Source organism: Saccopteryx leptura, chromosome 13 (genome assembly GCF_036850995.1).
Source record: "Saccopteryx leptura isolate mSacLep1 chromosome 13, mSacLep1_pri_phased_curated, whole genome shotgun sequence".
Lineage (NCBI taxonomy): Eukaryota > Metazoa > Chordata > Mammalia > Chiroptera > Emballonuridae > Saccopteryx > Saccopteryx leptura.
This window is the reverse complement of record NC_089515.1, coordinates 8,174,174-8,292,424: the sequence shown is the minus strand read 5'-3', so window position 1 is coordinate 8,292,424 and position 118,251 is coordinate 8,174,174. Positions and strand designations below refer to the sequence as shown.

At 53.6% G+C, this 118,251-nt stretch overlaps 3 protein-coding genes across 9 annotated transcripts; 2 read left to right on the top strand and 1 right to left on the bottom strand.

The window, feature by feature from the left end:
• The first annotated feature begins 40,295 nt into the window (after positions 1-40,295).
• On the top strand, positions 40,296-102,173 carry DMBT1 (deleted in malignant brain tumors 1). 7 transcript variants are annotated; one of them, XM_066355635.1, is made up of 28 exons: positions 40,317-40,392; positions 41,914-41,949; positions 44,460-44,489; positions 44,976-45,005; positions 47,496-47,807; positions 49,470-49,514; positions 51,198-51,242; positions 54,847-54,888; positions 56,565-56,609; positions 57,900-58,229; positions 62,326-62,655; positions 66,107-66,436; positions 68,264-68,314; positions 69,014-69,343; positions 70,275-70,304; positions 71,836-71,886; positions 72,859-72,906; positions 83,965-83,991; positions 86,486-86,809; positions 87,854-87,880; positions 88,497-88,529; positions 90,471-90,500; positions 90,760-90,910; positions 92,970-93,178; positions 94,045-94,229; positions 96,223-96,611; positions 100,194-100,465; positions 101,489-102,173. In XM_066355635.1, the coding sequence occupies exons 1-28, from the start codon at positions 40,332-40,334 to the stop codon at positions 101,494-101,496; spliced, it is 3,801 nt and encodes a 1,266-aa protein (XP_066211732.1). In that variant the 5' UTR covers positions 40,317-40,331; the 3' UTR covers positions 101,497-102,173. The 7 variants fall into 7 exon arrangements, with proteins under 7 accessions (XP_066211733.1, XP_066211732.1, XP_066211735.1 ...); XM_066355636.1 differs by lacking the exon at positions 41,914-41,949 and having other exon boundaries at positions 40,296-40,392; XM_066355638.1 differs by lacking the exon at positions 51,198-51,242.
• LOC136384574 (deleted in malignant brain tumors 1 protein-like) lies at positions 80,189-83,915 on the top strand. Its single transcript, XM_066354896.1, has 6 exons — positions 80,189-80,231; positions 81,208-81,258; positions 81,951-82,280; positions 83,071-83,100; positions 83,620-83,670; positions 83,893-83,915. Exons 2-6 carry the CDS (start codon positions 81,243-81,245, stop codon positions 83,913-83,915), a joined length of 450 nt encoding a protein of 149 aa, XP_066210993.1. The 5' UTR covers positions 80,189-80,231; positions 81,208-81,242.
• Positions 102,174-105,185: 3,012 nt separating the features above from the next.
• On the bottom strand, positions 105,186-107,130 carry C13H10orf120 (chromosome 13 C10orf120 homolog; the record flags this gene model as incomplete). The annotated part of the gene is made up of 3 exons (XM_066355598.1): positions 105,186-106,288; positions 106,790-106,865; positions 107,060-107,130. Coding segments are annotated over 3 exons (873 nt in total), but the record flags the coding sequence as incomplete, so codon positions are not given.
• Positions 107,131-118,251: the final 11,121 nt, after the last annotated feature.

Here is a 118,251-nt window from a genome sequence, read left to right as displayed (position 1 = left end):
TCCGTGTCCAGGAGTTTGGGGAGTTGGACCCAAGAAGCCTGTTGCAAAACGTTAGCTTGGAAGTCTGCACAGGCCCGCGTCCCCGTGGGAGCACCCACCAGGGAGGAGGCTGTTTACGCCAAAAGCAGAGGGTGAGCGGCTCTGAGAGTCAGCAGTCAGCAGGGGGGCCTTGGACTGGATGGAGGTTCAGCGCTCTGGTCTGAGAGCTTCATCCTTCCTGGGCCAATAGATCACCAAGGTCTCTGAGGTCGAGTCAGAGCAGGAGAGGCTGTGGAAGGCCCAGGGTCCAGGTGAATCGTGGGAGCCATCTCGTAAAGTGAAGGCCTCGTCAGTGTTGACACGAGGCAGCTGAGCAGTGTGTGCATGTCGCCGCCCGGGGCGTCCCCTCGCCGTCTGCGCAGATGACCCTGTAGAGGGCGGGAGGAGCCGGTAAGTCTTTCCACACCAGGCGTGGGGTTTGCAGTCCCTCCTTCTGCATTAAAGGGGGTGACTCAGAGAGTGGCCTGTGGCTTCAGGCCTTCGCCCTCAGCTCTGTAACCTGGGGGCCTGCTCCTCTGGGTGGTCCCTGGGACTGAGCTGGTGCCACCAGTAGGGAGGGCACTGGGTGGCGTCTGGTGTCGGGGTCAGAGCCAGCCCCGCCCGAGCCCGGCTCTCTTCAGCTTGTCGCTGCCGGGAAGATCACAGGTGGCTCCTCCGGAAGGGGTCAGTCTGGTGACCGCCTGGCGCAGACCTCTGCAAACACTCAGCAACATCTCCTGGAGGTCCACGGACTCGGGGTGGGGTCAGAGCTTTGTCTTGTGTGCAGTGACGTGAAAGGCCACAGAGATAGCAGTGTGGCACGCTCGTTGGTTCATTACGTGTCTGCCCTGTGGGATCCGGGGTCCTGTGGGGGCTGTCAGCCAGCGCCCCATACTCATCTGTGTGAGATACACGTTTCTCCTGCTTTGGGCTGCGACGGAGGTTTTGGCAACACAAATTAGCCTTAAACCTGGGAGGAGGCAGAGCTGCGTTGAAAGGGTGTGACTCTTGGAGCCGATGGGCTTGAGTTCAGCTCTCCTGTCTGCATATTACTGGCCACGTGAACGTTGAGCCAGTTATGGGGGTAATCATAGTTCCTACTTCCTATGGCTATTGCAGGGATGATTAAACACACGGGCCCCAGGAAGCACTCCATAACCAGCCATGTATGTGTTAACTACTGACTTTGGGCCTCAGTTTCCCCCTTGTGTGAAATGAGGAGCAACAACACTGTCCCTCTTGCCCTGGAGCTGTGAGGGTTAACTACGACAGCACAGCTGCTGTTGTTTTTGTTACTAGCTTGCCGCTGTTCTGGCCTTTAATGACAAGCACAGTAGCGAACATCTGTTGGGTGCTGGCTGTCTGGCAGACACTCTGCTAAGCATTTTGCCTTTATCAGCTGGTTCTGTCCTTCAGATCAGTCCTGAGGTGGATGCTGCATTTATCCTCTTTGACAGGTGAAGAAATTGGTGCTCAGGAATCAAGCTTCTTCCTCAAGTCGCAGAGCTAATAAGTGAGGAGCAGTGACATAAGCCCAGGAGGTCTGAGCCCGTGGCCTGTGTGTGGTGCCACCCCACGGCCGCTTGACCTTCTTGAGACCAGGACCCCCGGTCCCCTCCGTCTCTGCGCTAGCCTGGGTCTTCCTCCTCTTCTGGAACGTGGTCGTGGGCCCTGTGGGCTGAGCCCCTTGCTCCGTCTGTGGTTCTTCCTGGCCCTCTTCGGTACCTTACCAGCTCCCTGGCTGGAGGCCCAGCGGCTGCCCCTCTTCCCTGCCCCCTCCCACTCCCCCTTGCCTCTTTCCATCTCAGCTCCTCTGGCTTCGGTCCTCTGTGTGCAGCTTTTGCCAAACATCAAGCTGTGCCCGCCGCCGGGGCTGTGTTTTGCCAGCACGTGTGCATCACCTGACCGCCCCATCCAGCGCTGCGGGGTGCTTGTGTGATGACCTGCCCGGAGACAGGTCCTGCACGCGGGTTTTCGCCCTGCTTTCTGGACCCGGCCGAGCGGGTGCCGCGCCCGGTAGCTCTGTACAGGGTCCTTTCTTCTGGCTTCATCTCTCCATCTGAAAATTTGGAAGAACATCCATGTCTGGGGGGTGGGATGGAGACCTTGTGTTTTCATTAGGACCAGCCCGGGGCTTGTCTCTGCCTGGCTGGCACTTGACACAGCCCCAAGCCTTGGGCAGTGGCTTTTTGTTTGACCTGGAGGGGACGAGGCCCATTTCGGCAAGTGCCACTGCGGTCAGGGCCAGCCTCACTGAGGTCGCGTGGAAGGGGTTGTTGTCTGGGCGAGTGGGCCAGTCCAGGTTCAGGGTTGCTCAGAAAGCTGCCTTCTCCCCTGAAGGTGGTGAGAGATGAAGTCAGAAGTATGACAGCATCAGAGTAGCTTCGTGCCAGGATGGCGAGTAGGTTTTCTCTGTGGCCTGCCAGTGCCCATCAGTGGGCAGGTACTGCCTGGCGCCCCGGGCTGAGCAGGTTGTAAGACCTCACTCTCAGCCATGACCATGATGTCAGGCTGACATTGTGACTGATGGACAGGCTGGCGCGGGCGGGCCTGCCCTCCCCTCCGGTCACCTCCGCCTTTCCCCGCTCGCTGCCCGGCCTGTGTGGGGGTCCCACCCTCTCTGCAGTACTTTCTGCAACCATCTCCTACAGACATTTTCAGACCACATGTCACTCCCCAGCTCTCCTGCAGGGACCCCCTGTGGTTCTACAGAACTGTCACTTGCATCAGCTCGTGAAAGGTGACTGTGTGCCACTTGGGTCCGAGGACCATCAGGATGCTTGCTTGAAGAGCCATCCCTGTTTGGAAACACGTGTCGCTGGTTAACCTCTGAGCCCCCAGAATGCACTTGGCAGCAGCTCACAGAAGGGAGCCGAGCTGCCAAGCAGGAGGCCAGTTTTGGAATCAAATGATGCCCGCCCGTTGGGAACACACACACCAGAAGAGCCCTGGCTTTTGCCGGGCACTGAGCCTGGTTCAGGGGAAGCCAGGTGGCCACTGACCTGACCTCATCTGTGTCCTGTGTCTGGGGCCCAGCTGGGCTGACTCCCTGCTGTCCATCCTGGCTCCTACCCGGAGACCGGGGCCCTCTGGGGGCTCCCATCAAAATGTGGGCAGAGCATGCCCAGAGCCGAGGCCTCCCGCCTTTGACTTAGAACTTTTAGAAGCATTGGCCTCTGTGTCGTGCCTGCCGGGAATCAGCAAACATCAAATGGGGTAAACACTAACAAATCCATTTTTAGTTTAAATAAATAAATAAATAAACAAACAAAATGTGGTTCAGATTCTTTAAAGAAACAGTTTTCTATGAGATGTGAAAAGCTTTTGTCTCCCATCCCATCACCTCTTCCTCGTCCAGCACCATTGCAGAATCCCCACTTTACAGATGAGGCGAGTGAGGCACAGAGCAGTTGAGTCACCAGCCCGAAGTCACACAGCCAGGCGGAAGGTCTTGCTGGTGCCTTGGAACCTGGGTGTCTGGCTTCAGCGCCCTTCCTCTTAACTGCTGTCCCCCTTGGCTGAGGATGCCCAGTGACATCTGTAATTGAAGACCCACAACTAACTCCACCTTGGTATGATTCTTCCATTCCCCCATCTCTGAAGCAGTGAAGAAAAATTGGCCCAATGTGGGTTTAGTCACGGGTTTGTGATAATGACTTTGCCAGACAGGAAAGCTCACACCGTGTTTTCTGGGCGTCACCCTGCTCGGCTCCCTTGAAGGGTCACCAGTGCTGTGGGCAGCAATGTCTCTGATTCATCACAGGTTGCCCGGGCTCCGCGCCCTGCCAGGTGCCTGTCTGTCCTTGTGCCGTTTTCCACTCTGCTCCCTTCTGCCGAGTCATTAAACTGGAATGCCGAGTCTGCGGTGACACCCACGGTAAAAAATGTGCTTCATCTCCGAGGCCTTGCCTTGTTCCTGAGCATTAAAAAATGCATCCTTGAAAACCCTAGGAAGAAAACGTCAGCGAGTCACTGACGTAGGACTCCCACCGACTTCATCGGAAATCCTGGACATCAAGATCCCTCAGCCAGCATTGTACGCTCTTTGCTGGCTTACGATCCTGCCCTTTCCCTCATAAACTAATTGCACTGACATTTGATGACAGCGTATAGGCCACTGTCCTGCATCAATGCGGGCAGATCAAAGTCAAGGGAGGTTTCAACAGAGTGCTCTCGCAAGATACGGCCCCCGAGCCAGGGGCTTGTCTGCTCTGAATCTCGCTCACGTGCCTGTGACCTTTTATCCAGCCCTGGGTTTGTGCCGCACTATGCACAGCCACCACCCCAGGGGATTCTGATGGCCCTATGGTCACCGTTACCACCGCGTCTCTTTTTAGGGGGAGGAAACTGAAGTTCAGAGAGCGGCTTTCCTTGTCCGGTGACTCGGGGTTGAAACCAGCTGGTCCCCATCGCAGTGTCCATAGTGCGCCCTCTTGAAGGCATTAGCAAGGTCTTGTCCTGACTTGTTCAGTGGTCGGGAGCCCAAGCCGGTCCCGTCCTTCCCCTGGATTTGGGTGCGAAAAGGGGTAAAATGTGTCAGAAGCATTTTCCTCACCCCTGAAAATCGCTTTATGCTGAAAATCCACAGGGAGGTAAAAAACACCTAAAAGCATCTGGAAAGAAAACTCATGTCCACACAAAAAACCTGCACACAGATGTTTATAGCCACTTGATTCATAACTGCCGTAACCTGGTGGGAACCAAAATGTCCCTTGGTAGGGAAATGGATGAAACACACTGTGGTGCGTCCCTGCAATGGAATGTTAGCCAGTGATAAAATTAAATGAGCTACCAAACCATGCAGGAACTTTAAATGCACGTCGTTAAGCGGAAGAAGCCAGCCTGAAAAGGCTACGTACTGCATGATTCCACCTGTCTGACATTCTGGAAAAGACACAACAGTAAGAGCTCAGTGGCTGCAAGGAGTTGGGGGGAGGGGGACAGGGTGGACAGGTGGGGCATAGGGTTTTTAAGCAGCGACTGTCCAGTACAATACTGTAATGATGGACATGTGTCCAAAGCCATGAATGTACATCATGAAGATTGAGCCCTATTGTAAACTGTGGACTGTGGGTGAGAATGATGTGATAATGACATGTGGATTCATCAGAGGTTCTGCTTTGATGGGGGGGGGGGTGTTGGTAATGGGGGAGGCTGTGCATTGAGGGGAGGGGGAAGGGGTGTCTGGGAACTCCACTTTCTGCTCAATTTTGCTGTGAACCAAAAACTGCCCCCCAAAACAAAGACTATATTAATTAAAAATTTTTTAAAAACTGAATAAGCGAAACTCACAAAGGAAGCACCTGTCTGGCCCAGAAAATGACTTGGGATGGCGCTGGCCCCGCACGGCCTCCGGCAGAGGCCTCAGGCTGCTGCTGTGGCCCGGGCTGCAGACCGTGACGGGTGTTCTGGGCCAAGGGGAGAGGAGAGTGTTCTTTAGAGAACTTTGCAAAGGGAGGGGCTGTCCCAGCAGGTTCAGTGTGCAGAGTGAACTCTGAAACAAAAGCGAAAAACCCAGTGCGGTAGCTGGGAGGGGGCAGCTGGTCCCATGTCGCTCCCAACCCTGTTTGGGAGCGACCTGCCCTGCTCTGCTTTCTGACCCGTCCCTTCTCCAGGACAGAAACGCATGTTCTGAGGGAAGGAAGTCTGTGTTTGACTAATGAGGCCTGGGGTGCTGCGTGTTGGGCTTGTGTGGCTCCATGTGGCATTCCAGGTGAGCCACCTTTGTGTGGGCGGGCGGTAGTGACCTGTCCTCGAGACAGAATCCCTCAGAATCCCAATAGGACGAGGAGGCTTTTGATGCCCAGAGCTGCCTCTACTCAGTGAACCACCATCCGCTCCCTCCTGGGCTCATGGGTGATGCCTTTCCCCTTTGCATGGTCCTTCCATCCCAGGTGCACCTGCCTGGCTCAGTGTCTCCTCCCTCCAGGGACTCACTGCCACCGCGAGCCCGCTTAGTGGTGTTGGGCTACGGCCCCTCTCCTCCCCCTGGTTCATGCCATACCCCTCTGGATCCCTGAAGTGGGCACACTGCATCTGAGCTCCAGAACACTTAAGCTATTTGTTACTGGGCTAAGAGAGAGAGGGAAAGTCCCCATGAAGTGTGGCCATAATGATGGCATAGGTGTGTCCACTAGGGGGTGAACTGACCTCGTGAAACTCCTGGGAGGTGTCAGGGGACTTGGGACTGAAAGGGACAGAGACCCGGAGGAGCCTGAGAGCCAGGGGGCCGGGGTGACAGCTTCCTCTGGCCTCTGCTGCGGCCAGGACTGTTAGGCCGAGGCCTGTGGCTTCGAGCCCGGCCTCTCCCGGTTCCCTTCTAGGCTCCAGCCCCCTCTCCTACACGCCAACCTCGTTTACTATTTGCTTGTTTGTTGCTTGTTTCTTTTGCTACAATAGCAGCCCCAGGAGAGAGGGACCTTACGCACAGACTGTCCAGCACCCTTTCCCACGGGGGTGAGTTGTAGGGAATGGACGGTGGAGAAATGAACGCACAGTGAGGGCTGGAGAGAGCCAGCTGCCACAGGCTCAGGTGTCCGGAGTGTCCTGCCCGGGCCATGGGAGTGTCCTGCCCGGGCCATGGGGGTGTCCTGCCCGGGCCATGGGGGTGTCCTGCCCGGGCCATGGGAGTGTCCTGCCCGGGCCATGGGGGTGTCCTGCCCGGGCCATGGGGGTGTCCTGCCCGGGCCATGGGGGCGTGCAGAGAGCCAGCTGCCACAGGCTCAGGTGTCCGGAGTGTCCTGCCCGGGCCATGGGGGTGTCCTGCCCGGGCCATGGGGGCGTGCAGAGAGCCAGCTGCCACAGGCTCAGGTGTCCGGAGTGTCCTGCCCGGGCCATGGGGGTGTCCTGCCCGGGCCGTGGGGGCGTGCAGAGAGCCAGCTGCCACAGGCTCAGGTGTCCGGAGTGTCCTGCCCGGGCCATGGGGGCGTGCTGCCCGGGCCATGGGGGTGTCCTGCCCGGGCCGTGGGGGCGTGCAGAGAGCCAGCTGCCACAGGCTCAGGTGTCCGGAGTGTCCTGCCCGGGCCATGGGGGCGTGCTGCCCGGGCCATGGGAGTGTCCTGCCCGGGCCATGGGGGCGTGCTGCTGCCTCTGGCTGCTTTTAAAAAATTTTCAATTTATTGATTTTAGAGATAGAAGAAGGGGGAGGAAGGGAGAGAGAAAGAGAGGAGAGAGAGAGAGAGAGAGAGAGAGAAACCCCACTGATTTATTATTCTACTTATTTATGCCTTAATTGGCTGATTCTTATATGTGCCCTGACCAGGGATCGGACCCACACAACCTTGGTGTATCTAGACAATGCTCTTTTATTTTTTTTAATTAAAATTTCTTCTTAAAAAAAATTGAATTTAATTGGGGTGACACTAGTGAACATAAGTATAGAGGTTTGAGGTGCCCAATTCTACAGCACATCTCTGTGCTCTGTACCCTGTGCTCACCCCCACCCCAGTCAAGTCTTCGTCCATCACCGTCTGTCACCCCCATGCCCTCCTCACCTCCCCCCTCCAGCAATCACCACCCTTAACCTAGGGAGCTACCCAGCTGGGGCTGCCTCTGGCTTCTTGCACTTCGAAACTTAGGGCGATTTTGGGGCCTGCGGGGCAGGGCGGTGCCCCTTAGGACTGGGGGGAGGACTTGATCTTTCATGTGGGTGGCTTGGCTCCTCTCCTGCTGTATTTATCTTCCTGGCCATAGTTCTCTTCACTAGCAAAGCACGTCTCCTTTTTTTCTTTTTGCAGATTAGCAGGGGCTTAGTCTCCCCCATGGCACTGAGCTGAGATCTGCTTTGACCCCCGCGCATTGGTATGCGGGGGACTGGGGGGACACCTGGTCTGAGAATCCCCCTCATTAGTGACTCCTGGTCCCACGGATCTGCCCCGAGAGGTGCCTAGGAGTCCGCCTGGGAGCTGGCGCTCCTGCTGAGAACACTGCCTGTGAGATCAGGCCTGTTTCCACCCCCTGCGGGACCCTCTGTGTCCCTGCAAGGGATTCTGGGCACCGAGGTGGTGTGTGCGGGACCCTCCGTGTCCCTGCAAGGGATTCTGGGCACCGAGGTGGTGTGTGCGGGACCCTCCGTGTCAGGACTCTGGGCACCGAGGTGGTGTGTGCGGGACCCTCCGTGTCCCTGCAAGGGATTCTGGGCACCGAGGTGGTGTGTGCGGGACCCTCCGTGTCAGGACTCTGGGCACCGAGGTGGTGTGTGCGGGACCCTCCGTGTCAGGACTCTGGGCACCGAGGTGGTGTGTGCGGGACCCTCCGTGTCCCTGCAAGGGATTCTGGGCACCGAGGTGGTGTGTGCGGGACCCTCCGTGTCCCTGCAAGGGACTCTGGGCACCGAGGTGGTGTGTGCGGGACCCTCCGTGTCCCTGCAAGGGATTCTGGGCACCGAGGTGGTGTGTGCGGGACCCTCCGTGTCCCCGCAAGGGACTCTGGGCACCGAGGTGGTGTGTGTGGGACCCTCCGTGTCCCCGCAAGGGACTCTGGGCACCGAGGTGATGTGTGTGGGACCCTCCGTGTCAGGACTCTGGGCACCGAGGTGGTGTGTGCGGGACCCTCCGTGTCCCCGCAAGGAATTCTGGGCACCGAGGTGGTGTGTGCGGGACCCTCCGTGTCCCTGCAAGGGACTCTGGGCACCGAGGTGGTGTGTGCGGGACCCTCCGTGTCAGGACTCTGGGCACCGAGGTGGTGTGTGCGGGACCCTCCGTGTCCCCGCAAGGGACTCTGGGCACCGAGGTGGTGTGTGCGGGACCCTCCGTGTCCCCGCAAGGGACTCTGGGCACCGAGGTGGTGTGTGCGGGACCCTCCGTGTCCCCGCAAGGGATTCTGGGCACCGAGGTGGTGTGTGCGGGACCCTCCGTGTCCCCGCAAGGGATTCTGGGCACCGAGGTGGTGTGTGCGGGACCCTCCGTGTCGGGATTCTGGGCACCGAGGTGGTGTGTGCGGGACCCTCCGTGTCCCCGCAAGGGACTCTGGGCACCGAGGTGGTGTGTGCGGGACCCTCCGTGTCCCCGCAAGGGACTCTGGGCACCGAGGTGGTGTGTGCGGGACCCTCCGTGTCAGGACTCTGGGCACCGAGGTGGTGTGTGCGGGACCCTCCGTGCCGGGATTCTGGGCACCGAGGTGGTGTGTGCGGGACCCTCCGTGTCCCCGCAAGGGACTCTGGGCACCGAGGTGGTGTGTGCGGGACCCTCCGTGTCCCTGCAAGGGACTCTGGGCACCGAGGTGGTGTGTGCGGGACCCTCCGTGTCCCCGCAAGGGATTCTGGGCACCGAGGTGGTGTGTGCGGAACCCTCCGTGTCCCCGCAAGGGATTCTGGGCACCGAGGTGGTGTGTGCGGGACCCTCCGTGTCGGGATTCTGGGCACCGAGGTGGTGTGTGCGGGACCCTCCGTGTCCCCGCAAGGGACTCTGGGCACCGAGGTGGTGTGTGCGGGACCCTCCGTGTCCCCGCAAGGGACTCTGGGCACCGAGGTGGTGTGTGCGGGACCCTCCGTGTCAGGACTCTGGGCACCGAGGTGGTGTGTGCGGGACGCTCCGTGTCCCCGCAAGGGACTCTGGGCACCGAGGTGGTGTGTGCGGTACCCTCCGTGTCAGGATTCTGGGCACCGAGGTGGTGTGTGCGAGACCCTCCGTGTCAGGATTCTGGGCACCGAGGTGGTGTGTGCGGGAGCCTCCGTGTCAGGATTCTGGGCACCGAGGTGGTGTGTGCGAGACCCTCCGTGTCAGGATTCTGGGCACCGAGGTGTTGTGTGCGGGACCCTCCGTGTCAGGACTCTGGGCACCGAGGTGGTGTGTGCGGGACCCTCCGTGTCCCCGCAAGGGACTCTGGGCACCGAGGTGGTGTGTGCTGTACCCTCCGTGTCAGGATTCTGGGCACCGAGGTGGTGTGTGCGGGAGCCTCCGTGTCAGGATTCTGGGCACCGAGGTGGTGTGTGCGGGAGCCTCCGTGTCAGGATTCTGGGCACCGAGGTGTTGTGTGCGGGACCCTCCGTGTCAGGACTCTGGGCACCGAGGTGGTGTGTGCGGGACCCTCCGTTTCCCTGCAAGGGACTCTGGGCACCGAGGTGGTGTGTGCGGGACCCTCCGTGTCAGGATTCTGGGCACCGAGGTGGTGTGTGCGGGACCCCTGTGTCCCTGCAAGGGATTCCGGCACCGAGGTGGTGTGTGCGGGACCCTCCGTGTCGGGATTCTGGGCACCGAGGTGGTGTGTGCGGGACCCTCCGTGTCCCCGCAAGGAATTCTGGGCACCGAGGTGGTGTGTGCAGGACCCTCCGTGTCCCTGCAAGGGACTCTGGGCACCGAGGTGGTGTGTGCGGGACCCTCCGTGTCCCCGCAAGGGACTCTGGGCACCGAGGTGGTGTGTGCGGGACCCTCCGTGTCCCCGCAAGGGACTCTGGGCACCGAGGTGGTGTGTGCGGGACCCTCCGTGTCCCCGCAAGGGACTCTGGGCACCGAGGTGGTGTGTGCGGGACCCTCCGTGTCCCCGCAAGGAATTCTGGGCACCGAGGTGGTGTGTGCGGGACCCTCCGTGTCCCTGCAAGGGACTCTGGGCACCGAGGTGGTGTGTGCGGGACCCTCCGTGTCCCCGCAAGGGACTCTGGGCACCGAGGTGGTGTGTGCGGGACCCTCCGTGTCCCCGCAAGGGACTCTGGGCACCGAGGTGGTGTGTGCGGGACCCTCCGTGTCCCCGCAAGGGATTCTGGGCACCGAGGTGGTGTGTGCGGGACCCTCCGTGTCCCCGCAAGGGATTCTGGGCACCGAGGTGGTGTGTGCGGGACCCTCCGTGTCCCCGCAAGGGACTCTGGGCACCGAGGTGGTGTGTGCGGGACCCTCCGTGTCAGGACTCTGGGCACCGAGGTGGTGTGTGCGGGACCCTCCGTGTCAGGACTCTGGGCACCGAGGTGGTGTGTGCGGGACCCTCCGTGTCCCCGCAAGGGATTCTGGGCACCGAGGTGGTGTGTGCGGGACCCTCCGTGTCCCCGCAAGGGATTCTGGGCACCGAGGTGGTGTGTGCGGGACCCTCCGTGTCCCCGCAAGGGACTCTGGGCACCGAGGTGGTGTGTGCGGGACCCTCCGTGTCAGGACTCTGGGCACCGAGGTGGTGTGTGCGGGACCCTCCGTGTCAGGACTCTGGGCACCGAGGTGGTGTGTGCGGGACCCTCCGTGTCCCCGCAAGGGACTCTGGGCACCGAGGTGGTGTGTGCGGTACCCTCCGTGTCAGGATTCTGGGCACCGAGGTGGTGTGTGCGAGACCCTCCGTGTCAGGATTCTGGGCACCGAGGTGGTGTGTGCGGGAGCCTCCGTGTCAGGATTCTGGGCACCGAGGTGGTGTGTGCGGTACCCTCCGTGTCAGGATTCTGGGCACCGAGGTGGTGTGTGCGAGACCCTCCGTGTCAGGATTCTGGGCACCGAGGTGTTGTGTGCGGGACCCTCCGTGTCAGGACTCTGGGCACCGAGGTGGTGTGTGCGGGACCCTCCGTGTCCCCGCAAGGGACTCTGGGCACCGAGGTGGTGTGTGCGGGACCCTCCGTGTCAGGATTCTGGGCACCGAGGTGGTGTGTGCGAGACCCTCCGTGTCAGGATTCTGGGCACCGAGGTGGTGTGTGCGGGACCCTCCGTGTCGGGATTCTGGGCACCGAGGTGGTGTGTGCGGGACCCTCCGTGTCCCCGCAAGGGATTCTGGGCACCGAGGTGGTGTGTGCGGGACCCTCCGTGTCCCCGCAAGGGACTCTGGGCACCGAGGTGGTGTGTGCGGGACCCTCCGTGTCAGGACTCTGGGCACCGAGGTGGTGTGTGCGGGACCCTCCGTGTCAGGACTCTGGGCACCGAGGTGGTGTGTGCGGGACCCTCCGTGTCCCCGCAAGGGACTCTGGGCACCGAGGTGGTGTGTGCGGTACCCTCCGTGTCAGGATTCTGGGCACCGAGGTGGTGTGTGCGAGACCCTCCGTGTCAGGATTCTGGGCACCGAGGTGGTGTGTGCGGGAGCCTCCGTGTCAGGATTCTGGGCACCGAGGTGGTGTGTGCGGTACCCTCCGTGTCAGGATTCTGGGCACCGAGGTGGTGTGTGCGAGACCCTCCGTGTCAGGATTCTGGGCACCGAGGTGTTGTGTGCGGGACCCTCCGTGTCAGGACTCTGGGCACCGAGGTGGTGTGTGCGGGACCCTCCGTGTCCCCGCAAGGGACTCTGGGCACCGAGGTGGTGTGTGCGGGACCCTCCGTGTCAGGATTCTGGGCACCGAGGTGGTGTGTGCGAGACCCTCCGTGTCAGGATTCTGGGCACCGAGGTGGTGTGTGCGGGACCCTCCGTGTCGGGATTCTGGGCACCGAGGTGGTGTGTGCGGGACCCTCCGTGTCGGGATTCTGGGCACCGAGGTGGTGTGTGCGGGACCCTCCGTGTCGGGATTCTGGGCACCGAGGTGGTGTGTGCGGGACCCTCCGTGTCGGGATTCTGGGCACCGAGGTGGTGTGTGCGGGACCCTCCGTGTCGGGATTCTGGGCACCGAGGTGGTGTGTGCGGTACCCTCTGTGTCCCTGCAAGGGATTCTGGGCACCGAGGTGGTGTGTGCGGGACCCTCCGTGTCGGGATTCTGGGCACCGAGGTGGTGTGTGCGGGACCCTCCGTGTCCCTGCAAGGGATTCTGGGCACCGAGGTGGTGTGTGCGGGACCCTCCGTGTCCTTGCAAAGGACTCTGGGCACTGAGGTGGTGTCAGCCTTCTCCCGGATGGCAAGTGGCCAGACTGCTTGTTTACAGCCATTGCTGTCCTCCTCCGTCCCCACACTCCTTGCAGGGCCCCCGCGACCCTCCCGTCACCAGCTGCTTTCTCAGGCTCCAATGTGAGTCACTTGGTCCTTTCAGGGACATAGAGCAGGCAGAGCCAGTGGCTCACCTGCCCGAGCCCTCTGCAGCCCTTGGATCTGAGGTGTGAGACCTGCAGGGCAGAGTCCCTCTGGCGTGGCAGCTCCGGCTTCGTTTTAAAGTGGCCCGGTCTGTATTGCTGATTACGGTTCCTCGTGTGGGGCTGGACTTGGAAGGCCTCTGGGATTGACAAGGTGGAGGGTCCAGCTCAGGAGAAACTCGGGGTCTAGACGGAGAAGGGGAAGGATAGGGCTGAACTGCTTAACTGGAGAAAAGAGGCGGTAGGCTTTTACTGGGCATCCCTGAGAGAGAGGAGAGCGGGCCCAGGACAACCGAGGGCAGAGGGGTGACGGGAGGGCGGAGCATGGCTGGAAGCTGGTGGGACATTCTCGAAGGTGGGAAAGTCTGGGGGAGGTGTTTATTCTTGACGTTCTGGCTCCTACGTAGACTCTCTTCATTGCCCCCAAACTCAGGCGAAGATTTGCTGATGAAAGTTTAGGTCCATGTTGGCCGAGAGGAGACAGCGGGGAGGCAGTCAACCCGTGGGGAGGCCAGCTCAGTAGGCGTAGGAAGCTGGGGTTACAGACACTGGGGGACGGTGCTATGCCCTTGTAGGTGGCATGGGAGGGGGAGCCTTTTCTATTTAAATATTGGAGATCTGGGTGATTCTGAAGCTGAAAACCTTGAGACGCACAGGTACCTGATGCCTAGTTTCTCAGCCCTCTGTGCAGTGTCACCTCCGCCTTCCAATTTCCCTCCCGTGCTCTGATGTCACCTCCGTGGCCATCCAGGGAACACTGGGTGTCTGTCTGTGACCCTAGCTCCTGTGGTCTCATTTCCCCCCGAGCTAGGGCCTGGCTCGCAGAGACGGAGCACGCTGGCTTCCCGAGCCTTTCCTAGTTAGCGCCAAACCCCAGACCAAATATCTCGGCACATTTAGGGGGCAGCTGCCACGCCCGGTCGGATCAGCTGCCCATGAGCAGGACCACCACCAACAGTCCAATCAGACTTATTTTTCTCACAAACACAGCCCAATGCTTTAAAAGAAAACCTTGCCTGCGGAAACCGGGGGGGGGGGGGAGCACTTCCCTTGCAGGGGGGGGGGGGACAATAGCCAGCCCCTCGGGCACAACCCAACAGGACCTGCCACTGCCCAGCTGCAGAGTGGCTCTGGGTCGCTATGGAAACGGTTTCCTGGTTGGAGCCAAGGGCATTTCCTTTGGCTTGACCACAGCCCCAATTCTTTTTTTTTAATTTTTTATTCTGAGCGGATATAGTCAATTAACTTGGCAGGAGACCTTGACCACTGGATGTGGAACTTGTAACTTCTGGGAAGGAGAATGGCATCGTAAAATGTTTTCTTGGTCACTCGTAGGGACGCCACATCTTTCACTGCCCGCTTCTCTTTTGCTGTGTCCCTTCAGCCTTGAGGGGAACGGTCTGTAATGAACGGTTAGGTGGACTTCACCTCTGATGTTTCCACAGTCCTCTGTCTTTCTAGGTCCGATGTATTAGTCACAGGATGTGCTCACCATGTGCCAGGCGCTTTATCTGCATTAATTTATTTAATCCTTTCACAATCCCAGGAAATAATACGGGTTATATTAATCTACATATAAGGAAACTGAGGCTTCAGGTTTGCCTGACTCTAAAACTTAGGCTCTTATTAACTTGACCTATCCTTCATGGCTCAACTGGAAAACCTTTTCTTCTAGAAAGCCAACCCCTACCACTCGCCCTGGAGGGGTTCCCCCTCCCCTAACCCTGTTTCCTGGATTCCCAGGTCTGAGCTTGTCTGAGCTGAACTCAGCACCTCCTAAACCCCCTCGCCACCCAATGCCACTCCAATCCGCCAAACCAGTGATTATGTTACCTTATACGGCAAGGGGGACTTTGCAGGTGCGGTTAAATATCTTGAGGTGTAGAGATTATTCTGGACTATTTGGGTGGCCAGTGTAATCACCAGGGTCCTTAGAAAAGAGGGGCAGGAGGGTCAGAAGGAGAGAAAGGAGATGTGACTACAGCAGCAGAGGGTGGACTGATGCACTCTGAAGGTGAAGGGAGGGGCCGCAAGCCAAGGAATACGAGGCCGGAAACAGGTTCTCCCCGGAAGCTGCAGCAGGAACGCCGCTCTGCCGACACCCTGGCTTTAGTCTTTAAGACCCATTTTGTACTTCTGCCCACCAGAACAGTAAGATAATATCTTTATTATTATTTTAAAGTACCCTGTGTGTGGTAATTTGGTACAGGGGCAGTTAGAAACGAACACAGTCCGTGTTGCAACCTCTTTCCTCCTGCTCCGAATCCTCCTCCCCAGCCAGGTTCCCTGAATCCGCAGCTTTATTTTGAGCACTTGCTCTATTTTTGAGTGTACTGCCTCTGAGATGAGCAACACCAAGATGAATGAAGCATGTCTCTGCCCTCAAGAAAATGACATCTAAAATCTTTGTGTTTTCAGAGGTCTCGGCTCAAAATCTTGCACAAGGGCGGTGAGTAGTGATTAGGCAGTGACGAGGGTCCCCATCACACCAAGAAAAAATATGATAACGGAAAGGAAAACATAAAGAAATTTAGTAAGCTTTTATAAGTGAAAGTAGACATAAGAGACCTCTGATTTTTAACACAACAACGGTAAAGATAAACATTTCTTTAAATAATTTAGCTGTAAATGAGGAGGAAGACGGTGGGGGGGGGGGGGGTGAGGGAGGCTGTAGCCCGGGAGACTGAAGTAGAGGAGGGTTGGTGAGAGGCTAGGGGAGGAATAACGTGAAGACTGAGAGGCCAAGGGGCTGGAAGGTTCTGGAATGAGGAGGAGCATGAGAAATTGCTCTAATCACACCTGCCTCTATGACTTATAACTGCTTATCCCTGCCTTTGAATTGCTAACTAAACCAATTAGCCACCTTTCCCAAGGTAAAAATGACTTTTATCTTTAGCCTTCTCCTCTGAAAAGACCAGTGGAAAGGGGGACTGGAGCTGTTAGCATTACTGTTCCCTACCCCAGGGTGTGGGTCAGCCCTGAGACATTGCTGAGGGTCACCCTGCCAGGGGAGGCGATGGCCCTGTACCTAGGGAGGTCAACTACACTTCTCTAACGTGCACTGCTCAAAGCTCACCTGTCGCAGAATTACCTGAGCGCCTATTAGAATTCCTAAACTCCTCCCAGACTCCTCGGTTCTGGTGTTACCTAAGATTTGAGAACATTTGTGACTTTTCTGTTGACCGGACAAAGGATTTTCAAAATGTTAATGATCCTGGTGGTTGTATGAACTTAATTAGCGTGAACTTTGGGTTCTTAGCACACCTGAGTTAAATCAATAGGTTCTTGAGATTAATTTTCTTTCAGATTTCTGTAGAGTACGGAACAGTCTGGATGAATGTTATCTCATAACTGCCCTTTCTTGACGATTATTAGGAGCGAGAACAGGCATTTTATGGCATCCCTAGCAGTCGTTGGTTTTACTAAATGAAAATTTATTAGTTCACTTGTTCAACAGGTCACATCAGATTAGTGTATTACTTGATAATACAGTCTGTGGCTCTTAGGAGCCTGATTGAAAAAAATCAGGATGGTGGACTTTGCCTGGAGAACTTTTGGGAATCAGTTATCCTAATAATAAAGCCACTCTTAAGACAGGGCTTGTCCCATTACCCTAGTGCCTGATAACCTAAATGTCCCATTACCCTAGTGCCTGATAACCTAAATGGTTGTTTTATAACATAGTGGAGCAATGAAAACTGATCTTTCTGGCAGATTACTTCTGTGCTATAGATTACTGGCATCGTCTAAACTGTGCGGAAATGCTGTAAATGATTAACTGCAGTGTAAAGATGGACACACTGGACAGTGTCCCTGCAGTGGATGTTAGGAGGCTGGTATGATTTCTCGTGTTCATTTTCACACAAAGGAAACCATCTTAACCAGCGGGTTTAGGCAGCCCCCTGGGTGCTGGGCTTCTGGCGCTCTAGCCCTGGGCTTGTGGTTGAAGGCGTGAGTTGCTCATGACCCTAGAAAGAAAGGTCTTCATTTAGGCTTTAATTCTGCCCAGGTCCCAAAGCCATGTTGAGAGGGGCTCACATCTAGAATGACACGATATTTTCCAAAGTACCATTTGGAATATGCTCCTTGGAAGACCAAAGCTATAAAAAATAAACAAGAGAGTACATTCATTTTGTGTTTGTTTGGTTGGTTTGGTTTGTTTTAGGTGAGAGGAAGGGAGATAGTGAGGTAGACTCCTTCATGCGCCCCAACGGGGATCCACCTGGTAACCCTATCTGGGCCAATGCTTGAGTACTGAGCTATTTTTAGCACCTGAGGCTGATGTGCTCCAACAGAACTATCCTCAGTGTCCAGGGCATTGCTGGAACCAATCAAGCCACTGGATATAGGAGGGGAAGAGGGAGAGAATGGGGAGAGAGACAGGAGGAGAAGCAGACAATCGCTTCTTCTGTTGTGCCCTGACTGGGACTTGAACAGGGGACGTTCATACGCCAGACTGACACACTATCCACTGAGCCAGGGCTGAGAGTGCATTCATGTTACAGCAGAGGGTTTCCAGCAGGTGCTAGTGGGAAGTTGGCAGGGCCGTGGAGGCAAAGAGAACCTGGAGGTTCAAGCTCTTGCTCAGCCATATAAGGTCAAGTGCCAAGAGGAACCAGGTGGAACAGGGTTTTAGAAGAAAACTTTATTCTGGCATATATGGAAATGGGCTGAGACCAAAATGGCATGAGCCCCGTGGTGCTGGGCTGGCGCAGTCCTTACAGGGGTGTAAGAAGGCACGCACAGCAAAGCCGGTGGCAGATGTCCGCTCAGAGGCAGGGTGCCATTGGATGGTCTACAGCAGGGGTCTCAAACTCGTGGCCCGCGGGTTTGAGACCCCTGGTCTACAGGCTGTCTCTGCTCAGCACAGAGCAGAGACAACCATCCAGACCTAGAGAGAAATACCAGGAAAACCCGCAAAAGGGCGACGGCCCTAATCGAGGGCAGAGGGCTAAACATTTTATCAGTGAAAATGGTGTCATCTTGCCAAACAAGCCACTTAGTAATTAGTTCTGTGTCAACGCACAATTTTATCAACTCTACTTCATCTCTAAAACGGGCCAGAAAAACCTACCTCCTAGAATTCTTGTGAGGTTTTCAGACCCTGCCTATAACATGCCAGCCCTAATGTTGGTCCTCATTAAATGGAGGTGACAGCGGTGATCTTCGTCACTGCTACCATTCTTTAATTTCAAGCAATGATCCATGTCTAATTTTTAGAACTGTATTGATTACCTAAATGTATCCTGTGGTCTCATTTTTCTTTTCCCCAGGAAGGAAGGGTATATGAGATAGCGGATTCATCTTTGTGGCCACCTTCCCTCCCACAGATGCCCGGGAGCTATTGCCTTGTAAGTAGCAAGTGCTACCTACATTACTAGGTTGAATTGAGTTGAATTATAAGGTTAGGCAAAGCAGTCTTGACACAGGGCGGGCAACTTGCCTTTTTCCCTCTTGAGCAGACCATAATTAAATGGCTAGACCTGAAAAGAGTCAACAGAGACTATTATGTTCATCTATTTGCCTGTAAATGGTTCTTGGAAGTGTGTGCACTGAGGAATCAGAGCTGCTGGCATTGGGAGATCTTGGGTATCTGTTTGATCTTTTTATTTAAATCAGATTTTGCTGCAGACATCTTTGGAGGCTTCTGGTCAGAGACTCTGGACTTGATTTGGACAGCAATGGTGCTAGCTGAAGGCTCTTTGTAACTATGATGCTCACGGGTTCCCGTAGGAGATGGCAAGTACTTCAGACAGCAGGGAGAGCAAATAGGAGGGAATGGAAAGCAGGCAGGCCTGAAACCTGCATCCCAACGCTCCCACTTATTATCAGTGATAATAGACGCCTTATTTAACTTGACCAGGCCTCAGTTTGCTCATCTGTAAGTGGTTGTGATAGTATCAGTACTTACCATCTAAGCTAGGGGAGGATAAATGAGATACTACCGCTAAGCTACTTGGTATAGTGCGTGGAGCCTAATAAGAGTCATTGTTGACTCATCTTCCAGAGCAGGTTGGCACCCTCCTGTGGGTGACCGTGACTGTCGATCGTGAATTCATGGCTCTGCTTCCTGCACTTGGGCCTCTGCTCACATTGGCCGCTGAGGTGAGGACACCAACCACTGGAGCTCAGACTCTTTGAGCCCCGGATGGAAACCGTGAACTGCATACCTAGGAAAGTGCCCACACGCCCTGCATGTTAAGTGTTCACGGGATCCTCAAGCCCACAGGTCCCTCGGGCAAGATTTTGGTGTCCCTGTCTCAAAGGAAAAGAATGTTAAAAGGAGTTTGGAGCATTCACAATACACCAGGTTTGAAGTTCGGCCAAAAGCAACATGGCGCTAGCAGTTACTACTGAGACCTTTACTCTTTCAAATCTCAGCATCCAGTGGGCTGACCCCAGTCTTTTTGCTTGAATCACAAATCCGGCCACAATCAGAAGCTGGTTCCTCAGTGGAGGGGGGCCTCTCATGCTGTCCTTCCCGGGGGAAGGTTTGGATGCTCAGATTAGAGTACCCACACTCATGAGAATTGCCTTTATGTGTCTTAACTCAAGTAAGAAGCATTGCTGTGGTCAAGTTCAAGCAAGCTGGCCCAACAAACCCCTTGTAGGGAAGAGGAGGCGAATCTCAGACTGTTTACTTTGTTATTTTCTGGTGGTTGTTAATTGCGCCCAAATAAACGACTTGGGTGACTAAAGTAATCTAGGGGTGGGTAAGGGAGAGAAGCTAGGAGTGGATGAGTTGATTCAGTTGCCCTTCAGCCCTATGTTTGCTTGTTAACGTCCTCTCTCTAGCCCGGACGCCCCAGGAAGGCAGGGCTCCATGTGCTTTGCTCAGTGCACAGTCAGTACCTGGAGCATTGCAGCTGCGGTAAGTATTTGTGGGATAAATGATGATCCCTGATTCTACTGTCTCATGGTGGAAACTCTACCATCAACCAGTGGAAGTGCTTCCATGGGCCTGTTTGCAAGACCTAAGACCCACAAAATGATCTGGACTTCTCCATTTTGCTGTAGACAAATGAATGGAGAGAAAACCTGTTAAGTTCATACAGAGCATCAAGCCATCCAGTACACCTTCCCTAACGTCCTTATAAACTAAGAAGGCCGATGCAGTTCATGCTGATGAAAATGTTTCCTTTATGGTTTCTATGGTCCACTTTGCTTCAGTAAAGTGAATAAATCATGCAGACTTTGCTGAATCCATGATTAATCTGTTGATGATTTCTTGGCCAAGACTACAACCTATAACATCTAACTATATGATTGTTTTTATAGCGAAAGAGGGAGAGAGAGACAGACAGACAGACAGGGACAGACAGACAGGAAGGGAGAGAGATGAGAAGCATCAATTCTTTCTTGTAGCTCCTTAGTTGTTCACTGATTGCTTTCTCATATGTGCCTTGACCGGGGAGGGCTTCAGCAGAGCAAGTGACCCTGTGCTCAAGCCAGCGACTTTGGGCTCAAGCCAGTGACCTTTGGGCTCAAGCCAGTGACCATTGGGCTTCAAGCCAGCAACCTTGAACTGAAGCTAGCGACCTTTGGACTCAAGCCAGTGACCATGGGGTCATGTCTATGATCCCACACTCAAGCCAAGGACCCTATGCTCAAGCTGCTGAACCTGCGCTCAAGCTGGATGAGCCCACGTTCAAGTATATGATCATTTTTTATAAGCTTCTTGTTCTTTTTTGCATTAAAAAACTTTAATAGTTGTTTTTATTATGAATATATATTTTATATGAGTAAGAAATGCAAACGATGTCAAAGTTTGTACAGTCAAAGGGAAAGTCCCCTCATAAATTTATGTTGTCACGTTCCCAGGTAACTCGTCTTCATATCTTGCTGCTGAGTGACCCAGACCTTTATGGACGTGAGAACTTGCTGATATGACTGACAGGCCCGGAGGTGATCTTGGCAGTGCAGGAATCAGGGTGATGTTGACTGAATCACACAGTGAGAAAGGATCTTCTCTGTTAAGTCAGGAAGTCTCGGGTGCTGAGATCCATGGCTCTCCCTTCTGACAGAGGAGAGCGTGTCACTCGGGCTCTGATTCATGGTGACCCAGTGGATTGTTTTGAGAGGTAGAGTGTGTCATTATAAGCTCATTTTCGGAGCTCACAGTTCAGCTCAGGCGGTGAGAGGTGAACCTGTAACGCATTTGACTGCGCCAGATTAGAGGGCATTTTCTCATGCTCCACCACAGGCGGTGGTTGGAGGTGGATCTTGGGCGATGGACGGGTTGCAGAGGGAGAGCTGGGTGGGTATAAGGAAACGAGAAGAGTTGAGGACGGGTAAGGCTTTGACTAGGACACGGGTTGGCTGGGAGAAGAAGGCTCATGCACAGGTAGGCGGATTGGATGGAGATGGTGGAGGGCCTTCAATGAACGTCAGACTTGGAAGTCTGCCCTGTAGACCACGGGCATGGAAGGCTTCTAGGACTTCCGTTTGATGGCAACTTGGAAACAGGTCAAAAGGCATTGATTCAAAGCCCCAAAGAATATCAAGCAAAGAGGTGGGCCTTACAGCCCCTGGATTCACAAGAAATTGCTGTAGAGCTGAACTGGGCCTCCTGCTACAGCCTCGAGGGCACTGCCTCCTCCACCAGGAGGCCCACACAGCTTGCTTCTGAGGCCCCTCTCTCACACCGACCCCTCCCACTTCATTGGCAGTCCTTGAGTGCGCCGGTGCATCCTCCCACCCTCCCAGCCCGGCCCAGCACGGGCTCATCCTGCCCCGAGAGCCTCCCCAGGTGCCGTCCCACGCTGCCTCCTTCCAGCTTGCTCCTCTTTCTGGACTTAGCTCAAGCATCGCTTTTATGACCGCAGCTCTAGCTCTCTGCCACTTCCTCCAGTGTGGGGCCTCTCCAAGGTGCCCTCGGAAGCTCATTGGTTACCTAGTTACCCAGTATGGTTATCGGTCCCCTCACTGCACCTCGTCAAGGGCGGGACCTTGTTTTCTTCATTTTGAATCCCAGTGTCTGGCCCAGGGCCTGGCCTGGAGCACAGCAGGCATTATACATTCCTACTGAATAAATCATGCAGACTCATTTTTACTCCTTGCCTGGGACTGAGGTGAGCTAAAGCGAAATCTTATGAGAGCAAGCTTCTAGAGGGTATCAGGATGCCGAGACCCCAGAATCACAGCTCTCAATGTTGTCTCTGGAACCCCGGTGTGTTCTGAACTCTTCTCAAAAGGGATGGGTCCAGTTGGATAAACACATAAGATACATTTTTTGTTATAATAGAAGATACATTTTGTTATGGTGGTGTTGATCACAGGCTCGTTGAACTAAGCAGGGCATTTGAAGCGAGGCAGCTTGTTTTCTCATCTTATTTCTAGGTCAAGTTAAGAGCTTTAGCATAACATTGAGTCAGAAACAGATGTGGCTGTGAGTGTGTAAGGGAATAGTAAATCAGAGCAATGAAATTCCCAGTCAGACAGAGACAGGGGGTGAAATGCAGGTGGGGGACTATCGCACGAGCTGCGGGCGCTTTTACAGTCGGCATGAACATCCTCTTGTCGTCTTTAGTGTTGTTTGGAGTCTTTTATTCTTTCAGATCCTGCCAAAATTCTAGACGGGAACCGCTGTTCTAGAAAGAGTTCCCAGGGGGTGACTAGGGGCCACCAGACCATCCATCAGTGGCGGCAGGTCTTAGGCAGTGACGAGGGGAAATATTACTGGCCTTTCTGTTCCTTAACCTTGGTGCCATTTAAAAAAATAATTGCCATGATAAAAAGTCAGGGACTGCTTTGCTCTTGTTTTTATGAGATTGTCACCCTTTGGCCAGTTTTATAAATGTGTCTTCTATTCCAGATTATTTGGTCATTTCCCAGTCAGGCTCTTCCTGGGTAAATCATTATCAGGCTGATAAGATAAAAGACGCTGATAATCACAGCCTGAAAAATTCTGCCTTGGCTGGTTTACCTGCCATTGCATTAGTGGTTGATTTTCATCAGGGTTTGGTGACTAACAGGTCCCTTTCAGATACAATGCTTCTGTGTTCTGAACAATTTACGCCTGCTGGCTCTGTGTCTGAGAAAGTTCTGCTAATTAATTTCTCTTTACAACTATATCAGATTTTGCTTAATATGTTTCAAGATTCTTTTGGTAAATGTGAACAAATTTTAGCGATGTGTTCCTTTTATTACTATGAAGCATTCTTCTTCATCCCTGTTCATGATTTTTAGTATAAGTTGTATTTTACTGTACATTAATGTCACTGTACAAACTTTGATTTAGTACTTACATGACTTTTATAGACATGAAGGAAATATTTAACTCAAATTCTTTTCTTTAACTAATTCCCAACCCCCTTCATTTGAATTCCTCTGACCAGGGAATAGAATGAGAAATAGCTAACTTGTTTACCAATCCCACAGCCCCTTCTTCTGGTCATAGACCGTTCCTCAACCCCCTAACCTTGTTAACGATCTCCTCATCTCTAACTTCCACCTTGGTGCGGCCATTTAAACTAGCCAATCGGGAAAAAATAAGATTGTTCAGTCAACTCTCCAGCCAATAGAGCAAGACCCAGCATCCCAGGGCCTGCGTTAGAGATAAAAACAGAACTTAACCTCTGTCCGTGTGCTTGCTGGCTGGCTCTCAGTAGCAGCAGCACACCCTTCTGCAGAAGTTATTAAAACTCCCTTGCCGAGGTATTTTGTCTCCATGAGTCTTGCTTAATTTCATCTCTAACAGACAGGAGGACATAGCTTGATTTTTTTAAAAAAAGACAGATGGATAATCTGTCTCTTTTTAAAACTGAGTGTAATGTAGTTACATTTATTATGATTTCTTATATATTTGGACTTACTTTAAAACAGCTCTCTTCCTTGTTGCGCTTAACCCATCCATTTTGCTTGCATTTCTTCCCATCCTGATGAAATTTTTCTTTTGTTTCCTTTTTCTTCCGTTGCTGGTATGAGAGCCAGAAATCATACATTTCTGATATCTAGCTTGTTGAGGGTGGTTTTGGCTATACATGTCTGTCGGCGAAATTGTACATTTTTCAGTTTAATTCTTACCCTTAAATTTCTAAACTTTGTATTTAACTTTAATTAAAAAAATAACATAAAAGGTAACTTAGTGTCTACAGTTGTACCATCTCTGTATAATAGCTATTGCCATTTTGGTAACTTTTGTTCAGTGTATTTATTTTGTGTTAACATGTCCACAGTACTACACCTACACACAGACCTACAAAGAGTGTATTGTAAGTGTCTATTGTTTTGAGTATCTTTGTCTTCAATTCTCTGGATAATAGGTTTCTTTTTGCTTCTGGAAACTGCCTCATCTGTTTCAGTGGGAGTTGTCATGTGCTTAGAAGCCCCAGCAACTGGCCTGAGCTGATCGGCTCAAGGGGGTCTAAGTTAGGCCAATCAGAGTCCTTCCCTGGTATTTTTGAATAAGAACAGGAAATAAAAAGAACGCTTCTCCTCTCCGGTCACAGACGCAGTGATGACTCGTGTGTTGCACAAGCCATGTTAGCACTAATTCTCCAACCTACAGCAGAGCAGAATGAAGAGACAATAAAACTCTCCCGAGGGCAGGTGGTTGGATGGCACATGGTTCTTTGGGAAAGGGGACGAGAGAGAGTGCAAGAGACTCCCAGGACGCTGTGGGAGCAAGAATAAGGGCCCCAGTGATCAAAGGGAACACACTGCATTTCAGGAGGAAACTCCCCTTTATACCTAAAGGATGAGTGATTTCTATTTTCTGTGAAGACCTAATTTTTTTTTTAAAGGACTTTCAGCATTGTAATCATTGCCTTTCATGGAATAGGGGTGTGAGTGGCGAAACCCCACCAAGTATCAGACCTCGGTTCAGCAACCTCAGTTTTTGAGTTCAGCTGAGAAAGAGTTCAGAGCCGAGGAGCTCACATAGAAGCAAAAGTTTGTTTAGGAATCCACAGAGTTGAAAGAAATGTACAGAAGTAACAGAAGGGCCCTTGGAGCTCAGGAGAAAGAAAAACAAAGAGAACAAGGGAGGGGGAAGGCAGTGCCATGCTCCAGAGAGAGCCCCTGGGTCCTCCATCTTAAAGGCTTTTCCTTGGAGGTCTCAGGGAAGGGTCTCGATGGAATATTAATCAGCTGTCCAGGTGTGTCCTCTCGGGGCCCTGGTCTCTACTGCTTGGGGGCAGCAGGGCAGGGGGTCATCAGTCATCACAGTGAGGGCTGAGGTCAGCCACCAGTCCCCTTGCCTGTACTTGCTGCTTTTCTGGGCCCGGAGCTGAAATACCACTGAGGCCTAGATGGTATCTCTAGTTTGACCAAAACTCTGTCTCTGTGGTCAGCCAACCGGAGGCTTTGTTCCCAAGATTATCTGATGCAGGCCAACCTCATGTCCTAAGGGTTTAATGCTTAAGGGAGTGGATGTGCGAGGGCCTGAGGGGCTTACGTGGAAGTTGTAGGAGGCTGTTCTCCGGCTCCATTCTCCCTCCTCTAAAGGGGGTCTAACCCACATGCTAGATGAGGAAAGGTCACCCTGGGAGTGAGGTCCTACAATACTTGTTTACCCAGTTCTGCCTGTTGGAAGGTACCTGGGCCTTTCCACCCTGGTGACCTTCTGTACCTGGCCTGTCGTTCCTAGGTGGCTAATGTCTGTCTAACTGCCTCTAGATCAGTGGGACCGGGCGTGGTCCAGAAAAGGTGTTCATACACACAGATAAGCCACCACGTGAAGAAAGACGGAGGGGTAAACTTCGGGAAAGAGATTGAGCCAGGGTGAGGTAGGACAGAAGCTCATGAAATCAGGTGAGGTGACCTGGTCCATTAAGAACAAGGAAATGAACCGTGAAATATGCTAGGTGGTAGGACATAAGTTCATGTAACAAGTGAATCTGAGAGACGATGCTAAGATATGATGTTCAAAATAAATTTTGATAAAAAACAAAACTGAATGACAGGCTTACTTTCATATCTGGCCCCCACCTGAATCTCCTCACCCCCTGCGTGTGTTCGTAGGTGTGCATGTGCACGCGTGTGAGCTTTAGGGCAGAGGGTGCTTCGCAGCCACGTGAGACGGAGCAGCAGGAACATGGGCCAGTCTGGCCCTTCCTCTTTCTGCAGGTCGCAAGGACCACAGAGGGGACACTGCCTGGGCAGTGCAGGGACAAAGTGAGATGGGTGTTGTTCTTTCCCCATTTTGGGCAGTGTTTAACAACCTCGCTTCTCACAGTCTTTATTTCCCATGAGTAAGTGTGACTAAGAGTCATGGAACCTCCTTTTTCAAATGTCTTTCAAGATACATAGATTTCACCATCCGGGGGTGGTTCAAAGAGATAGCCTAACCTGGAGACTGAGGGGTGGGTGCGCTGGCTGCCTGGTGAGTCCCTTCTTTCCAGAAATCCCCAGATGTTACACATACGTGCTCTGTGATGAGCACAGCGTGGCCAGCAAGCCCCGGGCAAGTGCCCTTGCAGAGGGCACCCAAAAGCACACCCTGCACCCGTGAGTCTTAATTTGCAAGCTCATGATGACAGATGATCACAGCACTCAGGACACATCCCGAGGCAAAAGAAAACACAGTGGGAGCCACGTAGGAGTCTGAGAAAGACACCGGGAGGGGGAGGGGCGGCAGGGGAGGGAGGGCCTCCTGCTGCAGGCACACGCCAATGGGAAAGTCATCCATCAGGACGGAGACAGGCGGGTACCAGGCAGCGAGCAGGCCGAAGCCCGAGGCTCTTTGGCAGGACCACGTCTGACTTCTGAGACGGGGCTGCCCAGATGAGGAGGAAGCTGGGCGAGGGTGAGGAGGGGGCCCTGAAGGCAAGCCGGGCAGGCGGAGGCTGCCCAGGAAGGGCTGGAGAAGATCGAGGCCCTGCAGTGTGGAAAAGGAGGCTGTGGACGCCGACTGGGCGGGGTGACTGAGCTGAGGTGACACGGGGACTTGGACAGTCTGCATTGGCAGCATGAACGGGAAGCTGCCCCTTGATTCCTCAGACACCTCTGCCACAGTCACTGCCACACAAAGAGGCTCAGATAATTGGCCCCTTGTACCCGGGCTTCTGGGACAACGGGACCAACGAGGAACGTGGCAGACACTCATCCATAGACGGTTTGCTCAGTCCTCCTGCAACACTCACCTGAGATGCTCCCCTGCCCTACAGTGGCCTCGTGTGTCCTCACCTTCCCATCACGCATGTCCTGCAGGGAACTATCAGGGGGACAAGCAGCTCTGTGCCCCTTTTCTGGGAGGACTTTCAGGGGCAGAGTGACGGGAGGCAGGAGGGGCTGGACACACTCCTTTGCATTTGGGCGGGTGCTCTGACCTCCCCGAAGCTCTATTTTCTCATCTGTAAAGTGAGGGGAAGGAGAAGAGAGACCGGAGCATGTGACTGCCCGCTGAGGTCCTTGCTGGCTCTGGGGTCCCGTGACTTAAGGGACCCTTAACTGCAGGTGCAGCACCTGCCACGCTGGCAGGTGGAGGAGTCTGGGAGACGCAGTGAAGGAGCCGCACCTGCCTCTGGGTGTGAGGCTGGCTGCTCCGTCTCTTCTGTTTCAACCCACCCGATTGGACTCTTTAACTTTCACTGCTCAGCCAAAATGGAAGGAAAAGTTTACACTAGAAAATTAAAGAAAAGTAAACTAACCCTTTGAACAAGCCAATGCTCAGAAGACTGCTTTACCCCCAAACCAGTAGGAGATGATTCTGCAAGGCACAAGAGGGGCCCTGATGGATGCCTTTAAATAGCCAGCCACCCCCCCTGCCCCCCAGTTCCCATATAAATAGGGCTCCAGTCACACAATGGGACTCACAGTTTCAATAGCAGTCCTGTTGTGCTGAGAGAGTAAATGTAAGATGCATGTTGCTGGGGCCATTGCCTTTGGGAAGAGGTAGGCACCTGGGAATGATGGGAAGACATGCATTTCGTCCTTCTCTCAATTATTTCAAAGTTATATTTGTCCTTTAAAAGTTTGCTTGTATAACTGACCCACTGAATGCACGTAGCCCATGATGTCATCAAAGCACAAATTGATTTCTTTCATCTTCGCCCCTTAAAAATGTAGTCATTAGGGGTACCTTCCCCTGCGCCAGGAAGAGCACTTGGGCTGAACCTTCTGCAGCAATCGAGTGCTACAGTCACTTCAAGTCACAAACCAGAGCTTCGGAACTGCTGGCCTGGGGACCAGTGCGGCCAGGACCAAGCCCAGGGCTCGGGCTCAAGGGTCACCCACAACCGTGTGCGCCAGCTGGCCTGCGGGAAGCGGGTCAGGCCAGACCTGCTGCCACAAAGCTGCCAGGACGGGTGGGCGGGGAGCCCAGGGCCAGCACAGTGACTGTCAGCACAGTGGGGGCGCCAGGGTGAGGCGTGGGCAGAGGGGCCTGGCTGGTAGGCAGACACTTGCTAGATTTGGGGACTTCACTCCCAGAAGTGTCCAGGATCGCCTGGACAGCGCAGCCAGGGCCGGCGGAAGCCCCACATTGCTTGAAGTCGAGGCCAACCCAGGGAGTGCAGGCTCCTGCGGTGCCCCGGGGGCAGACCACCCACCCACCGGTCGCAGCACAGACAGCCCGCGTGCTGCCGGCCATTTCACTTTTACCTTTCCACGACAGCTATTTATACAATTATGACTCAATCAGTGATTTTCTAGTTATAAAAAAGCGATGTGTACTGTAGATGAAGATATGACCTTGTAAATGTCTAGGCACTGCCAGTTACCATCTCGTAAACCTTTCACGAGTATTGATCTGACTCTTATCTGCTGCCCAGAATTATAAAGGTCACTGATTCCACCTAAGTCTTTTTCGTTTCTCAATCAAACGTCTTCTGAGGCCTCTAGTGTACGTCTCCAGCGTCGGTTTGGATTCAGAGGTCTTCCAGGGGCCAGGTGCTCCCCATGGGTTATCTTCTGATGGGCCAGTGATGTCTCTCTCCAGCCGCATTGTAAATTCCCTCGGGCGGGGATTATTTTATTCTTCCCACCGAGCAGTTTTCTGGACCCCTGGTGCAGTGCGTGGGTGCAGCTGTGCACAGTCAGTAAGTGTGCGTCCCAGTCCAGACACGTGGTCACCTCTTGTGCTGTCGTCTGTCTCTAGGAAACTCATCTCTCACCTCCCCGCCCCTCCCAGCATTGCTGGGGCTCCCCAGGTCCCACAGAAGACAATGCAGAGTCCTCTGTGAGCCCAGCCTGCAGCCTCACGCGCCAGACCACTGTTCTGCTCCCCCAACGGAACCTGCTGCTGCACCTGTCTGATTGTCCCTCTGGGCTTGCGGCCGGGTGGCCACACTCAGGGCCACTCTTAGGTCCCACACCTGGTGGGCATCGACACCACCTGGGATGCTTAGACACTCAAATCACGGCCCCACCCTGCCTTAGTGAGTGAGAGTCTCTGGGGTGAGGGGCCCGGGGTGTGAGGTGTGTATTTTAAACCAGTGCTCTGATGACTCAACGCCCCCAGCACAGCTCTCTGGCCTCTGATTTCGGGAGTCAGTCCTGAGCAACCTCGGCAGCCTGCTTCCACATGGAGCTTAACCGCAGAAGCACGCTGGACATTTCATGAACCCCTTCCCTGGACACGTTTCTGTGGTTCAATGAAGGCAACTTCCGGTGGGACCTGGAGAAGGCAGCTTCTCGCCTCTTTGTCCCTAGGGTGGCCCTCCCCACCTAGGGGCCACAGGGCCAGGGAAACAAGGGGATTTCTGATTCCACCAGGAAGCCAACTTGGAAAATCCTGGCTCTCTCATCTACCCGTACCTGGTCGCTTCCCTGAACAGTGGGTGCTCCCGGCAGGGCAGTGGTCATTAAGGAGTCGTAGGGCGATAGCCCATTGGTCAGTCAGCCCGTAAGGAGGCGGCAGGTGGAGTGGGGAGATGTTTGGGAGGTCAGGAGCCCAGAGTCCCCATTGAGAAAGCTTGGAGAAGATTCATAAGTTTCAGGGGGCTCAGTAATTCCTCCTTGGAAAATAGGGGGCGTTGATTAGGTGACCTCTAAATTCTCTTTCTCCTTTGGGGAGATCCATGAGGAAACAAATTCTTTTCTAATAAAATCTATTTTGTTGATTCCAACCTAGATGTTTTTCTGTTTGTTTCATTTCCGAGGTGGGAAGTGTCTCGCAATTGAGGCACACTCTCCATTAGCTGTTCCTTCCTCCTTCCCCTCTCCACGTGGTTACTAATCCAGGCGTGAAGCTACACAGAACTCGCGACCCCTGCAATCAAGGACATTCTGTGTGGTTTTGGTGGGGACACAGCCTTTCTCTCCCTGTTGAGTGTGTGGCTTTCCCCCCTACTCCCTGCTTTTTGAGGAGGAAAGACACAAAACCTCTACGGCAGAATTCCTGAGAGAATAACAGGTCAGCCCCAGTAAGGCTTAGAAACATCACCTGGCGCTGCCCACAGTGAGGAGGAAGTGGGGGAGGAGAAAGAAGAAAAGCTTCCAGATGTGGGGCTCCCCATATGTGACTGGGAGTCTTGTCTGTCTGTTTGCACAGAGAAGCGGAAGGCTCCTGGGAATCTGAGAGGCTAAAAAATAGGAGAGGATGGAAGGATTCAACAAAGTCAAAGTCAAAACCTCTGGGCGGCACGGACGACCATAGCATTTCCGAGGTTACCAGAAAAGAGCTGCTCTGGGGGCTGAGGTTGGTGGGGAGGAGGAGCTGCAGGAGCTGAGCCAACCCCCTCGCCCTCCTCTGTGTCACACCCATGGCACCTCAGGGACGTGGGAAGCCACTGTCCTTCACCCAGGGAATCCTTCCATGAGAGCATATGGGAGACATTTTTTTTTTTTAGCACTTGGGCACAAGAAAAGCAGATGGTTGAAATCTCATGCTAGTCTTGTTTCCTTCTGTGCTTTGGCTGCTAGGAAGCTTAGAGTTAAAATTCCAATTGATCTCTCTTAACTCAGGTCCTCTTGTGGGGGGAGCTTATGGTGTTCCTTAATTTTGTGTCATAATTCACCTTGGCTTTGTCTTTCTAGCCAGCCACGAGTCTTCCATCTGCACGGCCCTGCTGAACACTTCTTTCTTTGCTGGGTCGCACTGTATGGGGTTTTGAAAACTGCATCCAACTGTTTTGGAGCAAGACAGGTTGAAAAAATAACACTATGAGAAAAATATCAGAACCCATCTAGGAATCTCAGCCAAGAAGGGCGATGAGTCCCATCAGGGGGCTTATATAGGACCCGGGTGGTGGCTTTGTGTCCTCGGCCCTCCCCACTGTCCTCACTCACTCACTCACCATGACCTTGGATGTAAGACCTTCGTCTCAGCGAGCCTCAGTTTTCCTTATCTGTGACGTGGGGATAGCAAGGGCTTTGCTGCTGCCGCCGAGTGTCCCCATATAACGCCCTGTCATCAAGGATCGCTGAGCGTATGTGTCACGCTGGGAGCGAGAGGTTTTGCGTTCTGTGCTCACGAGCTGTTGGTGAGCTGCCTGGGTGTGCAGTGCTGGGGGTAGATGCTGCGGTCCCTGATTTCATAAAGAGGATGCACTATGGTGGTGCAAAAACTAATTTTTTATTGATTAATTTTATAGAGAGAAGGAGAGAGAGAGAGATATATAAAGAGAGACATTGATTTGTTCTACTGATTTATGCATTCATTGGTTCATTCTTGCCTGTGTCCTGACCAGGGATAGAAACAGCAACCTTGGCATATTGGGATGATGATGCTCTATCCAACTAAGCCATCCAAGAGCCAGTGGTGCACCAATTAACTAGAGCCCTGCCCAGCATGGCCTGTGAGCTCGAAGAAGAGTAAGGGTGAGTGGGGTACCCCCTGCCCAGGGCCGGCGGCCATTAGAGAGGGAAGGCTTCGTGGAGGGAGGCCAGACAGAGAAGGGAAAGCACTGGGTCTCTTCCAGCTGAAGGAGAAGGCGTTACAGCACCTCCCGTGCCCAGGCACTTTCGGGAACGGAAAGGAGTGGATGCTGGCACGCTTCCCAGTCCGGGCCCCCCTGCCGGGCCCAAGCCACTAGTGTCTCAGGAGTGACCCCAGAGGGTAGAGGGTGTGGCTGCTCCACCCCGACCTTGGGTAGCAGCGGCTCCTCCCAGGCTGGCTCTCCCGGCCCGGGGCCCTCTCCCACCCCGACCTTGGGTCGCAGCGGCTCCTCCCAGGCTGGCTCTCCCGGCCCGGGGCCCTCTCCCAGCTGGGCTGAGCCCCCTGAGGCCGATTCCGCAACTCTGAACGCTATGGAAATCATGTTCATCTAATTCAGGGGTCGGGAACCTTTCTGGCTGAGAGAGCCATGAACGCCACATATTTTAAAATGTAATTCCGTGAGAGCCATACAACGACCCGTGTACATTACACATTATCCAAGGTGTTGTCCCAGAGGACAGCTGTGATTGACTCCAGCCACCCGCAACCATGAACATGAGTGGTAGGAAATGAATGGATTGTAATCCATGAGAATGTTTTATATTTTTAACGTTATTATTTTTTTATTAAAGATTTGTCTGTGAGCCAGATGCAGCCATTAAAAGAGCCACATCTGGCTCGCGAGCCATAGATTCCAGACCCCTGATCTAATTCCTTTCCCTGAAATGTCAGCTGTCTCCTAGGGGAGGCAGGTGCTTGCGTGTGCAGACACACACACACACACACACACAGACACACACACACAGGGGCTCTCAGGGCCTCCTGTTGTAACAAGGAAGAAGGAAATATGAACAAAATGTCTCTCACTTAAGGAACTAGCTGGAGAGTCAGTGACGGCTTTGTGGAGGCCACCAACCACGGCTTCCTTCTTCACTGGTCATGCATAAGGAGCCCATTATGGCTGCGCTGTGCTTACGCTCTGGTGACCCCAGGAAGACTTGTTTCTTTGGTTTGGCTTGTCACTGCCCTGTCTGCATTTAAGACCCTTCCATTGTTCCAGTTTCCTTGGATTTAGAGTATTTGTTGTAGTTTTCAACATCACCTGTCAAGACTACGGCAAAGACCAACTAGGGGGTTGTTGATGAACAAAGCGGCGGGTTTGAACAATTTCCAGAAACCTGATATGAACCATCTCTTCAGGGTGTGTGTGGGGTGGGTGGGGAGAGGTGGTGACAGCTGCCAGGTGCCCTTTGCCACACCTGCCACCTGACTTCACTTTGGGACTATAGCAGGTTCTTCAGCCAATGTGGGAAAAGCACAATCCCTGTTTTTTGTTTGTTGTTGTTGTTTTTGTTTTTTGTATTTTTCTCAAGTGAGAAGCAGAGAGGCAGAGAGACAGACTCCCATATGTGCCCGACCAGGATCCACCCGGCATGCCCACCAGGGAGCGATGCTCTGCCCATCTGGGGCGTCGCTCTGTTGCAACCAGAGCCATTCTAGTGCCTGAGGCAGAGGCCATGGAGCTGTCCTCAGTGCCCGGGCCAACTTTGCTCCAATGGAGCCTTGGCTGCAGGAGGGGAAGAGAGAGACAGAGAGGAAGGAGAGGGGGAGGGGTGTAGAGGCAGATGGGTGCTTCTCCTGTGTGCCTTGGCTGGGAATTGAACCCAGGACTTCCACATGTCGGGCCGACGCTCTACCACTGAGCCAACCGACCAGGGCGTGATGGGTGTTTTTGAGGTCTCCCCACCTGGCCCACGTTGCATGTAGTTTAGAGCCACGGCCCCTGTACTCAGAGTCAGAATGAGAGGCTGGGCAGAGGCAGCCTCTCCAAGACAGGACAGTGGGTGCCTAGGGGCCTGGAGGCGGCGGGGACCTGCTGGGCTCCTGCTGAAAGCGGGGCTGTCCTTACGCTTCTCCTCCAGTTTTGGGACACAGTGAAGTGTGAAGGTCTCAGCACCGGGACGGTCAGACTGGGTCGGCACCTGGATCGTTTATCCCCAGTTCAGTTGCCCCTGTGGCGACCACACCACTTTCCTCTGGGCTCGGTTTTCCTCATCTGCTCTGTTGCGGTCTCACCAGCTGGGAAGACTCATGGCACCTGCTGAAGGGGAGAGAGGAGCCTGGGCAGAGTGCCAGACCCCGAGGGGCAGGGAAGACAGTGCCCTGAGACAGGAAGGAAGGCCAGCCAGGCTGGAGGCCAGAGGGCAGGGGCCAGACATGCGCAGGGAACGGCCTTCGGGGCAGGTGACCACATCATGCCATTCCACCCAGGACACTAGCGAAGTGGACGACGTCCAGAAGTCGTGTCCCTGGACTGAGAAGTAAGATGTGGGACTGTCCCGGGACCAGCCACGCGGTCCTGACTCCAGTTCTGCTGTAGAGCTTGGTCTGGACACAGAGCGCACGTGGGCTGCCCCTGGAGGCTTCCCGCAGGGGGACGGTGGCTCCGTTCTGGGGGTTTTAAAGCTCACTGTGCGGATCAAAGACCGGAGCGGCTGAGGTGCTCGGGACCAGGCCTGGCTTGGGGCGGGGGCGGCTGGCCCCGGGGCTGGGCGTGAAGGAGGAAGCTCTCACGGCTCACAGCCCTGGCTCCTCTGAGCTGGGAGGCTGCCCCTGACCCCCAGCTGCTGGCCCATGGGCACTGCCACTGGGATGGAGATGGACCTGTCTTGTGGCCAAAGGAGAAAAAAGGCCCCTTCTCAGGAAGGACTGTCCTTGAATCAGATCTTGTGTCCTTCTGTCTCTTTTTGTTTAAATGTCCATTCGTTTATAAAACAGAGGTGATGAAAACTGGGCTTTAAAAACATCTTTATTTTGGCTCAAATAAAAGGTGGCAGCCTGTGTCAGTCCCTAAAATGCAATTTATTTGAAAAATTAACGGGTCCACAAGATCAGATGTTTGGAAACGGCAGGCCCTCCTGGTGCCTGAAGTCCAGCGCCCAGCTGAGCCCCTCAGCTCCCAGACCGGCTCTGCCCAGTGACCGGTGACCTGTCTTTACTCTCTGCGGCCACACCTGCACCTGAGCAACTTCCAGAGCCCCCCAGCCTGACCTGTTGCTGCCAGAGCGCTGTCCCCATGGGGCCCCGCCCTCTCCACAGGGGTGGTGACCAGTGCAGACCTCGTTTCACTGGTGCCTCTGTCCCCTTGTCTCCCCACTTTCCGCCTCACTTCCCTCCTGTCCATCACACCTGTGTCCCTTCTGTGTCATGTGCCTTCCAGAATGACCCCCACAGAACCAGCCACCTGACAGTTTCCTTCAGCCTACCCCGAGGGGAGAGGACACCACAGTCCAGTGGGCCTGGGCTCTCTTCTTTGTGGCCTGGTCTCAGCCACCCTGTGCTGCTTGTCTTTTGTATTTTTCTCAAGTGAGAAGCAGGGAGGCAGAGAGACAGACTCCTGCATGCACCCGACCGGGATCCACCCGGCATGCCCACCAGGGGGCAATGATCTGCCCATCTAGGGCGTTGCTCTGTTGCGACCAGAGCCAGTCTAGTGCCTGAGGCAGAGGCCAAGGAACCATCCCCAGCGCCTGGGCCATCTTTGCTCCAATGGAGCCTTGGCTGCGGGAGGGGAAGAGAGAGACAGAGAGGAAGGAGAGGGGGAGGGGTGGAGAAACAGATGGGCACTTCTCCTGTGTGCCCTGGCTGGGAATCGAACCCGGGACTCCTGCATGCCAAGCCAAGGCTCTACCACTGAGCCAACCAGCCAGGGCTCTCTCTCTCTTTTTTTTAAGGGACCCAATATTTTCTTCTGTGCCCGGGGCCTCAACCGACCTTAATCCGCCTCTGCCCAGAGGGCTTGTTAAAGCTCGGGTTGCTGGGCCCGTGGCTGAAACGGTGCTTCTAACAAGTCCTCAGGTGGTACTGATGCTGGCAGCCCAGGGACCACCCTTAGACATCTGGTGGGTTAGTGCACAGAGTGACTCGGTGGACCTGAGCTGGGACTTGAGGTATGGCCTGGTCTGTCCAGAGGGAAATGGGGTTTCCTTGTTTGGGACCCCGAGAGCAGTGAGGATGCCCTGAGGGCCCCTGACTTTCCACGGCTCCTAGTCCACTGGATTCCAGGCGATTCCGACCCTCCATCCTGTCTGTAGCCCCGGCTATCCAGGGCTGGGCTGTTGGTGCTTCCACTCAAGGACAGGTGTGATTTGGAGTACGTTTAATCAGGTTTGGTTTGGCCAGATGCTCAGTCTTTCTAGATTGTCGTGAATATGGGTGTATCTTCGTTTTCTGTTCACCCATCCCTCTATGGTCTTTTTCAGTCATGGGTAAAGGTATTGAAGGGGATGGTGAGGAGGGCCTGTCCCACAGCTCAGGACCCCCTTTGGGTGGACACAGGCCCATCACCAGCCCCTTTGGACCACACGATCTCTAAAGGAACAGAGCTCCATTCTCTTGACTTAGCAAAAAGACCACCGCACTCAACTCTTCTGAAGCAACTTGAATCGATCGCGAATGATTAGGAAAGGAACTGCATTGGCTCGGCCTCAAGTTCGCCCATGCTCCAGTTTGGAGGTGGCCTATGGAAGAGACTCCGGTGTCTCTTACGCAGCGGGGGCTCCACGTCTGGGATTTGGGAGGGCAGTCATTGATGACAGCATTCAGAGGTGCCCAGGACAGTCCTTTATGCAGAGACTTCGCAAGAACGGACAAGGAGAGGCTTCATAATCTTGGTCACAGTTTCTTCTGGACACCACCCAGTTTCCTTGTTCTCACTCTTTGCTCCCCAAACTACTGCTCTGTGATTTGTTCTCTCAAGTGGACTAACGCTTGAGCCAAAGCAAACTTCTATTGTAAACGAATGCACTGACCTCCTGGCTTACCCGGGAGTATCTGGTGTGTATAGCGAGTGTAACTGGATTTCCTAGAACCGGGTCGCCCCGGGGCGGGTTGAACTGGAAAAGGCTAACACTCCATGAAGGTGCTGCCATCCCTCATGAGGCTCTGCCTGAAACAGATGTCGCTACCCTCCCCTCGCCATCCCAGCCCCGCTCAGTAACAGGAACCCCCTGGGACAGGCGGGCGCTGGGCTTCCCTAACCTCCTCTGCCTTCACGGGAGAGAGATGCAAATATGCCGGGGAGGATGGTGGTTTTTGGTGAAGGGGAAATGACTCCTGGGTGTCCTTGCTATGTGGTCAACACCCAGTAGTGACGGAGTTATTCTGTGTGAAGAGTTTAGGTCTTCTTCCTCCAGATCTGCTCACACGCATTCTGTCAAGCAAACATTTCCTGAGCACCTACTATGTACTAAGCGTTGTTCTCGGTTCTGCGGGTGCAGCGGTGAGCAAAACAGATGCACACCCATGCCTCGTAGAGCCTGCATTGTAGTGGGAACAGATGGGGGAAAGAATGAAATCGTCAGATATGTAGGAGGCCAGGAAGTGGCTAGGGAGTGCAGGGCAGGGGTGGTCAGGGAAGGCTGCAGAGAGGAGGTGATATGTCCAAAAAAATCTGAAGGAAAGGAGGGAAGGAACCTGGAGATTTCTGGAGGGGGGGGGGAGAATTCTTCTAGGCAGAGGAAACAGCCAGTGCAAAGGCCCTGAGGCTGGGCTGTCGCTCAATGGAGCCTTGTAAACCATCGTGAGGGTCTCCAGCAGCCTTCATCTGTCCTGTAGATGTTGTCTGTCCTATAAAAAGAGGGTTTACCTCCCTCGGGAATTCCCAACTCTGCCCACAGGCTGCCCTGTAGGACTTGTGCTGGGGGTGGGGGAGCGAGAGGCTGCTGAGGACACAGGGGAAGATTGGGCACAGGCTGCCCTGTAGGACTTGTGCTGGGGGTGGGGGAGCGAGAGGCTGCTGAGGACACAGGGGAAGATTGGGCACAGGCTGCCCTGTAGGACTTGTGCTGGGGGTGGGGGAGCGAGAGGCTGCTGAGGACACAGGGGAAGATTGGGCACAGGCTGCCCTGTAGGACTTGTGCTGGGGGTGGGGGAGCGAGAGGCTGCTGAGGACACAGGGGAAGATTGGGTTGAGCTGGCAGGGGACTCCCCCTACCATGAACAAGGGGGCCGCCACTGACCTGTTTTATATTTGGGGGCTTCCTGTGAATTTCAATTTAGGGAAAGGGTTCTGCTTCTTAAAAAAATTAAAAGCCATTCGAGGCCCCTGTCGGAGTTTCCTGCCGAGTGAAGGCCATGCCTCTAGGGCCGGGGTGAGTGCTTTGTCCTAGCTTTTGGAGTTTGCAAGAACAGCTGTCATCAGGACTATTTTTGCTGGGGAAGGTCCTTTAGAAATGGGGTCCGGGGGCCAAGTCTCGGAGTTTAATGAGCTTCTTCTTCTCCCTGTTGCTCTTTTTATAAAAAAAAAAATAAATTTGGTGGGGTGACATTGGTTACTAAGATTATGGAGCTTTCAAGTGTACAATTCTATGATACACGACCTGTATGTTGCATTGTGTGCCCACCGCCTGAGGTCAGATCTTCTGTCACCATGTGTGTGAAAGAGTCTCTGATCATGGGGTCTATAATCTTCAGACATCAGGGTGGTTAGCTCTTTCATGGACCGGCCTGAAATTTCTGGCAGATGGGTCCAAGGACCTGTGGTTGAAAATAACTGTTATAACTCACACAAAGGCCCTTGGGACAGGTGGGGCTCCTGGTGACGAAGGGCTCACACAGTGGGGGCAGGTGGCCTGTGGCCCCATGGTGTTCTCCTTGCTCCAGTGAGGACACTGGCTTCCCCACCGGGGACACATCCCCAGGCAGTTTCAAAATGACAGATCATTCCCCCGCTTCCTCCTTTCTGGTGTCTTCTGAACAAAGAGCTCACAAGCCCTTGTTGTCTTAGGATCTTTTACTGCGAACCCCAGCGGGCAGGGACAAGATCCCCAGAATGACAAAAATGGGGAAGTCATGCCCTCGGGGACATCTCATTGTGTCCTGAGGAGGCTGTTCCTGGTCTGAGCGGCTCCTGGCAGGACCGCGCCGTACTCACACAGTCCTGGAGAGTCACCCGACCGCGTCCAGCCTTCCTGCTCCTGGTGCAGGGGCTCCTGTTGTGTTTCGGACTCAGTGCTGTGTCACCTTGTCTGAGAAACCCCTCTGCTGTTGGCTTTGGATGCTTTTTTCTGTATGTCCCCATAGCAAGTTGCATCGACACCTACTGCCCCTGTTATAATTGTCACCATGCAGGTCTGTCTCTAAGACTGAGTAGTGGCTTCTGTGTTGGGGGTGGGCACTATTTACCCTCTTCTCCCACACGGACGGTTAGTGTTCTCACCAGCACTTTCCTATGCTGTGCTCAAGGCAGACATTACTTATCTATCCCAGCTCTCTTTTTCTGATGACCCCATAATCACTCTCAGCCCAGCATCCAGGAATCAGTCATCATCGCCCATAAGAGGAACGCAACGTCCCACCTGCTCTTGGACATTCCTGGGTAGATAAAGATCTTGTCACCTGACATTTACCAACTGCTGGGCTGACAGTAGGAGACCAAAAGGCAATGAGCCCACCTGGAAATGCACCCACTCTCATCGAGAGGAGAGGAGGAATTTGGGAACAATAGGAAGAGCTGTAGGGTTAAAAAAGAAACCCAAGGTTGCATGTATTTCATCTGGATGAAGCCACATGCAGATGTGCAGCCCGGTATCCTGACAGGCGGCTGATACGAAGCGTGGGTTCGTGGTATCCTTCCAGAATGAAGCACCAGGAGACTGAATTAACAGCTCATAGCAAGGAAGCCCAGGGGTCACCCGATAGCCTGTGTCTCAGGCCACTGCTCGTCCAGGCCAGGATAACAGAAGCCAGTCCTGCAAAGCCATACGCTTCTAACCAAGAGTTACCAACTGCTGAGAGTGTTCTGATAACAATAAGTGACAGGCAGCCTTCTTGGTAGATCGTGGGAGGTGGTGGGTAGGTCATTTTACCAAGTGCAGTGATCAAGACTGAGGTCTCAAAGGGAAAAGCGTTATCTATGTCCCAAAACCAAGAAGAGGGACAGTGTGCAAGGCCGGAGGGGACCACGGCTGGTTTTACGGGCTTGCTTCACGCCACGCGAATGCCAGGAGCAAGATAGTAAACGCTGGGGCGGTTGCAGGTGGTTCAGTCTGAGGCCGCATGTCTCCCAGCTCCTGTGCTGTGGAGTCAGTGTGAGAGCCGGCACGTGGTGGCCCCAGCTCACAGGGGCGCCCGGGCTCCACGGACTCACCCCGCCTGCCTTCTACTCTGCCGCCCTGTCTGCATGAACGGTCAGGGGCCAACGAGAGAACGCCCTGCCAGGACGAGGCAGCCCGCAGAGATGCCTGTCCCCTTGGCACCGGGTCCTGCGTTTGTTTGCCGAGCAGCCCACATCCTGCTCGGCCCCAGACCATGGGGCCGACTTCCCACAATTTCATTCAAATTCTCCAAGGTTAAAATCAAGCTTACAATCCGGGAACCTTGGAGAGTCTTCGAGGCTCATCTAGAAGGAAGTTGGAACTCAGTTACGTCAGTGCCTCGGCAGTTGGGGGGTGGCCAGATTATTCATACGACAATCAATTTAACACACCTAAATTGTTCCCACAGATTATTTATTGACTGTTAGCAAAGTCCCTAGCTTCCTTCACACTGATTTATGGCAGCAATAGGAAGAGACTGTCCCCGGGGACACGCCTCCTCTCAGCTAGGAACCTATATATAGATCAAAGTAATTTTATTCAAACCGAGAAGAGCCCAGCAAAATGGGGATCTCCAGGGTCATCCTCGAAATGTGCCTTTTACTGGGTCAAGTTCTGTCTTCAGGTATTATATCGAATTACTATTTGTTACTATTTGTTCATTTCACTCCCAGACATCCAAATGGTGGCAAATTATGTCTGCTCGCTGGTGGGTGCCAGCCCTTCTATCTCGAGGGGGGATTTTTGTGTCGAGGGGAGGCAGTTCTTTGCTGAGAGGTGTCATCGCAAGTGTTGAAAAGGGATGGCTCTTTCTCGTTTTGCATCTGGCTGAGAAATACAATGGTTGTGATTGGAAGAGGCCAATCACCATGTCCATGTTTTCAGTGAGTCACTCAACTGAGGATGGCAACTGATTGGTCTTACAGAGATCCCTGAAGGAAGGGGAAGTGGATGCGCCCCTCGAAGAGGACCTGACTCTGCCCTGAGTTTGTGTCATACGGAAACGGCCAAAGGGGACTGCCCTGTGAGCGCTCGCCCGTCACGTGACTTCTTTCTGCGGCGTGTCTGGCACGGTGCTCTCTATTTGCTGAGCAGCACCGGGTCAAGTCGCTGAGCACGGACGGACGAGGTCACGGAGGCTCCGAGCTTGCGCCTGTCACTCACTGCTGTTGATAAGTGACTTGAAACTTAGTAACTTGGCAGGGCTTTGTGTTCTCAGAGTATCAAGTAGTAAAACGTCCCTGAGAGAGTCTTGGTCAAATCAGTGTGACCGTTGAATTGAATCGTGGTGTCATTTTACAGAGATACGAAGTGAGCTGGGCGACTGGCAGGCCTTTCTGTTGTCTCTCCCTCTCTGTCTCTCCGTCTCTGTCTCTGTCTCCGTTTCTCTCTCTCACCTGTTGGGCATCACTTCTCTCTCCTTCCTTCCTTCTTGTCTCTCTCTGCCCCTCCCTCCCTTCCTTCATTCATTTCTTCCTTCCTTCTTTCTCTGTACCCCCTTCTCTCCCTTATATGTCTCTCTTTTGTTACATTCATGAATTTCAGGAGACAGGGCAAACATATCCTAATTTCCAGATAACTTCTAGAACTCTCCCTCCCTCCCCGAGGCTTCCAGGGGAAGCTCTAATGATGAAGGCTCATTGGGGAAATCACTTTCACGAACGCGGCACCCTCGGGGCCCTGGGGGTGGGGAGCGGGCAGCGGGCTCTTACCTCAGAAGCCTGGGGCAGGCCTGAGAATCTGCATGTTTGACCCTGCCCGGTGCTTCTGCTTCATGGAACCCACTTTGAGCACCATTGCTCTGAGAACTCTTTTCTAATGTGACCAGGACAGCTGGCTGGGCTGGTTGGTTGGTTACTCAAAAATGTTGTCTGACATAGGACGCACATGCATTTTAAATATTTTAGGTTAAAACGTACAGATTCGCTTTGAGTCACTGGCTGTCACCGCAGGTTCCTCCTCTAAGGGTGTCACACCGAGTGACCAGTCTGGTGGCCGAGCGGCCCCCAGGCTCCGGAGGACCTGGTCACGTGACAGGCCCAGCTGACCCTCCGAAGCGCGGCCGCTCCCTCGCTCCTGTTAGCCAGTGTTGAACGCTTTTTTGTATGGGAGATCTCCTTTGGCCTTTTTTCCTTTGTGTTTTCAGTAACACAAATAAGAGGATACATCTCAGAAACTCCAGGTGAAATGCATATGATTATTGGTAAATTTCAACTCTGGGACTGGGAGGTAGTGGGGGCCCAAGGCCACCCACATGGACAGACTCAGTTTTGGGGGACTGTGGCAGAGAACTCTGCTGGGTTTTAGATGTCGGACAAGAAGGACGTCCTCTGATGGGGTCCCCTTGGGCCTGCAGCCCTTCCTCTAAAGGAGCCTCCAGGCCCGCTCTGCCCAGCCACTCCTTTTCCTGCGATCCCCGCCCCTGTCCCCGCAGGGTGTCCAGCAGGGTGTCCAGCAGGGGGTCTGGCCACTCCTTTTCCTGCGATCCCCGCCCCTGTCCCCGCAGGGTGTCCAGCAGGGTGTCCAGCAGGGGGTCTGGCCACTCCTTTTTCCTGCGATCCCCGCCCCTGTCCCCGAGGCTGCCCCGCGGGGTGTCCAGCAGGGGGTACGGCCAGTCAGCAGAGAAGCAGAGGCAGGTGGGGGCGGCAGCAGTTACCTTAGGCTCTCTGGATATGATCTCTTGTGTTTTCTCATCTTTTCCAAATTTTTTTCATAAGTCTTCAGGAAAAGTGACTACTTCTGCTTCTGTTGATGCTTTAAATGGTTACTTCTCACTATTTCCACATCTCATTATAGTCCTGAGTGTGCCCGCCTGTGCTGAAATACACTATTTGGACCAAATAGTTCAAATCTTATGAAAATCTAAAGCAGGAGGCAGAATAGTGAAATGGTTGAGTGTCTGCCTTAGGTACAAATCCTGCCTTGTCACTTACTAGTTAGTTGGTCTTGGATCACCGTCCTGAGCCTCAGTTTCCCCACAGGGCTGTTTTCCTGATGAGCTAAGGTAATACACATATAGTTCTTGAACACGATCCGAAAGTTCCTATGTTAGGAAATGCTCAAAATTGCCTGCCATGATTAAGATTTAAAAATTGGCATCCTGCCTGACCACGTGGTGGTGCAGTGGATAAAACGTCAGACTGGGACACGGAGAACCTAGGTTCAAAACCCCGAGTTCGCCAGCTTGAGTGCGGGCTCATCTGGTCTGAGCAAAGCTCACCAGCTTGAGCCCAAGGTTGTTGGCTTGAGCAGGAGGTCACTGGATTGGCTGTAGCCCCTGGGTCAAGGCACATAAGAGAAAACAATCAATGAGCAACTAAGGTGCTTCAACAAAGAATTGATGCTTCTCATCTCTCTCCCTTCCTGTCTGTCTGTCCCTATCTGTCCCTCTCTCTGTCACAAAAAAAAACCCCAAAACAAAAAAGCCAAATCAGCATCCTTGGGTGTGTGTGTGGGGGGAGAAAAGATGTCACAGTGTGCAGCTTTGAGGGACAAGGATGTAGGCATTTGAGAAGCAATCTCATTGACACCCAGAGCATTGCTCTGCTTTCTGAGTGGGAGTACTCCCCTGCTGGACACATGATAGCATTCCCACTGCAAGGGGGCAAGGGAGGGGTGTGCCCTGAGCACAACTACCTTTTCTTTATCTTTTTAAAGACTTTATTGATTTTACAGAGAGAGGAGAGAGAGAGCTGGGGAGTGAGAAGTACTGACTCATAGTTGCTTCTCTTTAGTTGTTCACTAATTGCTTCCCGTATGTGCCTTGACCGAGTGAGCACAGGGTTTCGAACCAGCGGCCTCAGCATTCCAGGCTGACGCTCCAGCCACTGAGACACTGTAGGTCAGGCACAACTATCTTTTTGTGATTGGACTTGAGAGCTGAGACCAGAGGCAGAAGTGAGATCTGAAAGTGACTCGACCACAAAGGCCCCTGAAAACACAAGGTTGGCCGAACTCCACTGAAGAGGCAGGGAAGGCTAGCTTGTTACATCCAAACACTACAAACAACAGGCTCCTTGCCCTGCCTTTTCTGATCCTCAGTCACTGCGAAGGGCTCTGAGTCTCACACAGGCCTGACACCTTGTCCCTCCGGAGGGACAGACGGGGACACCTCTGTGCCTCGTGGTAACTGTGCCAGCTTGCACACTGCTTAACGCCGTCATCGCATGCGGGGCCCCGGGGCCCTATTCCAGGAGTCTCAGGGTTTTGGTTTTCTTAGAGACAGAGTTAAAATTTCTCAGGGTATGGGTAAGAAGAACCAGGATATCTGACATCAACATGTGTACTTATTTAGGGGGCCCCTGAGTGGCTCTTCCCAGTGCTGACTCGACTCCCACTTCAGGGTGGAGGGTGGGGTTCAGCTGTCACCAGAATCCCTGACAACCAGTGTGAACTGCCTTCTCCTGTCCAGCCCTGCTTTCTGAGCACAGATAACACCCTGTGACTAGAAACGGTAGCGTTAGGGGGCCTGGCAAAGAGATACGGACTTTATTACTTCTAAAATAATCCAACATTTCATATCCACCCCACTTGTTTTAAAATCTAACATTGCAAAACTCACATGTTTACCAAGAAGGCTGGCCACACAGATCCCAAAGTTGGACCACAGTGCCCCCTGGTGGGATTGTAAGGTAAGCTCAAACCAATGTCTGTGACGACTCTCCTTCTAAGGTGCATTTGGTTTCTTTCTAGATCAGTGGACCACCCAGACTACAGACTATGGTAAGATGTTATTTCTTTTTTTACTTGTACTTTTTGCATGTGACGAACCTCCTTTCTAAGAGGCATTTGGGCCTGATCAGGCAGTGGCGCAGTGGATAGAATGTCGGACTGGGACTCAGAAGACCTAAGTTCGAGACCCCGAGGTTGCCAGCTTGAGCGCGGGGTCACTGGCTTGAGCGTGGGATCATAGACATGACCCCATGGTCGCTAGCTTGAACCCAAAGGTCGTTGGCTTGAAGCCCAAGGTCGCTGGCTTGAGCCCAAGGTCACTGGCTTGAGCAAGGGGTTCACTCACTCTGCTGGAGACCCCTGGTCAAGGCACATATGAGAAAGCAATCAATGAACAACTAAGGCACCGCAATAAAGAATTGATGCTTCTCATCTCTCTCTCTCCCTTTCCTGTCTGTCTGTCTGTCTGTCTGTCTTTCTCTCTGTCTCTCTTGCTAAAAAATAAAAATAAAAACGATGCATTTGGTTTCTTTCTAGGTCAGTGGGCCTCCCAGCCTACAGACTATGGTAAGATGTTATTTCTTTTTCCACTTGTATTTTTTTTTGTATATGACGACCCTCCTTTCTAAGAGGCATTTGGTTTTCTTCTAGGTCAGCGGGCCTCCCAGCCTACAGACTATGGTAAGATGTTATTTCTTTTTCCACTTGTATTTTTTTGTATATGACGACCCTCCTTTCTAAGAGGCATTTGGTTTTCTTCTAGGTCAGTGGGCCTCCCAGCCTACAGACTATGGTAAGATGTTATTTGTTTTTTTACTCGTCTTTTTGGGTTTTGCTCACTGGCTGGGTCAGCCATTTCTGCCACAATGGCTATTGGCTAGTTGAGGCTGAGTACAGTCTTGGCCACAGAGCCACTTCCTGCCCGCCCCCAGACCCTAGGCAGGTCCCATCTACCCTTCCCTCCCTTCTCTCTGCCCTTTGGTCATTCATTGCAGGAGATCACCTTTAGCGGGGCGGGGCAGGGGGAGTCGATGCCTGCTGTCACAGTTAATGAGGCTATTTTGAAGCTAGCTAACATCTCCCAAGTACTTGCTATGTACCCTGCGCAAAGTTATCTTCACACACAAAGGAGTGAAAATATATATATATATATATATATATATATATATTTTTTTTTTAAATCATTTAAAATACTGCCTGGCACATAATAAGGTCCCAAGTAATGCACCCAGTTAGTGCTATTATCAGGAAATCATCCCACTAACACCTTGAGGTACATAAGTAGTGGTATAACCCCATTTTGCAGATGGGGGACCAGGGCATAGTTAGGTAACTTGTCAATAGTTATTAATATGTTTAAGGTCATATGGTGGGTAGGTGGCCGGGCAGAGATTTGAGCCCAGAACAGCTTGCCTTGGCTTTTGTGCATGATCCTTACTAAATGCACCCATCCCATCTCTGCGTGGGGAGAATGCACGCCCTTTGCACCAGATTTGATATGTCAGGGTCCTTTCCAGACTCCCTTGGGACCGGTGACCCTGCTGTTGAGTTCTTGGCTCCGTTGAGGCCAAACCCTGCCCTTTTGTAGCATTCTCTGAGGGTCCCGGAGTGGGCTGGAAGGGGTTGAGGGGCCGCTTTTGGTGGTTGACAGCCCGCCAGGGGCAGGACGAGGCAGGGAGACTGACAGCCCTTTTCAGGGACCCTTCACAGAAAGGGGCAGCCCAGCGTGCACCCTGGGAGTTCCCTAGAAACAGTCTGGTGGGCCTTTCCCCCTCTTTCCCTGAGCCCTCCCCTTGCAGGGGTCCTCAAACTTTTTATAAAAACCGCCCACTTTTGCAGTGCTGGTCAACCTGGTCCCTACCGCCCACTAGTGGGCGGTCCAGCTTTTATGGTGGGCCAATCGCGGTGCCATTGGTTGCTCTGCTACTGCCCACCCTGAAAGCTGAAACGCCCACTAGTGGGCGGTAGGGACCAGGTTGACCAGCACTGCAAAAGTGGGCGGTTTTTATAAAAAAGATTGACAACCCTTGCGTACAGCAACTGAGCCGCCACCACCCGCCTCCACCCGTCTCTAGCTGCCATCCTATTCCGATGGCTCCGGTAGCTGCCCCGACCACAAATATCCCACCAGCTCACACTCACCATTGAGAGGCCACACCCGGGACCCGCCTCCTGCTCTCCTTGCTCAATCAGCGCGGGTGACCTAGCGAATATGTCAGGCGGGAACAGGGTGCCTGAGGACCCCAGTCGAGCCCATCAGGCCCCGGAGCCCCTCACGGGACACTTGAAAGATAGCTCGAGGCCCACTCTTGGAGAAATGCCACCTTGGACTTGATCCTAAGGAGAGTAGAGGACGTTGAAGCATTTTGAGCAGTGACTTGAACATATCTGTATCTTAATAAGGATACAACCTGGGACAGCCCGGGGGAGTGAGATGAATCCCATCAGCACAGGGATGAGCGCTGAGTGGGCAGACCTTGTAGCCTGGTTGGATTAATGAAGGTGCGTGGCTTAGCGAATGGAGGGGAGCGGTCCAGGAGGTCAGCAGGGAAGCCCCTGGACGAGGCCAGGCTCAGGGGAAGAAGAAAGATCTGACCTAACCTAAGTGGCGGTGGGGACGAAAGAAAAAAAATGACCTTGGTGATAAGTTGGGCGTAAGAAGTGAGGGAAAGGAGGAATCAGAGAGGACAACCAGGTTTCTAGCGCAGCTGGTGCGGAGCTTGGAACCCCGGTGGGTGAGAGTGAACTGGAGGAAAGACCGAAGCTGGGCGTGGGTGGGGGGCTGGTACGGCCAGCAGGGGCTGTCGGGCTGCCCAGCCGGGAGAGGCGGGTTTGGGTCCTCTCCCTGGAGTGCTGAGGTCAGGGGGTGAGGGCAGGGCTGAGTTGGCAGCGGGGAGAGCAGTGATGTCAGGTCCCCGGTGAGGAGAGGAGTGGCGGGCGCAGGGGACCCAGCAGTGGTCAGGGTGCGGAGGCGGGCACAGAGGCGGGGGCAGAGGGAGGCTGGTGACAGCTGTCGGGCCGAGGGCTACGATGGTGGCTTCCCCTGTGTCCATGCAGCTTTGCCTGTGAGGGTGGTGAACGGAGGCGACCCGTGTCGGGGCCGGGTGGAGGTCCTGTACCAAGGCTACTGGGGCACCGTGTGCGACGACAGCTGGGACATCAATGACGCCAACGTGGTGTGCCAGCAGCTGGGCTGCGGCCGGGCGGTGTCGGCCCCGGGCGGGGCGCGCTTCGGTCAGGGCTCAGGGAACATTCTCCTGGGAGACGTGTACTGCTCCGGAAGTGAGTCCTACCTGTCGAGCTGCCCTCACAGCGGCTGGTACGACCACCAGTGTGGACACAGGGAAGACGCTGGAGTTGTGTGCTCAGGTAGGGTCACTCTGGGGACAGTGGCTCCTGCTGTCCCTGACATCAAGGCGCACAGACAGAACGCTTGGCTTTGCACTTTGCCTGTATCTTCTCTGAGTCATGTCTTCATCGATGTTGGAGGGCGGGGATTGCTGTCCCCTTTCCCAGAGAAAGAAATGGAAGCTCAGAGAGGACCAGGGACTTGCCTAAAGTGCTAAGGCTGGGAGGTGGTGGCGGGGGTGGGCTTCAACCTCAGTCCCCTCCACAGCTGGCCGGTGCGGTCAGCCCAGGGCTCATGAGCAGCATCTTGACCAGCCCTGACCTTGGACAGACACTTCCTAGGTGGCCTTTCTCCTCCTTTACAAGGCAAGGGGATGAGGGTGGGCTGCTACTCCTTAAAACTCACGTCTAGGCCAAAGTCAGACTGAGGAGTAACTAATACGTTCTCGCTGTTGAGGATTAAATGACCAGCACAAGATATTTACAGCCTCAGTGGACAAGAAAAATAATCCCTGACTCAGCCTAGCAAATGCTGGTGCTGGCAGGCAGCTTGCGCTCAGAGGGCTGGTGGCTGTTCAGGCACCAGGGGGTCCTTGAACCCAGAGACCTCCGAAAACTCCGGCCACCCTGTGTCCCCCATAAAGCAGCTTCCGCTCAATTACCATCTTTAGAGCAACCTCTGGTGTTTGCTGTGTGGACTGCTGTGGGAAAATGCCCCCACGCACAGGATGTGACCCTGAGAGTCCAACTGCCACATGAGAATGGCATCCCCAAGAGAGTATGACCCTCTAAGCCAGGGGTCCCCAAACTATGGCCTGCGGGCTCCATGCGACCCCCTGAGGCCATTTATTCGGCCCCACCGCACTTCTGGAAGGGGCACCTCTTTCATTGGTGGCACCGCAAAGCGCAGCGTTGCTTACGTACAGTACTACTTCCAGTGACGCAGGACCCATGTGTCACAGCTCTGGAAGCACGTCATAGCACTTGTTATGGCTAGCAGTGACAAATACGGAACCGGACATTGACCATCTCATTAGCCAAAAGCAGGCCCATAGTTCCCATTGAAATACTGGTCAGTTTGTTGATTTAAATTTACTTGTTCTTTATTCTAAATATTGTATTTGTTCCAGTTTTGTTTTTTAACTTTAAAATAAGATATGTGCAGTGTGCATAGGGATTTGTTCATAGTTTTATTTTATAGTCCAGCCCTCCAACGGTCTGAGGGACAGTGAACTGGCCCTCTGTGTAAAAAGTTTGGGGACCCCTGCTCTAAGCAGTCACTTTGGCGTGGGTTTATTTCAGCATTTGAGGACCCATGCTGAGAAGCTGCCTTTCATTTTCTTGAGGCCATTTTCTCAGAGATATCTCAGTGATGGTAGGTATTTGGCATCTGAGGAAGGTTTTGAGCTATAGAAATAGACAGTTGGTATGGGAAGCCCAATCAAGTGATTTTCAGGATGGAGACTATGGAAGCACAGGAGGTGAGGGAAGGTGACAGGAGCACAGGATGTCCTTGGTGGTATCCTCAGCGAAGGGACAGAAAGAGAAGAATTCTGCTTCAAAAAAGAGAGAACATGGTGTTTGAGCTGGGGGCAGGTTTCCGGACCTCAGTGTCCGCGCATGTCTACCCCTCCTCAGCTGAGGGCCACCATCGAATGACCTCTTCTTCCCTCCACTCTGTAGCTTCTTCATTTGTCACGGGGGAACCAAAGACAACATCTCCAGAAGGTAACGTCTGTTACATGGGATCCTTGTGGGCTCATTACCCCTCTGAACCCTGACTCAGGAGAGGTGCAAAAGGTGTAAGAGATGGGGGTGCTCAGCTCCCAAGGGGGCCCTCTGAACAAGACCTAAGGCCTGAATGGGCACCTATTCCACGGATTGTGTCCTTGAGCGTAAGGAGAAATCAACCTGCACAGGAATCTCCAACAAGCTCCAAAGTGAAGCCTAGTGTTCTTTCTACAGGGCATCCTATTGTCCACGCTCAGTGCCCAATTTCCTGGGCCTGACTGAAGCCTCCTGAGCCCTGGCCAGGCTGGGGTGCTGGGTTTCTGGCTGCAGGGCCTGGATGGGCAGGAGGAAACCCACTGAGCTGCATCTTTTTCTGTGCCCTGTCCTGAGGCCATATCAGGACACCTTGGTTCCTTCTCAATATAGAAGGACCAAGGTCCTTCATGCCGCCCCTGGGGTGCATTCAGTGAGAGAGGTAGATGTTGCCATCATTGTAGCTTGAAGTGCTGGCAGCATGTCTTTGAGAAGGAAGGTCACTGCCCATTTTCCAGGGGAAACAACACTTGGACCAGAGAAGGACAGCCTCCACAGCAAGGTCCCTGTCCGGGACCCAGCAGGATCAGTTGAGAATCCTAATGCCACATGTCAGGCATTTCTATTTCTCAGGTCTTATGTTGTCCTGTCCCCAAGGCCTGCAGCGTAAGGCCTGACTTTACCTTCTCTTTCTAATCCCTCTGACTGTGGACAAAGATGTCCCTAGAGCTGAGGATGAGACTGGCTTTATCCTGAGTTGACCAGGTCTCTTCCCAAGATTCTTAGTTGCAGCAGCTGTAAGAGAAGAACCTGTTGTCCTCTGTAATGATTTTCCCTCGGAATCCTGCTCTGCGTTAGGAATAGCAGCTGGGTCTGACCAGCCTTTGGTACGAGTAGTTCAGCCAGGAGTGCACATGAGGGGCTGGCAGAGTTTGGCTATCTGCCTGTGTCACAGGACTGCAGGTAGGAATGATCAATAGCTGGTAGGTCTTCCAGTTACAGTGGAACTGGAGGGCAGAATGGCCACACCTCTAGACCCCACAAACTTCTTCTAGAAGCCCAGTAGACAAATGAATAAAAACAAAAACTGATACCTCTGCTTGCAATGGGTTAAGAGCATCTCTCAGATCGTCTTCTCTTCAAACCCTGAAATGAAGTAGGCTCTTGCTGGGGCATTAAATGAGCATCAGGGCTCCTTGAAAGCAATTTGAAAATAAAAAAGTTAAAGCCATACTTAATGGGGAAACATTAAAAGCATTTTCACTGATGTAAAAAAAAAAAAAAAACAAACGAAACAAGTATGTCTTTTTTTCAGCTGCCCCTCTACACATGCTATTTACCATTGTACTAAAGGTGCTAGCCTAAGCAGTTAATAAGAGAACTGAATTAGAAGCACAAAGATGTGAAAGTTATTTTTGCATCTCTTTCCTGGAGTCCTGCATAGGTCACATGTGGGAAGGTCAAAAGCAGGCTCATTTGATTGTTACAGAGATACCACCCTTTCCCCTCAAGAGCCTTTTAAAGTGAACATACTCAAGGCTCGATAGGTTTGCTACTTTTCTAACTTCACAGCTGAGGAAGCAGAGGGCTGCCCCTCCTTTGCTGAGGGCCAGCATCTCATGACCTTTTCTTCTCTCCACTCTGTAGCTTCTTCACTTTCCACGGAGGAACCGCTGACAGTATCTACACAAGGTAACGTTTGTTACGTGAGATCCCTGTGGGCTCTTTACCTCTCTGAACCCTGACTCAGGAGAGGTGCAAACGGTGTAAGAGATGGGGGTGCTCGGCTCCCAAGGGGGCCCTCTGAACAAGACCTAGGGCCTGAATGGGCATCTTTTCCATGGATTGTGTCCTTGAGCATAAGGAGGAATCAACCTGCACAGGCATCTTCAAGGAACTCCAAGGTGAAGCCTGGTGTCCTATCTACACTCAGTGCCCGCTCTCGTGGGCCCGACTGAAGCCTCCTGAGCCCTGGCCAGGCTGGGGTGCTGGGTTTCTGGCTGCAGGGCCTGGACGGGCAGGAGCAAACCCACTGAGAAGCATCTTTGCCTGTGCCCTGTCCTGAGGCCATATCAGGACATCTTGGTTCCTTCTCAATATAGAAGGACCAAGGTCCTTTGTGCCTCCCCCTGGGGTGCTTTCAGTGAGAGAGCTGGAAGGTGAAGTCAATGTAGCCAGAGGTGCTGGCAGCCTGGGCTTTGGGAAGGAATGTCACTGCCCTTTTTCCGGAAAAAATGACTCTAGGACCAGAGAAGGACAGCCTCCACAGCGAGGTCCCTGTCCGGGACCCAGCAGGATCAGTTGAGAATCCTCATGGCACATGTGTCAGGCATTTCTGTTTCTCAGGTCTTATGTTGTCCTGTCCCCAAGGCCTGCAGAGTAAGGCCTGACTTTACCTTCTCTTTCTAATCCCTCTGACTGAGGACAAAGATGTCCCTAGAACTGAGGATGAGACTGGCTTTATCCTGTGTTGACCAGGTCTCTTCCCAAGATTCCTAGTTGAAGCATCTTGATCAAAATAACCTGTTGTCCTCTGTAGTGATTTTCCATCAGAATCCTGCTGTGCGTTAGGAATAGCAGCTGGGTCTGACCAGCCTTTGGTACGAGTAGTTCAGCCAGGAGTGCACATGAGGGGCTGGAAGTGTTTGGCTATCAGCCTGTGATGCAGGACTGCAGGTAGGAATGATCAATTGCTCATAGGTCCTCCAGTCAGGGTGGACCTTGGGAGGAGGCATGGCGTCACACTTCTAGACGCCACAGGAGCACATCTAGGAGCCCAGTAGATAATTCAGACAAAGACTGTGCACTGGTTGCAGTGAGTTAACAGCAGATCTCAGATCATCTTCTCTCCAAGCCCCAGAACCAAGTAGGCTCTTGCTGGGGCCTTGGACGAGCAGCAGAGATCCTAGAAGCAATTTTAAAACCACAGGCTTAAAGCCTTATTGAATGGGGAAACATTGGAAGCAATTCCACTGAAGTAAAAAACAAACAAACAAACATGCCCTTTAGTCACCCTCAATACATACTATTTACCATTGTACTAAAGATGCTAACCAAAGCTGTTAGACAAGAGAACTGAATTAGAGGCACAAAGATGTGAAAATTATTTTTGCACCTCTTTTCTGGAGTCCTGCATAGGTCACATGTGGGAATGTCAAAATCAGGCTCAGTAGGTTGATACAGAGAAACCACCCTTCTCCCTGATTGCCTTTTAAAAAAAAAGTTTATTCATTTTAGAGAGGAGAGGGAGAGACAGAGAGAGAGAGAGAGGAGAGACAGAGAGAGAGAGAGAAGGGGGTGGAGCTGGAAGCATCAACTCCCATATGTGCCTTGACCAGGCAAGCCCAGGGTTTCGAACGGGCGACCTCAGCATTTCCAGGTCGATGCTTTAACCACTGCGCCACCACAGGTCAGGCCTCCCTGATTGCCCTTTTAAGTGAACAAACTCAAGGCTAGATTGGTTTGCTGACTTTTCCAAATTCACAGCCAAGGAAGCAGAGGGCTGCCCCTCCTGAGTTGAGGTCCAACATCACATGACCTCTTCTTCTCTCCACTCTGTAGCTTCTTCACTTTCCACGGAGGAACCGGTGACATTATCTATGACATTATCTACAGAAGGTAACTTTTGTTACGTGGGACACCTGTGGGCTTGTTACCTCTCTGAACCCTGACTCAGAGAGGTGCAAACGGTGTAAGAGATGGGGGTGTTCAGCTTCCAAGGGGGCCCTCTGAACAAGACCTAAGGCTTGAATGGGCATCTTTTTCATGGATTGTGTCCTGAGTGTAAGGAGAAATCAACCTGCACAGGCGTCTCCAAGAGGCCCAGTATGGAGCCTGGTGTCCTATCTTCAGGGCATCCTATTGTTCATGTTCAGTGAGCAGGACCACTCCCGTGGGCCTTACTGAAGCCTTCTGAGCCCTGGCCAGGCTGGGGTGCTGGGTTTCTGGCTGTAGGGCCTGGAGGAGCAGGAGGAAACCCACTGAGCTGCATCTTTTTCTGTGCCCTGTCCTGAGGCCATATCAGGACACCTTGGTTCCTTCTCAATATAGAAGGACCAAGGTCCCCTGTGCCTCCCCCTGGGGTGCTTTCAGTGAGAGAGGTAGATGTTGCCATCATTGTGGCTTGAAGTGCTGGCAGCATGTCTTTGAGAAGGAAGGTCACTGCCCATTTTCCAGGGGAAACGACATGTGGACCGGAGAAGGACAGCCTCCACAGCAAGGTCCCTGCCCAGGTCCCAGCAGGATCAGTTGAGAATCCTCATGGCACATGTGTCAGGCATTTCTGTTTCTCAGGTCTTATGTTGTCCTGTCCCCAAGGCCTGCAGCATAAGGCCTGACTTTACCTTCTCTTTCTAATCCCTCTGACTGAGGACAAAGATGTCCCTAGAGCTGAGGATGAGACTGGCTTTATCCTGAGTTGACCAGGTCTCTTCCCAAGATTCTTAGTTGCAGCAGCTGTAAGAGAAGAACCTGTTGTCCTCTAATGATTTTCCCTTGGAATCCTGCTCTGCGTTAGGAATAGCAGCTGGGTCTGACCAGCCGTTTGGTACGAGTAGTTCAGCCAGGAGTGCACATGAGGGGCTGGAAGAGTTTGGCTATCTGCCTGTGTCACAGGACTGCAGGTAGGAATGATCAATAGCTGGTAGGTCTTCCAGTTACAGTGGAACTGCAGGGCAGAATGGCCACACCTCTAGACCCCAAAAACTTCTTCTAGAAGCCCAGTAGACAAATGAAAAAAAACCCCAAAACTGAGTACTTCTGCTTGCAATGGGTTAAGAGCATCTCTCAGATCGTCTTCTCTTCAAACCCTGAAACGAAGTAGGCTCTTGCTGGGGCATTAAATGAGCATCAGGGCTCCTTAAAAGCAATTTGAAAATAAAAAAGTTAAAGCCATACTTAATGGGGAAACATTAAAAGCATTTCCACTGAAGTAAAAAACAAAACAAGTATGTCTTTTTTTCAGCTGCCCCTCTACACATGCTATTTACCATTGTACTAAAGGTGCTAGCCTAAGCAGTTAGACAAGAGAACTGAATTAAAAGCACAAAGATGTGAAAGTTATTTTTGCATCTCTTTCCTGGAGTCCTGCATAGGACACATGTGGGAAGGTATAAAGCAGACTCATTTGGTTGTTACAGAGATACCACCCTTTCCCCTCAAGAGCCTTTTAAAGTGAACATACTCAAGGCTCGATAGGTTTGCTACTTTTCTAACTTCACAGCTGAGGAAGCAGAGGGCTGCTCCTTCTCTGTTGAGGGCCAGCATCTCATGACCTTTTCTTCTCTCCACTCTGTAGCTTCTTCACTTTCCACGGAAACGCAGACAGTATCTACACAAGGTAACGTTTGTTATGTGGGATCCCTGTGGGCTAATTACCCCTCTGAACCCTGACTCAGGAGAGGTGCAAAAGGTGTAAGAGATGGGGGTGCTCGGCTCCCAAACAGGCCCTCTGAACAAGACCTAAGGCCTAAGGGGCATCTTTTCCATGGATTGTGTCCTTGAATGTAAGGAGAAATCAACCTGCACAGGCATCTCCAAAGAGCTCCAATGTAGATCTTGGTGTTCTATCTTCAGGGCATCCTATTTTCCACGCTCAGTGCCCACCTCCCTGGGCCCGACTGAAGCCTTCTGAGCCCTGGCCAGGCTGGGGTGCTGGGTTTCTGGCTGCAGGGCCTGGAGGGGCAGGAGCAAACCCACTGAGTTGCATCTTTGCCTGTGCCCTGTCCTGAGGCCATATCAGGACATCTCGGTTCCTTCTCAATATAGAAGGACCAAGATGCTTCGTGCCTCCCCCTGGGGTGTCTTCAGTGAGAGAGCTGGAAGGTGCAGTCAGTGTAGCCTGAGGTGCTGGCAGCCTGGGCTTTGGAGAGGAAGGTCACTGCTCATTTTCTGTGGGAGACAACCGTAGGACCAGAGAAGGACAGCCTCCACACCATGGTCCCTGTCCGGGACCCAGCAGGAGCAGTTGAGAATCCTCATGGCACATGTGTCAGGCATTTCTGCTTCTCAGGTTTTATGTTGTCCTGTCCCCAAGGCCTGCGGAATAAGGCCTGACTTTACCTTCTCTTTCTAATCCCTCTGACTGAGGACAAAGATGTCCCTAGAGCTGAGGATGAGACTGACTTTATCCTGAGTTGACCAGGTCTCTTCCCAAGATACTTAGTTGCAGCAGCTGTAAGAGAAGAACCTGTTCTCTGTAGTGATTTTTCCTCAGAATCCTGCTATGTATTAGGAATAGCAGCGCAGTCTACCAGCCCTTTGGTACAACTAGCTCATCCAGGGGTGCACACGAGGGGCTGGAAGGGAGTAGCTGTCTTCCTGTGACGCAGGACTGCGGGTTGGACTGACATAGAGCTGGTAGGTCCTCCAGTCACGGTGGAGCTGGGGAGGAGGCAGGAGGTCACACTTCTAGACCCCACAGACCTCACCTAGAAGCCTTACAGACAATTCAGACAGACTGAGCACACTGGTTACAGTGTGTTAGGTGCAGATTTCAGGTCATCTTATGTCCAAGCCCAGGAACCAAGTATGCTCTTGCTGGGGCCTTGGATGAGCATCAGGACTCTTTGAAGCTAATTTAGAATGAAAGAATTAAAGCCATACTTAATTGGGAAACATTAAAAGCATTTCCACTGACATAAAAAAGAAAACATGACAAGTATATCCTTCAGCTGCCTCTCTACACATACTATTTACCATGTAGTAAAGATGCTAGCTTAAGCAGTTAGACAAGAGAACTGAATTGGAAGCACAAAGATGTGAAAATTATTTTTGCATCTCTTTCCTGGAGTCCTGCATAGGACACATGTGGGAAGGTCAAAAGCAGGCTCATTTGGTTGTTACAGAGATACCACCCTTTCCCCTAAGAGCCTTTTAAAGTAAAAAAAAAAAAAACCAAAAACAAATTAAGGCTTGCACCTAACTTTTCCTAATTCTGAGCTGAGGAAGCAGAGGGCCAAGCATCCTCAGTTGAGGGCCAGCATCACATGACCTCATCTTTTCTCCTCTCTGCAGTTTCTTTATCTTCCACGGAGAATCTACTGACAACAGCCTTGGAAGGTAACGTGTGTCTCGTGGGGTCCCTGCGGTCTCATTGCCCCACTGCACCCTGACTCAGGCGAGGTGCGCTCCTATAGGAAGACAAAGTCCGGATCAGAAGTGATGTCCTCATAGCAGACTCAAGTTACACTCAGGCCATGATTCTCCTCAGGAGAGACCTGACTTAATATTTTGTTTTTTCCTTCTTCTACAATCTGTAGCAGAGGCTACCACAGCAAATATGAGTGATAAGTAATGAGCAATTTTATATGAGTCCTTCTCCACAAATCATGAAACCAAGTAGATCCATGGGTCTGGCTCATTTTCCAGGAACACTTTATGGGGAGTGTGAGAGGAAATGTAAGCATGTAGTGCAAAGGGAGGTCTCTTGGGACACAGGAGGCTTGGCTTGGATTGGAGCCTCCGATATTGTCCCTGTCCCAGAGGGTGGAGAGGAGTCGGCCAAAACCTGGGGTCTCCAGGAGCCCGTATGCTTTGGGTCAGAGGCCAGTGGGATCAGTTTCAAGATCACAGTGCCAACCCACCCTGTCATCACCACCCTGTGCAGACCCCAGCCATCCTAGCCCCAAAGACCTGGCTGTTGACTAGAAGGAGCAGATGCAAAATGACCTCCAAGCCAGTAGAGGTCCCCAGACATGTGTCGGAGCTCCTTCCAGGGCATCCAGGTGCCGTTGGACTTCTTGTCAGCACGGGAAAGTCCTGGGGCCCACGTCCCAGGGGGCCGAGGCACTGCCCATGGCCTGCTGAGAGAAGGAACACGTGGATGGTCTCCGGACCCTCTCCTGGCAGTGACCCGACGTGCATTTTCTTCTCCCTAAACTTCTGGTAGCTTGGGTTGGAGAGCAGTCACTGTGCTCCCAGGTGGAGAACTCTAAGAAAACAGGTGTTCAGAGTCCAGCCCAGTTAGAGATACTGTCAGGGACCTTGCTTACTGGGAAGCACTGTAAGTGGCCTAACATCGTGAGCCCGCAAGAGGAACGTGTAAGGGGAAGGCTGTACCACCTACTCTTAAGCTCAGTCAAGTAGTTCTGCGTAGGGTAGGGGTGGGAGTCCTCACCTCCATGGGGGCGGACATGGGTGCCTCTCTATAGTGGGGCATCCTTAGACCTGGAATGGCTCCGGATGTCTCTGCTCCTTTCCCAGTAATGAAGATTGTAAACCTCTGGGCACGAGCAAAGCAGCCCGCCGGCCCCGGGATTGGGCCGTGAGCTTGTCCCCTGAGTGTGGGACCTGTCTTGGCCCTGGCAGCTCCAGGCAGACACAGAGGAGCTGTTCTTATGTCGTTTCTAGGGTTCACCAGGGACTCCAGTTTGGGCCTGAGGCTGGTGAATGGAGGTGACCGGTGCCAGGGCCGGGTGGAGGTACTCTACCAAGGCTCCTGGGGCAGCGTATGCGATGACGACTGGGACACCAACGACGCCAACGTGGTGTGCAGGCAGCTGGGCTGCGGCTCGGCCACATCGGCCCCGGGAAGCGCCCGGTTCGGCCAGGGCTCAGGGCCGATTCTCCTGGACAACGTGCACTGCTCAGGGCACGAGTCCTTCCTGTGGAACTGCCCGCACAACGGCTGGAACTCGCACAACTGCAACCATGGGGAGGACGCCGGCGTCATCTGCTCAGGTGGGCCTCTGACGTGTTCTGTCTCCATTCCTGGGGCGATATTGCTCAGAGTGAATGCACTTCCCACTCCGGGGCATTCGTCCCTGGTCCTGGAGTGTATCCCAGGGCAGCTGGCTCCCGAGGTAGTGAGTACGCCACCTGCTTTGGTTGAAAAGCAGCTTGGTTCGTACATGACACCAGAGTTCTGTAGGTATTGCCTGCAAGGTGTTTGGAGCAGACTGTGTCACCAGGTTCTTAGTCAGGATCAAGCGTCCTACGGGCAGAGCAGGGGCCTCTCCATTTTGACACAGAAACATGAGCTCTCCCCCCACCCTGCAGTTTCCCTAGCGCCCTCCTCTCATGGAAGCGCCATTTCGGAACCAAGCTAGTACGGACCTTCCTCTGTGATGACTGTGTTCCTTTGGGCTCTCCCAGAGGCTGACGCAGAGGCAAGGTCCCAAGAGCACAGAGTCCTCTTGTGAAATACAGACAGAGCGGTGGGAGCAGGGGAGGTGAGAGATGACAAGGCGCCCTGAGCGGAGTGCTAGTGAGCCCGGGAGGGCTCGGGGACGGTGGCGGAGCACGTGGGGAAGCTCTAGAACAGGGGTCCCCAAACTTTTTACACAGGGGGCCAGTTCACTGTCCTTCAGACCACTGGAGGGCCAGACTATAAAAAAAACTATGAACAAATCCCTATGCACACTGCACATACCTTATTTTAAAGTAAAAAAACAAAATGGGAACAAATACAATATTTAAAATAAAGAACAAGTAAATTTAAATCAATAAACTGACCAGTATTTCAATGGGAACTATGCTCCTCTCACTGACCACCAATGAAAGAGGTACCCCTTCCGGAAGTGCAGTGGAGGCCAGATAAATGGCCATAGGGGGCCCGCATGTGACCCGCAAGATGTAGTTTGGGGACCCCTGCTCTAGAAATATGCATGAGCTCCCAAATCATAACACTCAGTGTGGATAAATTGGGGTCCACTCCACCCATTGCTTAGAGTCATTCTCTGCTAATTCGCTGGGGTCAATGCCAAGGCTGTGGTGGTCTGTCCCAGGCACGACACTGGCTTTGCTGTACTGGAGAGTAAGCCCTTGGACACAGTGACACAGGCGAGGGCAGGGGACAGATGGTGTTTTCTTCAAAGGACTGCAGGGTTCGGGACAGGCACTGGTAGTGTGCACACCAAGGGCACGTGGAAGGACTCGGCTCCGTGTGCAAGACTGAGTGTCATGAACCTCAGATCTGGGTCGGACACCTGTGTGCTTTGTGTCTGACCTTCTTTAAAATTTTTTTATCTTGTAATAAAATTTAATGGGATGACATTAATCAATGAAGGTATGTAGGGTTTTGGTGAACTCTATAGCCTTTAAGCTGATGACTATGTTGCGTGCCACCACCCAAAGTCAAATCATTTTCTGTCACCATATTGTTGTCCCTCCTTCCTCCCCTCCCCCCACCCTCTTCCCCAGGTAACCATTTCACTTTTATCTATGTCCATGAGTCTCAGTTTTATATCCCTCTTATGTGTGAAATCGTATGGTTCTTCGTGTTTTGTGATTTATTTCACTGAGAATAATCTCTCAAGGTCCATCCATGGTGTCATAAATGGCAATATATCATCATTTCTTATGGCTGAGCAGTAATCCATTGTGTGTGTGTGTGTATGTGTGTGTGTCACACACCACATCTTCTTTATCCAATCTTCTATCATAGGACATTTTGGCTGTTTCCATATCTTGGCCACATCACATGCTGTGATGAACATGGGGGTGCATGTGTCTTTGTGTACCAGCGTATTTAAGTTTTTTGGGTAGATACCCAATAGAGGATTGCTGGGTTATATGGTAGTTCTATTCCTAATTTTTTGGGGAACCCCCATACTTTCTTCCATAATGGTTGTATTACTTTACATTCCCACCAGCAGTGAATGAGGGTTCCTTTTTCTCCACAGCCTCTCTAGCACTTGTTATTGATTGTCTAATTGATACTAGCCAGTCTGACAGATGTGAGATGGTATCTCATTGTAGTTTTAAAGATTTGCATTTCTCTAATAGCTAGTGAAGATGAGCATTTAAAAAAAATCTGTTGGCCATTTGTATGTCTTTTTGGGAGAAGTGTCTGCTCAGGTCTTCTCCTCATGTTTTAATTAGATTGTATGCTTGTTTGTTGCTGAGATTTGTGAGTTCTTTATATATTTTCGATATTAACGCCTGATCAGAGCTATTATTTGTGAATATGGACTCTGATTTGGTTGGCTGTCTGTTCTGTTGCCAGTTTCTTTCACTGTGCAGAAGCTTGTGGTTTGCTGTAGTCCCTCCCGTTCATTTATTGTGGCCTCACTTCCCTCACCTTTCCTTTCTTCCTCGCAGCTGCTCAGGGCCCACCCATTTGGGCCGGTGAATTTCCGGCAATCGTACTCAGATATTTCATCTCTCCCTGCCCACCATGCCTCTCCTCCCCACTCTACAGGGACCATTTCTATTTGAACCCCTCGTGGGGCACGGAATTTATCCCTCTGTAGCTGAGAGTCATGATAGTGCATCTTAAATACACATGGAAGTCAGAGGACTCCCGTCGGCCCATCACCTGTCTGAGGCTTCACTCAATACTTGGATGCTGTTCTATGAGATAACAGCCAATAAGAGGCAGACTCGGGTTCCATGAGATGGACCTGTAGATTGTAGGGGATGTTTTTGTGAATTAGCGGATATTGATGGCCTCTAGTTTTCTGTTGTTGGAACATCAGACTGCTCCCTTCTCTCCTACCCTCACACCTTGCAACACCTTGAGATTCAGCATGGCACCATGTGCATCCTAAAGGGCAGAGACAGGGCTTAGAGTATGGCAGAGTAATATGTGATAATCGTCCCCTTGGTCCCAGGACATGAGACTGGCTCCAGGTTCATCACCACGCCCCCGCATTCTTCTGTCCCAGCCTCAGAGTGGGGGCAGCCCCTCACACTGCCAGGAGTGTCAGGAGAGGGAGACACAACATTTTTCTAATGAAGAGGAACATGTTGATTTAGGATGTGATCTCCTGCAGGACCACTGCCCCTAGTTGAGCAGGAGGCTTGGGGCACACAGGTAGCGAGTGGCAGGATGGACATGGGAGTTGTCATGATGCCCGCCACCATATTTTTAAAGAATTTCTTTCCATGATGTCTAACTATGGCCTTTCTCTTGCCACTTCAGACACATGGCCAATATCTACAACACCCAAACCTGCAGCTACACCCATACCTGCAGCTACAACCAAACCTGCAGCTACACCCACACCCACACCTGCAGCCACACCCATACCTGCACCAACACCCACACCCACACCTGCACCAAGACCCATACCTGCAGCTACACCCACACCTGCAGCTACACCCACACCCACATCTGCAGCTATACCCACAACAACAGATAAGCGTTCCCATCACCCTCTTGGGGCTCTCTCTGCTTGTGAGTCCAGGCTGGGATGAAACGTGATAGACAGAGGCTCCAGATGTGCCTCCTTGTCCTTGTCTCTGTGGTGAGGAGGCAGACAGGGGTCTCTGAGACCAGGTCCAAGGTGTGCCATAGTGGATGGTGGTGACCTGTCTCCAGGGGGATCCAGGGAAGAGACCCCCCGCCAGTGCTCAGTGTAAACTTAGTCCTGCTGCGACCCGTCTGCTGGCTCAGGCCTGGAGCTGTGGTCCCGGGCAGAGGGGCTGAGAGTGTCTGTTCTCCCCATGTCTGGCAGAGGTTTCATCACACTCAGAACTTAGCCTGAAGGCAGGTAGGACCGTGGAGAAGCCAACAGCTGCTGAAGAGGTGGGTGGCCTAGCCTGGCCCTGGAGCCAGGGCGCTCTGCCCCGGTGGCCCTGTGTGGAGTCGGCGCAGTCCTGCTCACATCCATTGAGGCTGTCATGGGTGCTTCCCTACCACGGAGCATCCTTAGACCCGGCAGGATAGGCTGCCTCTGCTTCTTTCTCTGTGATGGGGTTTAATCTTTGAGTGTGTCCAGAGCTGACTGCCTGCCCTGGGATTTGGCCGTGAGGACGGCCCCTGAGTCTAGAACATGCTCTAGGCCTGGCAGCTGGAGACAGACATGGAGGAGCTGTTCTTGTTTGTCTCTAGGTGTTGGGACTGACACAAGTTTGGCCGTGAGGCTGGTGAATGGAGGTGACCGGTGTCAGGGCCGGGTGGAGGTACTCTACCAAGGCTCCTGGGGGACCGTGTGTGACGACGGGTGGAACACCAACGATGCCAACGTGGTGTGCAGACAGCTGGGCTGCGGCTCGGCTACATCGGCCACTGGAAGTGCCCAGTTCGGCCAGGGCTCAGGGCCGATTCTCCTGGACGATGTGCAGTGCTCAGGGCATGAGTCCTTCTTGTGGAACTGCCCACACAGAGGCTGGAACTCACACAACTGTAACCATGGGGAGGACGCCGGCGTCATCTGCTCAGGTGGGCCTCTGACATGTTCTGTCTCCATTCCTGGGGCGATATTGCTCAGAGTGATTGCACTTCCCACTCCGGGGCATTCGTCCCTGGTCCTGGAGTATATCCCAGGGCAACTGGCTCCCGAGGTAGTGAGTACACCACCTGCTTTGGTTGAAAAGCAGCTTGGTTCGTACATGACACCAGAGTTCTGTAGGTATTGCCTGCAAGGTGTTTGGAGCGGACTGTGTCGCCAGGTTCTTAGTCAGGATCAAGCATCTTACGGGCAGAGCAGGGGCCTCTTCATTCTGACACAGAAACGTGAGCTCTCCCCCCACCCTGCAGTTTCCCTGGCGCCCTCCTCTCGTGGAAGCGCCATTTCGGAACCGAGCTGGTACTGTGTTCCTTTGGGCTCTCCCAGAGGCTGACGCAGAGGCAAAGTCCCAAGAGCACAGAGTCCCCTTGTGAAATACAGACAGAGCGGTGGGAGCAGGGGAGGTGAGAGATGACAAGGCGCCCTGAGCGGAGTGCTAGTGAGCCTGGGAGGGCTCGGGGATGGTGGCGGAGCGCGTGGGGAAGCTCTAGCAATATGCATGAGCCCCCAAATCATAACACTCAGTGTGGATAAATTGGGGTCCACCCATTGCTTAGGGTTATTCTCTGCTAATTCGCTGGGGTCAATGCCAAGGCTGTGGTGGTCTGTCCCAGGCATGCCACTGGCTTTGTTGTACTGGAGAGTAAGCCCTCGGACACAGTGACACAGGCGAGGGCAGGGGACAGACGGTGTTTTCTTCAAGGGACCGCGAGGTTCAGGACAGGCACTGGTAGTGTGCACACCAAGGGCACGTGGAAGGACTCAGCTCCGTGTGCAAGACTGAGTGTCCTGAACCTCAGATCTGGGTCGGACACCTGTGTGCTTTGTGTCGGCCTTTCCTCTTCTTCCTCGCGGCTGCTCAGGACCCATTCATTCGGGCCAGTGAATTTCTGGTGATCTTACTCAGATGTTTCCTCACTCCCTGCCCACTCTACGGGGACCATTTCTATTTGAACCCCTAGTGGGGCAAGGAATTTATCCCCCTGTTGCTGAGAATCATGATAGCGCATTTTAAATACACATGGAATTCAGAGGACTCCCGTCCGCCCATCACTATCTGAAATTTCACCCAATACTTGGATGCTGTTCTAAGACATAACAACCAATAGCCAGAGAAGCAGGCTCTGGCTCCATGAACGAACCTATAGATTGTAGGGGATGTTTTTGTGAATTAGCGGATATTGATGACCTCTAATTTTCTGTTGATGGAACATCAGACTGCTCCCTTCTCTCCTACCCTCACACCTTGCAACACCTTGAGATTCAGCATGGCACCATGTGCATCCTAAGGGGCAGAGACAGGGCTTAGAGTATGGCAGAGTAATATGTGATAATGGTCCCCTTGGTCCCAGGACATGTGACTGGCTCTAGGATCATCACCACGCCCCCGCATTCTTCTGTCCCAGCCTCAGAGTGGGGGCAGCCCCTCACACTTGCCAGCGAGTACAGGGTCAGGAAACGGAGATGCTACATTTTTCTAATGAAGAGGATCATGCCGATTTAGGATGTGAAGGTGGTGGGCTGATTTCCTGCAGGACCACTGACCCCTAGCTGAGCAGGAGGCTTGGGGCACACTGGTAGTGAGTGGCAGGATGGACATAGGAGTTGTCATGATGCTGATGCGAAATTTTTAAAGAATTTCTTTCCATTATGTCTAACTATGGCCTTTCTCTTGCCACTTCAGACACATGGTCAATATCCACAACACCCAAACCTGCAGCTATACCCACACCTGCAGCCACACCCACACCTGCACCAACACCCACACCTGTACCAACACCCACACCTGAGCTACACCCACACCTGCACCAACTCCCACACCTGCAGCTACACCCACACCTGCATCAACATCCACACCTGCAGTTACACCCACATCTGCAGCTACACCCATACCTGCAGCTACACCCACACCTGTGCCAACACCCACACCTGCACCAACACCCACACCTGTACCCACACCCACACCTGAGCTACGCCCACACCTGCACCAACTCCCACACCTGCAGCTACACCCACATCTGCAGCTACACCGACACTTGTAGCTACACCCACACCTGCAGCTACACCCACACCTGTAGTTACATCCACATCTGCAGCTACACCCACACCTGCAGCTACACCCACACCTGCGCCAACACCCATACCTGCGCCAACACCCACACCTGCAGTTACACTCACACCTGCGCCAACACCCACACCTGCAGTTACACCCACACCTGTAGCTACACCCATACCTGCAGTTACACCCACACCTGCAGCTACACCCACACCTGCAGCTACACCCACACCTGCACCAACACCCACACCTGCAGTTACACCCACACCTGCAGCTACACCCACACCTGCACCAAGACCCATACCTGCAGCTACACCCACACCTGCAGCTATACCCACACCTGCACTTACACCGACACCTGTAGCTACACCCACACCTGCAGCTACACCCACACCTGAGCTACACCCACACCTGCACCAACACACACACCTGTAGCTACTCCCCCACCTGCAGCTATACCCACACCTGTACCAACACCCACACCTGCAGCTACACCCACATCTGTAGCTACACCCACACCTGCAGCTACAACCACACCTGCAGCTACAACCACACCTGTACCAACACCCACACCTGCAGCTATAGCCACACTTGCACTAACACCCACACCCCCACCTGCACCACCAACAACAGGTAAACATTCCCATCACCCTCCTGGGGCTCTTTCTCTGCTTGTGAGTCCAGGCTGGGATGAAACGTGATAGACAGAGGCTCCAGATGTGCCTCCTGATCCTTGTCCCTGTGGTGGGCAGGCAGACAGGGGCCTCTGAGACCAGGTCCTAGGTGTGCCATGGTTGTGATGACCTGTCTCCAGTGAGATCTGGGGAGGAGGCTCAGCAGAGACGGCCCTCTACTCTCAGTGTAAGCCTGCGACCCGTCTGCTGGCTCAGGCCTGGAGCTGTGGTCCCGGGCAGAGGGGCTGAGAGTGTCTGTTCTCCCCATGTCTGGCAGAGGTTTCATCACACTCAGAACTTAGCCTGAAGGCAGGTAGGACCGTGGAGAAGCCAACAGCTGCTGAAGAGGTGGGTGGCCTAGCCTGGCCCTGGAGCCAGGGCGCTCTGCCCCGGTGGCCCTGTGTGGAGTCGGCGCAGTCCTGCTCACATCCATTGAGGCTGTCATGGGTGCTTCCCTACCACGGAGCATCCTTAGACCCGGCAGGATAGGCTGCCTCTGCTTCTTTCTCTGTGATGGGGTTTAATCTTTGAGTGTGTCCAGAGCTGACTGCCTGCCCTGGGATTTGGCCGTGAGGACGGCCCCTGAGTCTAGAACATGCTCTAGGCCTGGCAGCTGGAGACAGACATGGAGGAGCTGTTCTTGTTTGTCTCTAGGTGTTGGGACTGACACAAGTTTGGCCGTGAGGCTGGTGAATGGAGGTGACCGGTGTCAGGGCCGGGTGGAGGTACTCTACCAAGGCTCCTGGGGGACCGTGTGTGACGACGGGTGGAACACCAACGATGCCAACGTGGTGTGCAGACAGCTGGGCTGCGGCTCGGCTACATCGGCCACTGGAAGTGCCCAGTTCGGCCAGGGCTCAGGGCCGATTCTCCTGGACGATGTGCAGTGCTCAGGGCATGAGTCCTTCTTGTGGAACTGCCCACACAGAGGCTGGAACTCACACAACTGTAACCATGGGGAGGACGCCGGCGTCATCTGCTCAGGTGGGCCTCTGACATGTACTGTCTGTCTGGGGCGATATTGCTCAGAGTGAATGCACTTCTCACTCCGGGGCATTCGTCCCTGGTCCTGGAGTGTATCCCAGGGCAGCTGGCTCCCGAGGTAGTGAGTATGCCACCTGCTTTGGTTGAAAAGAAAACCACACAGCTTGGTTGGTATATGACCCCAGCACAAAATAGATTTGGAGGTGACTGTGACACTATGTTCAAACACAAGAAGACCAAGCTTCCTGAGGGAAGAGTGGGGGCCTTCTCATTTTACCAAAGAAATGTGAGCTCGCCTCTCTCCCTGGAGTTAACCTGGGAGTTCCTCTCAGGACAGTGTCATTTGTTGAGCTGGGGGTGGGTCACAACCTCCCCTCTGTGAGGACTGGCTTACTTTGGTCTCTCCCCGAATCTGATGCAGAGGAGACTACCCAAGAACACAAAGTTCATTTCTGAAATACAGAAAGAGTAGGGGAGGCAGGATGAAGCATGAAATGCAAGTAGCCAGTGAGAGGAATGCTCGTGAACCAGTTTGGGCCTCGGGGACAGTGGCAGGACGTATGAGGAGATGCCCCAAATTGGTATAAAGCCTGAAAATCATCACGCCTCAAGGGGGATAAATTGAGGGTCTCCACATCCACTCATCTCTTAGGATCATTCTCTGCTAATTCCCTGGGTGTTCATGCCATGGCTATGGTGGCCCATTCCAGATGCAACACTGGCTTTCATATACTGAAAACTAAGCCCTCGGACACAGTGAGACAGGCAATGGCCGTGGACAGATGGTGTTTTCTTCAAAGGACTGTGAGGTTCAGATCAGGCACTGGTAGTGCCCGCACTGTGGGCATGCGAAAGGCATCAGTTTAATGCGCATGGATGGACTGTCTTCGATTATGAATCTTGTGGGACAGCAGTGTGCTTTGTGTCTGACTTTCAATTTCTCCCTCACAGCTGCTCAGCCCCCATCCACATTCTGGCCAGGTGAATCCCCAGTGACCTTATCTGGGATGTCCTTTCTCTCCCCGCCCACCCATGCCTTTGCTCCTCACACTAGATGAATATCGCATGGGACACATGGTTTTTGCTCTCTTCTGCTATGACTCCTCTCAGTGCTTCTAACTAGACATGGGCTTCACCACATTCCCCCCTGTCTATCTATATCTATATCTATCTATATCCCCTCTGTCTGAGTCCTCATCCAATTTTGATACTGTAGCAAGAGATAGCTGCCTGTGGCTGGAGAAGTGGCCATGAGCTTTATGACTCTGGCTTTGTTAGATTCTGAGCTGAAAGAAATTTTGTGGGAGAATGGACCCTGATAACCACTGACATTCTGTTGATGGGACATCAGAACTGGGGTGTGTTCTCTCCCTCTCTCACATCTTACATTGCCACAAAATTCCACCTGGTTATATATGACTGCAAATGTGACCGAGACAGTGCTCAGGGCTGCAGGGTAACAAGTGATTTTGGTCCTCAGGAAACCAGGACATGTGATTGGCTCCAGGTTTAAACCCACACCCACTGACTCTTTCTGGCCAAGCCTCAGAGTCTGGGCAACACCTCAATACTATTAGTGAGTACAGGGTTGGGAAGAGAGATACAAAGTTTTCTACTGGAGAGGAACATGCCAAATGACAGATGTGGAGGCATCGGGCTGATCTCCTGCAGGACCACTGACCCCCCGCTGAGCAGGAGGCTTGGGCACGCACAGGTAGCAAGTGGCAGGATGCATGTGGGAATTGTCATGATGCTCGCTGCCAAAATTTTAAAGGACTCCTTGTGGTGATGCCTAACTAGGGCCTTTCTCTTTGTTGTCACTTCCAGATGTATTGCCAACCACATCCACACTTGCATCAACAACCATAATGACAACAGGTAAGTGTTCCCGTCACCCTCCTGGGGCTCTCTCTCTGCTTGTGAGTCCAGGCTGGGGTGGAACGTGATAGACAGAGGCTCCAGATGTGCCTCCTGATCCTTGTCCCTGTGGTGGGCAGGCAGACAGGGGCCTCTGAGACCAGGTCCTAGGTGTGCCATGGTTGTGGTGACGTGTCTCCAGTGGGATCCGGGGAGGAGGGTCTTTGGAGATTCCCGTCCAGTGCTCAATGTAAACTCAGTCCTGCTGAGACCCCTCTGCTGGCTCAGGCCTGGGGCTGCTGTCCCGGGCAGAGGGGCTGAGAGTGTCTGTCCTCCTTGGGTGTGGTAGAGCTTCCATCACCTCCTAGGGCTTGGTCAGGTCAGCCAGGAACATGAGGGTGCCGACAAGCTGCCAAGCAGTGTGAAATGCCACTGGGGCCATGAAGCTCTGTCCCGGGGGCCCGTGTGTGGACTTGGGGACAATCCTGCTCACCTCTGTCGGGGTGGTCATGGGCGCTTCCCCACATTGGATCATCTGAGAGCCGGCAGAATAAATCTCCTCTACTCCTTCCCTGTGATGAAGGTTAATCTCAGGACACGTCCAAAGCTGACAGCCTGCCTGGGGAATTTGGCCATGAGGACGTCCCTTGAGTCTAAGTCATGCCTCAAGCCTGGCAGCTCAAAGCAGACATGGAGGAGGTGTTCTTGTTCCATCTCTAGGTTTGGGGACCGACTCAAGAGTGGGCCTGAGGCTGGTGAATGGAGGTGACCGGTGCCAGGGCCGGGTGGAATTACTCTACCAAGGCTACTGGGGAACCGTGTGTGATGATGAGTGGGACATCAGTGACGCCAACGTGGTGTGTGGGCAGCTGGAATGTGGCTGGGCCGTTTCAGCCCCGGGAAGTGCCCGGTTTGGTCAGGGCTCAGGGCCGATTCTCCTGGACAACGTGCGCTGCTCAGGGCACGAGTCCTTCCTGTGGAACTGCCCGCACAACGGCTGGAACTTGCACAACTGTAACCATGGGGAGGACGCCGGCGTCATCTGCTCAGGTGGGCCTCTGACATGGGCACGCCCCCTGCTGGGGTGACATGGCTGAGAACAAATGCCCTCCCCTCTTTAGGCCCCTCCCTGAAACCCCATGTACCCTGGCACTGGCGTTTGTCCCAGGGCAGCTGGCATCCATGGTATCATGTCACCTGCTCTAGCTGAGAAACAGCTTAGTTACAACATGTGCCGAGCATCCTGCAGATATTACTGAGATTGGTTGGGAGGTGACTGTGGCACCTTTGTTCATGACCAGGACCAAGCATTCTGAGGGCGGGGGGGGGGGGGCTTTTCATTTTACTGCAGACACGTGAGCTCCCCTCCCACCCCGGAGTTAACCAGGGGGTCCCCTCAGGACAGCGTCCTTTGTCGGGTATGGGGGTGGGAAGAGGTAACAACCTCCCCTCCGGGATGGCTGTGTCACTGTGGGCTCTCCCTGAGTCTGACGCGCAGGAGAGGACCTGACACTGAGTTCAGTTATGAAATACAGACAGAGCCGTGGGAGCAGGGGGACGTGTGAGATGACAAGTGGCCCATGAGCGGAGTGCTGAGCCAGGGAGGGCTCGGGGACGGTGACGGAGTGCATGGGAAGTCTAGGAATTGGTATAAAGCCTCAAAATTATCACACTTCATCGTGGAAAAATTGTGGACTACATCAACCCATTTATTTTCTCAGTCTTTGCAAAATCCTTGGGTGTGAATGCAAAGTCTATGGTGGCCTGATTCCGGTGGCCGGGGCTTATATCTAGGTATGAAGTCTTCAGGCACAGGCAGTGACAGTGCATGGAGCATGGTGCTGTCCCAGAACTACAGGACAGACTGTGACTCAGCGTCACCAGCAAAGCAGGAGCTCAGGGTGTGTGGGTTGTGTCTTCAGTCATGGGTGTCTGGTGGGCACCTGTGTGCTGTGTCTGACTCTCCTTCTCTTCCTCACAGCTGCTCAGCCCCAGTCCACACCTTGGCCAGGTGAGTCCCCCTGACTTATTGTGGTTTGTCCCTGTGTTCTCTGACCACACATGCCCTTTCTCTCCACACTAGGCAAATCACACTTGGGGTACATGGCTTTCACTATCTGTTTCAATGCCTCTTAACTAGACATGGGGTTCACAAACTTCTATCTGTCCATCAATTCTCTGAGTTTTCACCAAACACTCATATTCTGGCCCAAAGGACAGCTGCTTCAAATCAGAGAAGTAGCCACGTGTCCCTTGAATGGGTTTTGCTACAGTCTGTGCTGAGGACAGTTTTATGGAGAATAAATGTCAATAACCACTAAGCAGCTGTTGAGAAGCAGCTGGAACAGCCAGGTTCTCTCAGTCCCTCACATTTTACATGACCCTGAGATTCAGCACCGTCCCACCTGCACCCCAAAGAGGCAGACACCGTCCCATCTGCACCCCAAAGGGGCGCAGGGTAACAGTGATTTTGGTCTTCTGGAACCCGGCACATGTGATTGGCTCCAGGCTCTTGACCACGCCCACTGACTCTTTCTGGCCAAGCTCAGGGTCTTGCAGCGCCTCAGATTTGTCAGTGAGTACGTGGCCAGGAAAGGGAAGTACAATGGTTTTCTTAAAGGAGGGTAACATGCCAAATTAGAACATGGAGGCATCACTCTGATCTCCTGCAGGACCATTAACCCCTAGGTGAGCAAGACGTTGGGCACTGTAATGCCGGTTGCCAAGGCCTGGCAGGTCCACATTGGATTCAAGCTGACGGTAGAAAAACTGTGGAGCCAGCATGGGTTGGGTCATACCATTTAATAAAGTGTCACAATGGCAGACAAGCACACAGGCAGGGGAAGCCGCCTCGCAGGCAAACAAACAGCAAAATGGCAGCTCACAGTGGTGGGTAGGCGATCTGTATCTGCAATCCCCCATCTCTCTTGAGCGCAAGCACCCATAGCCCTATACAGGCCATGCACACCCGCCTCTGCCAGGTGGTCACGCGCTAATGCGAACTGCTTGCAGCTGGTAAACCAGGGAGCAAGCCTAACACGGCTGCCCCACAGGCACACACAGGTAGCAAGTGGCAGAATGAACATGGAAATTGTCATGATGCTAGACACCAAATGTTTTTTTTTTCTTTAGTGAGAAGAGAGGAGGCAGACTCATATTACCACAGGAGCCCCGACCGGGATCCACCTGGAAAGCCCATTAGGGGGCGATGCTCTGCCCATTGGGGCTCTTGCTCCATTGCAACCAGAGCCATTTATTTAGTGCCTGAGGTGGAGGCCATGGAGCCGTTGTTAGAGCCCTGGCCAACTCACTCCAATTGAGTCCTAGCTGTAAGGGAGGGAGGGAGAGAGAGAGAGAGAGAGAGAAGCAAGAGGGGGAGGCATGCAGAAGCAGATGGGTGCCCTGACTGGGAATCGAACCTGGGATATTCACCTACCGAACTGATGCTCTACCACTGAGTCGACTGGCCAGCACCGAGACACCAAATTTTTAAAGGACTCCTTGTGGTGATGCCTAACTAGAGCCTTTTTCTTTGTTGTCAGTTCCAGAAACGTGGCCAGCTACAACTGCCCCAATAACGGAAACGATAATAGGTAAGTGTTCCCATCACCCTCCTGGGGCTCTCTCTGCTTGTGAGTCCAGGCTGGGGTGGAACGTGATAGACAGAGGCTCCAGATGTGCCTCCTGATCCTTGTCCCTGTGGTGGGCAGGCAGACAGGGGCCTCTGAGACCAGGTCCTAGGTGTGCCATGATTGTGGTGACGTGTCTGCAGTGGGATCCAGGGAAGAGGGTCTTCAGAGATCCCCCTCACTGCTCAGTGTAAACTCAGTCCTGCTGGGACCCCTCTGCTGGCTCAGGTCTTGAGCTGAGTTCCCGGACAGAGGGGCTGAGAGTGAGTGTCCTCCCCGTGTCCAGCAGAGGTCGTGTCACCTCCTAGGGCTTTGTCAGGTCAGCCAAATGTGGAGGTGCCAACAAGCTGCCAAACAGTGGGAAATGCCACTGGAGCCATGGAGCTCTGTCCCGGGTGGATTCGGGGGTCAGTCCTGCTCACCTCCATTGGGTGGTCAGTGGTGCTCCCCTACATCGGATCTGCTGTTGATTAACAGCTGAAAAGCCAGGTTCTTTCAGTCCCTCTATTTTATATCACCCTGAGAATCTGCACCGTCATATCTGCACCCCAAAGTGGCAGACACTGTGCTCAGGGCTGCAGGGTAACAGGTGATTTTGGTCCTCTGGAGACCAGAATGTGTGATTGGCTCCAGGTTCATGACCATGCCCACTGGCTCTTTCTGACCAGCCTCAAAGTCAGGGCTGCCCCTTAGTACTGCTAGTGAGTACAGGGTCAGGACAGGGAGACGCAAACAGAGAGGAACATCCGAATTAGAACGTGGAGACATCCGGCTGATTCCCTGCAGGACCACTGACCCCTAGCTGAGCAGGGTCCTTGTGTGCACATAAGTAGTGAATGGAGTGATCACCATGGGAATTGTCATCAGGTCCGCCACCAAATTTTTAAAGTGGTGCTTGTGGTGATGCCTAACTAGGGCTTTTCTCTTTGTTGTCAGTTCCAGACACATGGCCAAACACAGCCGCATCAATGGAAACGACAATAGGTAAACGTCCCCATCACCCTCCTGGGGCTCTCTCTCTGCTTGTGAGTCCAGGCTGGGGTGGAACGTGATAGACAGAGGCTCCAGATGTGCCTCCTGATCCTTGTCCCTGTGGTGGGCAGGCAGACAGGGGCCTCTGAGACCAGGTCCTAGGTGTGCCATGGTTGTGGTGACCTGTCTCCAGTGGGATCCGGGGAGGAGGGTCTTTGGAGACCCCATCGTGTGGTCAGCATAAACTCAGTCCTGCTGAGACCCCTCTGCTGTCTCAGGCCTGGAGCTGCTCTCCCGGGCAGAGGGGCTGAGAGTGTCTGTTCTCCTCCTGTATGCCAGAGGTCATGTCACCTTCTAGGGCTTTATCTGAAGTCAGCCAGTACCACGAGGGTGCCAACAAGCTGCAAACAGTGGGAAATGCCCCCGGTGCCAGGGAACTATTTCCTGGGTGGCCCTATGTGGATGCTCACCTCTGTTGGGGTGGTCACGGGCACTTCCCCACATTGGATCATCTGAGAGCCGACAGGATAAGGTTCCTCTACTCCTTTCCTGTGATGAAGTTTAATCTCAGGACATGTCCAAAGCCAACGGCCTGCCTAGGGAATTTGGCCATGAAGACGTCCCCTGAGTCTAGGTTATGCCTCAAGCCTGGCAGCTCAAAGCAGGCATGGAGGAGGTGTTCTTGTTCCATCTCTAGGTTTTGGGACTGACTCAAGTTTGGCCCTGAGGCTGGTGAATGGAGGTGACCGGTGCCAGGGCCGGGTGGAGGTACTCTACCAAGGCTCCTGGGGAACCGTGTGTGATGATGAGTGGGACATCAGTGACGCCAACGTGGTGTGCAGACAGCTGGAATGTGGCTGGGCCATGTCGGCCACTGGAAGTGCCCGGTTTGGTCAGGGCTCAGGGCCGATTCTCCTGGACAACGTGCGCTGCTCAGGGCACGAGTCCTTCCTGTGGAACTGCCGACACAACGGCTGGAACTTGCACAACTGTAACCATGGGGAGGACGCCGGCGTCATCTGCTCAGGTGGGCCTCTGACATGGGCACGCCCCCTGCTGGGGTGACATGGCTGAGAACAAATGCCCTCCCTTCTTTAGGCCCCTCCCTGAAACCCCATGTACCCTGGCACTGGCGTTTGTCCCAGGGCAGCTGGCATCCATGGTATCATGTCACCTGCTCTAGCTGAGAAACAGCTTAGTTACAACATGTGCCGAGCATCCTGCAGATATTACTGAGATTGGTTGGGAGGTGACTGTGGCACCTTTGTTCATGACCAGGACCAAGCATTCTGAGGGCGGGGGGGGGGGCTTTTCATTTTACTGCAGACACGTGAGCTCCCCTCCCACCCCGGAGTTAACCAGGGGGTCCCCTCAGGACAGCGTCCTTTGTCGGGTATGGGGGTGGGAAGAGGTAACAACCTCCCCTCCGGGATGGCTGTGTCACTGTGGGCTCTCCCTGAGTCTGACGCGCAGGAGAGGACCTGACACTGAGTTCAGTTATGAAATACAGACAGAGCCGTGGGAGCAGGGGGACGTGTGAGATGACAAGTGGCCCATGAGCGGAGTGCTGAGCCAGGGAGGGCTCGGGGACGGTGACGGAGTGCATGGGAAGTCTAGGAATTGGTATAAAGCCTCAAAATTATCACACTTCATCGTGGAAAAATTGTGGACTACATCAACCCATTTATTTTCTCAGTCTTTGCAAAATCCTTGGGTGTGAACGCAAAGTCTATGGTGGCCTGATTCCGGTGGCCGGGGCTTATATCTAGGTATGAAGTCTTCAGGCACAGGCAGTGACAGTGCATGGAGCATGGTGCTGTCCCAGAACTACAGGACAGACTGTGACTCAGCGTCACCAGCAAAGCAGGAGCTCAGGGTGTGTGGGTTGTGTCTTCAGTCATGGGTCTGGTGGGCACCTGTGTGCTGTGTCTGACTCTCCTTCTCTTCCTCACAGCTGCTCAGCCCCAGTCCACACCTTGGCCAGGTGAGTCCCCCTGACTTATTGTGGTTTGTCCCTGTGTTCTCTGACCACACATGCCCTTTCTCTCCACACTAGGCAAATCACACTTGGGGTACATGGCTTTCACTATCTGTTTCAATGCCTCTTAACTAGACATGGGGTTCACAAACTCCTGTCTGTCCATCAATTCTCTGAGTTTTCACCAAACACTCATATTCTGGCCCAAAGGACAGCTGCTTCAAATCAGAGAAGTAGCCACGTGTCCCTTGAATGGGTTTTGCTACAGTCTGTGCTGAGGACAGTTTTATGGAGAATAAATGTCAATAACCACTAAGCAGCTGTTGAGAAGCAGCTGGAACAGCCAGGTTCTCTCAGTCCCTCACATTTTACATGACCCTGAGATTTAGCACTGTCCCATCTGCACCCCAAAGAGGCAGACACCGTCCCATCTGCACCCCAAACCTGCACCTGTTACCCTGCACCGCAGGGTAACAGTGATTTTGGTCTTCTGGAACCCGGCACATGTGATTGGCTCCAGGCTCTTGACCACGCCCACTGACTCTTTCTGGCCAAGCTCAGGGTCTTGTAGCCCCTCAGATTTGTCAGTGAGTACGTGGCCAGGAAAGGGAGATGCAAAGGTTTTCTAATGGAGAGGGTTATCCTGAATCAGAACGTGGAGGCGTCAGGCTGATTCCCTGCAGGACCATTGACCCTGAGCTGAGCAGGAGGCTTGGGCACGCACAGGTAGCAAGTGGCAGGATGTACATGGGAATTGTCATGATGCTGCCACCGAATTTTTAAAGGACTCCTCGTGGTGATGCCTTACTGGGGCCTTTCTCTTTGTTGTCACTTCCAGTCACATGGCCAACCGCAACTGCCTCAACAACGGAACGGACAACAGGTAAACATTCCCATCACCCTCCTGGGGCTCTCTCTCTGCTTGTGAGTCCAGGCTGCGGTGGAACGTGATAGACAGAGGCTCCAGATGTGCCTCCTGATCCTTGTCCCTGTGGTGGGCAGGCAGACAGGGGCCTCTGAGACCGGTCCTAGGTGTGCCATGGTTGTGGTGACGTGTCTGCAGTGGGATCCAGGGAAAAGGGTCTTCAGAGATTCCCGTCCAGTGCTTAGTGTAAACTCAGTCCTGCTGAGACCCCTCTGCTGGCTCAGGTCTCGAGCTGAGTTCCCGGGCAGAGAGGCTGAGAGTGCCTGTCCTCCCCGTGTCCGGCAGAGGTCATGTCACCTCCTAAGGCTTTGTCAGGTCAGCCAGGACCATGAAGTTGCCAACAAGCTGCCAAACAGTGGGAAATGCCACTGAAGCCATGGAGCTCTGTCCTGGGTGGATTCGGGTGGCAGTCCTGCTCACCTCCACTGGGGGTCAATAATGCTCCCCTACATCGGATCTGCTGTTGATGAACAGCCGTAAAGCCAGGTTCTCTCAATCCCTCACATTTTACATCACCCTAAGATTCAGCATCATCACATCTGCACTCCAAAGTGGCAGACACTGTGCTCAGGGGATGCAGGGTAACAGGTGATTTTGGTCCTCTGGAGACCAGGACATGTGATTGGCTCCAGGTTCATGACCACACCCACTGGCTCTTTCTGACCAGCCTCAGAGTCAGGGCTGCCCCTTAGTACTGCTAGTGAGTACAGGGTCAGGAGAGGGAGACGCAAACAGAGAGGAACATCCGAATTAGAACGTGGAGACATCCGGCTGATTCCCTGCAGGACCACTGCCCCCTAGCTGAGCAGGAGGCTTGGGTACACACAAGTAACAAGTGGTAGGATGCATGTGGGAATTGTCATGATGCTCACTGCCTAATTTTTAAAGGACTCCTTGTGGTGATGCCTAAGTACGGTCTTCTCTTTGTTGTCAGTTCCAGACACATGGCCACCCTCATTTGTACCAACAATGGAAACGACAACAGGTAAATGTTCCTGTCACCCTCCTGGGGCTCTTTCTCTGCTTGTGAGTCGAGGCTGGGATGGAACGTGATAGACAGAGGCTCCAGATGTGCCTCCTGATCCTTGTCCCTGTGGTGGGCAGGCAGACAGGGGCCTCTGAGACCAGGTCCTAGGTGTGCCATGGTTGTGGTGACCAGTGGGATCCAGGGAGGAGGGTCTTTGGAGACCCCCCTTTGCTGCTCAGAGTAAACTCAGTCCTGCTGAGACCCCTCTGCTCGCTCAGGCCTGGAGCTGCGGTCCCGGGCAGAGTGGCTGAGAGTGTCTGTCCTCCCCCTGTATGCCAGAGGTCATGTCACCTCCTAGGGCTTTACCTGAAGTCAGCCAGGACCATGAGGGTGCCAACAAGCTGCCCAAAATGTGAAATGCCCCTAGAGCCATGGAGCTCTGCCCTGGGGGGCCCTGTGTGGACTCGGGGACAATCCTGCTCACCTCTGTCGGGGTGGTCACGGGCGCTTCCCCACATTGGATCATCTTAGAGCCGGCAGGATAAGTTTTCTCTACTCCTTTCTTGTGATGAAGGTTAATCTCAGGACATGTTCAAAGCCGACAGCTTGCTTAGGGAATTTGGCCATGAGGACGTCCCCTGAGTCTAAGTCATGCCTCAAGCCTGGCCGCTCAAACAGACATGGAGGAGATGTTCTTGTGTCATTTCTAGAGTCCGGGACTGGCTCTGTTCTGGCCCTGAGGCTGGTGAATGGACTTGACCGCTGTCAGGGCCGGGTGGAGGTACTCTACCGAGGCTCCTGGGGAACCGTGTGTGACGACGGGTGGAACACCAATGATGCCAACGTGGTGTGCAGGCAGCTGGGCTGTGGCCGGGCCACGTGGGCCCCTGGAAATGCCCATTTTGGTCAGGGCTCAGGGCCGATTCTCCTGGACGATGTGCGCTGCTCAGGGCACGAGTCCTTCCTGTGGAACTGCCCGCACAACGGCTGGAACTTGCACAACTGCAACCACGCGGAGGACGCCGGCGTCGTCTGCTCAGGTGGGCCTCGGGCACCTTTGGTCTCCCTTTCATGGGGTTGGTGTTTTCTCAGCACGTTTGCTCTTAAATTCTGTTTCCTGTCAGTCTCTTTACCCTTCTTGTTCCCTGGAAATTTCCTGAGCTCTCAGCCTAGATCATATTAGCCCGTGGCCTGCTGCCAGGCACTGAGAAGGCGAATTAGGATCCAAACATGGAGCGAGAATCAAACTTTTTCTCCCTCCTGGGGACGTGCGGGCCAGCGGCAAGGGCCAGGTGTTGTAGGGACGCTTGGGACCGGGGCCCATGGGCTAGGCGTGTGGCGGCCCTTCCACGGCCGGCCTGAGTTGGGGCTCGTGAATCCCTGATGTAACTCTCTGCAGAGGATTTCGATGCAGTCTGTGCACACAAGGTCCGTCCCGCGAAGAGCAGCGACCCCTAGGAGGCCTGCTTGTCATTGCTTATGGTCAGGCCCGAAACGCCCCACGTGGGACTTGGGCCTGGAGCTGGACCTGTCACCTTTGCCACCTCTGTGAACTGCTCACAGTTGCACGGGAGAGGGTTTTCTTGGGTCAACTCGGTCAGTCTATCTAGACACAGAGAAAATCCCCTTGACATTGAAACAATGCGTGCAGTCTTCCTGGATTCTGACAAGGAGCATCTTTCTAGGGTTAGATGGCAAATACCCCGCCCTCCGTGGCAGGGGACAGACCAGATTGAGCGTCTGACCCGCAATGTCTTCCCCTTGTGTGCTTCTAGCTGTGCCACCTTCTGTGCCCATGTGTGCTCTGACCCTCTCTCTCTGTCCCACAGCTTCCTGGGTCCCGTCCACAGCCATGACAGGTGAGTCCTGCCGCCTCTGACCGCTGCCCCCCTTCTCTTTTCCACCGGCCCTCACCCCCGCAGCTGCAGGAGGGACTGTGGAGGTGTCTGCCTCCCAGTCCCTCTCCGGATCACTCCAGAGTGTGTACATGGGGTCCGGCTGAGCCCACGACACATCGGTCTCTGGTCTGGCTCAGTGGGATAAGAGCATGCTGGCTGCAGTGCTCGCCTGCTTCTGGTGACAGAGGAGTCTCAGTCCTGGGGTCATTTCTGCCTGAACGCTTTGTCTGGGCCCAATGTTATGGGTGACAGGCGAACAGAGATCTTTCACGCCATCCACTCCCTGCAGAGCCGAAGGGAGGGAAGGCTTTTACCAAAGAACACAGTGTCAGGAGAGCACTGTGACTGCCCTCACAGACTGTACTACCTCATTGTCACTGTTAAGGACCTTCAGGGGCATGGTTTTGACTCATGCTCGCTGCCAAAGTTTTAAAGGACTCCTTGTGGTGATCCCTAAGTATGGTCACTCTTTGTTGTCAGTTCCAGACACATGGCCAAGCACAGCTGCACCGACATCGGAACGGACAACAGGTAAACATTCCCATCACCCTCCTGGGGCTCTCTCTCTGCTTGTGAGTCCAGGCTAGGATGGAACGTGATAGACAGAGGCTCCAGATGTGCCTCCTGATCCTTGTCCCTGTGGTGGGCAGGCAGACAGGGGCCTCTGAGACCAGGTCCTAGGTGTGCCATGGTTGTGGTGACGTGTCTGCAGTGGGATCCAGGGCAGAGGGTCTTCAGAGATTCCCGTCCAGTGCTCAGTGTAAACTCAGTCCTGCTGAGACCCCTCTGCTGGCTCAGGTCTCGAGCTGAGTTCCTGGGCAGAGGGGCTGAGAGTGCCTGTCCTTCCCGTGTCCAGCAGAGGTCATGTCACCTCCTAAGGCTTTGTCAGGTCAGCCAGGACCATGAAAGAGCAAACAAGCTGCCAAACAGTGGGAAATGCCACTGAAGCCATGGAGCTCTGTCCTGGGTGGATTTGGGGGACAGTCCTGCTCATCTCCATTGGGGGTCAATGGTGCTCCCCTACATCGGATCTGCTGTTGATGAACAGCCGTAAAGCCAGGTTCTCTCAATCCCTCACATTTTACATCACCCTAAGATTCAGCATCATCACATCTGCACTCCAAAGTGGCAGACACTGTGCTCAGGGGATGCAGGGTAACAGGTGATTTTGGTCCTCTGGAGACCAGGACATGTGATTGGCTCCAGGCTCTTGACCACGCCCACTGACTCTTTCTGGCCAAGCTCAGGGTCTTGTAGCCCCTCACATTTGTCAGTGAGTACGTGGCCAGGAAAGGGAGATGCAAAGGTTTTCTAATGGAGAGGGTTATCCTGAATCAGAACGTGGAGGCGTCAGGCTGATTCCCTGCAGGACCATTGACCCTGAGCTGAGCAGGAGGCTTGGGCACGCACAGGTAGCAAGTGGCAGGATGTACATGGGAATTGTCATGATGCTGCCACCGAATTTTTAAAGGACTCCTCGTGGTGATGCCTTACTGGGGCCTTTCTCTTTGTTGTCACTTCCAGTCACATGGCCAACCGCAACTGCCTCAACAACGGAACGGACAACAGGTAAACATTCCCATCACCCTCCTGGGGCTCTCTCTCTGCTTGTGAGTCCAGGCTGCGGTGGAACGTGATAGACAGAGGCTCCAGATGTGCCTCCTGATCCTTGTCCCTGTGGTGGGCAGGCAGACAGGGGCCTCTGAGACCGGTCCTAGGTGTGCCATGGTTGTGGTGACGTGTCTGCAGTGGGATCCAGGGAAAAGGGTCTTCAGAGATTCCCGTCCAGTGCTTAGTGTAAACTCAGTCCTGCTGAGACCCCTCTGCTGGCTCAGGTCTCGAGCTGAGTTCCCGGGCAGAGAGGCTGAGAGTGCCTGTCCTCCCCGTGTCCGGCAGAGGTCATGTCACCTCCTAAGGCTTTGTCAGGTCAGCCAGGACCATGAAGTTGCCAACAAGCTGCCAAACAGTGGGAAATGCCACTGAAGCCATGGAGCTCTGTCCTGGGTGGATTCGGGTGGCAGTCCTGCTCACCTCCACTGGGGGTCAATAATGCTCCCCTACATCGGATCTGCTGTTGATGAATAGCCGTAAAGCCTGGTTCTCTCAATCCCTCACATTTTACATCACCCTAAGATTCAGCATCATCACATCTGCACTCCAAAGTGGCAGACACTGTGCTCAGGGGATGCAGGGTAACAGGTGATTTTGGTCCTCTGGAGACCAGGACATGTGATTGGCTCCAGGTTCATGACCACACCCACTGGCTCTTTCTGACCAGCCTCAGAGTCAGGGCTGCCCCTTAGTGCTGCTAGTGAGTACAGGGTCAGGAGAGGGAGACGCAAACAGAGAGGAACATCCGAATTAGAACGTGGAGACATCCGGCTGATTCCCTGCAGGACCACTGCCCCCTAGCTGAGCAGGAGGCTTGGGTACACACAAGTAACAAGTGGTAGGATGCATGTGGGAATTGTCATGATGCTCACTGCCTAATTTTTAAAGGACTCCTTGTGGTGATGCCTAAGTACGGTCTTCTCTTTGTTGTCAGTTCCAGGCACATGGCCACCCTCATTTGTACCAACAATGGAAACGACAACAGGTAAATGTTCCTGTCACCCTCCTGGGGCTCTCTCTCTGCTTGTGAGTCCAGGCTGGGGTGGAACGTGATAGACAGAGGCTCCAGATGTGCCTCCTGATCCTTGTCCCTGTGGTGGGCAGGCAGACAGGGGCCTCTGAGACCAGGTCCTAGGTGTGCCATGGTTGTGGTGACCAGTGGGATCCAGGGAGGAGGGTCTTTGGAGACCCCCCTTTGCTGCTCAGAGTAAACTCAGTCCTGCTGAGACCCCTCTGCTCGCTCAGGCCTGGAGCTGCGGTCCCGGGCAGAGTGGCTGAGAGTGTCTGTCCTCCCCCTGTATGCCAGAGGTCATGTCACCTCCTAGGGCTTTACCTGAAGTCAGCCAGGACCATGAGGGTGCTAACAAGCTGCCCAAAATGTGAAATGCCCCTAGAGCCATGGAGCTCTGCCCTGGGGGGCCCTGTGTGGACTCGGGGACAATCCTGCTCACCTCTGTCGGGGTGGTCACGGGCGCTTCCCCACATTGGATCATCTTAGAGCCGGCAGGATAAGTTTTCTCTACTCCTTTCTTGTGATGAAGGTTAATCTCAGGACATGTTCAAAGCCGACAGCTTGCTTAGGGAATTTGGCCATGAGGACGTCCCCTGAGTCTAGGTCATGCCTCAAGCCTGGCCGCTCAAACAGACATGGAGGAGATGTTCTTGTGTCATTTCTAGAGTCCGGGACTGGCTCTGTTCTGGCCCTGAGGCTGGTGAATGGACTTGACCGCTGTCAGGGCCGGGTGGAGGTACTCTACCGAGGCTCCTGGGGAACCGTGTGTGACGACGGGTGGAACACCAATGATGCCAACGTGGTGTGCAGGCAGCTGGGCTGTGGCCGGGCCACGTGGGCCCCTGGAAATGCCCATTTTGGTCAGGGCTCAGGGCCGATTCTCCTGGACGATGTGCGCTGCTCAGGGCACGAGTCCTTCCTGTGGAACTGCCCGCACAACGGCTGGAACTTGCACAACTGCAACCACGCGGAGGACGCCGGCGTCGTCTGCTCAGGTGGGCCTCGGGCACCTTTGGTCTCCCTTTCATGGGGTTGGTGTTTTCTCAGCACGTTTGCTCTTAAATTCTGTTTCCTGTCAGTCTCTTTACCCTTCTTGTTCCCTGGAAATTTCCTGAGCTCTCAGCCTAGATCATATTAGCCCGTGGCCTGCTGCCAGGCACTGAGAAGGCGAATTAGGATCCAAACATGGAGCGAGAATCAAACTTTTTCTCCCTCCTGGGGACGTGCGGGCCAGCGGCAAGGGCCAGGTGTTGTAGGGACGCTTGTGACCGGGGCCCATGGGCTAGGCGTGTGGCGGCCCTTCCACGGCCGGCCTGAGTTGGGGCTCGTGAATCCCTGATGTAACTCTCTGCAGAGGATTTCGATGCAGTCTGTGCACACAAGGTCCGTCCCGCGAAGAGCAGCGACCCCTAGGAGGCCTGCTTGTCATTGCTTATGGTCAGGCCCGAAACGCCCCACGTGGGACTTGGGCCTGGAGCTGGACCTGTCACCTTTGCCACCTCTGTGAACTGCTCACAGTTGCACGGGAGAGGGTTTTCTTGGGTCAACTCGGTCAGTCTATCTAGACACAGAGAAAATCCCCTTGACATTGAAACAATGCGTGCAGTCTTCCTGGATTCTGACAAGGAGCATCTTTCTAGGGTTAGATGGCAAATACCCCGCCCTCCGTGGCAGGGGACAGACCAGATTGAGCGTCTGACCCGCAATGTCTTCCCCTTGTGTGCTTCTAGCTGTACCACCTTCTACGCCCCATGTGTGCTCTGACCCTCTCTCTCTGTCCCACAGCTTCCTGGGTCCCGTCCACAGCCATGACAGGTGAGTCCTGCCGCCTCTGACCGCTGCCCCCCTTCTCTTTTCCACCGGCCCTCACCCCCGCAGCTGCAGGAGGGACTGTGGAGGTGTCTGCCTCCCGGTCCCTCTCCGGATCACTCCAGAGTGTGTACATGGGGTCCGGCTGAGCCCACAACACATCGGTCTCTGGTCTGGCTCAGTGGGATAAGAGCATGCTGGCTGCAGTGCTCGCCTGCTTCTGGTGACAGAGGAGTCTCAGTCCTGGGGTCATTTCTGCCTGAACGCTTTGTCTGGGCCCAATGTTATGGGTGACAGGCGAACAGAGATCTTTCACGCCATCCACTCCCTGCAGAGCCGAAGGGAGGGAAGGCTTTTACCAAAGAACACAGTGTCAGGAGAGCACTGTGACTGCCCTCACAGACTGTACTACCTCATTGTCACTGTTAAGGACCTTCAGGGGCATGGTTTTGACTCATGCTCGCTGCCAAAGTTTTAAAGGACTCCTTGTGGTGATCCCTAAGTATGGTCACTCTTTGTTGTCAGTTCCAGACACATGGCCAAGCACAGCCGCACCGACATCGGAACGGACAACAGGTAAGTGTTCCCGTCACCCTCCTGGGGCTCTCTCTCTGCTTGTGAGTCCAGGCTGGGGTGGAACGTGATAGACAGAGGCTCCAGATGTGCCTCCTGATCCTTGTCCCTGTGGTGGGCAGGCAGACAGGGGCCTCTGAGACTGGTCCTAGGTGTGCCATGGTTGGCTCTCTCTCCCCGGCTACAGAGCTCCTCAGCCCCCACTGTCCCGGACCCCAATCCCAGATCATCACCAGACCCAACCTTGATCCTTGATTCTACAGCCCCCTCTCTGAGCCTGCCTTGTTCTCTCTCCAGGCTGGCGGGACACAACAACTTCCTACGGTGAGCGGCGCTGGGATCCAGCCAAGGCGTCAGCGTTCATCCCTGTAGTCTACAGGCCTGGCAGAGCTCTTGAATCTTGGGTTGAGCTTCCGCGCCCGTCACCTCATCCCATGTGAAGGGTTTCCTCTGTCCCCTAGAATGATGGACTCCCTTAACCTGCCAATTATTGGGCACGTTAGGACGTTCTGGTGTGCAAGTCACGGGAGCCCGACTCAAACGCTCTTTAGCTGGAAGAGAATTCCATGGCTCACGGATTTAGGACATTTAGTGATAGGTGGGAGGTTTCGCTACAGGTGCCGCTGGATCCAGAAGTCTCAAGACCGCCCCCACGCACTTTACTCACCTCTACTTTCTTATGTGTATGGGTCTCACCATAGCTTGCTTTCCGCACGTGGGGGGTAGTTGCCAGCGCCGTCTACATCCCACCAAGAGAAAGACTCTGTTGATCCCAGTCTCTCGGGTGACGAGTCTCAAGAGGACTCTGAGCAGCTCGCTTGGCAATAGGTTTCTTCTCCTGAATCATCTCCATGTGCTCTGCTGGCCCGGCCAGCGTGTCACGCCCACGTTCACAGTCCCCAGGGGAGGGGGGGGACGATGTGACACTAGGCCCTACTTCTACCTCACCGGAAGTGGTTCTGGGTGTGGTTGTTCTTTTAATAGGGAGGGGGTTTCTGTTACAATGAAAGTCAGGGCAGGAGATCTGAGACACATGCAGGAGCGCTCCCGATGGGAGCGTGCCCACTGCCGTGCTCTCTGCTGGATGGGGCTGTCGCGTCCCCAGCCCCTGGTCAGAGGAGCAAAGCCTTGCCTCTCCCCGGGGCATCGGCCCAGGTCTGCACTCTGCACTCTGCACTCGAGCTGGCCTCTGGCCCAGGGCCCGAGTCTGAGCTGGTCCTGTGGCATGTCCACGGAGGAGCTCAGAGGGCTCCCGTGTGCCCTGTAAGCCTGGTCCTTCTCCTTCCTTGGGGACAGTCGGTGTCACGGCTCATCATGGCTACGGCCCTGTGGTGGGACCATGACCCTGGACTCTGTGAGTCGGGATGGGGGGAAACAGCCCCATAGTTTCTGCTTCCCTGTCCTTTCAGTCACTGGATCTCCCCTGACCACAGAGTTGACCATTGTACAGCGTGCAGCCCTGTGGTTTTAGTGCCGTCACAGACGTGAACAACCATCACCACTATTCGGTTCCAGAATGTCCCATCGTCCCCGATAGAAGTCACATACCCAGACCCCTTTTCCCCGGCAATCACGGGTCTGCATTCTGTCTCTGTGGCTTCGCCTCTTACGGATATTTCATTTTAATGGAACCAGACGACCCGTGGCCTCTGTGCCTGGCGTCTTTCACTTGGCATAACCTTTCACCCCTGCTGCAGCTGCGGCTCCACAGCAGTTCATTGCACGGATAGACCACATTGTATCGATCCACCTATCTGTGGATGGCCATTTGGGTTGCTATTGCTGGGTCACGTGATAACTTGATGCTTCACTTACTGTGCGGACGTTGAGCTGGTTACCAAAGGGGCTGCACCATTCTGCATTGCCATCGGCCATGCGTGAGGATTCCGGTTTCTCTCCATCCTCACCAACACTTAGGTGTCTCTTTACTGTGTCCATCCGTCCCAGTAGGTGTGAGATGGCATCTCATTGTGGTTTTGATTTCATTTCCCTAGTGACTAATGGTGTTGGGCATCCTTTCCTGTGCTTGTTGGCCATGTATGTATATTTTTTGGAGAACAGGGCCCTCACTGTACAGGTACTAAGCCCAAGGGCCAGAGTGACCAGACCATGGTCAGTGCCCTAGGCCAGCGAGGGAGGGATCATGATGTCCAGGCTGCTGGTGTCTCTGGCGAATGACCTTCCTCCAAGGAAGCTGACCCAACTCTGCCCATCTTCTCTTTTCTGCCACTCCAAGTATGCCCAGCTAGGTGTCCGTGACAGTCCCTCCTGCCCACTGTCACAGTGTTCAGTGGGTCCACGGTTTGTTTACGATTCAGGGCAGATGTCGGGTTTGAAGGTGACCTGAGTCAGTGCTCAGTGGAGAAGGAACCTCCAGGAATAGCCCCAAGCCCAGGGGGGTGGGGTCCCCTTGGATGGGGGTGAGTCAGCTGAAGGCGGAGTTTCCAAAGAACGGGTCCGAGGACTGTCCCTTGGTGGGGGGCTGGGCAGCTGTCCCTGGTGGTGTCCTGCTGCAGGAATCCAGGTGGAGCCCAGCGATCATTGCTGAGGCAGACTGCTGGCTTCCTCTCTTTGCCCCCGCATTACACGGCCTTGCTGGGCATTGTGGGGACCCAAGAGAGGACACACATGGGGTCCTATAAAACAGCCCCTTGAATGTAAGGGAAATGAGTAGGATTTGGTCAAGCCCTGTTGCTGGACAACACCAACCCGCCCCCCAAAGTCTTGGCCCCTGGAAGAATTCTGAGCCTCACTCACCCCTGAGAACCTCTTCCTTCAGGACACACGGGAGAGAGTGAACTTTTCTGTCCCCTCCTAGGCTCTGATTCCGGGCTGGCCCTGCGGCTGGTGAACGGAAGTGACTGGTGCCAGGGCCGGGTGGAGGTCCTGTACCGAGGCTCCTGGGGGACCGTGTGCGACGACAGCTGGGACATGAACGACGCCAACGTGGTGTGCAGGCAGCTGGGCTGCGGCCGGGCCACGCAGGCCCCGGGGTACGCCCGGTTTGGTCAGGGCTCAGGACCGATTGTCCTGGACGACGTGCAGTGCTCAGGGTACGAGTCCTACCTGTGGGACTGCCGGCACAGAGGCTGGAACTCACACAACTGCGGACACCATGAGGACGCAAGTGTCATCTGCTCAGGTGGGCCTCCGAGACAGTGGGCCTCTGAGACAGCGGGCCTGGGCCTCCGAGACAGCGGGCCTCCGAGACAGCGGGCCTCTGAGACAGTGGGGCCTCTGAGACAGCGGGCCTCCGAGACAGTAGGCCTGGGCCTCTGAGACAGCGGGCCTCTGAGACAGTGGGCCTCTGAGACAGTGGGGCCTGGGCCTCTGAGACAGCGGGGCCTGGGCCTCCGAGACAGCGGGGCCTCCGAGACAGCGGGCCTCCGAGACAGCGGGCCTCCGAGACAGCGGGCCTCTGAGACAGCGGGCCTCCGAGACAGCGGGCCTCTGAGACAGCGGGCCTCTGAGACAGTGGGCCTGGGCCTCTGAGACAGCGGGCCTCTGAGACAGCGGGCCTCTGAGACAGTGGGGCCTCTGAGACAGCGGGCCTCTGAGACAGTGGGGCCTCTGAGACAGCGGGCCTCTGAGACAGTGGGGCCTCTGAGACAGCGGGCCTCTGAGACAGTGGGCCTCCGAGACAGCGGGCCTCTGAGACAGTGGGGCCTCTGAGACAGTGGGCCTCTGAGACAGTGGGCCTCTGAGACAGTGGGCCTGGGCCTCTGAGACAGCGGGCCTCTGAGACAGTGGGCCTCTGAGACAGCGGGGCCTCTGAGACAGTGGGGCCTCTGAGACAGTGGGCCTCTATTTTCGTGTGGTTTTCTTCAAGTCAGGGCTCCCCCTGCCCTGGGCTCCTCTCTTCCTGAACTTCCCTGGAAGGTGGGCCATTTCCCTGAGAGCATCACCAAGAGCTACTGGCATCCCTGAACTGTATGGGTGGGCTGTGGCTTCTTCCCTAGGTAAGCCCATAGAGCAGACAAAGTTGTAATAACAAACTCCCCCAAGAGCTTTTTGGGGGCAGATGAACCCCTGAGGTTTATATTCAGCTCCTCTGGACAGCAGCCAGGAGTGTTCCTCAGTGTCTTGGAGGGGACGGGCGTTGGCGCCTCTCTCTAAGGTCCCTTGGGGGCCTGTGCCGCATGGCCTGGGCGCTGAGACTGACTGCGTTCTCTTCCCTTTCCGGCAGCTTCACAGATACATGCTACCACCCCAGGTGAGTCACCGCAGCGAGCCTTCCTCTCGGGAGCCCCACCCGCCGTTTCCCCAGTCTCCGAGGGGCGTGCAGGCTCCTTCTGCGGAGGGATTTCTCTTTGAGGACTCTGGAGTTTGTGACAGTGACCAGCGGAACCCCCAGGACCACTGCTGTCCCTGAGCATAGCCTGGGGAGTCCCCCTGACCCCCCTGACCTGGCCATTACCAGTCGCTGGTGCTCATAGGGAGAGGGTGCAGTGGAAAAGGTTTTGGGCCTCTGGTCATTTCAAATGCAAATAATGGTCCTGATCAACCCATGGAGAACTGTGACCATTTTAGAAACATGGCCAAGTCAATGGCCTTTCCTACAAATGTTTATCTGTTAAAGAATTCCTCCACATCGAGAGCGCCACCCCAAAGTGTTCTTTGTGTCCTGATGAAAATATTAGATGCCCAATATGGTGGGGAAGTGCTACCACTGTAAGGTTCCCCGTGACCATTCAGTATGAACTGGAGTGGTCAAGGCTCCGAGAAGTCCTGTCATAAGGCAGAGAATTTAACTTCCTCTGTCAAACTATCCGCCATGGGAGTTAAAAACTTGCTGGTAAAATCCTAAAACCACTTCCTTTTCTTTCTAGATTGGTGGCATCCACCATCTACAACCACTGGCAGTAAGTATCAGGTTTCTTCATCTCTCACATAGGGCCTGGCGCTCTTATCCCCAGGAGTGGCTGTCCATGCTGTCCTATGCTGAGTGCACAGCCTCTCTCCACCTGCACACCCAGCCTCTCCAGATAGGCCCACCACCCTGCCCCTGCCTGCATCCACACAGCCAACACCCTGCTTGCACACGTGCAGCCTTCATATCGCCCCTGCTAGCTTGATAACTTTTTTTTTAATTAAGTGAGAGGCAGGGAGGCAGAGACAGACTCCCGCATGCACCCTGACCCAGATCCACCTGGCAAGCTCCCTACCAGGCAATGCTCTACCCATCTGGGCTGCTGCTGCTCTGTTGCTCGGCAACTGAGCTATTTCAGTGCCTGAGGCGAGGCCATGGAGCCGTTCTCAGTGGCCATGGCCAACTTTGCTCAAACCATTCAAGCCATGGCCATGGGATAGGGAGACAGAGAGAGGAGGGGGTAGATTGGTTGCTTCTCCTGTGTGCCCTGACCAGGAATCAAACCCAGGACATCCACACACAGAGCCAATGCCCTATCACTGAGCCAATCGGCCCAGCCAATAAAATTTGTTTTAACGAAGGGGATCTCCTTCTCCTTTTTCTGAAGTAAACATGGTAATTGATTCTTCAAAGAATAGACATAAAGCCTTTTATCTCTTAGCGAGTCTCCAAAGCTTTGGGAGGAAGAAGGGAGATACTAAATGGATATTTCGCCAACAACCACGCTTTTTAAAAAAAAAAAATTTTTTTTGTATTTTTCTGAAGTTGGAAACCAAGAAGCAGTCAGACAGACTCCCGCATGTGCCCAACCGGGATCCACCCGGCACGCCCACCAGGGGGCGATGCTCTGCCCATCCGGGGCGTCGCTCTGTTGCAACCAGAGTCATTCTAGCGCCTGAGGCAGAGGCCATGGAGCCATCCTCAGCACCTGGGCCAACTTTGCTCCAATGGAGCCTTGGCTGCAGGAGGGGAAGAGAGAGACAGAGAGGAAGGAGAGGGGGAGGGGTGAAGAAGCAGATGGGTGCTTCTCCTGTGTGCCCTGGCCGGGAATCGAACCCGGGACTCCCGCACGCCAGGCCAACGCTCTACCACTGAGCCAACCGGCCAGGGCCAACCATGCTTTTTTATGCAAAGTTTACCTGATGACAGACACACACAGTTCAGCAGCTTTTTATTGCTCTTGAGAAATTGCTCTCGCCATCATTTTCAATTATTTAGCCCACAAATTATTTAGCGCATCCCCAGTTGCTGGGCATTTTGGTTATTTATATTTTTTTATTATTATAAATGATCCTATGATGAAAAATATTTTTATAAATAAATCTTTGCATGCCTCATTTTCTTTTTTCCTTTAAAACAGATATAGATTTACTGGATTGAAGTTAACATAGTGTCTGGTGTCTAGAATGAACTTAAAAGGACACTAACTCTTATGATGTGAAGTACTTTCAGATCTTTGCCGTGTATCTGGCCACACTGGCACCAGGAATGGTTGTAAAATTACAAAACGGTGAAAAAGAGAAACTGGCTTCCTCCCCCAATTAGCTCACAGTAGTACATAGTATATACAGAATTAGTGATATAATGACAATTGTGACAGGTGTTTCAAAGGGAAAGGTCAGTGTGCAAAGGGCATATTGACAAGGACTTTCTTGATCCAGGGGTTGGGAAAGTTCTTGAAGCTTAGGCTTGGCAGAAAAGCAGACTGGTTGGTTCAGGCGGGTGTGTGGCCCGAGCCCTGGGCTCCGTCAGCTGTTGTGTTAGAGGCCAGGCGTCTCCCCGAGGCTGTGAGCTCCCCGAGGGCGTGACCTGCATCCAGCATCGTCCTGTGACCCCGGGGGCTGGCACCTCTCTGGCACAGAGCAGGCGAGTGCTTCATGACTGTGTCAAGGATGCCGGAAAACTGACCCTTATCTTTTCTCTTTGTCAACAGCTCCTGCCCACATGGCTCCCAACCCATCCGGTAAGTGCTGAACCCCCTGACAAGTCCCCTTTTCCTTCCCCTCAGTGACAGTGGCACTGAGGACACATGACAAGAATGGCGAAGAGATGGCTTCCCTAAGTATAGCCGCCCTGGAAGCGTGTCCCACTGACCCTCCGTGGGCGGGCCAGGTCTAGGCCACCGCCTGCTGGGTCTCCGTCTTGGAAATTGTTGAAAAGGGTTCCCCGGGTGATGTGCCATGTGCTCTGGGGGTCATCAGCACGTCTGTTTATTCCCACAGCAAATTACTCCTGTGGAGGCTTCCTGTCCCAGCAGTCGGGCTACTTCTCCAGCCCGTTCTACCCTGAGGACTACCCAAACAACGCCAGATGTGTGTGGGACATTGAAGTCCAGAACAATGACCGCGTGACAGTCGTCTTCAGAGATGTGCAGTAAGTGTGAGGATGCAGCACAGGACACGCGGGGGACCCCGCAGACCTTTGGAAGGGAGCAAACGGCCCCTGGCTCTTCAGGAGACATGTTGGCCCCATTGACTCTATTTTTTTCTCATGGGTTCAAGTTTTGACCCTGCACAGAGGCAGACCGTAGAGGTAAGGCCAGGACAACAGCCTTGGTCTGGTCACTGACTTGCTGTGTGCAACCATAAGAAATTATTTAACTTGCCTGAGCCTGAGTCAAAAAGGAGAAATCAAATGCCTGTCTCCTGCTGCCTCTTCCCAGCGGTTATTGGGAATGTCACAAGAGAGAAATATACGAAAATGCTTGGAAAATGTTATCCATTGTGGGGGACCCCAGTAGGGGTAATAATAATGCAGAGAACCCCTGGGAACAACCACACCAGGTGTTTTGAACCTTTTCTCTCCACACCCTCTGTTTTGAGGGGAGAATTCTAGGGCTCAGGGGTACATGGAGAAATCACTGCTTTAAGCAGAGAAGACATCATCGAAGCCAAATTACTATGTGATTGGTCCGGGGGCTGGGGTGGGATAACCATGCTGAGGCACCCGTGTTTTCTAGCGTCCTGGAAAGAAGGTACCATAACATCTTCCCTAACAGTCATCACTGAGCAAAATAGTTGTGTCCATCAATTTCTGATTTATACAGCACCCTTGGGTGGGGGTGGGGGGGGTCTCTGCCTTGGAAATTTATTCAGGGTTTTGCCAAAGATGTAACATGATTTTAATCTCCGCATCATTGCAATTCATGCTGGATTTGGGGGAACTCTAGTTAAAGCTCAGAAAATCCTATGGAAAGAGGTTGACTATGACTAGGTCCTTAGCCAGCATCTGAATGACAAGGGCACCAGCTTTGTGACATTTTCTGAAGCACTGGTCCATGTGTTATTTCTTGGGAACCTCACAGCTCTCTGTGCGTGGGTAGGATTATTTCACCTTTATAAGTAAGAACCTGACCTTTGGAGAGGCTATTTGACTTGTCCAATATTCATTGATCCAATAATTTATTTCTACCACTATAAATTTGTAGATATTTATTTTATTCTGGGGAAAACTGGGCTCTTTTTGACTGAAGAAAAAGTCTAAGGTAGGATATAATCCTTTCCTTTCATGATGCAAAGAACTGTCCCAAGAGGGGCTGTATGTGTGACCCCAAAAGCCAGGACTAAGCCCCATGTATGGAGGCCTTGGAAAGAGAACTCTGCTTGATTTAAGAAAATCTATTATGTTCAGGCCCTGGTAGGTGGCTCAGTGGATAGAGCATCAGCCTGGCATGTGGACATTCCAGGTTCAATTTCTGGTCAGGGGACACAGGAAAAGCAACTATCTGCTTCTTCTCTCCTTCCTCTCCTCCTTCTCTAAGTCTTCTCCTCTCACAGCCAGTGGCTCGATTGGTTAGAGCATGGCCCCAGGTGCTGAGGATGGCTCTGTTGGAGTGCATCCACCTCTGGTACTAAAAATAGCTCAGTACTTGAGCATCGACTGCAGGTGGGGTTGGCAGGTGGATCCTGGTAGGGGCACAGGCACGAGTCTGCCTTACTATCTTCCCGCCTCTTGAAAGAAAGAAAGAAAGAAAGAAAGAAAGAAAGAAAGAAAGAAAGAAAGAAGGAAGGAAGGAAGGAAGGAAGGAAGGAAGGAAGGAAGGAAGGAAGGAAGGAAGGAAGGAAGAGGGAGGGAGGAAAGGAAAATAAAATCTATTATGTTCAATTATAGGGGCACAGGCAGGTGTCTGCCTTACTATCTTCCCGCCTCTTACAAAAAAGAAGGAAAGAAAGAAAGAAAGAAAGAAAGAAAGAAAGAAAGAAAGAAAGAAAGAGAGAAAGAAAGAAGGAGGAAGGGAGGGAGGGAGGGAGGGAGGGAGGGAGGGAGGGAGGGAGGGAGGGAGGGAGGGAGGAAAGGAAAATAAAATCTATTATGTTCAATTATTAATTTTGTCAGTTTCTGGCACAGAGGTGTGACCCCACTCCAAGATCTGACCTCCTGCCTCAAATCCTGAATAGAAGTGAAGCCAGAACCGTGTGTCGTGTCTCTGCAGGCTTGAGGGGAACTGTAACTACGACTACATCGAGGTGTTCGACGGCCCCTACCACAGCTCCCCCCTCATTGGCCGGATTTGTCACGGGGCGAGGGACTCCTTCACTTCGTCGTCCAACTTTATGTCCATTCGCTTCATCAGTGACGGCAGTGTCACCAGGAGGGGGTTCCAGGTGGAGTACTACTCCAGTCCTGCCAATGACAGCACCAGTAAGTCCCCGGGCTCGTTAAGGGAGGGGCGCCTCCGAGAGCCTCTGTTCCTTGACCGTTATGTGGTGTTGTGACAAAAACGACAGCAGGATTGAGCTGGCTCTGACAGGGACCAAGGGCAGGGGGTCGTGGGACTCTGGCTGCCCAGAAACAAGGTCAAGGGACAGAACTGGCTGATGGGCGGGATACTGACCTTCCTGCGGTCAGCAGGGACTGAGGAGAAGGAGAAGAAGGTACAGGTGATGCTTTGAGCATATAGCGAGATAGATACCAGTGCCAAGGGCAGAAGCAACCCCCTGGCTTGATGTTCCAGAGTGTGGGACACTGTGACCATGTCCTGAGACCCGGCACATTTGACTGCTATCTGTCTGAACAATCACTGGTCACTGCGCCACTTCCAACAGAGGCTCATGACTACAGTCTGAGCTGTTAAGTGGACTAGTTTAACGACTGGCCAGGGACCGGGCAAGGTGATGTCCACACTGTCTTTTCTCAGTCAGGAGTTTAGGCTTTGACCTGTTCGATAGCGAAGGGACCTTCTTTCACACCACCCCCACGATGCAAGGGGGGCGTTGCGTTTCCTTGTGGGTAACGGTGACTTGGCCAAACACTTCACTCACTTCACGCGCTGCCCCCGTTTCTTCACCCGTGGAATCCCACGTCCCTGCGCCCTCATCGGGCTCTCAGGAGAATGGGACTGACTTGAGCCGCAGGGCACCTCGGGAGTGGGGGTGGCCAGCGTGCCCTAAAGTGGACCGTCTGTGTCGGCCATCTTGACCCCTGCACCTGTATGGAAGGAGCCCCTGGGAGTACGTGCTCGGGCTTAGGGACGGTGACCGACTCTGTTGTCTGCCCTTGGCCACCAGAGCTGCTCTGTCTGCCGAATCAAATGCAAGCCAACGTGAGCAGAGGCTACCTGCAGTCCCTGGGCTACTCTGCCAGGGACCTGGCCATCCCCGGCTGGAATCAGGTCTACCAGTGTCAGCCCCGGATAACGTCGAGCCATGTGTCATTCACCATTCCCTACTCCGGCTGCGGCACCACCCAGCAGGTGAGCTGGGCCTCCCCACTCCACCGCCTGCTGGGCAGGCTTTCTAGGGATGTGCGCCGTGTTTCTTGAATTCTGGGGACCCAGAAGACATGGTTATGATACAACCAGCATGTAATTGGTGTGAAGATATAAATCTGTTCCTTGCTGCTTCCAAAATAGAAGGACGGAGGAGGAGGGTAGGTCAGCAGGTGATTTTTCCAGCACGTTCCAGCACAGAGCGTGCCTGGCAGGCTGCCACTCACATCAGTCATAGCAACAACGGTGCCCACGGGCAGCGCCAGGTTCTCTAGGGCAGTGATCCCCAACCCCTGGGTCGCAGACTGGTACCGGTCTGTGGGCCATTTGGTACCGGTCCGCAGAGAAAGAATAAATAACTTACATTATTTCTGTTTTATTTATATTTAAGTCTGAATGATGTTTTATTTTTAAAAAATGACCAGATTCCCTCTGTTATATCCATCTAAGACTCACTCTTGACGCTTGTCTCGTAAGTTCAACAATTATATTTTAAAATACCACAGTTTTTACACCGGTCGCATAATTTTATTTTGTGCATTTATCCGTCCCACCCTAAAGGCCGGTCCGTGAAAATATTTTCTGACATTAAACCGGTCTGTGGCCCAAAAAAGGTTGGGGGCCACTGCTCTAGGGCCTGAAGCTTACACCCTTTGGGGCAGGGGTGGGGGAGAGGACCGGGCGCCTCTTTACGTGAAAGAATGCAAAGACATTCTAGCCTTCCTCTTTAATAAGGTGTCAGATTGCCTCACGTTTTAGGGTTTCCATTCAGGCCACGACGGTGTTATTTTAGCGCTCTTTCTTGCAAATGCACCCACAGCTTGTGGGAATGCGCACCCGGTTCAGAGTTTGCTTCTGACCAGCATTGCATTTAGGAAGGAAAGGGTTTCCCCGGTCTCCACTGGGTCATGCCTCACTAGTGCTCACCTCCCTTGGGGTCAGATGATCGTGGCCAGGGAGCTTCCAGGGGGCCTCGTTCACCTGTGTCCTCTTGGCCATTTGGGCCCCTTTGGGCAGCCAGTCTTGGCCCCACCCTTCTCCACCACGGTGCTTTGGCTTGGCTTCTGTCCCCTGTCCCCTCCACCCACTCTGTGGATATTCACTGGTGCCATCATGCTGTTGTTGATAGTACACCAAGCCCTGGGGAGATAACGCATCCTTTGTTTGAGATGCTCACAGACCAGCAGGGCGAGGTTCTAGCCCCAGAGAAGTCACTCTTACAAGACGGTAGGCACATCAAACGGTGTGGAAGACCAGTGTTCTTAGGAATTTGCCGCTTGGTGAAAGCCACCGTCGGAAATAACGCTGTGGGACAGGAAGGGAAGAGGCAGGATGTGACAGGATGTCCTCTGCGTTACCATGCCCACCCAACTGTCCACCTGAGCTCAGGGGAAGACCCTACCCCAGAACTCAGAGACCTGCTGCAGCCACAACTCTGATCGCTGTTGCTTCCAGCACCGGCAGCTTAGGCACGGAGCTGCAATAGCTAATGACCCACCCCAGCAGCACAGCGCAGACTAATGGCTGCAGCCCCTCCCACAAGTACACACCTGCCTTCCCTGGTTTCTCCCAGCAACAGTGGGCACAAAACAGAACAAGCCAGAAAGGTCCTGAGCCCCAGAGTCCAAACGCAGCTTCACCACACAGCAGGGCGAGGAGGGAGCATCCAGACACACCCATCTTCCCATGAGGGGGTGCTCTCAGGAGGCCCCAACACCTGGTCCACACGGTGGGCCCCCATCATGCGGTAGAGAAAAGGGGGTGTGTGAAAGGAAGGAGGAGTCTCGCTAGTTAAGCAACATGCCCGTCCCAGGCACTGGCACCCTGGCTGTAGGCATGTGCCATCCGGGTCTGGTTCTGGGAAGGGTTTTGCAGACTCATTGAGCCACTTCCCTCTCATTCTACCCAAAATTGGCCCTGAGAGTCTCTCAGCAGGTGACGTCTGCCTGACTCTGCTCTCCTGCTTGATTTCTCCTAGGTGGATAACGATACCATCACCTACTCCAACGTCCTCAGAGCAGCCGTCTCCAGTGGCGTCATCAAGAGGAAGAAGGACCTTTACATTCACGTCAACTGCAGAATGCTCAAGGACACGTGGGTCGACACCATGTACATCGCCAACAACTCCATCGTGGTCAAGGAGGTGCAGTACGGCAACTTCGATGTGAACCTTTCCTTCTACACCTCCTCCGCGTTCTCCCGGCCCGTGACCAGCTGGCCGTACTACGTGGACCTGCGCCAGACTCTCTACCTTCAGGCCGAAATCCTTCACGCCGACGCCTCCTTGGCCTTGTTCGTGGACACCTGTGTGGCATCGCCGTATTCCAACGACTTCACGTCTTTGAATTACTATCTAATCCGGAGCGGGTAAGGAATGTCCGCAGGGGGTGGACTTCGAAACCTTTACCTGATCACCCCAACATGAGGAGCCCAAGGGCTCGAGTAATGCAGCTGCCGGTCCTAGTAGCTCCAGCGGAACCAGCCAGGTGGTCCTCTCTGTTAACGCACAGGGAGCGGGGTGGCTGACGAGTGGGACGACTCAGCGGTGGTCACCAGGCAGGTCAGCTGGCAGGTCTTGGTATTACAAGGACAGGGAGTAGTGGGAAGAGCATTCATTTGAAACAGATCGAGACTGAGATGCCCACTCTGCCACGGACGAGCTGTTCCCCTCTGGGCAGGCGGTGGCACCACTCTGAGCCAGCTTGTCCACCCATCAAACGAGCATGGTGATGCCCGCATCATAGGCTGTTGGGGGGATGAAAGGAGAAGGTGTAGAAGGGGATTTGGGCAAAGCAGGCGCACAGGAGATGGTCCCCGATGAGGGTTGCCACAAGGGCACCACACGAGGACCTAAACCCGCTGAGAATAGACATTTTCAGGGCCCATGGTTCCAACCAAGCTCAGAGACGTAGAGGGGAGGCCAGTGATGCCCAGGCCAGACTCAAAGGTGCCCGGGCTGGGCTGTTGTACCGTAGTCTTGTCTCCCTGGATGACAGGACTCTGGCAAGGTGGGGGTTGCCTCTTCTGAGCTCACAGAGGAGTCCAAGGTCCCAGGGCGTGGGGCTGTAATCGCTACTCTTCTGTCTCTCTCCATTGGTGTTTACATCATTTCTCGGCTTATAATTTGACCTTGGCACCTCAGGAACAATGGCCTTATGTAGAGGTCGCACTGACAGGGAAAGGCAACCTGCTAGGAATGAGGGCTGGGAGGTTAAATGTCACACCTCCCCGGGATAACGAAAAACAGCGTCTCCTTCCAGGAACAATGATCATACATGTTGAGTCGATACGCAGGTGTTGAGGCTTGTCCTGTTCACAGTACGCGGTGGCTTCCGTTCACAGCTGGCTCCATCCTTGGCAGCCAGGATGGGGGAGAAGCTTACCTAGCCCCTCTTTTTACAAACAGTAACAAGATGACATCCGAATGGATGTCGGATGGTTGAGATGAATGCAAGTGAGCGAGGGCTTTGGTTCTGCTCTGTTCAAGGGTCTTTCTTGGTCAAATCCAGCACACGCATGGATATAAGATAACGCAGTTTCTGGGGAGGGGAGATGTGTCTAGGGGGTCCCACGGGTCCCCACCCTACTTGGGGCACAGGGCTCATTGACTGTACCTGGCCACCAACCAAATCACCTACCTGCCTGCCCAGGAGAGAGACCTGGAGCTTCAAACACCTGGAGGGTCCTCGGAACAGGTGGAGGTGGGTCAGGAGACATAGCCTGGAGAGCGAAGGGCACCAAAGACCCCGGAGAGTAACCAAGTGTCACCTCATGTGACCCTGAGACAAGGAGAGGGGAGGAGATGCCATCTTCCTGTCCTCTCCCTGGGTCCCGCTAGTCCGACTCGCCTGGGCAAGCTGGGACAATTGAGCCCACGGTCACTGTGCTTTATGGGGCCGGCTCATCTGTGCCTGTGCAAACCCTGCCCTGGCTTGCTGCTTGACGATGCTCCCGATGTGCCCGAGCCCCCAGGGTGTCCCCGCAGGGCTGACAGGCAGTGTCAGAACCACAGGAGCCCCCAGGGTGTCCCCGCAGGGCTGACAGGCAGTGTCAGAACCACAGGAGCCCCCAGGGTGTCCCCGCAGGGCTGACAGGCAGTGTCAGAACCACACGAGCCCCCGGGGTGTCCCCGCAGGGCTGACAGGCAGTGTCAGAACCACAGGAGCCCCCAGGCTGTCCCCGCAGGGCTGACAGGCAGTGTCAGAACCACAGGAGCCCCCAGGGTGTCCCCGCAGGGCTGACAGGCAGTGTCAGAACATCACCAGCCCCCAGGGTGTCCCCGCAGGGCTGACAGGCAGTGTCAGAACCACAGGAGCCCCCAGGGTGTCCCCGCAGGGCTGACAGGCAGTGTCAGAACCACACGAGCCCCCAGGGTGTCCCCGCAGGGCTGACAGGCAGTGTCAGAACCACAGGAGCCCCCAGGGTGTCCCCGCAGGGCTGACAGGCAGTGTCAGAACATCACGAGCCCCCAGGGTGTCCCCGCAGGGCTGACAGGCAGTGTCAGAACCACAGGAGCCCCCAGGCTGTCCCCGCAGGGCTGACAGGCAGTGTCAGAACCACAGGAGCCCCCAGGGTGTCCCCGCAGGGCTGACAGGCAGTGTCAGAACCACAGGAGCCCCCAGGGTGTCCCCGCAGGGCTGACAGGCAGTGTCAGAACCACAGGAGCCCCCAGGGTGTCCCCGCAGGGCTGACAGGCAGTGTCAGAACCACACGAGCCCCCAGGCTGTCCCCGCAGGGCTGACAGGCAGTGTCAGAACCACAGGAGCCCCCAGGGTGTCCCCGCAGGGCTGACAGGCAGTGTCAGAACCACAGGAGCCCCCAGGGTGTCCCCGCAGGGCTGACAGGCAGTGTCAGAACCACAGGAGCCCCCAGGGTGTCCCCGCAGGGCTGACAGGCAGTGTCAGAACCACAGGAGCCCCCAGGGTGTCCCCGCAGGGCTGACAGGCAGTGTCAGAACATCATGAGCCCCCAGGGTGTCCCCGCAGGGCTGACAGGCAGTGTCAGAACCACAGGAGCCCCCAGGGTGTCCCCGCAGGGCTGACAGGCAGTGTCAGAACCACAGGAGCCCCCAGGGTGTCCCCGCAGGGCTGACAGGCAGTGTCAGAACCACAGGAGTCCCCAGGCTGTCCCCGCAGGGCTGACAGGCAGTGTCAGAACCACACGAGCCCCCAGGTGTCCCCACAGGGCTGACAGGCAGTGTCAGAACCACAGGAGCCCCCAGGCTGTCCCCGCAGGGCTGACAGGCAGTGTCAGAACCACACGAGCCCACGAGCCCCCAGGGTGTCCCCGCAGGGCTGACAGGCAGTGTCAGAACATCATGAGCCCCCAGGGTGTCCCCGCAGGGCTGACAGGCAGTGTCAGAACCACAGGAGTCCCCAGGGTGTCCCCGCAGGGCTGACAGGCAGTGTCAGAACCACACGAGCCCACGAGCCCCCAGGGTGTCCCCGCAGGGCTGACAGGCAGTGTCAGAACATCACGAGCCCCCAGGGTGTCCCCGCAGGGCTGACAGGCAGTGTCAGAACCACACGAGCCCCCAGGGTGTCCCCGCAGGGCTGACAGGCAGTGTCAGAACCACAGGAGCCCCCAGGGTGTCCCCGCAGGGCTGACAGGCAGTGTCAGAACCACAGGAGCCCCCAGGGTGTCCCCGCAGGGCTGACAGGCAGTGTCAGAACCACACGAGCCCCCAGGCTGTTCCCGCAGGGCTGACAGGCAGTGTCAGAACCACAGGAGCCCCCAGGGTGTCCCCGCAGGGCTGACAGGCAGTGTCAGAACCACAGGAGCCCCCAGGGTGTCCCCGCAGGGCTGACAGGCAGTGTCAGAACCCCATGTTGCTCCGGAGGCAGGCAGGGGAGGTGCACGCAGCAGGAGGCATGGGCCCCGCGGGCGGGCGGGGCTGCAGGAGCCCGGGGCGTCCGGGTCGCACTCACAGCTCCGGCTCTCCTCTCCCAGGTGCGTGAAGGACGAGACCTACCAAACCTACTCTCCTCCGTCGCCCCGCGTGGCCCGCTTTGCGTTCAGCGCCTTCCACTTCCTGAACCGCTTCCCGTCGGTGTACCTGCAGTGCAAGGTGGTGGTGTGCAGGGCCTCCGACCCCTCCTCCCGCTGCCGCAGGGGCTGCGTGGTGAGGGCCAGGAGGGACCTGGGCTCCTACCAGGAGAAGGTGGACGTCGTCCTGGGACCCATCCAGCTGCAGGCCCGGCACGCCGAGAAGAGGAGCCTGGGTAGGTGGCCGCCTCCCACAGCCCGCCCACGGAGGGCCCTGGCCCGTGACCCGGGGGCACTCAGGATGTTTCTGAGGGTGTCGTTTCTACCTTGAATTGGGCATCTACTATACATCAGGCACGCTGTGCTCCACTGGGTGACACAGAGTCCAACTGGACAGGAATCCAGGTCTGGGCAGGGCCGCGGGGGTGCCAGCAGGACTGATGGGTTCTGAGGGCTCACGGGCTGACGCCGGACAAGCCGGGCCATTTTCCTTGTCTAGAATGGGGACGTGTTTCCTGCTTGCTGCTCTGTTGTGCACGTGGAGGAAGAAATGTTTGCAGGGTGACTCTCAGGGTTTCTGGTGGGGGCTCCCCGGCGACAAAGCGGTTGTGGGTAGCAGTTCTCACAAACCGTCCCTGCAGTCACGGGCTCCAGTCCCTGGAGCACCTTTGACAGTTCTCTCCTGTGTCCCAGCTCAGACTGTCCCAGGCCTGGCTGACTCTAGGCTCTTTCCTTCCTTCCTTATCCATTCCATGCCTATCTATTGAAGGCCTACGATGTGCCAGGAGACAGATAACTAACAACAGAAGCAGATTAACATCCTCACCACTGAACAGCTTACCTTCCGGTGGGAGAGGACAGGGCACGGGGCCTCCGACAGGAGTCAGAGCTGTAGAGAGGACGGCAGGGAGGGGTGACGGGTGCAGGGGCCGACGGGGACCCTCTCACTCCTCTTGTCTCCCTTCTCTTTCCACGGGTGCTGCAGTGTCTGGGGGCCTGGGTACCCCTTGCTTGGGACTCATGTACCCCTTTCCCAGTTGGTCTCAAAGGCCCCAACTCTCTCCCCTCCTCCCCATCGGGGGCCTCCAGCCAGGTTTGATCTCCCAAAGCCCCGCTCCAAGTTCCTGCTCAGAAACCTCTCCTGGCTCCTGACCCGACACAGTGACTCCCCCTGCCGGGCACGAGCTCCCTTTGGTGTCCGGCCTCGGTGTCTCACCTGGCACTTCTCTCTCTCTCATTCCTTTCTCCCCTCCCACCAGACAACTAGTTCTGATGACGCCACCCTGCCCTGGGACCACCGCCCTCGCCGTCTCCTCTCTGTCTCCGCCGGCTCGTCCTCATCTTCATCCCAACGTCCTCTCCTGCCGACCCGCTGATGGCCGGCGTGGGCGGGCAGGCCAGCACCCAGGGAGCGGCCGCAGCGCTGCCATCTCCGCAGGGGTCCTCCCGGTTGTGGTCCTGGCCACAGTGACCTTCACAGTGGGGAGGAGCACCCGCCCCACCCACGGCCAGCCTCCGAGCTCTAAACGGGGCGTCCGGAGATCGCACGGGCGGTGCTCAGACACGGGCCCTGCCGGCTCGGGAACCCCAGGGAGGGAGGAGCGGGCGCGGGCCCTGAGCTGGGCACCCGGCGGCACCGAACTCTGTTTGCTCTGTCGGCCCTGTGTGCCCAGGCACGTGGCGGGGTGGGTTGAGATGGGGCGCAGAAAGTCAGGGGCAGATCTTGCTAAAACTAGGCTCGGTGCTGGCACACGTGTCAGGCAAGCAGGTCCCACCCAGGATCTCAAGTCCTGCGTGCAGCTGTGAGCCGAACACTCACACCAGCAGAGCTTCCTGTTTTGTATACTTTTCTGACCTTCTATAAACTTACTTCTCAGGCCTACCGCATATATCTTAACCTTTCCATTTATAGGACAAGCTGAATAAAAAAATTTTTTTTTCAAAGCAAGTGTCTGTTTGGTCATTGAAGTGACTCACTAAGCGCTGGTCCCTTCAAGTGAAGCCAGGCGGGGTAGGCTGTCCACAGGAATGAGAAAAACCGAGGCTCTGCCCTGTGGCTTCCGGAACCTTCCTGAGGATGGATAAGGCGTCCTCCTCTGTCCTTGGCATGTTTTGGTTCTGCCCAAAGCAGGAAACGCACAGTGAAGGCTGGGAAAAGACCAGAATGCTAACTAACAACGTCATCATTTTTAGTGTCTGTGACTCAGAATGGAAGGTGATTGCCTCTGTTTCTCCAGGAATCTGTGTCTTCCGGTTCTGGCGTCCTATCCGGAACGGTGGGGAGGGCGGCTCTGGGGAAGAGAGCACACTGCTGGGGCCCCGAGGACCGCTGGTGCAGGGACTAGGGCACCAGGGTCCTGTGTACACGTGTTCTTCAGGGAGAAACGGATGGACAGGGGGCCCCAGGATCTCAGAAGAAACAAAGGGACGGGTGCCTTCCGAAAAGGCAGGGAATCTGCCAAAGCACGGGAGAGAAGCCAGACCCGGGTTCCTAGGTCAGGCATGGTAACAATGGGAGCTTTCTCATACTGCCCTGGGAATGTGAACATTTTTCCTTCTGAGCCCGACTGAGGACCACTGCCCGAGACAGGACAGCTAAAACCAGCCTAGTTCCAGAGGAGTGACTTGAGTAGGGGAGACCCAGCAGGGCAGCAGCTGCAGGGACCCCCCCAAGACAAAGGGAGCGAGTATTTTAGATATAAGTGGTGGATGGGGAGGGGCGAATTGGAAAAGGCCAAGGTGCACACCTGTTAAATCCACAACATCACCAAAGAAAACTCACATCCTGAGCAGTCACTTGGGGGCCAGTATTGCCCAAGAAACTTTGTGACCTGGTGTCATCACAGTGGTTCACACCAGTGTTTTTCCACCCCCGGGTCCATGAACCAGTCCACCAGAGATTTTGGGCTGGTCCATGAAAGAGCTAGCCACTCTGATGTTATGAAGATTATAGACCCCATGATCTTGTCGAATCCAATTACGCTCAGGGTGATTTCTGCCTTAGCGGCCCCGAAATCTCCTATTTTCACCAGTCCCCAAGTGAAAAGGTTGCAAAGCACTGGTCCAGACACAGAGTTCAGTACGATGTAGTTGGGAGATACTGCTGGACAGTTCCTGAGGACACCTCCATAGTCAGCAGGCCTGACGACGGAAGACAATGCCAGGCGTCCCAGAAGCTGTTGTTCGTCCTAAATTCCCGGTCCCCAAAACAGCCCAACATCAGCGACGCCGGTCTGGTGACCCCATAGAAATGGTTGCTTCTTTGTTTTGTTTCAGAATGTTTTTAAGGGACCCCTTCCCATGACTACAATTTGTTTTGACCAATGAAAATAAAAGAATTTAATACCTCGTTACAGAAACATTCTTTGTCATCAACCAATTTGCAAGACTGAAGAGCAGAGGCAACAGGAACTCCTCTTTCTGCTCCCCAAACCCCTGTTTCTCCGTCCCTGACAGTGTCTTCCTAGTACAGGCCTGAGGACTAGCCAACGGGCTCACAGGCTCGCCCCCCCCACCCCCGGGGGCCTGCCCCTCGGACCCAGCTCAGGGATGCCTTGGTCAGAATCTGTGAGCACTTCCCCAGGGTGTCCAGGATCAAAAGTGTTTATGTTTGTAAACAGCCAGTACTTGCACCTGGAAATCCCGGGGAAACCAATCACCCAACAGTCAGCTTCCATCATGAGGAAACCTTTCCGCCGACCACATCCCTCGGGCTGCAGGCATTCCCTCTTTCTCCTAGGGCTCCGGAGAGGGGGCTCCTGTCCCTGCCTGTGAGGCTGTGCAGACAGGAGGGCAGAGGGGCGTCTGGCCGGGGAGAAGTGTGGTGTGTGGGGAGGTAGGCTTGAGCGGTCTGGGCAGAGGCGGGCTTAGGGGTTCAATCTGAAGCAGACAGTCCGGGTCAGAGATTTCAGGTTCTCTTGGCCAAGACTGTGTTCCCGGTACACGAGGGCCCAGGTGAGTCGTGTGGGCTCCTGCCACCGAGCTCACCTCTTAGGGAGGAGGGAAAGTGAAACACTGCCTGCCTTTCTTTTCTTCCTGTGCAGTCAAAACCAGCGTGTCTGACAAGACACCAAAGAGAAAGAAAAAAAGAAGATGGAAACTTGGAGTTCCTCTTGGGTCAAAGGAAGGGGATGGAAAACTCACGCCCCTGTGAAGGGGAGCTGAGTATCCAGGCCCCTCAGCACAGAGGGGACAGAGCCTCACAGCCTCACCCTGGGGACATCCTGGCCACCAGAGGGAGGGACAGGAAGTCCGGCACTCACATTCAAGGACTAGCCCCTTCGGCTGCTTTCTCCGTTTCCCCAATTCCACCCAAACGACCCTGTTCCCACTCTGGGGTCACAGTCCAAAATGTCACTTTGAGGAGGGTGACCAACACATCCCAGTGAGCTGGGGAATTTCCCAGTGTTCGCACCCGAACGTCCCTCCTCCTGCGAAACCTCCCCGTCCTGGCCAAACCCGAGCACCGCCTGAACGTTTCCTGTCAACTCTGTAATGGGACCGGTGATCAATTTCATGTTGGAGTAAATCGATTGAATGGCTTTTCCAGATGAGAAGAAGACAAACTTCTTCACGTACGGGGAGTGGTTGCGACATCAAGGACATCGTCGAGCCCAGTGTTACATCCCAGGAGACAGACCACAGCAAACCCAAAGTTAATTTTATAAGTTTTATTGCAAACCTGCGCAAGGACTGCAGGCAACCCACGCAAGGGAACACTGCAGCCCCAAGCTTCTAAAATGGCTCCTTTTTATAGGGTGGCTATCTAGGCTGAGCAAGCAAGCAACGTTTACAAGGGCGGGAGAGGTGCGATTAGCTGACTTTGTTCTTGGCTGAGTCTCTAGGGTAGGGGCTTCCTTGATCTGGGTACATAGAGTTCTGTGGAAAATATTGCTACATTTCTAACAGTTGTTTATCTTTTTTCCTCCAGCCATGTACTGGATGTACTCAGTTTTCATGGCTGGTGGCCTGTACCGCTTGTCCTAAGATGTCACACCCAGCCGCAACGGCGGACCCACGGAATTACAAGCTGAATTGATGATTGTTGGTATCAAGCCCGTAAATTTGGGGGTGATTTGTTTCAGCTGATAGAGGCCTCATGGGCGTAGACAGGGGAAAAGGAGGAGACTTCATCCTGGGGAGGTGGGGGGAGCCCAGGGCCAGGAGTTGCCTGAAACCAAGAAGCCTTAGCAGATAGGTCTTACCTAGAGGGAGCCCCCTACACCCCGGGGGTCTCCCCAAAGAAGACGGGGAGGGAAGGCCCCTGGGCAGGTGGAGCTGCAGGTGTAATAAGGACCGTGACACTCGGTTCACCATGGGGAATAAATGAAACTTTAGTAACGGTGAGATGCAGGCTTGCCTGTGTAGGCTTTCCCGGCAGGCTCTTCTTCCGGGCGCCTGGCCTTTGTCCCATCACCGGGGTGGGTGCCGCGGGATATAAAATCCTGGTTCAGCAGCATCAGGTCTCCCGGGAACTCAGCTACTCGGAAAAGGTTGCGGTTCGTTAAGCCAGCGATGGACCGTTCGGCCTTCTTTGCGGGAAAGAATGGTTTCAGGTCAGCGGGCTGGTAGGTTAAACGTGGACTGGGTTCTTCTGACTTGAAAATGACGTTCATTTTTATTTCTTGTCTTCTTGGGGTTTTGCTCTTGGCCTCGTCTCTCCCCTCTTGTGCGACATCGTCATAATCCTCCTTACCGTTGTCCTCGTCCTCACCCCCTCCGGACAGAACGGGGGCGTCCCTAGACTTTTCAATGTGGGGGAGCGGCGGGTAGGAGCTCAGGGCTCTCGCGCGCTGCATGCGTTCCACGTGCTTGCGGACGGTGAGCCTCTCCCGCGGCGGCATCCTGAGCTCCCCTGGGAGCACGATCACCTCAGCCGTCCACACTTTCTCTGCTAGGGGCCCACAGGTGGAACAAGCTGAGGGGTGCTGCTTCTTATATTGCATCAGCTGTTTGTAGTCTGAAGACCGCCGCCGCAGCTTCTTGAGCATTCTCCATTCCTCCTCTTGCTTGTAAGTCAGAAACTTCCTGGATGCCACAGTGTGGGTGCCCCCTAGACGCTGAGGACCAGACGAGGATTGTTAAAAAATAGCCCCAGGCCAGGAGCACCCACGGGAAGAACTTAGTTAGTGTCACCTCCTCCCATCATTGCTGAGTGTGTCTGAGCCCCTGTATAGTGGGCAAAAGGGTGAGTCTGTGGGGTCGGTCAAGCCTGGGCTCAGTTCCTGACTCTTCTGTTCACCTACTGTGAGTTTGAAAGAATTTCATTGACTCGCAGGACCTCTGGGAGGCCTCCGGAAACATCATATAAGAGAGTAATGAGTGCAAGACTAAGGGCTCAAGAGACGGCAGCTTCCTTCGTTTTTGATCACGCGGAGTCCTAACTGGGACTCTGAAATAAGAGAGTATTTTGCTATGCCAGCGTGGACGCCGCTAGCAGACTCAGCCACGTTGAGTCCCGTTGGGGAGATGTACCTCTCTGTTGCTGTTTATTGGGGATCCTCTGTCTCCCCCTAGGGTGAACTGCCTGCCTTCAGTAGGGCCTCCCTGTGTGCGCTTACTATGATCTCCTTTTCCATGGGGGAGTATTTCCCGAGGGCAATCCTTGGGTCTGAGTTGTGGAATCTAGTCCATATCCTGGAAGACAGAGAGAAAGGTGCGTGAGAACTCAGGAAAGGGTCTTCCTAGTCCTCCCCTCCCAAAGGGTGAGCCGGCATTAGTCAGGCTAAGGCCCCTGTGACCCAGGTTTCTGCAAGTGTGGGGCGGGCTCCTCCCCGTGGCCTTGGTCTGATGTGGAGGGGAAGGAGTGGACAGGAAACAGCTACACTCACCCCAAAGATGAAGCATTGCATCGATCCCTTTGGCAGCACAGGGACACTTGATCATGAGCAGACTTGCCTGTGCCCAGTATGCTGACCGGTACGCTCTTATCTGACTTCCCCTCTGCAGTCTCCCTCTCTTGGGCCCTTGGGTCCTCAGGCCTCTGTTCACCCATCTTCTGACAGCCATCCTCCCATTCTTCGATCATACTTTGGCAACGGGCTAGGATGGGACGTGTCAATGCCTGGAGTTCATCTAAGACAGTTTCATGGGGAACCAAGGGACAGTCACCAGCTCCACTTGCATCATAACTGGCCCACTTGGGAGCTATTGTGAGGTCTGAGTCCGAGCATCATTTGATGCCTGGGATCAGGTTGGTGTGCAGAGGTGCAGAGTGGGCTGGGAGGTGATCTGACCCCATCATTGCTACTGACAAGCCTGTCGCGGTCCAGCCACGATGAGTCTATTATGGGGTCTTCAAAAGGGAAAGGGTATGGAATTGAATAAATGATAGAGACTTAAAGATATATATAAATACATACAAATGGGTCCGGGAGGATGGCACGGATGGAGAACAGTCTCTTCTGTTCCTGAGTGTAACATGGCGGCTCCCAGAGGCACATTGGTCTTTATTCAGGGAAAAACGTGGTCCATTAGCAATTCAATTGTTTCCAAGACAACTAACTCAAAGACAACCTCCACCATACCATTCAAATCTAACTTTACACCAATAAGAAACTAGCTTCCAGCCTCTTCCGGAGAACATGGGTGGGACAAGCTAGAATCAGGTATAGCTCTTTGTTAAATAGGCAGGTGAGGTGGGGGGTTGGGCCCAGCACTTCTGTCCCCTAGATATGTCCAAATTGCAAAATACCCTGTTTATATTTCGGTCCCCAACACAAGCCTATAAACACCACTTGGTTCTTTTGGGGTGAAGGTTCAGTTAGCTACAGTCTCTGTCTCTCTGTCTCTCTCTCTCGTTTGCTTGCCTTTCCAATCTGACTTTCTCATGCTCCATCTGGGCCACTACCCCTGGTTCTTGAAATGATCTTCTAGGCTGCTGTTCCTATGCTCACTATGTCTCGAATACCTCTCTCCTCCTTGGCAGCTCACTTGTCTTTCAGAACGCAGCCCAACTGTTACCTCCTCTGAAGATCTCCTCGCAGAATAACTCATCCCTTTGTCCGTGTTCTCATAACACCTCCTGTATCCCGCTATGGTGCTTTGCCGCAGGTAACTTGATTGTTCGATGAGTCTGTCTCTCCCTATGCTCGAAAGCAGGTCCCAACAGCATCTTAACCATTGCATTGTGGTGATTTAGCACGCGACTTGGCGTAGAGCAGATGCTCAGCTTGCTGACTCAGTAAACAATCATCCTGGTTCGCTGGTCCACAATGACGCTGGTGGGAATGTATATTGGCACAGCCCCTATGGAGACTAACTTAGCAATACATAGCAAATATTGCAAATACATTTTCCAGCACGGTGTACATTTTACCTCAACTTTAAAAATAGGGTCAGGGAGAAACCTGCTTAATAACAATACATTGTGCGAGAGAATGTAAGCTTCAGCTGAGAAAAAAAATAACCCACATGGGTGAACAACATGATTGTCAGCAATGCTAATGGGATGTGAGGCTGAAGAGCTGGGGGAAAAATGCAAAAAACAAAACCACCTTCTCAAAGAGGCGGTCTCTGGTCATTCTACATAAAAGGTCCCCTTTCCAGTCATTCTTCGTTGATCCTGTGCTTCTAGCAGTGGTTGCCAGTGTGAGCTGCTGGACTCACTGGGGAGCTTTAGAAAATGCTGGTGCCTGGGTCGCACCCCTAGAGATTCTGGTGTGATCTCTCCTGGGTGTGGCTGGGCATCGGGATGGCTGAATGCCTTTCAGGTGGTCCTACCAAGCACTGGGTTCAAAACCCCTTCCTTGTAGTGATCGGCATTTATCTTGTTTATTATGATCACACTCTTCCCATTAGAGTGTGAGCTCTGGGGACTGAGGAACTTCATCACCATCTTCCCAGCCACCAGCATGGACCCTGACACTTAGAAGGCAGTCACTAAACATCTGTGGAATGGAAGAAAAAAAAATGTTTAGCTAAGACAGCTCTGTAACATGAACCAGGAGCGCTGGGCTGTGGGTGGCGAGACCCAGCTGGCGAGGGCATGCGCCTCTCCGTTGCTTTCTACTCTGGCGGCTTGGTTGAGTCACTTAGGTGAGGCCGCATCATTGCGGGCAGGAGGGGACTCCCTGAAGGCAGAAGGGACAAGGCAGTCCTCAGGCAGGGAAAGAACACATGGAAGGAGGGTCTTAGACTGACAGGAGGGAGAATGGCTGCCACTCTCTGGGCTGACTCTCTGACATCTAGATCTTGAAAGGCCTAGCCATTTGGCAGGTGGCCTGATGGTGAGGGAAAGGTGGCCTCTGCCACATGGAGCAGGCTGGGCACAGAGTCAGGAACCAGAAGCCAGACCACAGGGGGCCCTGGAGGATCATAGCCAGAGATGAATCGGGCCTTGTGGTTCCGATGCTTCCGCGAATTGTGTCCACTCCCCTGAGCAGTCAGCTTGAGCTTTGGCGGTTCCAGTCTGGTCTTGACCATGAGGTTATGTTTGGGCTGAAAGGAGGGACAGGGGCAGGGAGAGTGGGTAGTGCCTCTGAGGCCAGAACCCCGGGGTCAGCAGCAGTTAGTGATACACCCTCAAGGGGAAGCTGAGTGCCAGAAAAGAGGACTCGGATGAGGTCCAAGAGGTCCGACTCTCTTATGCCTGGTGAATCCCTCCCATGCCGACCCGGGAGATCTGGGTTGAATGGACCAGTCTACGCAGGAAGCAACATCTACACCAACTCCTGAAGGACAAGTCAGGTGGGCGGGAGGCATGGGCATTCCACACACAGGAAACCGCAGAGGGGGAGAGTCTGGGAGTCCTGGTGGGTTCAGGGAACTGCGGGCAGCTCGGGTCTGCAGGAGGAGAGGGAGCGTGGGCACATGGTGGGGAAGAGGCCGGGAAGGGGGCAGGAGATGATCGGAAGAGCCTTCGGCCGGGCTGGGGAGTTGGCTTTCCCCTGGGACACTGAAGTTGGCATAACCACTCCCTTTGAAGGAGGCGGCATACTCAGCAGTTTAACCTTTCAAAGACTTTATTGAGGTTACCATAAAACGCCCCTGTGTTAGACCTGCAATGCAGCGATTTTTAGTAAAATGTACCAACTTGTGCGGCTGTCTCCACTATTCAATTTTGGAGCAATTCTCATTCGTCCAAAATGATGCCTTTACGTGTGTTTCGAGTCAATCTGCTGACAGCTACCGGTCTCCTGTCTCCTTTTTGGTCTCTACGGATTTGCCTTCGAACGTTTCCACATTGAAATGGTCCCTTCCTTTCTAGCTGTAAGTCGCCCTCCCCTCCTTGGCTTTCTGCTGTGGGGTGGGTTGGTGTTTTGCCGTCTGCTGGAGGCAGCGCCAGGCCCTTGCCTAAGAAACTGCCCTCTGCCCTGGAAACCAGAAGTACCTGCCGAAGCCGGTAGCCAGCACAATGCCTGAGCTCACCGGAGAGTCCGGCGGAGATCCGCTGAACTTTCTTTTTTTTATTATTGATTTAAATCTATTGTGTTTACATAGATTCAAGTGTCCCACCAAATACATCCCCCCACCCCCGTATTCCCCTCAACATCCCCCTTGCCCCCTCCCCCCAACGCCCTCCCCCGTTTCCCTCCAGGATTTGCTTTTCTGCTCTCTATAGCGCTGTGTTATGTATGTATAATTTGACCAATCTCTTTCCCTTCTCTGATCCCACCCTCTCCATAGGCTAACACAGGAATGACAATTACAGAGGGAGGTGGTTCCTGCGGTCTCCCTTATCTTTACATAACAACTTCCTGTATTAAGCTGGCAGGAAGACGGCGCCAGGCAAACCCCACCGTGATTCTGCTGGTCCCACTCCAACCAGAGAAGGCAGGAGTCCAGCGGGCGGGCAGCCTTCCTGTTGTTGGGATGCTCCTCCTCCCTGCCTGTCGGTCCTTGTGGAATCTGGATGCTAATGAAACAGGAGAAAAGACCCTTCTCCCCTTCTCCCTTTCTACCCGGGAGGGTAGGGTGTGGTGTTTCTTTCCCTCCTATCATGGGGAGCAGTAGGATCAGGCAGGATCCAGGTTCCAGTCTTGTCTTGTGTCCCTTGCCCCAAGGACATCTGACTCAGCTTTGTCCCCTATCTGGGTTGCCACACGCCCCATCTGAGAAGTGAAGTACTAGAAGGAGGATGTGGGAGGGAAAACGTCGGCCCCCTCTGGGAGGGTACACACCATCTAGCTCACCAGATAAAGGTTCTCACTGCAGAGGAGATAGCTGTAGTCACTGCACTGTCATGGCTCTGAGGGGACATTGTGACATGGGCAAAGATGAAAGGGGAACCGTCGTTCAGCAGTTTCAGTTGATCTAATTCTGCAAATACTTCACAAAAAATTTCTACAACTCCAAGTAAGCAGTCTTTTAAGTTCCCAACTTTTGAATAAAATTTATAACATTAATGTTGAAAAATGACATGGAATGTGACCGGGAAGATAGAAGTCAGTTTGAGCCAAAGTAAATCACCACAGAAACACTCGGGATATGGATATTCGTCCTGTTCTTCCGAGGCTTGCTGCGTCACGCTTCAGAACTAATCATCCTTGTAGTTCTTAAGACCTATGCCTCCCTGATGTCGAATTAAGATATAGTGTTCCAGGAAGTGAGAATAAAAGATTATCTGTTTCGCAGACCATACCCAAAGATAAAAGATAGCTTAAAAAAAATGGTGATTAACTTAAAGTGCAAATAAGATAAGCCATTTGAGCCCTCGAGCTGGGTGCTAAGCCACTAGCAGTGGGAGCTCCGGGGTGCGGCTCTGACCCGAGACCCTTAGCAGGTCAGGCCTGGTCACCTCTACAGCGCTCCAAGCAAATGAGGCGCAGAAGGGAGGGGAGTCCAGGCTTCTTCATTCTGAGAGGAAATGCAGCACCTCTCAGCGGAGGGGTTTGTCCCGGGGTCAGGTCTCAGCTCGGCCACTCCTGATGTGAGGGAGCTCAGGTGAGGTCAAAGTGAGAAGGTAGCATGAATGTGGCAGCGAAGGAAGGGCGGGAACAGTGTATGGGCGACAAGTTACAAGGAGAGAGAGAGACAGAAATGCTCAAAGGAGAGGACACCCCCTCCCCCAACACACACACACACACACACACACACACACACACACACACACACACACACACACACACACACTGCGCCTGTGTGTGGAGAAAATGCAAATGTGAGTGGTTTTGCATTTACAAGGTCTTTGCTTCCAGGGAGGCCCATGTGTGAACCTGTGAGGTGGACTGTGGGCTCCTCTCAGTCCAAACCGTCCAGCCAGGCTCCCCTCGGAACGTGGGCTCCTCCCCATCTCTGAGATGGGCTTCTCCGTCTCAGGAGGTCTGTTTACGGGACTTTTATAGACAAAGGAACCGGTGTACTAAGGGAAGGTTTCAACAATTTTCCCAAGGTCATACTATTTTGATATTAGAAAAAGCAAAACAAAACAGAAAGCCAACAACCTCAATATAACCTGAGCTTCGATTCCGCAGGAAGTGGTGTGGCAACTGAGCGATGCAAATCCGTCCGATAAGGAGACTAAAATGGACTATAAACTGGGGAAACTCACACAGGAAAACCCCGAGAGGCAAGGGTTTTAACTGTGCCCGTGGTCTCTGCCTTCAAAGGACAGGTTTGGTCCACAATAAGGACCACCACCAAGATGAACAAGAATAACAATGCACATTGATTGAACACTTATTACGAGTAGGCACCAATCTGTGAGTGATACAAGCCTTAACTCATACTTAAAATGATATAAAAGTTCTAGAAGGCATCTGCTTCCCAAACATACTAGACGAACAGTTGTAGTAATCTGCTATGGTGGGCAGGATGATACTCAGAACATTGACGCCCGGGTACAGGAACGTACGGGGCTGACCAGATTTGCTGTGTTTATGGTTTGTGTTGGGGAGGTCTGGGCTCAGGAGTGGGGTTGGGGTTCCAGGGGGCTCATTACCAACCAGTAAGGAAGATCTGCAATCTTTTTACAATGCTACAACTATAGCGATTTGTGCTGGTTGAACACTAGCAGGTCTCAATCCTGAGTCACCTTCAGGTTTTCAGGAAATTTCACCATCACCATTACCTTGGGCTGCAGTCTTCCGTATGCTTCATAAAATGCAGGGTGTGCCCCCCGCCCCCCTCATGACATCTTTGTGTCTGGAAAAGGCCTGGGTTGGCTCAATTTGACTGAATTCTCCCAATAACCCTTTAAAGTAAGCAGGGCAGATGAGGAGGCTGAGGCTTGGTGAAGCCAAGGGCATTCTCCAAAATCACAGTGGAAGAAAGCAGACCCAGGCCCTTTGGACTGAAGTCACAGATCTCCACCCTCCTACCCCTGATCCTGTCTGTCCCTCGTGAGCAGATGTGCACCTGGCTGAGAAGCCAGAAGCCATTCCTGCAGGCAGCAGTGACCAACACATTGGATTCACCCAACTGGCAGAGTGGTCTTAATAAGTAAGAATAGATTGAGTGTTCAGTTGGAAAGATACTTCTTTCCAACACCTTTTCACATCCAGGGCCCCCTGGGTCTATAAAACCTTCCCAGCCTTGCCACTGTTTCATTCGTAGGGATATAGAGTTAGACACATGCCCCAGAAGGTGTGTTCTCTATCAGAAGACTGTTTCTTCTAAGGCTCAGTGCAGAGGAGCAGTCTTTCAGGATTCGGGATAATTTGCTACTATCAGCCAACTATCTAACTAGAGATAAAATATCTGTTAGGGAAGTCATCCTTTTGAAGAGTGTCAGATATCAATGAGTCCTTCAAAGTTAAGTTCCACAAATACTAAGTACAAGGCATCATATCATGCTAAGTCAGCAATATTATAATTAGGACTAGAAATTCTATGAAGAGAAGTCCTTCTCTCAAAGAGTTTACAAGCTAATGGGGGCGCTCTGACAAAAAACAATTGACTACAATGAAGGTAGAAGGTAGTAAGAGTTATAAGAGAGGTACGAGTGGGTGCTCTGAGAATTAGAGAATGTAGTTGGAGAATAAGGGAAAACTTAAAGAAAGGAGAAGAGGCAGACATGGGTCTTGAAAGATGAATAGATTTCAGCAGCTTCCTCCTCTAGGAACTGGCGCATGCTAAAGGGAATGAGGCTTTCGGTAACATCTGGGGCTCCTGGAACTGCAGGGCCCCACCTGCCTAGTCAGGTGCCAGGTCACAATTTGTCCATGAATGCCTCTAGTGGGTAGAACCCCTTTCTCCCTGATAGATACATGAATTCCAAACTGCCCTCTTAATGTTCCGCTTACTGTCAGACCTCACCTTTACTGAACTATTGCCCCTGAGACAGAGGAATTCCAAGAAGCTGGCAAGCCACCCCTAGGAGAAGCATTCTGGACATACTAGGACTTTTGATTCAACACCCACATACTCAAAATTCTTTTTTACCCTATAACATTCGTCTCCATAGCTTGTACTGGTGCTCTTCTCCCCGGAGAATTACCCGGCAGGGTTCCTTTCTTCCTTTCAATAAAGCCTGTTACTCTGGTCTCTTTCAGACTCCCATGGATTCCAACATTTGGTGCCGAAACCTGGGACAGGGTACTAACTGCCTAGACAATCCCTCTTTGCCGTCCAAACTTACAACCAAGGAAGCAATGGGCAGTGGCAGCTCGTCCCTGGCTTACTTCCTGATTCTGTTTGGATGTGTGATTGTAGGTTGATTGGCCGGCAATCTGTCCCTGTCCTGAACCCCTGCCGGATCAGAAAGGTAAGGAGTTTCTCCCTCCCCTTCCCCGATTCGCCTCCAAATTTCTCTCTAAAAACACCCCTTCCTGGTCGGACGGTTTTGACTTCAGACCCATATCTACGAGTGGTCTGCCTCTACTGCTTTACTGGACTTCTATGAAAGTCTAGGTGCGCCTAGCCAGGCCCTTCTCCTATGTCCCAGGATCTCAGCCTTGGCGTGACGACCTCCTGTCTGAGCCTCTCTTTCTACGGAGATTTTCTCCTCTCGGAACTGCTGGGACGCCCCCTTCTCTCACCAGTCTCCTCTACTGTGGGCTCCTCCAGTCCAAACCATCCAGCCAGGCTCCCCTCAGAACATGGGCTCCTCCCAATCTCAGGCCTCAGAGACTACTCCTCTACTCCTTCGGGACTCCTCTACTCCTTCGGGACTCACCCTACTCTCTGAGGTTCACAGTTTGGGAGGTTTCTACTCTGAGCGGCTAGCTTCTACGGACTTCCTTGAAAGTCTAGGCACCCTGGCAGGTTGCTTTCTACTACTATTACAATATCCTAAGAGATCTTGACAATTTCTTCCACCGGACGGGGAGGGCATCAGAAATTCCTTACGGGCAGGCCTTTCTTCTCCCTTCTCTCCTGTCCTTAATTTCTGCACCGCTTGTTCTACATGCAGGCCATTTTTGGCTGAAGAAACCTCACCTAAAACCTCTGCTCCTAATCTTTCCTTCTCCATGGATTCCCAACTCTCTCTCTCCCTTCTGCCTGATCCTCGGGGCACCCCTCTCTCGGTACCCCTCTCTGATCCCTCTGCAAATCTCTTTTGCTTGAGTCTCTTCCCTCCAGAAAGCCCCCTCCCTTTGCAGGATCCTGTTTTCTCATTCACCTGCAAATACCAGTCTTTCTCCTCCCCCTGCTGGCCAGGGGCCCCTCCCTTCTCCACTGTGTTCTTAAACCCCTCCTCCCTCCTTATAGATGGGCGGCTCTGTCTCTTTTTCTTCCTTGACCCATCCTTCCCCCTCCTCAAAGACTGACTCTGCCTTCCACTACCCCTCGTCCTTTCTCCTCTTCTCAGAGCTCCAAATATTTTTGACTCCTCTGACCACGTGGCACCACCACCTCCTCCTCCTGCAGATTCTGACCCTCCTTCTTTTCCATCCAGCTGCTCACACTGTCCATCCGTCTGCTTTCTCTCTTCCTCCCCTCTATGCTGGCAACTCCCTGCCATCTTGAAAAGCTTAAAAAAGTAGAATTGTCTATTGAGCTATGTGAGTGAATAATCTGTTTTGTCTCTTTGTCAGAAAATATCTCTAGTATAATTTGAATTGAAACAAGTAAAGTGTGCTCATTTAAATTCCTCAATTTATAATTTATATGTAAAATCTTTGTTTAATGTGTAACTGTGTCTGTTTTAAGACCTTAAACCAATAATTACCCATCTCTTAAACCAGGTTTACTCATCCCCACAACTCTCCCTGCAATACCCCCACCCTTCCTGTTCAAAACCTTCAGTGGCTTATCACGTCATATAAGACTTACACCTAATCAATGAGGCAGTAGTTCCCCTCCATCCAGTAGTCCCTAATCTCTACAGATTATTGTCACACATTCCCTCAAACACCACTCACTTCAGGGTCCTAGACCTCAAGAATGCCTTCTTTACCATTCCTACACCCTGACTCTTACTTTCTGTTTGCCTTTACCCGAACACTAATGCAGCCCAGCAACTTACGTGGACTGTCTTACCGCAGGGATTCAGTAACAGCCCACACCTGTTTGGGCAGGCACTAGCTCAGGATTTATCAGCATGCAATCTCAAAACTAGTACTCTCTTACAATATATAAATAACCTACTCCTCTACAGCCCCTCCCTGCCTGCCTCAAGGAGACATACCATCACCCTTCTTAACTTCCTCACTGTGAAGGGATATCGTGTCTTCTCTGCTAAGGTTCAACTTCACTCTTAGTCCATAGTCTATTTAGGCATCGCCTTAACTCCCACCACCTGAAGTCTCACTCTAGATCAAACTCAGACCCTCCGCAGTCTCCAACCAACTACCACCACAGATCAAATCTTTTCTTTCCTTGGTCTAATAGGCTTCCTTAAACACTGGATTCCCAATTTTGCTCTCTTAGTCAAGCCCCTCAGTGAGATCTTCTGAGCATGGCTTTTAAGGTCTATAATGGCCAAGGAAATAAGGCCCAAAAAGAAGTCAGGAAATACCAGCTTTTGGCTCCAGAGCCCTAAAGGGCTTCATAGGGTTCCATCAGAGCCTTGCTCTAGAGTGGAAAGAAAGGTCATTGAACTGAAGCCTGCCAGGCTTCCCAGCCCCATCAAGGGATACACCTCTGCTGTGGAAAGAGGGACATGAGTAGGTAAGCTGCCCCCTTGCTCCATGGAAGGAGCTCTTCTAGCCCTGCTCCAGCTACCTGTGACCTGACCTTGCCCAGCGTGCTGGGAATTGCCACTGAAGGCCCAAGGACATCGTTCAGGAGCCTAAGGTATTTCTTTTAAGTAGCAGATAAACTGATCTCATTTCTTGAAAACACAAGGGCCATTTACTATGCCTTGCCTGAATATTTGAGTTTTATTTATCCCTCAAAGATCTCTACTGTGGGTATTGACAGTCTGAGTTTGTTACTTTATTTAATGTATAGTATCTCCTTTATTGCTCTTGTCTCAATGCCCCATGCCTATTGTAGGCTGGGACCTGCTGCTAATTCCAGCTAGAAGCAGTGGTCACTAGGACTTAAACTCTAGCTGCAAAGTAAAAAAAATGTAACCACCCTTTCCCTAAGTACTTGCAGGATTTGCAGGTTACTCAGCAAACTGTTCAAAGACTGTCCAAGAGGCGCTTCCAGCATTACATCACCCAAGGACTGACTTTCACGTGGACAGGTCCACACACACACCATGATCCTGACAACTCCCACTGCTGCTAAAGTAGAAAAACGGCATGCCTTACTCCAACCACAAACTGGAAGCTGGTTGATCTACAGATGGCAAATATATGAAAAACTAAGGACTTTTTTAATCAGACTTTGGGAAAAGGGAAACTAGGGAAAAAGAAAGTCAACTTAACTGTCACTAAAGGTTAAAGATTTTTAAATCAAGAGTTCTGACTAGAAAAGAATTGTATGGTTTTGATAATAGACTGGATAAGATGTAAGTTGTAGAAGGTTTGTGCAGGTTGTAGGGGGTTTGTACGTAGAAAAAATAATTTGAACAATCAGAAAATGGATTTTCAAAGAATGTTTGATTAGTCACCAAAACTAACAATCCTTTACTCTTCCCACTTATTGGGACAACTCTTTCCTTCACCCTGACCATCTGGAGCTCAGAAACAGAGAAACAAAACCGACCCCTTGTCCTTCTATTCTCTATTCACCTCTCAGCCTGCCTCAC

Excerpts from the sequence above, each read along its gene's own strand:
- DMBT1 (XM_066355635.1), top strand. The coding sequence starts at position 40,332 with ATGGGGATCTCCAGGGTCATCCTCGAAATGTGCCTTTTACTGGGTCAA. Across the intron at positions 51,243-54,846 it reads GCTGACAGTATCTACACAAG|CTTCTTCACTTTCCACGGAA; the intron begins GTAACGTTTGTT and ends TCCACTCTGTAG. Across the intron at positions 96,612-100,193 it reads TACTATCTAATCCGGAGCGG|GTGCGTGAAGGACGAGACCT; the intron begins GTAAGGAATGTC and ends CTCCTCTCCCAG.
- LOC136384574 (XM_066354896.1), top strand. Across the intron at positions 82,281-83,070 it reads CGCCGGCGTCGTCTGCTCAG|CTTCCTGGGTCCCGTCCACA; the intron begins GTGGGCCTCGGG and ends TCTGTCCCACAG. Across the intron at positions 83,101-83,619 it reads CCCGTCCACAGCCATGACAG|TTCCAGACACATGGCCAAGC; the intron begins GTGAGTCCTGCC and ends CTTTGTTGTCAG.